Source organism: Ranitomeya imitator, chromosome 9, assembly GCF_032444005.1.
Source record: "Ranitomeya imitator isolate aRanImi1 chromosome 9, aRanImi1.pri, whole genome shotgun sequence".
NCBI classification, from domain to species: domain Eukaryota; kingdom Metazoa; phylum Chordata; class Amphibia; order Anura; family Dendrobatidae; genus Ranitomeya; species Ranitomeya imitator.
This window is the reverse complement of record NC_091290.1, coordinates 41,336,404-41,480,582: the sequence shown is the minus strand read 5'-3', so window position 1 is coordinate 41,480,582 and position 144,179 is coordinate 41,336,404. Positions and strand designations below refer to the sequence as shown.

At 42.4% G+C, this 144,179-nt stretch overlaps 1 protein-coding gene across 1 annotated transcript; it reads right to left on the bottom strand.

Moving 5' to 3' along the window:
- Window positions 1-39,884: 39,884 nt before the first annotated feature.
- On the bottom strand, window positions 39,885-125,259 carry PPP2R5B (protein phosphatase 2 regulatory subunit B'beta). Its single transcript, XM_069740374.1, has 15 exons — window positions 124,793-125,259; window positions 124,192-124,678; window positions 123,071-123,412; window positions 97,632-97,828; window positions 84,925-85,026; window positions 78,455-78,547; window positions 76,637-76,767; window positions 76,149-76,208; window positions 74,560-74,668; window positions 72,653-72,706; window positions 71,501-71,551; window positions 52,895-53,014; window positions 48,104-48,231; window positions 45,272-45,373; window positions 39,885-43,201 (listed from the first exon to the last, which is right to left on the bottom strand). Exons 3-15 carry the CDS (start codon window positions 123,261-123,263, stop codon window positions 43,066-43,068), a joined length of 1,476 nt encoding a protein of 491 aa, XP_069596475.1. The 5' UTR covers window positions 123,264-123,412; window positions 124,192-124,678; window positions 124,793-125,259; the 3' UTR covers window positions 39,885-43,065.
- Window positions 125,260-144,179: the final 18,920 nt, after the last annotated feature.

Below are 144,179 nucleotides of genomic sequence, written 5' to 3'. Positions count from 1 at the left end.
GGGCATAAATGAGCTGGGATCACAACAAGCTGTCCGAAATAAAGAGGTTAATGATGCTTAAGAAAGCTGAAAGGTTTGTCTCAACTTCAATATTGATTAAAATTGACAACTGCTTGTAAAAACAAACATGTTTACAATTTTAGACTACGGTATATTCGCACATCCCTGTGACAGGTTTGTGGGCTGTTTGCTTTATTGGACAGCACATGGACCCATAGAGTTAAGCTGATCCATATAATACACACATCCATTTTGGATGGACTTAACATTTTCTACAGAGTGCTATGATGCCTCTGTGGTTATCTATAGCAGATACATATCAACATAATAAAAATCTTGAAACATTTCCGTTCTCACAATAAACATTATTCACCATTAGGCACTTGTCAGCTTTCCTGTGTAGGCTTAGGCATCATGTGCAAAGTCATCTCATAATTAGAGTTTTTTTGATTTATAGGAATTATATATATATATAGATATATATATATATATGCTCACCAATGTCCACTATAAAAAAGCTGGCACTTCCAATACACTACAAACCACACATGGTTGCCCAAAGGGGAACCAGAACGAAGAGATCCAGAATGATATGCAAAAGGCTTTATTAGAAAATAAAATAAAATAACATACATAAAACTTGCCCAAGCACCCTAACATAAGGTGGAGGCTGTGTGCAGTATATTCAGTCAAATACTCATTTTAACATGGTAGTGGTATCAAGATGGCATGCTCAATTCTGTACCTTTTAAGCTACCCAAGTATGCCCAGAATATAACATCAACAACCATATAACATCAGTAACAATATGTATAACCCATCTGTGTGCGAAACGTGCGTTGGGGTGAGGTGGAACGCTGTGCTGCTATTTTACAGGTAGATATGGCCACACAGATGGGTTATACATATTGTTACTGATGTTATATGGTTGTTGATGTTATATTCTGGGCATACTTGGGTAGCTTAAAAGGTACAGAATTGAGCATGCCATCTTGATACCACTACCATGTTAAAATGAGTATTTGACTGAATATACTGCACACAGCCTCCACCTTATGTTAGGGTGCTTGGGCAAGTTTTATGTATGTTATTTTATTTTATTTTCTAATAAAGCCTTTTGCATATCATTCTGGATTTCTTCGTTCTGGTTCCCCTTTGGGCAAATATATATATATATATATATATATATATATATATATATATATATAACTCATGGGAAATCTGTGGATAGCCAATATGTAAAAGAATATTTACACCTTACTGTCAAGAAATTTGGGGGTTCATTAAAAAAGGTAAACTTGGAATATTTGCAGGAGCAAGTATTTTCACTTTGTACAATATATAGGATATTAGTCTTATAACTTTTTTTACCTCTGTAGCACAGAAGACATTGAAAACAAGGAGCAAGTTATGGCCGAATTATTGGTAAGTAAAAAACCCCTCCTAAAATATGAATGTGTGTTGAAATGGTATTGTACTTTCTTTTCTAATTCCAGCCTTGAGTTTTTAGGGTTAGCAGATTCAGCTCTTTCACTAAGGAAGGCCTGGTTGAATTCAGCATGGGAGCAGATGAGGAACCACTCCAGAAGACACACATATCTTAATATTTGCAGTTTTCAATATTGACTTTTTTTTTCTATAGGATTCTGTTAAGGCCATACTTGCCAACCATGATAATTTACAACCTTTTTCAACTAAGCATTTCACAATCTTTCCTTGTATCCTTTGAATGATAATATTATTGTACGTACTTTAATATTTAGACCAACTGAATATCGGCCATCAGACTCGTAAAAGGAAACTCGAACCACTTTGTATTGTCACTGATAGGACCGCCTCCAATTTTATGTGGGTCCTTTTTCCTCCTCACCTTCCAATAACTATAATTATTTTATTTTTCTGTCTTCATAGCTGTATGGGGGCTTATTTTCTGCAGGTTGTTGAAGTTTTTTTGAAGGACACCATTCATTTGACCATATAATATAATGCAAAATATGAAAAAAAAAAAATTTTTTTTATTTGTTTTTACAAATGTCACTTTACGGTAAGAATGACAAGTTAATTTAGTACTATCGTTCACTATGGTTATGGTGATACCAAGTTTCTTTAGCTTTTTGTGTAATACCGCTTATCGTATGGGATAATAATTTTGTCATTTTAAAAGTTCAGACAATGATACACTCAATGATACCCAATATGTAATTTTTAAAAAATTTTTTTGAGATTTTATTTTTCGTTTCTGGAAAAAAATGGGGTACTTCTGAACACATATATCATATATATATATATATATATATATATATATATATATATATATTTATTTATTTATTTATTTTTCAGCTAAAAATTTGGCTTCACAGGTATATACACGTGGCAGCCATGGAGCCCCCAGCTGCTATGAAAATTCCATTGTGACCCAACTGTGGGGTGGGGGAGGAGGGAGATGGGCATCAGAAGGGACACAGCCTTCATTTCCAACCTCTTAAATACTGCTGTCAAGATTAACTGTAGCATCTAGGGGTTGCAATCAGAGCTAGTGAATCTCAACGCCTGTTATATTACACAGCCGGCACCCACACTACAGGGAGCAGGCTCAGGTCCTGAGCCTGCTTCACATATGCAGTGTGCACATACACCGTATATATACGGGAGATGTCGCTATTGGAAATCTCGGGTGAGTAACAAATGTATATTTATAAAAACTACCAGCATATGTCGCCTTGGGTTCCAGGGATGGGAACACAGTGACCTGTACCCAGCACTGGATGATTTTGTTTTATCTTTAATTTCTTAATACTGCTGTTGTGGAGGGGATTTTTCCTCGAAGGAGATTTTTCCTTGACTAATAAACTCCAGATAAGTGTAAATGGGACAGTGCTTCTCAGCTTAGGTTTAAACATAGACAAAAATTCCTCCATCCATTTCCATATGTCTTCACTATATATGTGGAGCCTTACGTGTTAGTTTATGGTAAGAGTTCTTTGTTTCATGCAAATGTAGTATTGTACAATACATATTATTATACAGTATACATAACTAAACATTAATATGCCCTGGCTTGGACTGGCCCACAGGAGAACAGGGGAATCCTCCGGTGGGCCACCACCCTCTAATAATGAGCAGCACTTGGCACTATATACTTGAATCACTATGTACAGACTAAGGCGGCATCTTATTCATTTAACAATTTACCCGTTCATTATTATATACATTTGTGATTGAGGATAATGTCACATTTGCAGGTAGCTGAAAAGTGGGGCGCTGGAGTTACTGGTGGGCTCTTCACACTCCAGTCCGACACTGTTTATGCCTCAACGTACATTTACAAGCAACAGCCTTAGTCACTTTTCCATGACAGACTACTATTATGTCAATGTGCTCAACAATAGAGGCATAATACCTTTAATATATCAGAACAATTATTTTATATATTTTTTTAACACTATAGGCAAAAATGTTACCCATTTCTTTACTTAAATACAAATATAGCATTTATTATATTATTTGTATTGTTTTCTTTCACCTACGTTTACTATTGCAGACTCCAGGGTTGAAACCAGCAGTGAGAAACAGAGTAGTCAGGTATAGAACATGTATGTGTAGCACTGACGTATGAATGAGGCTTTAGCGTAGGTAACACCCAAACCACTTAATACATTTGGTAGAAGCCATTTTCTCCATTAACTAAGAGTAATTTGTATTCAAAAGTTGTCTCACTGCAATAAATCCTATTAAAACTTTTTTTATGGCTCGTTCAGATGTCCAGTTTAAGGGTATGTGTCCACGTTCAGGATTGCATCAGGATTTGGTCAGGATTTTTCATCAGTATTTGTAAGCCAAAACCAGGAGTGGAACAATTAGAGGAAAAGTATAATAGAAACATATGCTCCACTTTTGCATTTATCACCCACTCCTGGTTTTGGCTTACAAATACTGATGAAAAATCCTGACCAAATCCTGATGCAATCCTGAACGTGGACACATACCCTTAAAGTAAATGTTCCATGTAATAGACAGATCACATGCACATCATAGTCTATGGGGCTGTCATATGTGCTGTACATATTTTTTTTTTGCAAAGGGAGATGTGTGTTTTTGATCCAAGCCAAGGATCAAATTTCCCCATTCCAATCAACAGGTCCATAAACTAGCAGACAGTACATGGATGCCATCCAGGAGTCATCCAAGTGCTGTCTGTTTTTTACTATCTAACCCTTTCGAACTAGAGCATGTTTTCACCTTCCTGACCAATTTTTCTATTCTAAAAGTGGATAGGATCAGGCTCAACCACTATTGGGTGCTCAGGGGTAAAACGGTAAGACAATACAAAAGATCTAACCCCGGCACACTCCAAAAACGTGAAGACAGAACTGTTGCTTTCAAAGTTTTTTTTAAATATATTGTGCAAAAGAGAATGGTTTCCAACGTTTCAGCTCAGGCACGAGCCTTTGTCAGGAAGACAATCTTATGGTAGTTTTATCATGAATCCATTCCATTCTGCTGGCCAATTAAGACCCCTTTTGACAGACTTCCATAGGGCAATCTGAGAGCCCAGGACCAACATACGATAAAACTACCATAAGATTGTCTTCCTGACGAAGGATCGTGCCTGAGCCAAAACGTAGGAAACCATTCTCTTTTGCGCAAGATATATTAAAAGAAAACTTTGAAAGCAACAGTTCTGTCTTCACGTTTTTGGAGTGTGCCGGGGTTAGATCTTTTGTACAATTTTTCTATTCTGACCAGTGTCACTTTATGTGGTAATAACTTTGGAATGTTTCAGTGCATCCCAGTGATTAAGAAACGTTTATTTCGTGACTCATTATACTTCATGTTAGTGGTAAATTTAGTCCGACATTTTTTGTGTTTATTCATGAAAATTTTGGCCCAAATTTTGCAAATTCCAAATATTTAATTTTTGTGTCTTTAAACTAGACAGTTACATCACACAACATAGTTAATAAATAACATTTACTACATGCCCACTTTACATCCGCATCATTTTTTAAACATAATTTTTGTCTTTGGAAGTTAAAAAGTTTAAAACTTAATTAGCAATTTCTAATTTTTCCAACAAAATTTACAAAACCAATTTTTTTAAGGACCACATCGCATTTGAATTGTCTTTGAGTGGCCTATCTGACAAAAATACCCGAAAGTGACATCATTTTAAAAACTACACCCTTCTAAGTGCTCAAAACCATTCGAGAAGTTTATTAACCCTTCATGTGCTTCACAGGAATTAAAGTAATATACAATTTGTGTTGCCATTTCTCCTGAGTACATCATTACCCTATATGTGGTGGAAAACTACTGTTTTGGTGCATAGCAAGGCTTGGAAGGGAAGGAGCGCCATTTAACTTTTGGAACTCAAAATTAGCTGGAATAGAAATTGAACCTCATGTCATGTTTTGGAGAGCCCCTGTTGTGCCTAAACATTGGAAACCCCCCCAAAAATTAACCCTAGTTTGGAAACTACACCCCTCAAGGAATTTATCTAGCTATGTGGTGAGCACCTTGAGCCCCCAGGTGCTTCACAAAATTTTATAACATTGAGCCGTGAAAAAAAAATAGATCACATTTTTTCCTACAAAAATGTTGCTGTAGCCCCAAATTTTTTATTTTCACAAAGGTAACAGGAGAAAATAGACTGTACAATTTGTTATGCAATTTCTCCACATACCACATATGTGGTAAAAAAAATACTGTTTGGGCGCATAGCAGGATTCAGATGGTAAGGCACCTCATTTTGGCTGGAATAGATTGCCGAGGTCTTGTCACATTTACAGACCCCTGACAGAATTGAATAACACTGAGCTGAGTAAATGAAATATTACCATTTTTCCACTAAAATGTTGCTTCGGCCCCAAGTTTGAAATTTTAAAAAGGGGTAATAGGAGAAAACAAACAGTACTATTTGTTGCGCAATTTCTTTTGAGAACGCCAATACCCCATGTGTGGTCGAAAACTATTTTTGAGGCACATTGCAAAGCTCAGAAGGAAAGATGCACCATATTGGAGTTCAGATTTTGCTGGACTGGTTTGAGGGTGCTATGTCACATTTGTAGAGTCTACATAGATTTTTAGAGGGTACCATGTCACATTCGTAGAGTCTACATAGATTCATAGAGGGTGCCATGTCACATTCGTGGACTCGCTCTCTCTGGTCTCTGTTCAGCTGTGTCCTTTTTAGAGGTGCACAAAACTGTGGGCGACCAGCTTGACACCGCTGGTCAGACGGCGTCCACAGTGCCTCCATCTGCCTCATTTTAGGGAATCTTCAGCCAGAGCTGACCATGGAAAAACATGGGCGCTGAACAAAGACCAGCAATCGCCAATGTTTATTAAACATCGGGGGTCGTGAAGGGGTTAATTGGTAAAAGATGGGGATTTTTTTCATATGAGAAAAACATGTGAGACCTACATGACCAATCACTGATGAAAGTTGGTCCATGCAAGAAAAAAAACGGACATCTGAATGAGGCCTTAAAGGGAATCTGTCACTAAGTTTTTGCTCCCCAATCTGAGAGCAGCATGATGTAGAGTCAGAATCACTGATTCCAGCGTTGTTACTTTGCTAGTTGCTGCAGTTTTGATTAAAAACAGTTTTATCTGCTGCTGTTCCAGCAGTTCTATGAAAGCTGAGCTGTGTATAACCCTGCGCACACCCCTGCTTGGCAGCTTTCTGCGTACACTCTGCAGGTTTCCTAGTCCTGTAGTGATAATCTCCTGCTGATGAAGTAGTGATTTTATCAATACTACAGCAAGGAGCCTAGTAAGTGACACATCAGTGGAATCAAGGTCGCTCTCTATGCTCTCTATGGAATGCTGCTTTCAAATCAGGAGGCAAAATCCAGGTGTCAGATTCCCTTTAAGATGTCTTTTAACACTATATTTATACATATTTTTAAAATGTGTTTTTTTATATTTCATAGCACTTACTAAATAATACTGCTTTAACGTGTAGAGTAAACTATAGTACAGTCTATATATATATATATATATGTAAAGTGCGCAAGCGAGGTAGTCATGGACGAGTTGCTGATCCCACTCACTCTGGCACTCTACAGACAATACGTGTCCTCATCCCCGTGGGCTCATGTGTGTGGGGTGCATCATACTTCTGGCTTGCAGGCCTCCATTGGCTCCAAGTATTCCTCTTCTTGAACCTTGGCAGCAATCAATCCAGGGGACGCACGTTTTGTAAACCAATCAAATTTTAGTGGACATTTGACAGTCTTTACAATCAGGCATATAGGGTAAGGCCCAACAGGTTGTCATCTTTCCCAAAAGTACCGTATACAACTTCAGCCCTGGTTCTTGGTATGGATAGAGGGCGCCTTTTTCTATCTTCACTAGCAGTAGGAAGTCTTCTCCACCATTAGAAGTGCACCCAGATTGCAATACCTTCCAACCCATGTTGTCTGAGTCCACCTTTCCCTGTAGCCTCACAAGCTGAGTGCTCCCAAAGGCACTGACGTCCATCTTGAGGTTCCCCAGGCCGGTAGACGGAATCACATGGAAGGGTATTTTTGGCAATGCACTGCCCCAAGTATTAGACCTACCTTGTTCTTATCAGCCTATTACATAAGACTGCTGCTGTCACTTAGCACTACTGTCCTGCACTGAACTGTCACTTTCTGATCTTGGCACTGACTCTCAGTTCCAAGTATAAACTTTTCATTGAACGATAACTTGTTGAGAATTATGTAGCGAGTACACAGCTTCCTTCACAATATGGAACATTTTCACACACGGTCTTAGTTCCTTTCTCTTAACTCTGTCTCTGTTTCCACTCGTTCACTTGCCTTCACCACAACTCAGCTCAATACTACAGTCCAGTTAGTGAGAGTCCCATTTTCAACCCTAGGTTACACGTCCTCTTCCCTGTCAAGAGATGTAGTTTGCCAAAATGGCCGGTAAGTACCGGCTACTGACGCCTTGGAACTCCTGCCCGGGGCACTTTTTTTGACTCATGTTCTCTGTTCTGTCCTGGCCCATTACCTCTCTGACTTGCGAACTCAGGACTGTACTTCTAGGCATGCTCTACCTGGGCCCTTCTCCAGTTGACCACTCTGTCCTTCTGTCAGTTTTCCTTCCTTTCTACTCTGGATCATGCTATCCACTGTCTCGGTCTCTTCTCACTTTGGAACACCCATGTCATTCGGCACTGTTTACTGTCCAGACCTTGGGTCTGTTTTCGCGCACACTGGGCCCTATCTCTTGTCCTGACAGGACACTGTCTCTATCCCTTCATGCTAGACCATCCCACTCTGGGCTAGTCCCAAATATTAACCCTAACTCTCCCTACTGTTTGGCAGAACACAACCAATAACGCATATCTCAATTCACATTATACACCATATCAATACTTCTGTTTTTAAGGGGAAACTTGGGCAGTATGTCCATCTCCTTACAATATCATTGCAGCCAATCACTGAACACAGTGGCCTGTGCTGTCTACATCGGTAAAGCCGCTGAGACCAGTGATTAACTGCAGTGATGGCCACGTGACGCCACCACTGCAACCAAAGAACGAAGACAGGGCATTTTCTTGCACAATGAACTATGCATATAGAGAAGTTTTCTGAAATAGGACAACTCCTTTAAGCCGAGCTACAGCTTTCCCATAAATGTGTTTTATTATATTTCTATATTCAGATCAGTGAAAATCCAGCAGAGGAGACTCAGGTGAGTGACTACTTCTTTATTCACGCCACAGACTGATCTTATTGGTCTCAGAATTTGGCATCCGTGGCCAGATCCAAATGACTTAATGAATAATGCAAAATCTTCTTTCTTTATATTTATTTATGAATTAAAATCTAACAGTAATGATGTTCATAGAACAATTACTGACCATTGACTCATCCGCTAATCAGATTATTACACTTAATTACATAACAGACTACACGGAGTTGCGCACATTACCTGCAGCACGTACACCGTTTATGAATTAATAAATTGTGATTTGTTTTCTCCTAAAGACAAAGCACAAGCAGTGTCTGTTGTTTAGATCTATTCTGCCGTGCATAGTTAAAGTAAAAGCTGCTTTACAGAAAAACTATAAGGGTGAATCATCAAAGCTTTTTTTTAAAAAAAAAAAAGCTTTAAAAAGTCGCAGTTTTTTTGAACAATGCGAGGTTGCACAAAAAAAGACTGGTGTTTTCACGCAATTCTTGCCATGATGCCTATAGATCTTTGACTGGACGGCAGCATGAGAGGGCATGGTGACCCAAACTCATCATATTCATGATGAGTGGCGACATTGACTAGTCCTCAAAACTTACTCCAGCAGCGGCTGGACTAATATTTGTGGTGAGGCGCCCTTAGCGGCGCTCGCCACGATGCACCTCACCTGATTCATCAAGAGGCGTGCTCCTCCTAATGAATCAGAAGCATTCCCTCCAAAAAAGGCCCCTCTTCAGGAAAGTCGCCGATCTCAATGAATCACCGATCTCGATGAATCGCCCTCAACATCTTTTGTGAGTTCTAAAATCTGGTTCTTGGTGAACTTGGGTGAAAAATAAAATGGCAGGATTTTAATAAGTTCTGTTCTGATATTCTCTTGTGAGGTTATTTGGTGCAAGGTATTGTAGTATGAAATAATTTAGCCAGGTTCACACAGACAAGGGTTAGTTATATAATTGACAATTTAAAGGGGATGGACCGGTCACTTATTTTAGCTGCTTTCGAAGCCCGAAACAGTTAAACTAAGTTACTAAAGTGCCCAACGAGTTGTTCAAAAGGCGTTGCGTGCAGATACCCTTAGAAACCCCACAGTTATTTAGCATTTTTAGTAACAAGGACGCTGTTTTTCCATAAAACTGTCTGCGGCCAAACTTGCCCGAATGACCACATTTAAAGCTATAATAAGTTTTAGGGTATACTACTTCATATTTGTGCTTATACTGTGGTTATTTGTAGAAGTCCATGGAATGTTAACCTTGATTTATTTTTGTATAATTAAAAAAAGAGAAAGCATGAAGAAACACCCGACAACGAAAAGTGCATGAATACTGGTGAGGAGTTACTGTCAGTTTCTCATACACTTTTTTGCCTGGATGAAAATGCATAGTAAGCTTTTTTTCACAAAATCTAATATTTTAATTGCAGATAACAAAGAATGTCATATAACTAATGATTCACATGAGCTGCACGGTGTTTCATGCCCAACTCTGGGTCATAACACTCAACAAGCTGGGGGCTTTGTGAATTTCTTAATGAGGTAAGTAGTTTAAGTATGAGTCTGTGTAAACCTTTTAAACTAAGTTCACACAAGCATATATTTGGTTTGGTTAGTTGCCACGGCCAACACACAGACCAATAATAGCTATGGGTTAGTGACCACGGACTATTTTCCACTTGACCTCAGATCCGCATGAAAAAAAAAAATTCAGCATGCACTAGTCTGGCTCCATTTCTGAACCAGACTAGTGCATGTAAATAGTAGCAATACGCTATGAAATTTATATTGAGTATTTTTTTTATCTGGTAGCAAGTAATTTCCTGAGCGTCACAGGAAAATTAAGCACGTCTGGAAGGCCCCTTTACCCCAACACGCGTTTCACTAATGTGGCTTCTTCCTCTGGGCATGAGGGCTTACATGTATTCTTTCAAGTGCTATATATTATTGGGACATATATTGATTTAGTGTATCATGTCTATGTAACTTTTAGGCTATGTTCACACCATCCTTTTTTTAATGCGGAACCGCCGCCATTTTCCCGCTGTGGGTCCGCAGCTGTTTTCCATGCAGGGTACATTACAATGTACCCTATGGAAAACAGGAACTGCTGTGCCCACATTGCGGAAAATCCCAAAAAAAGCAGCGCTGAATAGCTGCGGTAAAAAAGAAGTACCATGTCACTTTTTTTGGTGGAACTGCAGCGGTTCTGCACCCATTGACCTCCATTGTGAGGTCAAACCCGCAGTAAAACCCGCAGACGAAAAAAATATCTGCGGGTTTTCTGCGGTTTGTGGTGCAGAACCGCTGCAATGTGGCTGCCCCCCCGTGCTCCAATCCCACCCCCCCATGCTCCGATGCCACCCCCCCGTGCTCTGATGCCCCCCCTCCCCCCGTGCCCTAATCTCCCCCCCTTATACTTACCGGGCCTCCCGGTGTCCGTCCGGCCGTCTTCTCACTGGGCGCCGCCATCTTCCAAAATGGCGGGCGCATGCGCAGTGCGCCCGCCGAATCTGCCAGCAGATTCGTTCCAGGCACATTTTGATCACTGTGATAACCTCACAGTGATCAAAATAAAAAAAAGGTAAATGCCCCCCCCCCCTTTATCAACCCCATAGGTAGTAACAATAATAAAATAAAAAGAATTTTTTTTTCCCCCACTACAGTTAGAACTAGGGTTAGGGTTAGGGGTAGGGTTAGGGGTAGGGGTAGGGTTAGGGTTAGGGGTAGGGTTAGGGTTAGGAGTAGGGTTAGGGGTAGGGTTAGGGGTAGGGTTAGGGGTAGGGTTAGGGGTAGGGTTAGGGGTAGGGTTAGGGGTAGGGTTAGGGTATTTTCAGCCATTTTAACCCTAAAAAACTTCCTAGAAAACACACAGAAACTGCACTAAAAACCGCATCAAAAAACGCATCAAAAAACGCACCAAAAAGCACCAAAAAACGCACCTGCGTTTTCTGCCAAGAGCTGCGGTTTTTAGTGCAGAAAAAACAGCAGGGAAATCAGGAACATGTGAACATGGCCTTAAAGCGGGCCCTTTCAGCTCCCCTGACATGCCTGGCACGTATTTCCCATGAAATAACAATTCTGATGGATCTTTTCTCAGGACTGTTTTTATGTCTCAAAATGTGCAATGAATTGACGGTGTCACACCGGCAGCTCTGAATGGACTTTGTCATAGTGTTTACAGCGTAAAAAAAAGGGTTAAACCTCCTAGCAAAGTAAAATAAATTATCAGGTCTAATGTCTCACAACGTGTAGGAAAGGCTAAGTGCAATATGAAGGGATAAGAGAAAGGGAACCAAACACTAGGGAAGAGGGGAGTGAAGACCCCTAGACAGAGCTAACGTCACCCTGTCTGCCCTATCATCCCTATATAGGTTCTGCACCTATCGCCGAGCAGAATACCTAATCCTTGCCTGACCCTGGCAATAAGCCCTGCATCGGGAAGGACAGGATGAGCACTAGTCAATCCTCACTACCACTAAAGACAGCTAGGATACACAAAACAAGAGGAAACTTAGCTTGAGTAGACTCAGAGAAACACCGTCGTCCTTCAACCTCCAAAGAGGACGCTAGCCGACTGCTGCAACTCCAAGCCTCAACAGGGAAATGCAAATAGAAAATGTCACCCGCAACTCCCAACAGCAAGTTGGGAGTTATAAACACCCAGATCCAGGTGTTACCATTAGAGCCGGGGAAGGTGGCCACTGGGTCCTAGCGTCAGAAAGACCAGGCAGAAGTCTGCAAAGTAAACTGCTGAGACCTTCTGCAGACAGATGCAGTGCAACGGTCTGCAGCCTCTGACACATCCGTGACTTCTAAATCTGCTGTGCATGCAAAAACAAAAGTACAACAGCATTCTGTGTGCTCTACATGATATTTTTTTAACTTTTTATTGAATTTCAGCTGTATTTACTATAAGTTTGAGGCACATCGAATTAAAATGTGTGAGTTCACCTGCCAGAACAAGGCGGTCTCAAAGTAAGGTCATGATTAAGAGCTAGTGTAGCTCGAAACGCGTTGACAATTATTCTATCATGGTTTTTTAATTTTTCTTTGTCATGTTTTACTCTACCAATAAATGTGATGTTTTATTGCTTTTGCGGTTGCTGGATTTTCCACATTTTTTTCACGTTTAATCACTCAGGAACCCAACCTGAAGTCTCCGTACACCGCATCCTTATTTCAGGAATCTGTTAACCCGTAAGCTGGTGCTTGCTACATTGTGTTTTTTTTCGGTCTCAAACTAAACTGTGCACCAGTTATACAGCAGACTTGCCTCTTTCTTTTGCGCCCATGCCTAACAAAAGTAAGAATAGGTAGGGAATAGATTATTTAAAAAAAAAAGAAGCTTTTGACAGATAGGAGGAGAGGATGACTAAGATCAGGGCAATCACCGCCCCCGTTGCAAAATATGAAGTCAACAACCCCCAACAAAATTAAATACATAGGCAGGTGTAAAACTGCTCTGAGTGGACTGCAAAAGCAAACCAACAGGGTACAGCGTCCGGTATACACTATATGCAAACATCAAATATTTCTATTACTATATTTTACATTGTACTGTATGACTGCTTCTTTAGCTGTACTTCAGGTACTACATGTGTAGAAACCCCATAATGGAATTGATAACACCTAGTTGTCAATTTATTCATACATTTAAAGGGAGAAAACAGAGAAATTGCACAACAAAGGTTTCCAAGAAACGATACTCCACCATTGTAATTTTATGGACAAAACAACTGTTTTCTAAATCGACCATGTCACAAGTTCTCTTTAACCCCTTCACGACGGGGCCAATTTTCGATTTTTTGCATTTTCTCTTTTTCCTCCCCAGATCAGACTTTTCTGAGTACTGGGATACCACATACATGTATCTTTTTAATATCTTTATTTTTAATGGGGAAACTGGAATTTAAACTTATTTTGTTCTTTTTTCATATTTTTTAAAACTTTTTTTTTTTTTTTTTTTACTTTTCACAGTATTTGTTAGTCTCTTTAGGAGACTTTAAGCTGCAATCGTCTGATCGCTTGTGCATTGCTGCATATAGCAAAAATCAAGGTCTCCTTTGAAGTCCGGCCCCAAGCTGGGTTTCAAAGGAGCTCCATAATGACAAGCATGAGGGTCTTGAACAGACCCGCCCAGGCTTTTGTAGCAACCCATCGGTGACCCACGATCACATCACCGGTGTGCCGATGAGTGCATGTAATGATGCCCCCGACTTGCTCCTTACATGTCGTGAAGGAATTAATGACCTTACAGATGGGGCTTATTGCCAATAATGCTCTTTGTTTTCAGCTTTACTCTATTTAGGTACCTGTTGGGGAAAAGACAATCTGCATAATACAGAACCTTCAAGACGAAAAGTGAACCTTGGAAGAGCCAATAATTCTACATTCTTGTTAAACTATTATTTTGTTTGTGATTAAATGCACTTATTCTACGTACAAACTTAACCAAATAAAATCTACTTGTTCAAAACCTTTTACATAGTCAAAGAATCTATTAGGAGTGTACAAACCTCGGTCATTCTAAAAATTGTATGGTAATAGCTCATTACCGGTAGCTTGTAATCAATACGTATCGTATGTAACATATAGACTGCAGGAAATTCCAATGTTTCTTACTTCCGGGAGAAGTTAGAGAAGATGATACTAAAGAGTTTGTCTGGCCATAGATATCAATGACATATACACAAGATAGATCATCAATAGCAGATTTGTGGGGGTCCGATCCTCGGCACCACATCAATCAGCTGCTATTTGCTCCGGCAGCTTTTGAATAGAAGCTGAGCTGCCATTGTAAATAACAGTTGATCTGCGTATGTGCCGTTTTTGGACCCCTACCAATCTGCTATTGATGACAGGTCATTAATACCTATGCCCAGACAACCTCTTTAATAAGGTTAGGCTCTTTAATGACCCAATGCAATCAATATATTTGAAAAATAAAAATGAAACACACAATTGCTTTGGCGGTCGGGGCAGGACACACCATGATGGCACATTCTCCCTCCACTGCTCTTTACTTAAAGGGGACCCTCCATATCTTCTGAGATGTTTGATTTAGTAAATCTTTGTTATCCCCATGATAAAATTATGCCGGCTCATACTTTCCATATCTCCGTGTATGGTGTCATTCCTCTGTTATTCATTCAGGAAATTTATGAATAATTGACAACTGGGTGTTACCAGTTGGAGGCGTGTCTCTACACACTTTCCAACTGCACAACCAGAGCTGAGAGGATCACTTTGCGTCAGGACAAGGGCGAATAGTAACGCCCATTTGTCAATGTATTCACAATTATTCAGGAGAAATAGCAAAGGAATAGCACAAGACAAAGCTATAAAAATTGCTCCACAATTGTCATTTCATGAGGAATACAAGTAAATAATAAAACGGACATGTCAAGACTAATGATAAACCCTCTTTGACCCCATTAGATGTTGAGTTCCATATACTTTGCTGTGACTTACACCCATGTTTAAACTAGATCAGGACTTCTGTTCCATAAAGGCTGCATCACATACAGGAGCAATATTGCGCATGAGATTTAAAGGGGTTGTCCACTACTAGGACAACCCCTTCTTGAACTAAATGTTTGGCCCTGATAAAATGAAAAAAGCCTATACTCACCTTTCGTGCTGGCGCTGTTTCCAGAGTTTGGCACTCGCTCTCCCAGTGGCTCTCGTGCAGTGTCTTGACATGTGACCCCAGTGCCCAATCAGCACTGCCGTCACTGTCCCCGCCTATGTATAGATTGCACGTGAAGAGGAAGTGAGGGATCAGCTGTAACCTGGACTTCCTCTTCATGTTCAATCCATACGAAGGTGGCAACAGTGGGCACCAAGTGTCACAACACCGCATGAGAGCCCCGGGGAAAGAGAGAGAGAGAGAGATGACACTGTGGGAACGGCAAAATAATTAAAATGACAAACAACAGTATTCCTCACTTTTCCTCTGAGAAGATGATAATCCATTTGTCCCATGACGGGTCTAGCTCTGCTACATCTAGATAGCAGGCTGCATGGTTGCATGATGCGACCATACAGCCTGACATCCAGCTGAGACACTAAGCAGCGTCTGCTACTGCTGCCCAGTGTCTCGCTCCTCTACTCTGTCTGATGTCATTGCGAGTGTGAGAAGGTTCTTACGCACGCGGTGCCATCAGAAAGTTCCTGGGAGTTCATAGCCAATGAACTCGCTTCACCTAACTGACCACAGCGTGAGCGCCGTGGGAACATTTCTAACAGCGCTAGCGCTGACGTCATTTAGGTGAAGTGAGTTCATTGTCTGTGATCTCCCAGGACCTCTGCGACTTCAGAGAGGTTATAGAAGTTCACCGTGAGACACTGGGCAGCGGTAGCAGACACTTCTCAGTGTCTCTGCTGGATGAAAGAATATGTCTATTCTATCTATTCTTTCATGTCAGGTCCCGCTGTGATTTTACTGTACACAGCTGCTGAATTGCCTGATTTTCAAAGGATATCTGTGTGTAAAATATCAGACAGCACTCGCATGGTCCGACTGCTGTGCAATATTTTTTCTCACATACATAGGCTTGTATTGGCGAATCTTGGATGATATACATGTACAAACGCAGCCTGCTGCAATTTTACAAGTACACCGAATATGCCTGAGAAAATAAAAGCTGATCTGAGCTGCCCCGATGTTTTCTCGAATAGCAATCAGCCATATTCTATGGTAGTGTGACTCCGGCCTATCTCTCCAAGTCAAGGCACTATACATTTTACATGTTTGTTTTCAACTTGGACATTTACCACAGATCAGAAATAGGAAAATGGCCCCCTACTAAAAATAGGAGGACGCCAGCTCTGACACATGTAGGATAACTTTTTGCCGAAGGGTGAGCCCTTAGAAGTGACATCATGCATGCTTGAAGCTGATGTTTTTTATCCACTGCTTCAGTAAGCGCTGCCTGCCGGAGTGCTGTGGACATTGACTTTGGAAAGAGAATTTACCCTACATAACTGCAACTCAGATATCCTGGGAATCTTTATAGTGTTGTAAAGTGCAGCAGAGCGGTAGTCATGACTGAGCTGCTGTCCGGTTATGCTCTGGCACATGACAGACACGGGTTGCCCCATTCACAGTGTGCTATAGTGTGTGGGATGCATCACACTCACTTGTAAGCAACAGGCCTCCGCTGCCTCCAGATTTCCTTCCTCCTTAGTGGAACTCATCTTCAGCCCTGCCACCTGTTCATCCTGGACTATCCCCAAGCCCGCTGACTCCATGAACCTCAGGGATTTGTTGTCCGCTCAGGCAGTGCATGCGGGACCCGCCACCTGCACCCCTCATAATTCCATGTCCACCGACCACATGATGTCAGAAGGCCAGACCCCTGACGAAGCCACTGTGTGTGGCGACACGCGTCGGGTCAGCACACCTCCTGTCTTCCACTCCCCAGGTGGCTCTGTGTGCGCTCTGCAGCTCTGGTTATCACCACGCTACTATGGATCTCATGACTATTTAGGCCTGGTGGCCTTGGTAATGTGTTAGCAAGCGTCTTTTTGGATAACGTTACATTTTTCATTGTTTGAGGCCGCTAATGGGGGTACATTGTGTGTTATTGGGTCAGTGGACATTCAGCCTGTAATGAGACTGATGGACGTGATCTGCTTTTACACCACGTATATACCATTCAATAGATAAACGTGTTGGTATTGCATTATTTACTGGCTCCCCCTTTAAGTGTTGTACTATATGCCTATATAGATTTCTCTGTTTACTGATGTTGCTAACTCGTTATGTGATTTTTCAAGGGGTCTTTTTTCACTCTTCCATTGTGCTGAGTATTGTTCACATAGACCTCACAGTTATAATTATCACGGTTACATGTATATAGGTTATTCGTATGAGATATTATATGTAAAGGGGTGTGGATATTCAGGGGGTTTGGCCCTATTATAGGCCTAGGTTACGTGTTTGTAGGTCACATGGTTGACCGATTTTAAATGTTTTTAATATTTGTTCTCTGTTGGTTTTTTTGTGTCCATGTTGTATATTTGTATGAAATATAAAAATTTATATATTTTTCATGTGATCCATGCCTTAGGTGATCCCCTTTTATGGTCTATTCTTTTTCTTTTTTTTTTTTTTTTGTATTATGGCATATTGTAGTTAGACCTGGTTGGATCCCTTTAGAAATTGTGGTGCCCCCTCGTTTTGTTTAATATAAGGCCAGGCCTGCTCCTTCGCCCAATCCCTAGGTTTTAGATGGTGCAGGAAAGTCCATTGAGGAACTCAATACAGCCTCCCACTGCCTCGAACGATTGGCCCATGCTGCCCTTAGCACCTGAACTTGACCTTCACTATTCATTTTTCTAACTCCTAACTTTTGCACTACCAGGAAGTGCCCCCTTTTTTATTAACACTAGAAACCACCCACTGGGCTAGTTCTATCATTAATTACTTACTATACTTTCCTATCCTATAGACTGAGCCTATTATTCTTATTCTATGTCCTATGCTGCTGCTAAATCATTTACTATGTCAACAGTACTTATGCTATCCTAAGCTTATCCTGTACTATACACTACTCACATCATGCATTAACACTTTACATGACTCATATGCTGTACATTACCGTAATATTGTACATTACATAAGACGCATTTCACTTATTACATATAAAACCGCATGACACACATGTAAAGCGCCATAGAATAAATTATGATAATAAATAATAATAATAATTACCCTATTGTCACAGTGCTGTTGCTGCCTTCAGGGGCAGGAACAGGGTAACACAGTCCACATTCCTACAGTATCATCCAGTTTATCTACAATTCTGGGCACAGCTGTTTTATGCAAATATTGTACACCAGATGAATATTTTTCTATTGATGTGATCACATCATTATACATAACATCTGTGCACATTAGTACATTAACTTTTCCTTTTTATTGTTATTACCTTGCGCGTGAAGGCAGACAGTGCCTTGTTATTTCCATGTTGTGCACAACAGTAATGGACCGTGGAAGTGACATCTCACTCAACCCCACCAACAGACCTATCCATTAAAGTCAATGGCTGTTCACTGTCCCCAGTCGTCCTGCAAGTTCGTTGCTTCAGGGTTAAGGTACCTTCACACATAACGATATCGTTAACGATATCGTTGCTTTTTGTGACGTAGCAACGATACCGTTAAGGAAATCGTTGTGTGACAGCGACCAACGATCAGGCCCCTGCTGGGAGATCGTTGGTCGCTGAGGAAAGTCCAGAACTTTATTTCGTCGCTGGATCTCCCGCTGACATCGCTGGATCGGCGTGTGTGACACCGATCCAGCGATGTCTTCACTGGTAACCAGGGTAAACATCGGGTTACTAAGTGCAGGGCCGCGCTTAGTAACCCAATGTTTACCCTGGTTACCAGCGTAAACGTTAAAAAAACCCAGTACATACTTACCTTCAGCTGTCTGTCCCCGGCGCTCTGCTTCTCTGCACTCCTCCTGCATCCTGTGTCAGCGCCGGCCAGCCGGAAAGCAGAGCGGTGACGTCACCGCTCTGCTTTCCGGCTGACCGGCGCTGACAGTGCAGAGGAAAGCAGAGCGCCGGAGGCCCTGCGCTTCGTAACCCGATGTTTACCCTGGTTACCGGGGACCTCGGGATCGTTGGTCGCTGGAGAGCTGTCTGTGTGACAGCTCTCCAGCGACCAAACAGCGACACTGCAGCGATCGACATCGTTGTCGGTATCGCTGCAGCGTCGCTTAGTGTGACGGTACCTTAACCCTCGACTCTGATTTCTTCTTCAAACCACATATCCAAGCCTTTTCCACTTTCTGTCGACTCCAACTCAAAAATATTTCCCAGATCCGCACATTCTTCAACCAAGATTCTGCAAAAACACTAATGCATGCCCTCATCATCTCCTACCTGAACTATTGCAACATCCTGCTTTGTGGACTCCCCGCTTACCCTCTCGCACCCCTCCAATCTATTCTAAACTCTGTTGCTCGATTAATCCACCTGTCCCCCAGCTGTTCGCCGGCCTCCCTTCTTTGTCAATCCCTTCACTGGCTCCCCATTACCCAGAGACTCCAGTTCAAAACCCTAACCATGACATACAAAGCCATTCACAACCTGTCTCACACATACATCTGTGACCTCGTCTCCCGGTACTTACCTACACGCAACCTCCGATCGTCATAAGATCTCCTTCTCTTCCCCCTCTTATCTCCTCTTCCCACAATCGTATACAAGATTTCTCTCGCGTATCACCCCTACTCTGGAACCCTCTACCACAACATATCAGACTCTCGCCTATCATCGAAACCTTCAAAAAGAACCTGAAGACCCGCCTCTTCCGACAAGCCTACAACTTGCAGTAACCACCGATCCACCAAACCGCTGCACAACCAGCTCTATCCTCGCCTACTGTATCCTCACCCATCCCTTGTAGATTGTGAGCCCTCGCGGGCAGGGTCCTCTCTCCTCCTGTACCAATCGTGACTTGTATTGTTCCGGATTATTGTACTTGTTTTTATTATGTATACCCCTCCTCACATGTAAAGCGCCATGGACTAAATGGCGCTATAACAATAAACAACAAGAATGTTCTTCATTATTCTTGCATTTTCTTCTGTTTAGGGCAACATTACAATTAGTCAATTCACTGCATTTATTGCTTCAACTGCAGCTACCTTACATTTTAGTTTAGGTTTACACATAGATTTGGTAATTTCAGTATACTGTGTGCACAATTATTAGGTAAATGACTATTTTGACCAGATTATCATTTTATGCAGATTTTCCACCTCCAAGCTGTATAAACTTAAATGTTTATTGGATGAAGCAGATCATGTGATCTGTAGTTGTGTAATGAGGGGAGTGCAGTTGAGGATACAACACCCTTTATTGATATGTGCAGGATTATTATACAGCTTATTTTCCTCGGGTAACATGGGTAAAAAAAAAAGATTTAACTGACTCGGAAAAGTAAAAAATTGTTAGAAGTCTTATAGAGGGATGTTGAAGCACTATGAATAGGTGTACCAGATATCGCAGCCCCACCAATCTGATATTGATTTCTTATCCTAAGGATTGCCCATCAATATAAAGTGACAGACAACCTCTTTAACTTTTGATTTGAGTTTCCACTTTAAGAAAATTATCATGGAGCCTACAAATAAAATTTTTCAGTGGAGTGGGAATAACGGTTTTTTCTTTGTTTATGGTATCATGGCTAGTGAAATTGTAATAATAAGAGCTGAGCAGGACCAGAGATTTTCTAGCTACAAAGTTCGGTTCACCATTAATTTCAATGGGGTTTGGGTTCTGGTTGAAGTTCTGGTACGGTTCTGGTACCCAAACTGAACTTTGGACTAAAGTTTGTTCAGATACCTGAACTCAAACTTCCACGGGTCCAATCATCCCTGCAAGCGAGTAAAGAAGAAGGAATTGAAACTGTGTGAAAAATGCTCTGTATTGTAACGGAAACGTGCAATAAGTTCTGTGCCCTCTATCTCCCGTATATAATCCCCCCAAGTTATCATTGAGTAAAAGATTTATATTTGACTGGTGGTCTCGCTCATTGAACTATCAAACATCTGGTCCTGGCCAACTAACATCATTGGTTAGATGTGGCCTGCAAGTGTGTAATGCCCCTTCAGCACAAGTCCACAGAACCAACCAGGACCCCCACATTCATGAAACGTGCTGGGCTCAATAAACGTGTACCTCGCCCACAGCTACCACTACGCGCCACGTTACACAAGCATAATTGGTCCATATGCGGTCTGTGTGTGCCGCAGACAGCCACAGCCCCAGCCCCATTATAACAAGTGTGCCAGTGCATATGGCTGATTTTCCGATTTTTGGTAGATAAAATGTAGCGTGCGCTACCTTGGTCTGGTTTAAAGACCATAATAATGCATGTAATGTAAACTCAGCTCTGGCATCCGTCCACAATGCAGATGAGCATACAGCTCTGCCCATGGAGTTTGTCACATCCGTAATTTGTGGATACAACTGACTCGATTTTCAATACGGCTGTCTGAACACGACTTTAGAGCAATGCCATAAAAGCAACAGAGAACTCTGCTGTTTCTTTGAAAGTCACTTCTGAATTTGTGAAGTATTAAAAGTGTCATGTGAAACTGAGCATAAGATTCGTATTTCCAGCACAGAGATTAAATTGTCAGATTGCTACTTACCATGTAATTCCTAAGGTGTAACAAGGAAACAGCGCTCGTTATCCAGTTTACACTTGACGACACTTCTCTCCAGAAAGTTTCACTTACTTCCAGATCACTCGTCAGATGTCCGATGGAACCTTTACTACACAACATATTTTTTTATTTATAATCTAAAGGTTATGTACTACACTTTTGTAATATTACTATTCTGAGGATTGTTGAAAACACCTCTCAGCTATGACAATAAAAAATATGGCTGATCCCTGGCTGACATTAATAAAAGCCACTTGACCTTCAGACCGGATCACAGAGCTTTGTCCATACGACATTTCTAGGCTATTAAAATAAAGAATCTATGCAGGTTCAATTCACTGCTCTGAACCGAACCAAAATTGTATGTAATTGTTCATTTTTTGGGGCTGACCAGATCTATGTATAATGAATGAACCCAGTAATTAAAAACTTGACCACCCTAGCAAAAGAGAAAACAGTTTGGAGGGTCAGAAATCTTAGTAGTAAGCTAGGACAGCAAAGTCTAGCAAAATAGAGAAATGCTCAACAATATCATGAGATTAGAGGAAATATCAAGCCCCAAATCACTTTATTTTAATAATAGTAATAATAATAATAAACCCCACACTTAAAATGGTTTGGTTACAAACTGCTCTATTAACTCCCACATCCGGCTTATAGGTTGGTACTGCTGTTATTTTCAATCTACTGTCCCTCTCTCTCTACCTCTTTGGTAGGCATATGTCTTGGTGTTAGTGGTGGCAATTTGGAGCAATGGATTTTGTATAGGAATTGGTCAAATTAGCTGTGGCTCCCTATATTACCGTATATTGGGCTTTTACTTATTTATTTGTAATATCTTTTTCATTGCACTTGATTTGAAATCTTGCCATTTTACTAGCTACTGCCCAGCCACCTCCCCATCAGCATTTAGAGGATTTTTACTATTATACTGTAGGGACAATTTGTGTTATTTTTGGCTTCGCATTTGTATTTCAACCCTACCGGACGTGGCACTTAGATGTCACCATCCCTGTCATTTCTGCATGTATTTTAATGCTTATATTTTTTCTTGAATTATTCATTATTAAAGTGATCATATTTATCTTATTCTGCTCTGAGATTCATATTTTTTGTTTTAGGAAATGCTCTATTAAGTTGCAATAATAGTAATTTATCTCCTTCATATAGAAATTGTAACATTAAAAAGTTAAAGTAATGGAATTATGAAAATCACTATATCATGAGCACCATGAACAGAATTCCCCATAATTGCATAAAGATTTAATGGTTGAGGAATTTTCTGCCACGCTGAATGCACTTGGGAAAATCATCAAGATTGACTGCTGGCAGCTTCCTGTGTAATTGTCGACCATTGACGTCCCAGATGCGCAGGATGGGAATACCTTGCAGGCCATTTAGACCACGCAGGATGCTCACAGTAGCACAAGACACATGTGACCTGGCTTGTTGTGTTCAAAAATGGCTCCAGCGACACTTTCATGTTGCCTCGATGGCCTTTTCATGGCATTGCCCGTGTGTTCTCCAGACCAATCTCTAACAATCATTTAATCCAAATAAGAAAATCTGGATTCCTCTGTGAAGAGGCTAAGTTACCATTCAAACCTCCATTGGCATTTTGTTCTGAACCATGATAGCCTTAGAGAGGAATGGCATGAGGTCAATGAACAACTGCAGCTGGAAGTCTGCAACCTATCCCACTGATGGTTTGTGAAGAACCTGTTTGGTACTCTTAGTATGTGACATCTAATTTTACTGTACAGAATGGATCACTATAGAGCTATGGCTGGCGCCCAGCAAGGTGTCCCCTTCCCACTCCATGCAAGGACGTCAGCTTACTCTCCACACTGGCCCCTCAGCGTTGTCCCCAGGGTGCCCCTGCTTTGCCCTTGTGTGCGCATATGTGAAACTGGGACCAGGGGACTATGGGAACAGGACAGGACGCACCCGGACACCGCTCAGGCACTGGCCGCACTGGGACCAGGGACTCGGGTTTATGACACTGGCCACACCGGGACCAGGAATTTGGGTTCAGAACACTGGCTGCACTAGGACCAGGAATTCGGGTTCAGGACAATGGCCACACCAGGACCAGAGACCTCACAACTGCACTGGTAGACCACCACACTACCTAATGACTAAATTCATTGCTTGGTGACTCCCTAAGGGAAAGGGAGTCTTTTATACAGGATGGCTCCCAGCAATTGGTTCAGAGCCATCTTTCAAGTGGACATAATTACACTAAATACCTATTAGCAACAGGCCAAGAGCATTTACCATATGCATGATGCCCCTTTAAAACCGGTGGAGCGTGCACACGTGTGAACTAGGAGCGCTGCCAGGAATTGCCACATGGACACTATAAAGAAGTAGGGACATGCTGGGAATCACGCTGTGGGGCCGAGGTGGTAAGTAAACCAGCATCCCTGCATGGAGGGGGAAGGGGAAGCTATGCTATGCAGTGGCACCGGCCATTGCGCTACAATTACTATGTGCCATTCTTCAAATCTGAATAGTCCATGTGGGCAACAACATGGAGAGGCCTTCACGAGGGAGAATCACACTGATCCTAATCCTTGGATTATGGTGATGGATGACATAATGTAGTGTAACCAGACCCCTTAGTTTAGTCTTCTAACAATTTGGCGCTACATTGATTTGGTGGTGGATCCAGTGGTGTGGCCATTTCTCCAAATTATTTCAGGAGCTCTTCTTTTCAATATGAAAACACCAGGCTGCATGATGCTCATGCTACTGCGAACAGTCTCCATGGTGTAAATGTACTCCCATGGCTGCAAGCGTCTCTAGACTTGTCTCCTATTGAGCACATCTTGGACATCATTGGTCGTCAATTGCACAGGGAGCTGCCAGCAGTGAATCTTGATGATTTTCACCAACAAGTGCATTTAGTACAGCAGAACATTCCTCAGACAACCATTATTACTAGTGCTGAGCGAGTGTACTCGTTGGTCGGGTGACCTCCGAGTATTTATGACTGCTCGGAGAATTAGTTTTCATCATGGCAGCTGAATGATTTACAGCTACTAGCCTGCTTGATTACGTGTGGGGATTCCCTAGCAACCAGGCAACCCCCACATGTACTTAGCCTGGCTAGTAGCTGGAAATAATTCAACTGCAGCGATGAAAACTAAATCTATGAACACTAACAAATACTCGGAGGTCACCCGAGCGTGCTCAGGAAAACCCGAGTAACGAGTACACTCGCTCATCACTAATTATTACCTCTTTGATAGCAGCCAAGGTGCGTAAGTGAGGATATTTTTGTGTGTGGACCCAATACGCTATACTGAATCAATCTATATGTTTTGAAAATGTGTTTTTGCAGCGCCCCAGGGTCCTGGTCGTTGCAGTAATATTTTTCTCCTCTAGGGGGGAATGGTGTTACGTTTGGAGGCAAAGAAGGACAACTGCATCCAGGTATCACAAACATGCAACACATTTCACACTCCAGGCCACTGGGGGGTGCTCTGCTCCTATTTATTAGGTTACTCCCCACACTTAGGTAAAACTGCTTGCCTGTAGGGAAAGTTAGTTTTTTGCTGGCTGAGCTTCACTCAGGTAGTTGGTCCCTGACAGGGGTGGGATCCTGTCAGAGATCGAGACAAAATGACATGGAGCTGTGCATGCCCTGAGAGCTGCAGCTTCTAGAAAGAGACACTGAAGGAGAACTGTATTGCAGAGAGGGTGAAAGAAGTCGTAGCAAAGGAGTCGATACCAGAAGGGGGTCAGCCCTACACAGGCTGCCTCCTTCTGAGGCGCAGGATCCCGGTAGCCGGAACACAGAGGGAGCAACGATCCTTTATGCCTTGCTCCAGAGACCGGCAAAACAGCTAATTTCACGTTACCTGCCCGCCCTACACCCAGGAGGCAAGGTGGCACCCCTTAGAGGCTGGGGCATGATAGAGTCCCTGTAAAACGCCTCAAGCCACCAGTCATACGGGTTTGTCCTATCCTATCCGGGGGACAGAGAGAAAGACATTACATCTACAACATCTGTGAGGACCTTATGAGAAGCTTAGCAGTAAGGGACTACAACACCGCAGCGCTAGAAGAAGGCTACTGATTTCCACCTGGACAAGGGGACTCTGGACTTGCCTCCCAACCGGCCGGACTCTGCCTGCCCTGTGATCTGGTGCTCTGGACTGTGGATGTTGAAGCCTTCAGTAAAAGGTAAAGAGACTGCAACCTTATGTCCTCGTTCTTCACTGCGCCTCCCCCCATCCACCATCTACACTCTGGAAAGCCCTGGGGACATACTTCCCCTGTGGGAAGGTATACCATCTAGCTGCCATAACATCACCCCAGCGGACCCCTTAAAGTAGCGTCGGTCACCCTGACTGAATACCACAGGTGGCGTCACGAACATTTCCCCTTTAAAGACCTTTCCCTTTTACACAGATGTCCCAGGACCACGGACCGGGTCAGCCACCGTGACATCCCCCTGTGAACCAAAGGACCCGGTACCGAGTACCCCGCTGCCCTTGGGGGCGCTCCATTTTCATTTTCTCATGATTTGCATATCATTAACACGTCTATCGATCCCGTGGTTTTCATAATTCCATGATTTTTCCTTCTGGGTGTTGCAGTTTTATTGTTGAGCAGTGTAAGATATACAATTAAAAAATTTTACATTAGGGAGATTTTTCCCAGCAACATGACTAGATAGGTCTTCCATGTGGGCAAGATGCCTGTATTACCTGTCTGGTTATAGTAACTGACAAACAAATATAGATAGATAATTATCCATCATGCAATACCACCAGGGAGGCAACTGATTTCCTCCAAATGTATTCTGCATCATGAAAATGACCTTAAACATACAGACAATGTCATGAAGAACTACCTTCAGTATAAAGGAGAACAAGGAGTCTTGCAAGCGATAATGTAACCCCCACAGAGCACTTATCTCAACATCATCATGTGCCTTTGTGGGATGACAGGAAGAAGAAGAAGTATTTGAACAAGCTGACATCTACAGAACATCTGTGGTTAGTTCTCCTAGATGTTTGGATCAACTGATTTCCTTAAAAATGTGTGCAATTGCAAATCTACCTAGAAGAATTGATTCTGTTTTGTAGGCAAAGTGCGGCCACACCAAATATTGATTGATATAGATTTTTTTTTTGTTTATTAACTTTTGTATTTTGTTAATTGATTAAAATAAACTATTAACACTTCTATCTATCTAAAATCATTTACGGTACTTTGTAGCTTTTTTCCACACCTGCCTAAAACTGGTGCACAATGCTGTGTGTCTGTTGCATAATGACAACGGAACACAACCTAATATATTATCAAATGCCTGGTTAGGGTTCATTGACATGTCAGTATTTCACTCACGTGTTTTTCACTGACCACACGCTGACCTTATATTCTACAGCAGTGTTCCCCAACTCTGGTCCTCAAGAGCCACCAACAGGTCATGTTTTCAGTATTACCTTAGTATTGCACAGGTGATAATTGCATCACATGCACAGGCATTAATTCCATCACCTGTGCAATAGTAAGGAAATCCTGAAAACATGACCTGTTGGTGGCTCTTGAGGACCAGAGTTGGGGAACACTGTTCTACAGTATGGGGCTATTCCCATTTGTAGGTTTTTACAGTTACACATTACAATACAATTACATATTCTATGAGGTTATCCACTTATCAGTTTTCTTCTTGTTGACCGATGTCCCATTTTGGTCCGATTCCAATGAACGGGTCATAGAAAAAAATGGATGTCATTCGAATGGCATCCGTGTTCTCTCCGATTTTCACTGGCAGGTTGCTAAACATTGGTTGGACTGTACACTGATGGTAAAAAGAGGGTGCACGGACTAAAAAATTGCCTAACCTAAACCTGTTGGCATTCCTACCTTAACTGAAAAATGTAGGTAAGATTTTCATGTCAGACACTGACCCAGGCCTGGACTAGTACAGCATATTTCTGGAGACCACATCTTTTATCAAATGGAGGAATTTTTCTGCAGTGATCAGTGTTTTCCATCAGGAAGTGGAAATTGTGACATTTCTGCTTAACAGATTACTAGCCTCATGTTTTCTTTGCCGAAACCCCATTGTCAAACAAGCTTTTTATCATCATAAAGTAGAATCAGCTCAGTTGTGTGTTCATCAATGTATATGTCATAATATGGTTATCACTGGACTTTTGTGGGATTAATAAATACGAGCAGGTCATGGGGAACACAGTCATCAAACGTTTCAGTTTAAGAAAAAGTATTATAAGGCATAATATACTGTTGTCTCAATGTATAATGGAAAATATATTGTACTTATTACAGCTCCCATACTCATTAGATGAGAAATCAGACGTTTTGGTGGGATCAACAAAATATCTGATATGTTTGGGGCTCTTCTCAACCATCCCCAGACAGATGATTTCGAAGCAGAGAAGGATCGGGTTGTTAGAATTTCAATGCACAGTCCTTTTGTTCTTACAAGTCTTGCCGATGCTTTCTTACTTCTACCCGGGCTTGGACTGGCCCACAGGAGAACAGGAAAATCCTCCAGTGGGCCAACTTCCTCTTCTATGAGCAGTACTTGGCACAGTATGCTTGAATCCACTATGTACAGACACAAGCAGCATCTTATTCATTTAACAATTTAACCAGTTCATTGTTATATACAGTAAATTTGGGATTGAGGATAACGTCACATTTGGATGTAGCTAAAAAGTGGGGCCCTCTGCACCTCAGTCCGACACTGCTTCTACCCGATGGAGACATATGAACCGTTGTCCGAATCCTCATGCATATGGGAGAGTCAGGAGAGATGGCTAAGAGCTCATTCACATGTCCCATTTTATCACATGGCCGATTATTTTAATCAGACTGGTCCGAGTGGGGTCCGAGTCTCATCCATTTTTCTCATACTTGGAGAAATGTAAAAAAAAATTTTCCACTTTTAAATTTCTAACAATCTGAGTCCGATCTGAGTCTGCACTTGGATGTCTGATTGTTTCATGGACCCATTGACTTTCATTGGCGATTTTGGATCAAAATCGACGTGTCTCTTGGTCTGCCAAATATCACGGACATGTGAATGGCCTCATAGACTATCGCAGGTACGAGTGCTATCTGTGAAAAACACGAAGTGCACCCGTACGTGAAAATCGGATGTCTGAATGAGCCCTAAGTGTGATCTCATGTGTAGGACCAGCTTTACAGTAAAGTATTTAATGGACTTGTCTTGTTAGTATTATTATATTACTTATTATTGACCATCTATGGCCATTTTATTACAAATTAGAAAACGTTTAAATGAATTTGCACTGAAAATGATCTCTGACGTATATACTGTATATGTTGAAATATGAGCAATATCTGCCACTGATGACAGATGTAATGGGAATAAACCTGTAACATATTTCACTAGAAAGAAGCACCGGAGTGCTGTGCTGTTAGTCATAAGACCGTTTACATGGCTGTATATAGGGAGTCTTGTGTTTATTGCCCATGAATAATACTGACGTGCCCACATATCACTTATCTCTGTATAGTAGCGTGCTTCTACATTGTGCACTAAACAACGTGCCAGATTTTCCAGAACAAAGGAGATGAATGAAATACCTTTTAGTGATCATTCGGAAAAGCCCCCGAGGGAAGGACTTGTAGGACACAAGGAGGATGGAGGTGTGAATCAGGTGTGGATGGGTGTGTCTAAGACAATACATAGAGGCGTATATATATATCCCTGGGATTGAGAAATTCTCCTTAACATTTTATAACCATCTACCATACAGGTAAGGAGTTCCAAAATCCTTTAATCTTAGAATTTTCTTCATTCTTCTGGGCAGAAATGGCAGCACTAGTTTGGGTCTGTTGTTCCGCTCTTATGGTTATCGTTAGTTTCAAATAACTGAATATTTCTGTGTCGGCAAATATATGTTGTTGTTTTTTTGTACAAAGAAAATGTCTAAAATATCCCAATATAGTTTTTGCATCAATTCCTGATTGTTTTCAGAATTTTTTCTTCCTGACATTCATGTGGACTTTGTTTACTCCAGGTAAGGCTGCGTCCCTACGATTAGCTTTTGGGGAGTTTTTTTATGGTGCAGATTTTCTGTACTCGTTAAAATGCAAGTAACCAAATTTTTAATATATATATATATTTTTTTAAATACTCAGTGTAAAAAAACTTGTCGTGGGAATGTAGCCTTAAAGATTTATACAGTCATGTTAAGGACACAGAACTTGTTGCAAGACACAACTCTGATAGCCGTACTTTAAGGCCGGGATCACACGTACGCGAGACACGGCCGAGTCTCGCAGGTGAAATGCCAGCTCTGGCGCCGGCACTCCGGAGCGGAGCGTGCAGCCGCACAGCAATACATGGAGCCGCACGCTCCGCTCCGGAGTGCCGGGGCCAGAACTGAGTGTTCACCTGCGAGACTCTGCCGTATCTCGCGTATGTGTGATCCCGGCCTTACTGTAAAATCAGTCCTGTGTCAGCGTGAAGAATTATCAAAAATCATGAGGAATTGATAAAAATAAAGTGCAAAAATTTGTGTACATTTTTCATAATTTAAAAGGTTAATTCACTCTTTTTATTATATCAAATCCATAATTAACTTTTTTTTTTTTAATAAAAAAAAATGTTGCCAGCACATTACGTTTTTTTTAAATTCACATTTCTGTTTTTCATATGCAGATTTTTTTTTTTAAGTACATTTACACCTGACGACTGGCGGCACTAAATGAACACCAGCTACTTCTTCGTTGATCGCCCGCCTGTAATAGTGTGTTTACACAGGTCACGTTCACGCATTCAGTATTTGCAAGCCAAAACCAGCAGTGGGTGATAAATACAGAAGTGGTGACGTGTTTCTATTATACTCTCCTGATTTTGGCTTACAAATACTGATGGAAAATACTGACCCAATACTGAACGTGGCCTCAGACTGCGCTTCAGAGGCACACTGAATGATCTGTAGTAGGTCATTCAGTGCACATAGGCTGCCATTGTTCTGGACAGCACGGGTCCTATTTACAAATGACGTGCTAAAAAAAAAGCAAAAAAAATAGCTAAAATAATTCTTTTGGAAAAAATGGAACACAGCAGATTAAAAGAGACAACTGAGTAATAATGGTGCAAAAATTGATATAATGCAGAAAAGAAATGCAGTACAAACAATTAAAAAAATATTTGTACTTGAGCTCTAGTTCCGTAAAGTATCAAAAATAATAATGAGAAAAATGTAATCGCTGAAACTGGAATGCCCCTTTAAATCTAAGGGCTCATACAAGCTTAGCTCAGGTCCATAACTCAAGTTGGTTCAGCGTAGATGTTTGGCCTATGTACACTTATTGCCAATTTTTATTGAGTTTTCTGCTAAATGTCACTTGACACTGATATTAGAGTTGAGCAAAAAGATTTGGACTGTCCCGGTTCAACATCCAGTCTGGTCCTCCATGACGGCCAGACCAAGGCAGTCTTCACCTCAGCATCTAGACCCAGAACTTGGCATCCTGGGGCCCATCTTAGAGCACATGACATCATCACATCCCAGTGTTATGTAGGTCTTGATGATGCAGGAGGCCTAGTGTCATTATGACTTTGTGCGTCCTAGTAAGAGCAAGAAGCAAACAGAATGCTGTCCGAGGATGCCAATCACACAAGTGAGGACTGTCCTGGTTCAGCTGCCTCGGCGGACTGGGCTGGACGGCAATTCTGGGCAGCACAAATCATTTTGCTCAACTTTAATCTATATGTGCTATATATCTATCCTTAGGCCTTTATTACACTTTGACATTCAATCCTGTATCCGTTGACTCTGCAGATATTTTCACCATGTATCTCACTTCAGCCTCAGTCTTTCTCTTGTTGACTGTCTTGAGCTTCGAGATACAGAGCATTGACACCACCAGTCCAGGATGTCACCTCCATCGTAAGTGATCACTTATAAGTCCTCTGTACTATTTCCCTAAATTTAATGTAATATATTGTAATAATATTTGTGGTTTTTTTTAATCTCTTATTTACATTGTCCTCCATACAGTATAATGGGCCTCACATAGTCCTCCGTACAATATAATGGGCTCAACATAGTCCGTCTTATAGTATTTTCGACCCCACATTGCCTTCTATACAGAATAATGGGCCCCACAAAGTCCTCCATACAGAATAATGGCCCCACATAGGAGTGGTGGTTCTGGTGTCGTGAGCCAAATATAATCACCCTGCGGGTCAGATTTGGCCAACGGGCCAGAGTTTGACATGTATGGCATAGGAGCATTGGGCACTCTGTGTGCCCCTGGAGAGCACTGCATTAGTTATTCTCCCATAGATGTAATGTGTCTATGGATGAATTACAGTATGTCCCTCCATATTGCAGTATCTTATTGGTGTATATTAATGGACAGTCTATACACTTTATAACTATTTTTTCATCTTTACCACAGCATTTAATGTTACTATAAGGAGTGACCGCAAAGGGACTTGTCGAGGGACCCAAGTCATCAAGGCATGTGTGGGATATTGTGAATCTAGTGCCTTCCCATCCAAGTATTCGGTGCTGGTGGCCAGTGGGTACAAGCACAATATAACATCTGTGTCACAATGCTGCACCATAAGCAAACTACAGAAGGTAAGAGCGGATAACTAAGAAAGTGAAAGGTTGCTGAAAATGATGGCAGCAGCTTTATTGTGCAGAGATGTCAGCTGTCTATAAATCTGCTTTACTTTGAAATAAATGTGGGTCCTTGGAAGCCTATTATTTTATGCAGCAGGCACACAAGCAGATTTGGGATAATGAGTTTGCATTTTAATGAATTATTGTTTACTTGGTCTATGGCACATGCAATAAAAAAAACAAAAAACAACCACCTATTATGTAGGTCTGTATGCCAAATTTCAGATGTAGTTCTTGCCAAGAAGCAGTGATTTCTCTATACTTGTGTATGATAATGTTAAAGCAGGACACTTAAGAGTTGAGCAAAAAAGATTTGTGCAGGTCCGGGCCTCCGTGGCAGCTGAACCAGAGAAACAGAACATTATGATAAGATTGGAACTACCATGGCCACACAACTAGCCCAGTCCTCCATGGCAGATGGAACAGTCTTCACTTCTGCCATCAGCATGCTCAGCCCAACATCCCATGTGCTCCTTGTGTTTACTAGGTCATGGAATGTCATGACAAAATTGGAGCTGCCATGGCCACGTATCCAGCCTAGTCCTCCATGGCAGGTGGAACAGTCTTCACTTCTGCAGCCAGCATCCTGAGCCTGGCATGCCAAGTGCCTCTAGTGTTTACTAGGTCATGGAATGTCATGACAAAATTGGAACTGCCATGGCCACGTATCCAGTCCAGTCCTCCATGGCAGGTGGAACAGTCTTCACTTCTGCAGCCAGCATCCTGAGCCTGGCATTCCATGTGCCTCTAGTGTTTACTAGGTCATGGAATGTCATGACAAAATTGGAACTGCCATGGCCACGTATCCAGCCTAGTCCTCCATGGCAGGTGGAACAGTCTTCACTTCTGCAGCCAGCATCCTGAGACTGGCATCCCATGTGCCTCTAGTGTTTACTAGGTCATGGAATGTCATGACAAAATTGGAACTGCCATGGCCACGTATCCAGCCCAGTCCTCCATGGCAGGTGGAACAGTCTTCACTTCTGCCGTCAGCATACTCAGCCCGGCATGCCAAGTGCCTCTAGTGTTTACTAGTACATATACAGGGATAATGGTGTGCACTCAGGTCAGGGACAAGAAGGTGCTGGTAAAACAGACCATGTGGTCCAGTCAATCAAATAGAGAAAAATTACCGCACACAATACTGGTATGATGCAGAAAAAGGTATATGCCAGGTTTATTCAAACAAAGAAACAAAAAAGGTTGCCACAGATTTTTGCAGACGAAAATATACATGCAGACAGAAACCCAACGTTTCGACCCTCCTGGGTCTTATTCATGGGGTTACTGGGGAGACAAGGAGACAACATAAGTGGCTGTTTGTCATATAGCATACTAATCATGAAAGAAAAACCACAATAACCAAGAAATTAATAAGTAATACCCAAAAGTCAAAAGTGAAATATACCAACAAATATGCAAAGGAAACAATATATACAATGATACATAAAACATTTAAAAAAAGCCGCCAATAATGGTGGAGGGCTGGCGGTCAGGAGCAACATCAGCTACTATGATTACAATTGGTAAGCAATGGCAAGTAGAACACAAATAGTTTACCTCTGATCCTTTGATACAATTTTTTTTTTTAAATGTTTTATGTATCATTGTATATATTGTTTCCTTTGCATATTTGTTGGTATGTTTCACTTTTGACTTTTGGGTATTACTTATTAATTTCTTGGTTATTGTGGTTTTTCTTTCATGATTAGTATGCTATATGACAAACAGCCACTTATGTTGTCTCCTTGTCTCCCCAGTAACCCCATGAATAAGACCCAGGAGGGTCAAAACGTTGGGTTTCTGTCTGCATGTATATTTTCGTCTGCAAAAATCTGTGGCAACCTTTTTTGTTTCTTTGTTTGAATAAACCTGGCATATACCTTTTTCTGCATCATACCAGTATTGTGTGCGGTAATTTTTTTCTAGTGTTTACTAGGTCATGGAATGTCATGACAAGATTGGAACTGCCATGGCCACACATCCAGCCCAGTCCTCCATGGCAGATGGAAGTCATCACTTCTGTGGCCAGCATCCTCCTCCCGGCATCCTGAATGCCTCTGGCCTTTATTAGGCTAGATTGTAGTCACCATGGCTCAGTGTCCAGACCAGTCCTTGGCAGGTGGAGCAGTCTTTACTCCTGTTAGCGGCATCCTGGGTACCTGTGGTGTTTGCAAAGACCCGCGATATGATAACATGCAACTACTAATGGTCACCTTTACTTATAATCAGGGCTTATAAACCTTGTTGGAACAAGCTTGCAAATGGCGAACTTTGTGCTTTAGACCAGCCACTACTGATAGCCTGCAGCGGTAGCCAGTAACTAAGCAATAAACCATATACAGTAGAATTAGGAATCCTCAAATCTTGTGAGCAAATGAATTGCAAAGTTGCTTGTTTTTACTAGTACTTAAAAATTTAAACTATTTATGATGATAAATTAGTTTGTAGCCAAGTCTCCCCGCTACTAAAAAAAAAATAAAAAAATAAATTACCATTCTCTTTTCCAGGTGAAGGTTCGCCTATTTTGTGGAGCATCTCGATGGGAAGAAATAGAGATTGGTTCAGCAGAGTCATGCCAGTGTGCCACGTGTCGCTTATCCCGTTATTAAGTCCTTACATGCATATTCTGCAAGTAGTGGCGAGCTTCAATTCACCAGTAATCCATAGAGCTTTAATCCATAGAGCTTTAAGCAGTGCTTGCATTCATTTTACAGTAGGAAGTACACATTGTACACAAGATATCACACAACTACTAATGGTCACCTTTTTTTCATACTGCAGCACTGTAGGCTGGCAATCCTTCATGCACTATTGAAACTTTTAGGCCTGGGCTAAACTGCGACTTTTTGTAGCTCTACTGATGGAGTTTAATTATTTAGCTAAAGCTGCAGAACCAGAGCAAAATATGGAGTTGAATGCGAAAAAGTCACAGTGCAGCCCAGGCCATATATAAAATGTTACGAAAACTACCAGATTATAGTCTGCTATATAATTATTCTTGTCTTTGTTCGAACTTTTTATTTATATTATATTTGTAACTTTATTTATAAAAGTATATATATATATGTATATATATATATATATATATATATATATATATATATATATATATATATTGTGCTACAGTCAGATCTGAATGGAAATTCTGTTGTTTGATGTGCTATTTTATTTAAGTATTTATAAAAATTGTGGTTGAGTTATTTTACAATAAAATTATACATTTATTTATTGGGCTCAGCATTTTATATCTTTTACCATTAAATCCTAATTAAAGGGTTATTCCCTATTCAAATGACAGGGGGCACCAGCGTTCAAACCGCCAACAATCAGCAAGTTATCCCCTGTCCCTAGGAATGCTGCAATAATCACTTTTATAAATTGCCTGCCACACCTCTATTGTGTCCCTCCTGTGTTTCTGTTACATGCCCAGTGCCTGCGCTCTGCCAACATTTCTCACCTGATGTAAGTTCACGGGCAGTGTGCACGGTGCATGCCCGAGAAATGTTGGCAGAGCGCAGGCGCCGGGCATATAATAGAAACACAGGAGGAGGCGCACAGACGCAAGAGGGAGATGATTGACGTCTCAGAGGAGGTTGACACCGGGGGAAAAGACATACCTCCGGGACACAATAGAGGTATGGCAGGCAATTTATAAAAATGATTATTTCTGCGTTCCTAGGGATACTAAACATAAGAGCCACCTTCACTGAATGCAGCCTTAGTGCTACTGAAGGTGGCTCTTTTACTTAAAAACGCCCTGGGGGGTGACAGTTTCCCTTTAAACAATCACATGACCCATCAACTGATCTTCGGTGATAGAGTTCTTCTAAGCAGACCAGCTAGGGGTGTGGAGCCCTCCTTTGTCGGTGGTGTTGCTGCTGTGGGAGTTCAGATTCCTGGTGCCTTTTGCTCTGCTTTGTGGAGCTTAGCTGCAGAGCAGTATTTCTTCCTTTTTTGCCTGTCACGTGTTTGTCTCTTCCCGTGTGTATTACCATCTGCAGTGGTGAGGCTAGCATCCTTGCCGGCCAGTGCACTAGCCAGGGTTTATTGAGGTGACAATCAGGGATTAGGCACATGATGGTGGCAGGGGGAAGGACCCACATAGGGCGTTGGAGGAACTTAGGGACAGGCACAGGATGGTGTCAGGAGGTATCCCATCCCCTCGATCCCTACCTTTTGGGCCTTCCAATCCATTTTGCATCCCATTGAATTTATGAATTTATATGCTGTGTCGTCCGCCAGACTTACTCGTGTCCGTGCGTGACACCTTGCTGCTAACTAGTGTCAAACTGGGGTACCAAGGGCCCAAAGTAACCAACTCCAGGGCCTCACTTTTCAATTACATGAAAATATGACATTATCCTCAATCACAAATGTATATAACAATGAACTGGGTAGATTGTTACATGAAGAAGATGCTGACTTTGTCTGTATATAGTGATTCAAGTGTATAGGTCTAAGTACTGCTCATAGGAGAGGGTGGCAGCCCACTCCGGTACAGGAGCCCACCAAAGGATTCTTTTGTTCTCCTGTGTGCTAGTCCAAGACTGCTGCTGACATTGTTTTGCTTAAACCAATAGGTGTCATTGCTGTACAGAATGAAATTCTTCCGCGAGGTTTCCACTTTAGGAGCACGGAAAACTTGGCTGCCTAAAATTTTCTTGATCTCACCTAAGAAACAGGTTCACACTGAACATGAGTTCTCAAGTTCACAATTTCCATCAACTAAGACATTACAGTGTATAACTTTATTAAAGAAAAAAAAACATTATTTTGAGTATGTAATCCTGCTGCAAGTTACTGCAATGACGATTACTGATTTTTATAAATACCAACTGCTCCTGCAGTAATGGCATCAGTTTAATGAATTTACAGGAGCAAGATTTGTTGCAGAACTTTTTAACAACTAAAAATCAGTTAAGTACATCTGGGTTTGCTTAGGCAACATGAGTTATTAGTTCAGCTGAAAACTGCACTTTAATATTGCTGACAGCAAGAAAAAAGAAAATCTTCTTGGCCGCAGTCAAAACATATAATCGTCCAGGTCAATCTGTGTTAATGATCAGATTTTTCTTTCAAAACTGCAGAGCTATGTGTCATTACAAACACTTGTTGCAGCTTTCATTTCGGGTCAGTGTCAGCTCTGTTGTACTTTCCCTCCCGTCACAGTGACTGCTGTGAGATGAAAGCTGCAAGAAGTGTTTGTAATGACACATAGCTCTGCAGTACTCACTACAAAAGGTGCAGAGATGAGTGTCCTTATACATCTCAGCCGGAGAAAGACAGGTCTGACCCTCTCTTGAGGTATGATATTTTTTTCCCAGGCATGATGCTTCCTTTTTAGGCTGCCGTCACACTAGCAGTATTTGGTCAGTATTTTACATCAGTATTTGTAAGCCAAAACCAGGAGTGGAACAATTAGAGGGAAAGTATAATAGAAACATATGCACCACTTCTGCATTTATCACCCACTCCTGGTTTTGGCTTACAGATACTGATGTAAAATACTGACCAAATACTGACAGTGTGACGGCAGCCTGAGTGGTGAACATCATGCAGAGGAAAAATTCAACGCTCCCAGAGACAAGTGAAAGCTACCATAGATACATTACAAGCTAGTATCTCTGCAACAGAGATGAGAAATTAAGGGTGCAGTCAGTCAGCTATATAACACAGACTGCCATCGTATCGCACTGCTCAGACTGGCCGGCTGCTCTTGTGACCTGAGTATGACAGCTGCATAGAAAAACATGCTGTTACACCCAGGTCAGGAGAGCTGCTGGCCAGTCCGAGAATTGCGATACGATCATCGTCCGTGTTATACAGCCGTCTGACTGCACCCTAATAAAAAATAAATGTTTTTTTCAACTGTGCAAAAAACAGAGCTCTGACCGGGTACTGCAGAACAGCTGCTATTCATTTTATTAAGGCCTCTTTCACACGTCAGGGTCTCCGGTACGTGTACTGACAGTTTTCTCACGTCCCGGAAACACTGACACACGTAGACCCATTCAAATGAATGGGTCTATGCACATGTCTCCGTGTTTTCATGGACCGTGTGTCCGTGTGCAGAACACAGAGACATGTCTGCTTTTCTCCGGCAGCACGTACCGCAATACGTCCCGCACACGTGCACACGGAGAACAGTGTGTGCTCTCCTCCGTGTGCACATACCACCGCAGGAGAAACAGCGCTACAGTAAGCGCTGTCCCCACTGCGTGCAGTGCTGAAGGCGGCATTCATCTCTTGTCCCCTGCAGGAGACAAGAGATGAAAAATCAAGTTTTTTTGTGTGTTAAAAATAAAGTTTGGGGGTCACCTCCCGCCTCCCATCCCCTGCGCGCCCGCCCGCTTGCAGAGAAATACTCACCCAGCTCCCGCGATGTCTCCTCTCAGCGCTGGCAGCAGGTCCTGTGTGAGCGGTCACATGGTACCGCTCATTACAGTGATGAATATGTGCATATTCATCACTGTAATGAAGCGGTACCATGTGATCGCTCACACAGGACCTGCTGCCAGCGCTGAGAGGAGACATCGCGGGAGCTGGGTGAGTATTTCTCTGCAAGCGGGCGGGCGAACTGGGGATGGGAGGCGGGAGGTGACCCCCAAACTTTATTTTTAAAACACAAAAAAAAACAACTTGATTTTTCATTCCTTCTCTCCAGCGAACGCTGCTGGGGAGAAGGAATGAATGCCGGCTTCAGCACCAAAAGCAGGAGACAGCGCTTAACTGTAGCGCTGTCTCCTGCACGGTCCGTGTGGTCCTCAGTCAGCACAGGCTGCCGCACGTGTGCCACACTGATGTGCCACGTGAGCACACGGACACGGATAACTCCGGTACCGATTTCTCTGGTACCGGAATTATCTGAACGTGTGAAACCGGCCTAAGAGCTGTTCTGCAGTACTCTGCAGCGGCTGCTGCACATTTCATAGAACAAGACTCTCTCTATACAAAGTGCTTACATCCAGAGCAGCAAATAGTTGGAGGTCTTGGGGGTAGGAAACCCACCGATCAGGTAATAATGACCTGTCCTAAGGGATAGGTCATCACCATGGTGCAACCAGAAAACCCCTGTAACATGGATATCACCCATATTTAACTTTGGGAAACACCCAGATGAAACTTTCTTCTCCAGAATGTGTTTGACTGTAAAATATAGTTTTGTTAATCACTAGTAGTTGCATTCTTTGGCACCAGTACGTGTGTGTGTGTGTGTGTATATATATATATATATATATATATATATATATACATACATATACATATATATATATATCAGGAGTAATGATAAAATAGATAACAAAACTTTACAAGGTCATAACTTGTGAACAAAGCATCACTCAGACATGATTAATACCCTTATTTTACTCAGCAAGAAGAGTCATGCAAAACATATTGTTTTCCAAAAAAAAATACATCTTTCAGTATTATGGTTTTTTTTTCTTAAAAAGAATCCCTAATATACCCCACCGACCGCACTGACTAGGTACTAAGCATCCTGTTAAATCAGTCATGGATAGTGGAATCGTACGAATATTAAACTCAATTTCTCTAAGACATTCTTTCTTCTTTTATTTTTTTCATAAAGCTAATGACTATGTGTGCGAATGAGTATACGTTATCGCCAGGGTAGACATAAAAACAGGACATATTTCTGAGACCCAGCATTTAATTTAGCAGTGAACAGGATAAATATCATAGACACCCCCCTCTCCTCCCCTTTCCCTCCGTGAACTAAAAGAGATCAAACGCTGACCATAATAAATACCAAATAAATAATACAATAAATAATTGTTTAAAAAAATAAAATAGAAAATAAAAAAACATTGCACATAATATGTTTATATATACTCTTTGCAAATAGGCTATTTTTTTAGACCGTTAATAAGAGGAACAAGGCCTCCTCCCTGTGCTCGTACGACTGGGTACAATGGCACCTTATCACATAAGGTGGCCAATGAATATTTCTTTACCGCAGCCTTGCTAGATTAGGACTCAAAAAAGGACACCTAAGTTCTGGATCACCGTTTGGGAGGGGATATACTAGAGGCGCCAGCCACACTGGACTCGCGCTCACAGTAGAGGTCAGTCTTTTTTTTTTTCACCCAAAATCTAAAACAAACAAAAAAACAGATAAGTCCATTATAAATGGTGGCTAAGACGACTCTGCTTGTCATATTCATATTCTCTGATGAAATATGCAACTAGTTGAAGGTTACATACATAGATTAATGCAGGAGCAGACACAGACAGAAGAGGCCCCTGTGCAAGAACAATATTTGGGCTCTTTGCAGTCCAGTAGCTCCTCATAATGTACCACCTGCTTTCGGGGTGGTATCTGCCCCTTACCTTTTTGTCCCTGTGCAGCTGGAACCAATGGCATGTCCGCCCCTGGATTAATGGGAAGAATAAGGTTATAACGAGACATATTTGATACAATCATATCTTCCTCTGGCCAACTTGTAAACTAGGAGGATACTGACTATATGCCCATCACCTAAACTAGAGTAGGAAAGTATGACTTCCCTTTCATCTGTAGGGACACGAGACACCATTTTTTTTTGCCAAGAAATTAACTGCTAAATTACGGTCATAAAAGCTCAACTCTGGACATTTTAGACACCAAGTGGACAACTTATTGCAGTGATATCTAAGAATATAGCTACTGGGCTTGCCTTGAAATTAGATCTTTACTGAAACTGATTGAGGCCAAAGCTTGACCAGAAAATCCTCTCGTCTTTGTGTTCATTATCTTCTGGCCTTTTTCAGCAAGCATAAAGTCCTCGCGGTCAGTTCTGCCAGTCCAGCTGACCACAGCACAGTTCAGTTGTCTGCCGTGAAGGCCAAGTTCCTTACTCTCACAGATGACAATGGGAAGCAGACATGTTGGAAGTTGGATTTGAGATGGGTATCTTCTATCAAGCCCTTTGCTGCTGAAGATGAAGTGGCTTCTTTAACCCATCACGATTGTGTTGGTTGTCCAAGCTCTGATGGAAAGCTTGTTCGTCTTATTGTTACTCAGCTACAACGAGAAGAGCGACTGACTAACGACACATTAATTATTTGTGTAGGGAAAGCTAGATTAGCATGAATCATTTGTTCTTGTTAAAAAATAGGTTTCCCTCTGTATTGTTCCGCGAACAATGCGGTGGTATCATTATAATGCACCATCTCACGATCATTTTATTTAGCAGCCTGAAATCTTTCAGAAAGTCGTAGGATTTAAAGAAAGGTTTTGATCTGATGCCAATTGTTATGCAAAAAATTTTCATCACAACTTATTAAACTTCATCTCACTGTCTTTCATGCATTTCCAAAATCCATTATTTCTCATTTCACTCCTTTCTACTCAAAAGCTTCGATAGCTGGGCACGTACATTCCTAGGATGCAATCCATCTACCGGACGGTGGTGGGGACAGGATAGGCTACCTTAAATACTTTGCCCAAAATCCATTATTTCTCATTTCACTCCTTTCTACTCAAAAACTTCAATTGCTGGCCACGTACATTCCTAGTATGCAATCCATCTACCGGACGGTGGTGGGGACAGGATAGGCTACCTTAAATACTTTGCATCCATGAACCCAGCATGGTGTTAAATCCAGAGACGGATGTTAGTTTGACATTCTTTTCTCCTCAGATACCTTCTTATAACCGTAGCGGTGTGTACTTGTAGGGGGGAAGAGGTGCTCATGGTCATCATAAGGGGGCACCAGTGCTCATGGTCATCGTAAGGGGGCACAGGTGCTCATGGTCATCGTAGGGGGGCACAGGTGCTCATGGTCATCATTGCGGTTCAGAAGTGGCTTCCCAGAAGCCTTGTCTCTTATTGACGGACTAAAGATGATAGCTGGAGAGACTTTCCCAGAAGTCTCTGTTCTCACAAACACAAAGTGACGGACAGGAGACGCAGGCCTTTCCAGAAGCCTCTGTTTTTACAAACAGAAAGTGACGATGGTTGTATATTAAGAAGGCTTTCCCAGAAGCCTCAACTGTCATGTTCAGAATATGACTGTAGTTGATCTGTGACAGGCTTGCCCGGAAGCCTTTACTTTGACAAAGATTGACAGGTCCAGGGAACTTCCCAGAAGCCCCTACCTCCTCTGGACAGAGAATGGCAAATCATTTCAGTATTTTTCTCCAAGGAGCCTTTCATGGGGTGAGATCCTTCTCCAATGAGACATCGCAAAGTCATTTGCTAAGACGGAACAAGAGATAACAATGGCTTTTCCCAAAAGTTTTTGCTGTTGTTAAAAGGGATTGATGATTTGTACTCAAGCCTTCATAATCTTTGACCTGGCCACTGGGAATAGGAAATGCACCCACTACATCATGAAAAGGAGACCTGTGATTTTCTGAACCATGTGCCATCGATGGCTCTATGATAACAGCGTGAGCTGCTGCTAGTCCCCATCTTAGGGAACAGGTGAGGAATTTCTCAAACAAAAAGAGGGTAAAAATATGGGGAGGAGGGGTGTTTATTGGCTGTAGTGGTGTTAGTGGAAAGTGATGTTGTTGGGGTCTTCTAACTTTTACTCGCTCGGCTGTGCTGTAAATTAAGCTGGTTCATCTGCGCTTCTTCTAGGCCATTCAATTTTTTAAGACGAAGTTCATCCAGTTTTCTCCAAAGCTCCTGGCGTTCTTTATCTCGCTTCAATTCCCTGTGGGATAAAGTGTACATGTTAGTAGTGACGTGTATATCTTTATTATAAATGTCCACACTGTTTGATAAAACGTATACATTGGAAAAAAGTCAAAGGGCCCGATTCGTCTTCGTCAAAGCTTTCACACCACAATTCTGGTGCAAAAGTCTTGGAAAGATTGAGAATTTTCAATCCAGTTTTATTCAGCTCCAACAAAGTGATTGGCACTGGGACTGGACGGGGGCGTGATAACCACCGCTTGTTAATTCATGATGAGTGGCGGCATTCCCTACACCACAAATCTTACTCCATCAGAGGTTGCAGTAGGGTTTGTGGTGAGGCGCACACAGGAGTGTAGGCCATTCCTCTGGAGATAATGATTCTTGAAGCCTCTTCATAATTGAGGACTGTGACTCCAGTCCATCTACTCATCAACACCGGTGTGATCAAAGCCGGTCTTGATGGATCGGGTCCTAAAAGTATAAATTATTGTCTACAAAACATGGGGGAAATGTAGAGGAACTCAATTTTAGTAGATACACAAAAAGGAATTTCGGCTTGCTGCTTGACTTTGCAATCTATGATACGGAATATCATTAAACACACTACTGACGTTAAAAGGGAAGCAATCATCAGAAAACGTCCCACTGTTAAATCAGGTTTTTGTGTTAAAGAGTAAGTAAACTTTACTTTAAAAAAAAACAAACAATTGTCTAGCATAGAAAGTTATAAACTTCGAAAGTGACTTTATTAGGGGATTTGTCGTATAAGTGGCTTTCAAATCCCTGTTTTTCCCGTCTATTTTCCTGCCTTCGGCTGCATTGATATTAGAATAGAATTAGATATCTGTGCATTTAGAGTACAGATGATGGCAGTGATGGGTCAGCTCCTGTGTTCTCCTCTGACTACTCTGCTTATCAGAACAATCTCCTGCAGCAGTTAATCCGCAGAGTTAGGCTACTTTCACACTAGCGTCGGAATCTCCCCGTCGCAATGCGTCGTGCAGAGATTCCGACGCTAGCGTTTAACGCACTGCACAACGGGTGCAGCGGATGCATTTCTCCGGCGCATCCGCTGCCCCATTGTGAGGTGCGGGGAGGTGGGGGCGGAGTTCCGGCCGCGCATGCGCGGTTGGAAAAAGCGGTCCGTCAGGAGCAAAAAACGTTACATGTAGCGTTTTTTGCTCCCGACGGTCCGCCAAAGCACGACGCATCCGTCGCACGACGGATGCGACGTGTGGCAAATCCGTCGCAATGCGTCGTCAATACAAGTCTATGGGGAAAAAACGCATCCTGCAAGCACTTTTGCAGGATGCGTTTTTTCTGCAAAACGACGCATTGTGACGGATTGCAGTTAACGCTAGTGTGAAAGTAGCCTTAGTGAGACAGAGGTGCTGATCCTGTCACTGCCATCATCTGTACTCCAAATGATGAGCAGTATGCTCCGATATCAATGAAGCTGAAGGCAGGCAAACAGACTGGGGAAAAGCCGGGGTTTGGAAGCCACTTGCATGCAATTTTTTTTTTTTTTACTGGTAAGAAGTCAAATCCCCTAATAAAGTTATTTTCAAAGTTTCATAGCTTTCCATGTTAGACAAAATTGTAAAAAATAAATAAAATGTACTTACTCCTTAAAAATATTTTTTTTTCATATCACAAATAAAAATCTTGCATTTTTCACAATGACCGCTAAGGCTTTTTTTTTTACTGTGACCTGCTGTAATCCTGCCTCTGTTTATAAGGTCATTGCAGGAAGAGTTTTCAGCAGTTTCAAGAAGAAAGAGTCTAAAAAGCCTTAGTGGCCAGTGTGAAAATTGCTAGATTATTAATTTAATTTTTTTTTACTATTATTGTAACGTGAAAAAAAAGACATTGACACATTAAAAAAAAATACATCTAACACAAAAACCTGATTTAAACACATTAAAAAAAATACATGTAACGCAAAAACCTGATTTAAACAATAGCTCATAGTCTGATGATTTCTTCCCTTTAATAGAGACAGATCTGTAAAATAATCTTTTTTTTTGTAAAAGAGTCCTTCTGCCTTTGTATCGGACCACGAGATTTCTAGAAAAGGGGGACGTACTGTTGTCTGTCCAGCTTATATGATGCTGTGAGTTCATCAAAGAGTTTCCCGTTCATCTCCATAAAAGTCTTTAGGACATTGTAAATCAAAGAGACAATTGTCCTGGTAAAAGAAAACACAGAAAAAGAGTAAGAGCACAGATAGAGTTGAGTGAAAGTGCTGGAATAAGGTGTTATCTGAGCATGCTCCAGTGCTAACAGAGTGTCTTCGGCGTGCTCAAAATATATATTCGTGTCCCCACGGCTGCCGGTCTCTTGGCTGTTTGACATCCGCAACACATGCAGGGATTGTCTAACAAACAGGCAATCCCTCCATGTCTCGCAGCTGTCGAACAGCCGTGAGAAATGCACCGGCGGGAACTCAAACATATTCTTCGAGTACGCTGAAGATTCTTGGTTAGCACCCGAGCATGCTCAGATAACACCTTATGCCAGCACGATCGCTCATCACTAATCACAGATAGAAAGGCAAAATGTGAAAAAAAAATACTTAAAGTGTAGCTAGTTTCAGGTGACTTATCAGGGAAAGTTGTCATGTGTATGTCTATGTGCCAAAAAAACAACCCTTTTCCCCATTAAATGACTTCTATCCTGAATTTTTGTTCAGTTTCCTCACATGTGTCTCTCGGACTTTCTTTAGCTCCATCATCTTCCTTCGCCTTCCCTTTCCATAGACTTCTAAAGGCAGCAGCCCTAATCTAATCCCTTAGTGAGCCGATAGCCTGTTTTCACCGATTACAGCCATAACCCAAATAATCAGAAAATGGAACCAATAAATTTAATTTGCATTTTATATTTTGTTTTCCTAAATATTGAAAAATATTTCAGCACTAAAATTCATAGAAGAGAAGTCTGATGGGTGAGGAAAGAGGCAATTTTCTTAAACTCACTCCCATTTTAGTCAATTTTTAATTTTGAGGAATAAAAAGAGATGGAAATTTCTGGTTGACGACGCTGCTGCTGTAAAAGAAAAGATTCCCCGGTAATATTTAATAGCAGCTTTATAATACATACATAGTAACATAGTTAGTAAGGCCGAAAAAAGACATTTGTCCATCCAGTTCAGCCTATATTCCATCATAATAAATCCCCAGATCTACGTCCTTCTACAGAACCTAATAATTGTATGATACAATATTGTTCTGCTCCAGGAAGACATCCAGGCCTCTCTTGAACCCCTCGACTGAGTTCGCCATCACCACCTCCTCAGGCAAGCAATTCCAGATTCTCACTGCCCTAACAGTAAAGAATCCTCTTCTATGTTGGTGGAAAAACCTTCTCTCCTCCAGACGCAAAGAATGCCCCCTTGTGCCCGTCACCTTCCTTGGTATAAACAGATCCTCAGCGAGATATTTGTATTGTCCCCTTATATACTTATACATGGTTATTAGATCGCCCCTCAGTCGTCTTTTTTCTAGACTAAATAATCCTAATTTCGCTAATCTATCTGGGTATTGTAGTTCTCCCATCCCCTTTATTAATTTTGTTGCCCTCCTTTGTACTCTCTCTAGTTCCATTATATCCTTCCTGAGTACCGGTGCCCAAAACTGGACACAGTACTCCATGTGCGGTCTAACTAGGGATTTGTACAGAGGCAGTATAATGCTCTCATCATGTGTATCCAGACCTCTTTTAATGCACCCCATGATCCTGTTTGCCTTGGCAGCTGCTGCCTGGCACTGGCTGCTCCAGGTAAGTTTATCATTAACTAGGATCCCCAAGTCCTTCTCCCTGTCAGATTTACCCAGTGGTTTCCCATTCAGTGTGTAATGGTGACATTGATTCCTTCTTCCCATGTGTATAACCTTACATTTATCATTGTTAAACCTAATCTGCCACCTTTCAGCCCAAGTTTCCAACCTATCCAGATCCATCTGTAGTAGAACACTATCTTCTCTTGTATTAACTGCCTGATCTTAGCGGTAGCCGCTATTTCACTTTAGCTCTAACCTAAATCATCAAAAATGTGTTTTAAGTTTGTCTTTAACTCTTTTAAAAATAATAGACTACATACTATATAATTTTGCACTTTCTTTTTTACCTTCACTTTTTTCTAAGAGCCATAACTTTTTATTTTTCCATAAACAGAGCCACGTGAGGACTTAGCTTTTTTTTGGGAGGGGGGATGGGTCTTATTTTTACGTACCATAAAAGGCACTAAAAAATAAAAATTTGTGTCATCATTTCCTAAGACTGTTGATGAGCGGATCTATTCTAGCTTCTCAAAAGCAGCATGGGGGGGACACCGAAAGGGAAGAGATTCGGGGGTACCACCGATCTGGACTGGATTCCCATATCAATTCCCTCATCTCTATCCAAGACCCAAAACATTTTATATTTTCTGTTAATAGGGTTGAAACAGGTCTTGTTTTTTTGAGCGGCGAGTTGTTTTTATTGGTATTATTTTATGATACATACAACATTTTGATAACTTTTTATTCTGTTTCATCGAAGATGCAAAATGGCTGAAAAAAAACTTTGTATTTACTATTAATTTAGAACAAAATGAATCAATAGTCGCTCGTTAAAGGGAAACCGTCAACAGTGACAGATAGGAGACCTACAGGCCTGATCTTAGCGGTAGCCGCTATTTCACTTTAGCTCTAACCTAAATCATCAAAAAGCAGACCTATATTGTTTATATACATTTTATGCTTTTACTTTCTAAACAGTGAAAAAGAAAACAGTGTGTGTATTTTTATGTTATTGTTTATGCAGAAACACAAATCAGATGATGAAAATTTCACAGTGGCGGGTCCTAAAACAACCATGTAGCGTAAGAATGTAATGGAGGTCTGTAAGGAAGACTGTCTACTCTCGGTCCAACACTTACTGGTTCCAGTGTTCTTTGGAGACCTGGTAGAGGGTGCCAAATATGAGGGGCAGGATGGTGTGGCAGTTCTCCTCTATCAGACTGAGAATGTACTCATTGTTCCAGAAATAAAGGGCACGCTCAGCAACCTAAGAGATAATATTAAGGCAAAATAATAATGAAAAATCAGAGGTGAATAAAACATCCACAATCATGATCTATGTCCATATGGGACACTGTGTCTTACAAGGATTTCCACCATGCTTCTTGTGATTGCTGTGTCAGTATATGTCTTTACATAAGCTACAACGGCTTCTGCAAAGGTTTTTTTTTTTAACAAGATTTTGGAGGCATCTATGGGAATTTTTTCCCGTTCATCCAGAATAGCATTTGTGAGGTCAGATACCGATGTTGGGAAGAAGCCGAGCTTGCAGTCTCTAATGTAGTTCATCCCAAACAGGGGCGTAGCAACTGTGGTCGCAGAGGTTGGGGGCCTGCTGACGCCAACACAAACTTCAACTGGATGTGCAACCCCAGGAAAGGAAACATATTTACCAGGATAGACAATATATATATATAGTATATACCAGGATGGAGGACATATACACCAGGGTGGAGGACATACAAGTACAGCCAAAAGTTTGGACACACCTTCTCATTTAAAGATTTTTCTGTATTTTCATAACTATGAAAATTGTACATTCACACTGAAGGCATCAAAACTATGAATTAACACATGTGGAATTATATACTTAACAAAAAAGTGTGAAACAACTGAAAATATGTCTTATATTCTAGGTTCTTCAAAGTAGCCACCTTTTGCTTTGATGACTGCTTTGCACACTTTTGGCATTCTCTTGATGAGCTTCAAGAGATAGTCACCGGGAATGGTCTTCCAACAATCTTGAAGGAGTTCCCAGAGATGCTTAGCACTTGTCGGCCCTTTTGCCTTCACTCTGTGGTCCAGCTCACCCCAAACCATCTCGACTGGGTTCAGGTCTAGTGACTGTGGAGGCCAGGTCATCTGGCGTAGCATCCCATCACTCTCCTTCTTGGTCAAATAGCCCTTACACAGCCTGGAGGTGTGTTTGGGGTCATTGTCCTGTTGAAAAGTAAATGATGGTCCAACTAAACGCAAAAGGAATTGAATAGCATGCCGCTGCAAGATGCTGTGGTAGCCATGCTGGTTCAGTATGCCTTCAATTTTGAATAAATCCCCAACAGTGTCACCAGCAAAGCACCCCCACACCATCACACCTCCTCCTCCATGCTTCACGGTGGGAACCAGGCATGTAGAGTCCATCCGTTCACCTTTTCTGCATCGCACAAAGACACGGTGGTTGGAACCAAAGATCTCAAATTTGGACTCATCATGCCAAAGCACAGATTTCCACTGGTCTAATGTCCATTCCTTGAGTTCTTTAGCCCAAACAAGTCTCTTCTGCTTGTTGCCTGTCCTTAGCGTTGGTTTCCTAGCAGCTATTTTACCATGAAGGCCTGCTGCACAAAGTCTCCTCTTAACAGTTGTTGTCGAGATGTGTCTGATGCTAGACCTCTGTGTGGCATTGACCTGGTCTCTAATCTGAGCTGATGTTAACCTGCGATTTCTGAGGCTGGTGACTTGGATAAACTTATCCTCAGAAGCAGAGGTGACTCTTGGTCTTCCTTTCCTGGGACGGTCCTCATGTGAGCCAGTTTCTTTGTAGCGCTTGATGGTTTTTGCCACTGCACTTGGGGACACTTTCAAAGTTTTCCCAATTTTTCGGACTGACTGACTTTCATTTCTTAAAGTAATGATGGACACTCGTTTTTCTTTACTTAGCTGTTTTTTTCTTGCCATAATACAAATTCTAACAGTCTATTCAGTAGGACTATCAGCTGTGTATCCACCAGACTTCTGCTCAACACAACTGATGGTCCCAACCCCATTTATAAGGCAAGAAATCCCACTTATTAAACCTGACAGGGCACACCTGTGAAGTGAAAACCATTCCCGGTGACTACCTCTTGAAGCTCATCAAGAGAATGCCAAGAGTAAGAGTGTGCAAAACAGTCATCAAAGCAAAAAGGTGGCTACTTTGAAGAACCTAGAATATAAGACATATTTTCAGTTGTTTCACACTTTTTTGTTAAGTATATAATTCCACATGTGTTAATTCATAGTTTTGATGCCTTCAGTGTGAATGCGCAATTGTCATAGTCATGAAAATACAGAAAAATCTTTAAATGAGAAGGTGTGTCCAAACTTTTGGTCTGTACTGTATATACCAGGATGATGGACATATATACCAGGATAAGGGACATATATAAAAGGATAATGACCATATATACCAGCATGATGACCATACTGTATATACCAGGATGATGACCATATATACCAGGATGATGACCATATACAGTGGGGCAAAAAAGTATTTAGTCAGTCAGCAATAGTGCAAGTTCCACCACTTAAAAAGATGAGAGGCGTCTGTAATTTACATCATAGGTAGACCTCAACTATGGGAGACAAACTGAGAAAAAAAAATCCAGAAAATCACATTGTCTGTTTTTTTTAACATTTTATTTGCATATTATGGTGGAAAATAAGTATTTGGTCAGAAACAAAATTTCATCTCAATACTTTGTAATATATCCTTTGTTGGCAATGACAGAGGTCAAACGTTTTCTGTAAGTCTTCACAAGGTTGCCACACACTGTTGTTGGTATGTTGGCCCATTCCTCCATGCAGATCTCCTCTAGAGCAGTGATGTTTTTGGCTTTTCGCTTGGCAACACGGACTTTCAACTCCCTCCAAAGGTTTTCTATAGGGTTGAGATCTGGAGACTGGCTAGGCCACTCCAGGACCTTGAAATGCTTCTTACGAAGCCACTCCTTCGTTGCCCTGGCGGTGTGCTTTGGATCATTGTCATGTTGAAAGACCCAGCCACGTTTCATCTTCAATGCCCTTGCTGATTGAAGGAGGTTTGCACTCAAAATCTCACGATACATGGCCCCATTCATTCTTTCATGTACCCGGATCAGTCGTCCTGGCCCCTTTGCAGAGAAACAGCCCCAAAGCATGATGTTTCCACCACCATGCTTTACAGTAGGTATGGTGTTTGATGGATGCAACTCAGTATTCTTTTTCCTCCAAACACGATAAGTTGTGTTTCTACCAAACAGTTCCAGTTTGGTTTCATCAGACCATAGGACATTCTCCCAAAACTCCTCTGGATCATCCAAATGCTCTCTAGCAAACTTCAGACGGGCCCGGACATGTACTGGCTTAAGCAGTGGGACACGTCTGGCACTGCAGGATCTGAGTCCATGGTGGCGTAGTGTGTTACTTATGGTAGGCCTTGTTACATTGGTCCCAGCTCTCTGCAGTTCATTCACTAGGTCCCCCCGCGTGGTTCTGGGATTTTTGCTCACCGTTCTTGTGATCATTCTGACCCCACGGGGTGGGATTTTGCGTGGAGCCCCAGATCGAGGGAGATTATCAGTGGTCTTGTATGTCTTCCATTTTCTAATTATTGCTCCCACTGTTGATTTCTTCACTCCAAGCTGGTTGGCTATTGCAGATTCAGTCTTCCCAGCCTGGTGCAGGGCTACAATCTTGTTTCTGGTGTCCTTTGACAGCTCTTTGGTCTTCACCATAGTGGAGTTTGGAGTCAGACTGTTTGAGGGTGTGCACAGGTGTCTTTTTATACTGATAACAAGTTTAAACAGGTGCCATTACTACAGGTAATGAGTGGAGGAAAGAGGAGACTCTTAAAGAAGAAGTTATAGGTCTGTGAGAGTCAGAAATCTTGATTGTTTGTTTCTGACCAAACACTTATTTTCCACCATAATATGCAAATAAAATGTTAAAAAAACAGACAATGTGATTTTCTTGATTTTTTTTCTCAGTTTGTCTCCCATAGTTGAGGTCTACCTATGATGTAAATTACAGACACCTCTCATCTTTTTAAGTGGTGGAACTTGCACTATTGCTGACTGACTAAATACTTTTTTGCCCCACTGTATACCAGGATGATGACCATATATACCAGGATGATGACCATATATACCAGGATAGGGGACATATATATACTAGGATGGAGGACAAATATATATCAAAATGGGTCAGGATGAGGGACATATATAAGCTGATTTATACACCAGGATGGGGCCAGAATGAGGGCCACATATACCAGGATGCGGGGGGCCCCAGTCCAAATCTTGCCCGGGGCCCATTGGATTCTAGTTATGTCACTGATCCCAAAAGTGTTGGACTGGGTTGAGATCAGGGAATTAAGATTTCCCTTCACTGGAACTAATACCTGTGAAAAGCTACCCTATAGCATCATCTCTCCTCCACCAAAGTTTACAGCTGGCACCATCCAGTCAGGTGGGTAATGTTCTCCTGGCATTCACCAAACACCAAGACGCGCCCATCCGTTGCCAGATAGAGAAGCGTGATTCTTCACTTTAATAACATTTTCCCACTGCTCCAGCATCCAGTAGCTGCAGCTTTGCGCCACTCTATCCTACCCCAGGTATTGTGCTTGGTGATGTAAGGCTTGTACGTAGCTGCTCTCACATGGAAACCCATAACATCAAACTCTAGTCGCACAGTTACTGACTGAGTCGCCTCAGCACTTGGTGATCCCACTATATAACCTTCCACTCTTCAATAATACCTCTTACAGTGGATCAGAGAATATTTTGCGGAAAAGATGGTTCATGAACTCACTTGCTACAATGGCGTCGTCCTATGGCAGGACCACGGTCAAATTCAGTGTATCTCATAGTTATGATTTTATCACTTTACAAGAGGACTTGGCTTTATACCTGAAAATGTGGGCTGGAGACACAATGGGCAATTTGTTTAAAAAGTGGTTCCTGGATCTTAACAAACTGGGATGGTTCAATGACATCCAAAATCTCTTCCAACTCTCCAAGGAACATCACCTGTGAAAAGACACCATGGATTATAATGCTAGAAATATGAAATGTCTTCCATTCTGTTTAAGGGGAATCTGTCAGTAGGTGTTTGTTATGTAATCTGAGAGGCTGAGACCCTGATTCCAGCGATGTGGTACTTACTTGGCTGTGTATTGCTGTTTTAGTACAATCAGTGTTTTATCAGCAGGAGATTATCACTACAAGCCAAGGTGCATTTTAGTCAAGTTGCTCTGTGTAAGCCTCCCCTACCATAAATTAGCAGCTTTCTGTCAATATACAGTGTAGACAGAAAGCAACCAATCAGTGGTGTGGATTATACTGGTCTCAGCATTCAGAGCTCCGCTAGATCTGCAGTAGAGAAAACGGTGATTCTATCAAAACTGCTGCACCTGATACGTCGCTGGAATCAGGGTCTCAAGCCCTGCATTATGCTGCTGACAGATTACATAGCAAAAATCTGCTGACAGGTTCCCTTTAAGCAATCACAGCAATGTGGTCACAGAACACAGAGTGAATGAGGACTTTGTACAATTGGCATAATAAATGTAACAAAATAAGTTAGGGGAATGTATAAACAATATGCTATGCTCATTGGAACTTACCAATTCTCTAGTGTGACATTACATAGAATATTTTGGGCAGCTTTCCCTTCAGTAAAAACACTCATTACTATAATATTTTAGAAATAACAAGGAACTAATGCGATGGTTACATGTAAACTGATTACAAAGGCAATGTATGATTGCAGATAAACCTATGAATGTGTCTAAAATATATTGTATGGTTACACGTTGCTACCAAAGGGAATGCTCACCATGCAACCGATGGGTACTGTCATCACTATTTGCCCTCTGTATTACACTTTGTATGGTAGACATAGACTTACACACAGGGCCGGCATCAGCACCCAGCACACCCAGTCAAGTGCCGGGGCCCTGAGCAGGCGGGGGGCCCAGTCGCTGTCGGGGACACGGTGCGCTATAGGTGACCGATACCTGTGCCAGTGTCAGTGCACCTGCTTGATCAGGGTCCTGGCACTTGCCTCCGCTGCGGCATCTTCCGCGTCCTCTGACTGTGAGATTCAGGTCAGAGGGTGCGATGTCGTCACGTCTGTGCTCCCTCTGCCACAGCAGTCACAATGCAGAAAGCCGGAAGACGCCGACGGTGAGGAGTCCGGAGCAGAGCAGCGGCCAGCGAGGAGAGCTGAGGATTTCACTTTTTATGTTTGGAGCATTATATATGGGGCCCGTTATATATGGAGCATTATATATGAGACCCATTATATATGGAGCATTATATGGGACCCATTATATATGGAGCATTATATGAGACCCATTATATATGGAGCATTATATGGGACCCAATATATATGGAGCATTATATGAGACCCATTATATATTGAGCATTATATGGGGGCAATTATACATGGAGCATTTTATGGGGCCCATTCTGTATGAAGCAATACATGGGGCCCATCCTATACTGTATTAAGCATTATATGGGGCCCATTATATATGGAACAATATATGGGGCCCATCTTATAGTGAAGCATTATATGGAGCCCGTCATATACTGTATGGAACATTATATGGGGCTCATTATTCTTTATGGAGCAATATGTGAGGCACATTATTCTGTATGGAGAGCTATGTGGTGCCTATAATCCTGTATGGAGTAATGTATGGGGCACATTATTCAGTATGGAGAGCTATGTGGTGCCTATAATCCTGTATGGAGCAATATATGGGGCACATTATTCAGTATGGAGAGCTAGGTGGTGCTTATAATCCTGTATGGAGCAATATATGGGGCACATTATTCAGTATGGATTCAGTATGGAGAGCTATGTGGTGCTTATAATCCTGTATGGAGCAATATATGGGGCACATTATTCAGTATGGAGAGCTATGTGGTGCCTATAATCCTGTATGGAGCAATATATGGGACACATTATTCAGTACGGAGAGCTATGTGGTGCCTATAAACCTGTATGGAGCAATATATGGGGCACATTATTCAGTATGGAGAGCTATGTGGCACCTATAATCCTGTATGGAGCAATATATGGGGCACATTATTCTGTACGGAGAGCTATGTGTGCCCATAATACTGTATGGAGCAATATATGGGGCACATTATTCAGTATGGAGAGCTATGTGGCACCTATAATCCTGTATGGAGCAATATATGGGGCACATTATTCAGTATGGAGAGCTATGTGGCACCTATAATCCTGTATGGAGCAATATATGGGGCACATTATTCAGTATGGAGAGCTATGTGGCACCTATAATCCTGTATGGAGCAATATATGGGGCACATTATTCTGTATGGAGCACTATGTGTTCCCATAATACTGTATTGAGGACTATACTGTCCGGTCTGTGACCTATTGTAGAATTTACAATAGATATCACTCATGTAATGTAAGAAGTGAAATCTTTGGCAATGTACTATACATATATTTCCCTGCCGTATCTGTGCATCATGAATTGTGGTAAGTGTTAAAGGGGCCCGCTGAGACTCTTTCACCCAGGGCCCACCAACACCTGGAGCTTACCCTGCTTACACATGTCAGAGTCCATGATGGTTGTGGTGTTCAATATTCTAGCAGTATTAATGTATCACTAGGATCTTCACCCCAAATAGTACGTCAAAAAGGTATTTATAGGGTTTCTGCATTATCTTTGAGCAAAGCGCGCCGAGCTTGTGTCCAGGCATCACCATGAGGATATCATTCCCTGATCTATGCTTAAGCCGCTCAGCCGTGACATTGTGCGGATCAATATCACCCCGTGACTTTCCATATTCTTACTGCCATTAATCTAGAGAATTATCAATATTTGATGGCAAGTATGTGACGATTTACATTTGGCATTTAAAGCTCATACACCGCTAGGGTATTGGTATATTGAAGAAAAGTTAGAGGATAAAATGTAACTTTTATTAAAGTATTTTTTTTTTAAAGGTTGTCAATTTAAAGTATAAAGCGGCCCGATAGATTAGTGGATAAATTCAAACCAAATGTCACGACCCAACAGGGGTCGGTCCAGTGGACGGCACAACACACACACACAATGGGATGGTAAAGGGGAGAGGAAGGCCCTAAATAGGGAACGAGGGATGGGACACCTCCTCAGCTCCAACCTGAGCCTGTCCTGGCACTCCCTTTATGCCCTAAGCGGATCCTTCCCCCCGCCGCCGTCATGTACCTCGTCCCTGTCACCTCGCAATGCCCTGGCTAGTGCACTGGCCGGCAAGGGTGCTAGCCTCACCACTGCAGATGGAACAAACACAGGGGATAGTGACAAGCACGAGACAGAGAAGGTAAATACACAAAACTTAGCTCCAAACTCTGCTGCCAAACTCCACACTGCAGAGGATTCGGAAACAGGACCCCGAACTCCAGAGAAGAAGCAGATTCTGCACAGACACCAGAGAGCTGCAACTGCAAGGCTGGTCTACACAGAATAACTCTATCACCAACAGTCAGCTGATGCATCAGGTGACTATTTAAAGGATGGTGAGAGTGGTCACCACCCACATCAGCTGACCAGCAACACCACAGCTGCCAGCATGGAAAACTGACATTAATCCCTGCTGGCTTGAAATAAAAAAAGCTACATTTAAATAGTGGAAACAGAGCTGCAACGCATCCAAACTTGAATCATGACAGTACCCCCTTTCAACGAGGGGCCTCTGGATCCTCAACACAGGACTTCACCGGAAATGATGTACGGTGAGGATGCCTCACTAGGATTCACCTTTCTCAGGTTTATGGCAAAAACAGCCCAATGGTGATGGAAATAACGTAGGCTCCAGAAACGCCACAAATCTCCAGAGCGATGACCAGTGGAATATGTTCCGTACCCGCATTACTGGGGGTAACTCCAGCTGCAAGGTCCTAGGGTTGAGAACGTCCGACACCCGATACGGCCCGATCACCCTAGAACTCCAGGTCCCAGATGCGTACTTCCACTCGATGTTTTTCGTGGACACCCACACATGCTCATTCACACACAGGTCTGGACCTGAACAATTATTTCCATGTGTGCGTTTGCAAAAGACGATAATCTCCTTGAGCAACACACAACAGAAGCGTCCTCCCATGTCACCAAACTCCTACCCTGACTATATTTAGAGGGAAACACTACCCCCGAACCCTCCTCCTGAGAGGACCCCGACACTCAGGGTTTACTTGAGGTGAGGGTTGAATCTTGCCCCTATTCCCTGGTAGCACCTTAGCTGCCCTTGCCGGAGAAGAGAAGGGTAGATGCAGTAAGGATGGCAGAGACCGTAGCAGTCAGCTGATCAGTCATGTGACTATTTAAAGGACGGTCACCACCCACATCAGCTGACCAGCAACACCGCAGCTGCCAGCAAGGAAAACTGACATTAACTCTTGCTGGCCTGAAAGGAAAAAAGCTACATCTAAATAATTGTGGAACCAGAGCTGCCACGCATCCAAACCTGAATCGTGACACCAAACAAAATGCAGCTTTAGCAAATAGGACCAAGGGCTACTAGTAATCCCAAGAGGGGCAGGAACCAAGACACGAATACACACTCGGATATTAACCCCCAAAAAAACCCAATCAGGGTCAGATGGCCCCAACCCAAAATTCATATGTATTAAATTAATAGGTGAGCATATCACATAAGCAAAACTGTACAAAACAAATCATTTGCTAAGTTTCAATGAGATACTATTTTCTCTCTCGACAATTTGAATACAAATGTTGCATGTTTATGAATTTTGCTAAAATTATGACACTTTAGAAATGGTAAAAATGGTTGCAACATCAATGTATTTATACTATGACTTTTCTAACCTCAAAGTGACATCCAACATACATGTATAGCAGACCTGCACTATCAATATATGGAGCAGGATCAGGAGCTGAGCCTGCTCTGTTACACGTAGCTGCTGGCTATGTAGTGATCCCATCACATCATTTTAAGTTCTTAATTGCCACTGCCAAGCATGACACTTGCATTTGGAAAGGCCTCCAAGATGGCCAATGTCAGTTCGGAGCCCATCGGTCCCTGGCACGGCGCTCTCACAGGGTGCTTATGGGTTGCTAAGGCGTGGTATTATTAAGGCCTCTTTCACACGTCAGTGTCTCCGGTACGTGTACTGACAGTTTTCTCATGCACCGGAGACACTGACACACGTAGACCCATTCAAATGAATGGCTCTATGCACATGTCTCCGTGTTTTCACGGACCGTGTGTCCGTGTGCAAAACATGGAGACATGTCCGCTTTTCTCCGGAAGCACGTACAGCAATACGTCTCGCACACGTGCACACGGAGAACAGTGTGCACTCTCCTGCGTGTGCACGTACCGCCCGCAGGAGAGACAGCGCTACAGTAAGCGCTGTCCCCACTGCGTGTGGTGCTGAAGCAGGCATTCATTCCTTCTCCCCAGCAGCGTTCGCTGGAGAGAAGGAATGAAAAATCAACACAAACAAAAAAAACCCTTTATTTTTCATTCCTTCTCTCCAGCGAACGCTGCTGGGGAGAAGGAATGAATGCGGGATTCAGCACCAAAAGCAGGGGACAGTGCTTACTGTAGCGCTGTCTCCTGCACGGTCCGTGTGGTCCTCAGTCAGCACACGGGCGGCACACGGCTGCTGCACGTGTGCCACACTGATGTGCTACGTGAGCACACGGACACACGGATAACTCCGGTACCGATTTCTCTGGTACCGGAATTATCTGGACGTGTGAAACTGGCCTAAAAAGGATTCATAGGAAACTAGTATTTTACAACACATTGAAGTATTGCAGTGTATTATATAGGCGCTCAAGAGATTGCAGGTTTAAGTCCCTTAAAGAGTTTCATAAAAAGCGCAAAGAGCATTAAAAATATTTAAAAAATATATATGTAAAAGTTTAAATCACTCCCCAAGCATAAATCGCTAAATGTAAACTATAAAAAGCATTAACATATTTGGTATTGCCGCTTGAGTAATTGATCAAACTAATGAAATATAAAAATATTTCACCTTTATGATGAATGCCGATAAAAAAAAAAACAGAATTGGTATATTTTTTGGCTAATAATAATAATAATAATAATAAAAAAATCAATAAACGTGATTCAAACATCCTATGTATCCCAAAATAGTATCATTAAACACAAGCCCTCACATAGGTCCAATAACTGTAGAATACAGCTTTTCTTTACAAATTTTTTATTTTTTTTTGTAACTACTAAAATATATATTAAAAATGCTTATATGTTTGTTATTGCCGTAAATGTACTGACATGGAGAGTCAAGTCGCCAGGTCATTTTTATCATATACTGAACACCATTAGGAAAAAAAAAAAATCAGAATTGTATTTTTTTTTCTACATTTCATCACGCTTGTGGAATTAACAATTACTCTTCGTCAAGCAAAAAAAAAAAACAACTAAATAAATTAGAAAATATATATATATTTTAAAAAAGTTATGAAACTTTGAAGAAGGAGAAGACATAATAAGAGCGCAAAAAATAAATTGATAAATGGAGTAGTTGAATTGTTTATCAAGTTATCATCCACAGAACCTGACATTGTTACTGTCTGATCTTATTGCCGATGGTGACAAGATAATGTGTATTGTGATAATTGTTATTGGCCTCCATAGAAAAGCTTTGGATAAATGCAGCATAAATATTACCGCCACGGAGTTCCTTACACCTTTGATTCACCTTGATATATATCCACCGATAGCTTTGATTAGCCAGATTATATTGGTTAATAAGGTGGAAAATTGCATTCACGGCTGCTTTATCAATGTCTAAAATGAACCAGAAATGCGATAGCAAGCAAAATTGTTTCCATGGATACAAGAGTTGCTAGGGAATGTCGGATATTCACAAGATATCTGCTCCATGGGTCTAATAGCGGGGTGATCATGCTTCCTCATAAAACCAGACGACTGATTTATTACATAACACATTCACACCGGCATCATTACTGTACACTGCTGCATCTGAGCATCCTTACATAATTGACTATTTTTATTTCACATGCTTTTTTTTCCAAATGTTTCAGAAAAATGATAAGTTATGAACGAAACAATATAGAAAAATATATGACCCCCCCAATTTTACAAATTGGGCCATTTATACACACAAAGAGCACAGGGCTCTTATTACGGACAGAAATGTGGGGCATTCTCCTTCCGCAGCAAGTTGTCTTACAGCCAGACACAAGAGTAGTCAAAAGAAGGGGGGAAATGGCTGACCTGTAAAAATATTATATATCTTATACTTTATTTAGTTTTAACAGCCTTCGGTTCGATCTCGAGCCATGGCGACTTGATGGGTGAACTGTAGGAAGATCGATCTTGTGCAAGCCTAGATTGGTCCACCATGGTCTTCTCCGCTGCTATCTTGATAGTATCGAGCCATCAGGCTGCAGGTCTTCCTCCTCGCCTTGAACCTTCCATTCTTCCAACCATAATGTTCTTCATATACTTTCCCAAATTATCGGTAGCCATTTTCCCCTTCTCCTCGCTGTCTTTGTGTCTGGCTGTAGGACAACTTCCTGCAGAAGGAGCGTTGACCCACATTTCTGCAGACAGGGAAAATAGGGAAGTCCTGACCCTTATCGAAGGTCCAACTCTCAGCCTCCATTAAAAAAAGATTAGAAGGAAACTAACCCGTGTCTTGTTTGCAAGAATTCAGCAAGATGTTTAGGGTAAGAAAGCGGGAAGGAAAATAAACTTTAATACGAAACTGGGGAAAGTGATAATTAAAGGGATACGAGTAGAATAACAAAGGCATAGATACAATTTGGTAAAATTAATAAAAATATTATATACAAAAAATAATAATTCTACAAGATGCAGAGAATCCTACATATTAACAAACACTTTGGGAAAGTTTAACTGATACTTCCCAACTTTTCTCACATCGTCTATATGGGAGAAAAGTGATTGAAGGGAACTTTTCCAATATGGTCACGCCATTATTTAGGCAAAACTACTTCATGCCTCTACCACCTTCCCATATCAAAGCCTCCAAAAAAACTGCTTTATGGGAGGTTTTGAAGGGTCTTCAGCGGTGTCAAGATTTGCCTACTCCTCCTGGAGTCCAGAAGGTCTGCCCCTTTTACGGTTGCCTACTGGACATTCTGTATAGTTAAGCTCCTGTTGATTACTAGCATTAATTTTGTGCTTCTTTAATATATTTGAAAAATTCCAATATACTTGATCCGTGTTTTTGTCCATAAGGTGCTGAAAAAGAGATTCATCAGCTGAACTGTCTTGCTGCGACTCTGAATTGTTCAAATTTGCACATATGAGGCCGGCCTCACACTAGCGAGTTTTACGGATGTAAGAGAGGTGCTGAAAATGCGGATTGCATACGGTACAATGCTTCTTTATGCCCCAGCTCTTATCAGCCGTATTTTACTGATCCGTATTCTAGAAAATCGCAGCATGCAGCGTTTGTCACCGTATTGCGCAAAAAATCCGCCAATGAAAGTTTATGGGGCGAGAAAAATACGGATTACACACGGACCAGCAGTGTGACTTGCGAGAAATACGCAGCGGTGTTAGAGAGAAAAGCCGGCAATTCAGCGCTGGTGTACAGTAACATTACACTGACAGCTTACAATAGAATAGGTAGAATAAATGTGTACACATAGAATAGGTATATATATATATATATATATATATATATATATATATATGTCATTGAGACACATATATGTATATATTAATATTTCATACAGCGCTAGATAGCTTTAAAGCCGGTAATTCAAATGCCGGCTTTTGCTATCGCCTTCCTAAACCCGACATGATATGAGACATGGTTACATACAGTAAACCATCTCATATCCCCATTTTTTTCATATTCCACACTACTAATGTTAGTAGTGTGTATGTGCAAAATTTGGGCTCTCTAGCTTAATAATTATAATAATAAATTAACCCCTTCATGACCCAGCCTATTTTGACCTTAATGACCTGGCCGTTTTTTGCAATTCTGACCAGTGTCCCTTTATGAGGTAATAACTCAGGAACGCTTCAACGGATCCTAGCGGTTCTGAGATTGTTTTTTCGTGACATATTGGGCTTCATGTTAGTGGTAAATTTAGGTCAATAAATTCTGCGTTTATTTGTGATAAAAACGGAAATTTGGCGAAAATTTTGAAAATTTCGCAATTTTCACATTTTGAATTTTTATTCTGTTAAACCAGAGAGTTATGTGACACAAAATAGTTAATAAATAACATTTCCCACATGTCTACTTTACACCAGCACAATTTTGGAAACAACATTTTTTTTTGCTAGGAAGTTATAAGAGTTAAAATTTGACCAGCGATTTCTCATTTTTACAACGAAATTTACAAAACCATTTTTTTTAGGGACCACCTCACATTTGAAGTCAGTTTGAGGGGTCTATATGGATGAAAATACCCAAAAGTGACACCATTCTAAAAAATGCACCCCTCAAGGTGCTCAAAACCACATTCAAGAAGTTTTTTAACCCTTCAGGTGCTTCACAGCAGCAGAAGCAACATGGAAGGAAAAAATGAACATTTAACTTTTTAGTCACAAAAATTATCTTTTAGCAACATTTTTTTTATTTTCCCAATGGTACAAGGAGAAACTGAACCACGAAAGTTGTTGTCCAATTTGTCCTGAGTACGCTGATACCTCATATGTGGGGGTAAACCACTGTTTGGGCGCACGGCAGGGCTTGGAAGGGAAGGAGCGCCATTTGACTTTTTGAATGAAAAATTGGCTCCACTCTTTAGCGGACACCATGTCACGTTTGGAGAGCCCCCGTGTGCCTAAAAATTGGAGCTCCCCCACACGTGACCCCATTTTGGAAACTAGACGCCCCAAGGAACTTATCTAGATGCATAGTGAGAACTTTGAACCCCCGGGGGCTTCACAAATTGATCCGTAAAAATGAAAAAGTACTTTTTTTTCACAAAAAAATTCTTTTAGCCTCAATTTTTTTCATTTTCACATGGGCAACAGGATAAAATGGATCCTAAAATTTGTTGGGCAATTTCTCATGAGTACACCGATACCTCACATGTGGAGGTAAACCACTGTTTGGGCACATGGTAAGGTTCGGAAGGGAAGGAGCGCCATTTGACTCTTTGAATGAAAAATTATCTCCATTGTTAGCGGACACCATGTCGTGTTTGGAGAGCCCCCGTGTGCCTAAACATTGGAGCTCCCCCACAAATAACCCCATTTTGGAAACTAGACCCCCCAAGGAACTTATCTAGATGCATATTGAGCACTTTAAACCCTCAGGTGCTTCACAAATTGATCTGTAAAAATGAAAAAGTACTTTTTTTTTCACAAAAAAATTCTTTTCGCCTCAGTTTTTCATTTTCACATGGGCAATAGGATAAAATGAATCCTAAAATTTGTTGGGCAATTTCTCCCGAGTACGCCGATACCTCATATGTGGGGGTAAACCACTGTTTAGGCACACGGCAGGGCTCGGAAGGGAAGGCGCGCCATTTGACTTTTTGAATGGAAAATTAGCTCCAATTGTTAGCGGACACCATGTCGCGTTTAGAGAGCCCCTGTGTGCCTATGCATTGGAGCTCCCCCACAAGTGACCCCATTTTGGAAACTAGACCCCCCAAGGAACTTATCTAGATGCATATTGAGCACTTTAAACCCCCAGGTGCTTCACAGAAGTTTATAATGCAGAGCCATGAAAATAAAAAATAATTTTTCTTTCCTCAAAAATGATTTTTAGCCTGGAATTTCCTATTTTGCCAAGGGTAATAGGAGAAATTGGACCGCAAATGTTGTTGTCCAGTTTGTCCTGAGTACGCTGATACCCCATATGTGGGGGTAAACCACTGTTTGGGCGCACGGCAGGGCTCGGAAGGGAAGGCACGCCAATTGGCTTTTTAAATGGAAAATTAGCTCCAATCATTAGCGGACACCATGTCACGTTTGGAGAGCCCCTGTGTGCCTAAACATTGGAGATCCCCCACATATGACCCCATTTTGGAAACTAGACCCCCAAAGGAACTAATCTAGATGTGTGGTGAGGACTTTGAACTTCCAAGTGCTTCACAGAAGTTTATAACGCAGAGCCATGAAAATAAAATAAAAATTTTATTTTCTCTAAAATGATTTTTTAGCCTGCAATTTATTATTTTCCTAAGGGTAACAGGAGAAATTTGACCCCAAAAGTTGTTGTACAGTTTCTCCTGAGTACGCTGATACCCCATATGTGGGGGTAAACCACAGTTTGGGCACATGTCGGGGCTCGGAAGTCAAGTAGTGACATTTTGAAATGCAGACTTTGATGGAATGCTCTGCGGGCGTTACGTTGCGTTTGCAGAGCCCCTGATGTGGCTAAACAGTAGAAACCCCCCACAAGTGACCCCATTTTAGAAACTAGACCCCGAAAGGAACTTATCTAGATGTGAGGTGAGCACTTTGAACCCCCAAGTGCTTCACAGAAGTTTATAACACAGAGCAGTGAAAATAATAAATACGTTTTCTTTCCTCAAAAATAATTTTTTAGCCCAGAATTTTTTATTTTCCCAAGGGTTACAGGAGAAATTGGACCCCAAAAGTTGTTGTCCAGTTTCTCCTGAGTACGCTGATACCCCATATGTGGGGGTAAACCACTGTTTGGGCACACGTCGGGGCTCAGAAGGGAAGTAGTGACTTTTGAAATGCAGACTTTGATGGAATGGTCTGCGGGCGTCACGTTGCGTTTGCAGAGCCCCTGGTGTGCCTAAACAGTAGAAACCCCCCACAAGTGACCCCATTTTGGAAACTAGACCCCCCAAGGAACTTATCTAGATATGTGGTGAGCACTTTGAACCCCCAAGTGCTTCACAGACGTTTACAACGCAGAGCCGTGAAAATAAAAAATCATTTTTCTTTCCTCAAAAATGATGTTTTAGCAAGCAATTTTTTATTTTCTCAAGGGTAACAGGAGAAATTGGACCCCAGTAATTGTTGCCCAGTTTGTCCTGAGTACGCTGATACCCCATATGTGGGGGTAAACCACTGTTTGGGCACATGTCGGGGCTCGGAAGTCAAGTAGTGACGTTTTGAAATGCAGACTTTGATGGAATGGTCTGCGGGCGTCACGTTGCGTTTGCAGAGCCCCTGGTGTGCCTAAACAGTAGAAACCCCCCACAAGTGACCCCATTTTGGAAACTAGACCCCCCAAGGAACTTATCTAGATATGTGGTGAGCACTTTGAACCCCCAAGTGCTTCACAGACGTTTACAACGCAGAGCCGTGAAAATAAAAAATCATTTTTCTTTCCTCAAAAATGATGTTTTAGCAAGCAATTTTTTATTTTCTCAAGGGTAACAGGAGAAATTGGACCCCAGTAATTGTTGCCCAGTTTGTCCTGAGTACACTGATACCCCATATGTGGGGGTAAACCACTGTTTGGGCACACGTCGGGGCTCGGAAGGGAAGGAGCACCATTTGACTTTTTGAATAAAAGATTGGCTGGAATCAATGGTGGCGCCATGTTGCGTTTGGAGACCCCCTGATGTGCCTAAACAGTGGAAACCCCTCAATTCTTACGCCAACACACCCCTAACCCTTATCCCAACTGTAGCCGTAACCCTAACCACAACCCTAACTGCAACACACCCCTAACCACAACCCTAACCCCAACACACCCCTAACCCTAACCACAACCCTAATTCCAACCCAACCCTAACCCTAAGGCTATGTACCCACGTTGCGGATTCGTGTGAGATTTTTCCGCACCATTTTTGAAAAATCCGCGGGTAAAAGGCACTGCGTTTTACCTGCGGATTTACTGCGGATTTCACCTGCGGATTCCTATTGAGGAATAGGTGTAAAACGCTGCGGAATCCGCACAAAGAATTGACATGCTGCGGAAAATACAACGCAGCGTTTCCGTGCGGTATTTTCCGCACCATGGGCACAGCGGATTTGGTTTTCCATAGGTTTACATGGTACTGTAAACCTGATGGAACACTGCTGCGGATCCGTAGCGGCCAATCCGCTGCGGATCCGCAGCCAAATCCGCACCGTGTGCACATAGCCTAATTCTAAAGGTATGTGCACACGCTTTGGAAAACGCTGCGGATCCGCAGCAGTTTCCCATGAGTTTACATTTCAATGTAAACCTATGGGAAACAAAAATCGCTGTACACATGCTGCGGAAAAACTGCACGGAAACGCAGCGGTTTACATTCCGCAGCATGTCACTTCTTTCTGCGGATTCCACAGCGGTTTTACAACTGCTCCAATAGAAAATCGCAGTTGTAAAACCGCAGTGAAATGCGCAGAAAAACCGCGGTAAATCTGCCATAAATCCGCAGCGGTTTAGCACTGCGGATTTATCAAATCCGCTGCAGAAAAATCCGCAGAGGACCAGAATACGTGTGCACATACCGAAACCCTAACCCTACCCCTAACCCTACCCCTAACCCTACCCCTAACCCTAACCCTACCCCTAACCCTAACCCTACCCCTAACCCTACCCCTACCCCCAACCCTACCCCTACCCCTACCCCTAACCCTACCCCTAACCCTAACCCTAACCCTAGTTCTAACTCCAACCTTAGTGAAAAAAAAAAAAAATTCTTTATTTTATTATTGTCCCTATCTATGGGGGACAAATGGGGGGGGTCATTTACTGTTTTTTTATTTTGACCACTGTGATAGATTATATCACAGTGATCAAAATTCACATTGGAACGAATCTGCCGGCCGGCAGATTCGGCGGGCGCACTGCGCATGCGCCCGCCATTTTGGAACATGGCGGCGCTCGGGGAAGAAGACTGACGGACCTCGCCAGGATCGGTAAGTATAAGGGGGGGAGATCAGGGCACAGGGGGGGGAGATCAGGGCACGGGGGGGCGTCGGAGCACGGGGGGGGAGGGATCGGAGCATGGGGGAGAGTGATCGGTGTGCGGGCGGGTGGATCGGTGTGCAGGGGGGGGGGATCGGTGTGCAGGGGGGGTGGTTCGGAGCACGGGGGGGGATCGGAGTGCGGGGGGGTTTGATTGGAGCACGGGGGGGTGTGATTGGAGCACGGGGGAGCGGACAGGAGGACGGGGGAGCGGAGCACAGGACGGAGGGGAGCGGACCACCGATCGGGGGGCTGGGGGGGCGATCGGAGGGGTGGGGTGGGGGCACATTAGTATTTCCAGCCATGGCCGATGATATTGCAGCATCGGCCATGGCTGGATTGTAATATTTCACCATTTTTTTAGGTGAAATATTACAAATCGCTCTGATTGGCAGTTTCACTTTCAACAGCCAATCAGAGCGATCGTAGCCACGAGGGGGTGAAGCCACCCCCCCTGGGCTAAACTACCACTCCCCCTGTCCCTGCAGATCGGGTGAAATGGGAGTTAACCCTTTCACCCGGCCTGCAGGGACGCGATCTTTCTGTGACACAGCATATGCGTCACAGGTCGGATTGGCACCGACTTTCATGACGCATACGCTGTGTCACAGGTCGGGAAGGGGTTAAATAAATAATAATTAAATAATAATAATAATAATAATAATAATAATAATAATAATAATAAATTAAATAAATAATAATTAAAGCGTTAAATGGCGGAAAAAAATTGGCCTGGGCTCCCGCGCAATTTTCTCCGCCAGAGTAGTAAAGTCAGTGACTGAGGGCAGATATTAGTAGCCTGGAGAGGGTCCATGGTTATTGCCCCCCCCCCCCCCCCGGGTAAAAACATCTGCCCCCAGCCACCCCAGAAAAGGCACATCTGGAAGATGCGCCTATTCTGGCACTTGGCCACTCTCTTCCCATTCCTGTGTAGTGGTGGGATATGGGGTAATGAAGGGTTAATGTCACCTTGCTATTTTAAGGTGACATTAAGCCAGATTAATAATGGAGAGGCGTCAATTATGACACCTATCCATTATTAATCCAATTGCATGAAATGGTTACAAAAAACACACACACACATTATTAAAAATTATTTTAATGAAATAAACACACAGGTTGTTTTAATATTTTATTGTTCTCTCAATCCACCTGAAGACCCTCGCTCTGTAACAAAGAAAAAATAATAAACCAACAATATACATACCTTCCGTTGATCTGTAACGTCCCACGATGTAAATCCATCTGAAGGGGTTAAAATATTTTACAGGCAGGAGCTCTGTTATAATGCAGCTGTGCTCGTGCCTGTAAAACCCCGGGGAATGAAGGTAATGTAGGTCAATGACCTGTAGTTACCTTCATTCGCGGTGATGCGCCCTCTGCTGGATGTCCCTCAAGCGTGGGAACTTTCCTGGAAAGCTCCCAGTCTCGAGTTCATATGAGGACAACCAGCAGAGGGCGCATCACCGCGAATGAAGGTAACTACAGGTCATTGACCTACATTACCTTCATTCCCCGGGGTTTTACAGGCAAGAGCATAGCTGCATTAGCAGAGCTCCTGCCTGTGAAATATTTTAACCCCTTCAGATGGATTTACATCGTGGAACGTTACAGATCAACGGAAGGTATGTATATTGTTGGTTTATTATTTTTTATTTGTTACAGAGCGAGGGTCTTCAGGTGGATTGAGAGAACAATAAAATATTAAAACAACCTGTGTGTTTATTTCATTAAAATAATTTTTAATAATGTGTGTATTTTTTTTAACCATTTCATACAATTGGATTAATAATGGATGTGTCATAATTGACGCCTCTCCATTATTAATCTGGCTTAATGTCACCTTACAATAGCAAGGTGACATTAACCCTTCATTACCCCATATCCCACCGCTACACGGGAATGGTAAGAGAGTGGCCAAGTGCCAGAATAGGCGCATCTTCCAGATGTGCCTTTTCTGGGGTGGCTGGGGGCAGATGTTTTTATCCAGGGGGGGGCCAATAACCATGGACCCTCTCCAGGCTATTAATATCTGCCCTCAGTCACTGGCTTTACTACTCTGGCGGAGAAAATTGCGCAGGAGCCCACGCCAATTTTTTCCGCCATTTAACCCTTTAATTTAATAGCTAGAGAGTCCAAATTTTGCACATACACACTACTAACATTAGTAGTGTGGAATATGCAAAAAAATGGGAATATGAGATGGTTTACAGTATGTAAACCATGTCTCATATCATGTCGGGTTTAGGAAGGAGATAGCAAAAGCCGGCAATTGAATTACCGGCTTTAAAGCTATCTCGCACTGGATAGAATATTAATATATATACATATATGTGTCTACTGATTTATATATATATATATATATATATATATATATATATAACAGTATATATGTTTTTATGATTTTTTGAGTCCATGGATCCATTGTATATCCGTATGTCGGTTTTGCAAGCCTGTGAGAAAAACACGCAGTACGGATGCCATACGGATTACATACGGAAGATGCAATGCGCAAAATACGCTGACACACCCTGCCTACGGAGGAGCTACGGACCACTATTTTGGGGACTTTTATGCGTATTACGGCCTTAATTTACGGACCGTATTTTTATACGCTGAGTGTGAGGCCGGCTTAACCAAGCGGGTCAATCCTTTCCATCATGCAATATCCATCCTGCGTTTGATGTTCAGTATATCGCCCAGATGTAATGGCGCAGCTCCATCCTTTTAACCCCTTGCCGACATCAGGCGTAATGGTATGCTGATGTCGGTATCCTTCCCTTTCATGTGGGCTCCGGCGGTGAGCCCACATCTTTCCAGGGACAAGACAGCTGTTTGGAACAGTTGACATGTGCCCGTAATAGCCGCATGTGGAATCGCGATCCACCCGCAGCTATTAACCAGTTAAATGCCGCTGTCAAACTCTGACACTGGAATTTAAATCACGCTTCCGCCTATCGGGCCGGAAATACGCACACCGGTGAACCCGTCATGTGATCGTAGGTCACCGGTGTACTGGCATGACAACCTGAGGTCTCATGGAGACCTCCATGGTTCTCAGTGCTTGTTTGCTGTGAGAGCCACCCAGTGGTCAGCGCTCATAGCAAGTCAGTAAATCTGCTATATAGAGGCGATCTGAACATCGCTCCTATGTAGCAGAGTCGATCAGGCTATGGCAGCTTTCAGTCTCCCATGGAGGCTATTGAAGCATGGCAAAAGTTAAAAAAAAGTTTAAGAAAATATAAAAACAATTTAAAAAATTATAAACGTTCAAATCAACCCCCTTTTGCCCCATTCAAAATAAAACAATAAAAATAAAAATCAAACCTACACAGATTTGGTATCGCTGCAATCAGAATCGCCCAATCTATCAATAAAAAAAAATAACCTGATCTCTAAACGGCATAACAAGAAAAAAGTCATACCCCTAAAATTACGGTTTTTTTGGTCGCCATGACATTGCATTAAAATGCAATAACTGGCGATCAAAAGAACGTATCTGCACCAAAATGGTATCATTAAAAACATCAGCTCGGTGCGCAAAAAATAAGCCCTCACCCAACCCGAGATCACGAAAAATTGAGACACTGCGGGTATCGGAAAATTGCGTTTTGTTGTTTTTTTTTAAAACAAAGTTTGGAATTTTTTTCACCACTTAGATAAAAAAGAACTTAGACATGTTTAGTGTCTACGAACTCGTAATGACTTGGAGAATCATAATGACAGGTCAGTTTTAGCATTTATTGAACCTAGTAAAAAGACAAACAAAAAACAAGTGTGGGATTGCACTTTTTTGCAATTTCACCGCACTTGGAATTTTTTTCCCGTTTTCTAGTACATGACATGGTAAAACCAATGGTGTTGTTCAAAAGTACAACTCGTCCTGCAAAAAACAAGCCCTCGCACGGCCATATTGACGGAAAAATAAAAAGTTAAGGCTTTGAGAAGAAGGGGAGCAAAAAACGAAAGCGCAAATCCGAAACTGGGGGTTAAGGGGTTTAATAATATAAGGTGGATTTGGATATCATATATCTAAGGAAAATAATGTGACAAACAATTATACCATATTGATATAAGTAGTTTATCCAGAAATTTATTAAGCTTTTATTGATCATCATTGAAGATAAATGTTTTTTGCAATCCACTACCTTAGTAAAGGAGCAAATTCTAGACTGTTGTCCAATTTCCTTCCATGTTATGTTGCTTATCTGTTCCTGTAACCCCCACCCCTTACTGATGAGACAATTTGCAAATCAAATTTCTACAAAGATCATTACATGGCCTTTAAGTCTCTTTACGCGGGCTTGGTGCTCTTCACAAAAAGTGGCAATTTATAGGTGCTCACTCTGACTATTTTTGTTGGCACTGTGGCAGATACCTGCTGAAATTTCATAATCTTTCACGCAATAAATAAGTAATGGGCAATGTTTTTTATAAAGTGATTGCTTTGGGTTGAATGGTCTATAGGAAAAAGTGTAATTGCTGATGAACTCATGGGTCGACTAAGGGTAAATATAACATTCTAACATATATCGCTTTTAAGTTTTGACGTGAACCTTTCCTTCTTTTGATTTGTAATATCAAGGTTTTGAGATCTTCCTTTTTCTATATATTGAGCCTCTATACCATCTTGGACATTGACTCACCTCTTTCTGGGTACAGGTCTTTGGCCAATACTTTAACAAACCTCGAATTACCTGTAGAGAAACATAGGAACATCGCTAATTGTTTTGGTTAGCTCAGTTTATCATCTTCAGTTAAGGTACCGTCACACTAAGCGACGCTGCAGCGATACCGACAACGATGTCGATCGCTGCAGCGTCGCTGTTTGGTCGCTGGAGAGCTGTCACACAGACAGCTCTCCAGCAACCAACGATCCTGAAGTCCCCGGGTAACCAGGGTAAACATCGGGTTACTAAGCGCAGGGCCGCGCTTAGTAACCCGATGTTTACCCTGGTTACCGTTGTAAATGTAAAAAAACAAACACTACATACTTACATTCCCGGTGTCTGGTCAGGTCCCCTGCCTTCAGCTTCCAGCACTGACTGAGCGCCAGCCGTAAAGTACAGCGTTGACGTCACCGCTGTGCTTTGCTTTACGGCTGGCCGGCGCTCACCAGTCAGTGCGGGAAGCTGAAGGCGAGGGACATGACCAGACACCGGGAATGTAAGTATGTAGTGTTTGCTTTTTTACATTTACACTGGTAACCAGGGTAAACATCGGGTTACTAACCCGATGTTTACCCTGGTTACCAGTGACAACATCGCTGAATCGGCGTCACACACGCCGATTCAGCGATGTCAGCGGGAGATCCAGCGACAAAATAAAGTGCTGGACTTTCCCCAGCAACCAACGATCTCCCAGCAGGGGCCTGATCGTTGGTCGCTGTCACACAGAACGATTTAGTTAACGATATCGTTGCTACGTCACAAAAAGCAGTGATATCGTTCACGATATGGTTATGTGTGACGGTACCTTTAGTGTCAAGGAAAAAGTTCAATTGGAGGAAAACAGTCAAAAGTGAACCACACATTGGAGATTTCAGATGAGCATTGTTCTGAATGGCTAGTCATTAATGTTCAATCTACCAAGGTCGTTGTCTTGGATGTCTACACCATAAGTGAGATCATTGATAGATTTCTTCCGTCATATATGGCATAGACCAGGCTTCCATTGTTGACTTGTGGTCCGATATTTTGGGTATTATGATCAACTTTTCAACCTCATCACCCACTTCAACAGGACAAATCCAACATGAGAGATCCCATTTTCCATGGGATATAAACAGTGGTACTTACATGCTCTGTTAATGAGGAGTCTTTTTCCAGAAATTGCACTGCACAATAAGCAAGCTGGGGATAAAATATATAAGCAGTGATTATTACAGGTCACATATTACAGACATCCAACTTTTATAAACTGCAAGTTTACACTTTATTAGTAAAACCTTTTTTTTTAAAATATAACGCACCAGTAGACAACAATTCACATTCACAGACCCTCTATAAAAGGCCGATGATGTCAGGGCTTGCATATGTGGCAACCCCAGGAGTTCAGGTACCACAGTAGTGCTGCCTTCCTCTCGGGGAGGGCAGTGCCATGCCTGGAAACAAGAGGGATCTCTTTGGCAGGTAATCACACACACAACACCTTCTGAATCCAGGCCAGGAGGGGGAGCTCAAAACCCTGTTTTAGAGCAGCTTCCCTGGATAAAGATCCTGGTTTGGAGGAGGAGCTAGTTTAGTCTGGATCAGACAGTCTGGAGAGCAGACAGAAAAGGAGCAGTGGAGAGATTTTAGGGCTCAAGGAGGCTACAAGTGGGCCTCTGAGGAGCCAAAGTGCAGAAACCGGGTATCGGGAGCCTGAGGCTAGAGTGGAACTGTAGGACACCTAGCAGAACCGGAGGGCACAGAACTACAAGTATACTGTCAAAATTAAGCTTGTGGTACAGCAGCATCCTGGAGTCACTGTGCAGAAACCCCAGAAGGAACAGCTCAAGCTGCCTACCAGACAGGTACCCGTCCCAGGACAGGGGAAGGAACCAGGACCTTGTTAGGACATTACAGACAGTAAGGGACTATAGCAAGCGTGCAGTGGAAGGCTCCCAACCTGACTTGCCAAGGGGATTCCACTTGTTTCCAGGCTGCCTGGACTCCTATGTACCTGTTGCCGGTACCCTGGACTGTGGCCTACTACAACTCCAGTAAACCAGGTAAAGACTTTACAACTTGTGTCCTTTACTCCTTGACCGACAAACACCATCATCACCATATTCTTTAGGACCCCTGGGGACCCCGCTTCACCTTTGTGAAGCATCACCATAATTGCTACAACAACATCCCCCAGAGGACCCCTTTAAAGCAGCGTCGGTCCCCCTATTGACCAAACACTACAGGTGGCGTCATGACAGACTTATTCACCATTCCCCTTTAAAGACCGTTCCCCTTTACAGTGAGTCCCAGGGCCACGGACCGGGTCACAGCCACCGTGACATCCCCTTTAATAGCCGACCGGACCCGGTACCGAGTACCCTGCCCTGGTGGGTGACTCATATACACAACATGTGAGAATATTTCTACAACGGAGTTTGCCATGTTTTTGCATTACAGATTCTCACGCGAATTTCCATATAAAATTAGAATCTCAGTTTGCGCTTACAGATCCAATAAACATATACATGAGGTCTCTCTTGACCCAACCTAAAAGAAGCAGACATCAGAAAACGCTTTAAAATAACAAACAGAGCAGGAACTCATCCTCTCTGCCGCTGCTCGGGTCTCGGGCTTTTGGCACAGGCGGTGATATCACGTCAATGCTGTAAACAATCAACGAGCTCGGCGGCTTGTGTCGTCAACCTCAGTACAGCCGCTAAGCTCAGTCATTGGCTACAGCGGTAATGCATACTGTTGACTGACATCACCATTGCAGCCAAAATCTTAAGACCTGAGCAGCAGCAGGGAGGCAGCACTAGATCTAGGGAGCGTGAGTAACGACTCGATTTATTTTAGGTATTTTAGAAGGTTTGGGGTCCATTTACTAAAAGTGGAATACCCTTTTAACAACCTTCAAAGGTCACCAATTCACTAATATTGCGGTGGTTTATCTCTTTACAGGTGTAGTACTAAAAATAATATCTGGGGCTGATGGCAGGACAGGAAAAGAGAAGCTAGATACAGAATGCAGTAATGTAATTTGTGCCTCTTACCTGTGCGTGAAATATAGACAGGGATTTTGCAGAGTGCAGAGGTATCAATACTCGAACAAGAAACTGCTTGTGTTCAGATTTTAGAGGTAAAGCAAATCCATTGATGATACTGTACAAAAAGAAGAATAAAGGTCAGTTTATATTTCAGAAACTTCAGGTCAGAATCATTTATTCACTGAAGAGGTGTTAAATGCTTGATCAAGGGGTGCCCGATCGCTGGGACCACAATCGATTGTCAGAAGAAGGGACCTCAATTCCTGTCCCTCCTGGCCAGAAGACCATAGCTAAGAAGAGTTTGTATGGCGTGGCAGTGAAGCATGAGTTATTCCACAGTCTATGGTATTCGTGGAAACAGTCATCAGACTTTGCTTAAATCTGCTATACAAAATAAAGCAGGTACAATTAAGGACCACAATATAGTCAATTGGGTACATCAGGCGCCATTGGGAGCCGTCATGACTTGGATCGGTCAGAGTACTAAATTCTATTTTTCAATTTCTATGAACAAAAGATGGAATTTGTAACACAGATCTGAGTATTGCCTGCATTTACCACCTCTGGGATCTTTTATTTAGTGAGAATTGGGGTCTGGTACCGCACCTATGGCCATCTCCACTTTGAACTGCACTGTCATTGGACTCTCCTTCTTCCAATGGTAAGTGTCCTAGTGGAAGGACAGGAAGCTATTGGGCATTAATGGAAAATTCTGTGGATATGCTATACTTGTTTATGATGGGAGTAACCCTTCATTAGCAAGGAACATTTAAGGTACCGTCACACATAACGATTTCGTTAACGATAGCGTTGCTTTTTGTGACGTAGCAACGATATCGTTAACGAAATCGTTACGCGTGACAGCGACCAACGATCAGGCCCCTGCTGGGAGATCGTTGGTCGCTGCGAATGATCAGGACCTTTATTTGGTCGCTGATCGCCCGCTGTCATCGCTGGATCGACGTGTGTGACGCCGATCCAGCGATGTGTTCACTGGTAACCAGGGTAAATATCGGGTTACTAAGCGCAGGGCTGCCCTTAGTAACCCGATGTTTACCCTGGTTACCATTGTAAATGTAAAAAAAAAAAACACTACATACTTACATTCCGGTGTCTGTCGCGTCCCCCGGCGTCAGCTTCCCTGCACTGTGTCAGCGCCGGCCGTAAAGCAGAGCACAGCGGTGACGTCACCGCTCTGCTTCACGGCCAGCGCTTACACAGTGCAGGGAAGCTGACGCCGGGGAACGTGACAGACACCGGAATGTAAGTATGTAGTGTTTAATTTTTTTTACATTTACAATTGTAACCAGGGTAAACATCGGGTTACTAAGCGCGGCCCTGCGCTTAGTAACCCGATGTTTACCCTGGTTACCCGGGGACTTCGGCATCGTTGGTCGCTGGAGAGCTGTCCGTGAGACAGCTCTCCAGCGACCACATAACGACTTACCAACGATCACGGCCAGGTCGTATCGCTGGTCGTGATCATTGGTAAATCGTTTAGTGTAACGGTACCTTAAGAGTGTAGTAGTGTCCAAGGCCAGTCCGTACATATGTAATGTGTCCTACTGAGAGAACTGTAAAACTGCAAAACTCACCTGCCCAGAATTTCAAGCAGTTCAGCTACACCATTAAACCGCTCTGTCTCATAGATAAATCTGCAACACACAAACAAACAATTAGGACCCCTGTACACATTAGCATAAGGTTGGTTAAACCTGCCAGATTTGGTTAGACAGCCAAGCATCTAATGTGTATGGAGGCCTCCCAACTTTGGCCCTAAAGATGAGATCAGTGGAAAGATCTAATGCCCAACAATGTTATATTCTTGGTGTTTGGACCCCGTGTCAATAAAGTGATTTAAGCTTTATTTTTACTTAAAGAGAAAAAATAATAATCTTGTAGAAAAAAAATAACTTTTATCAGTTAGCAAAAAAGCAGAACTCAGTGATATGCCATCAAGTTGATTTCTTCTGGTGGATCTGATAAACCTCAGCCTGATACAGTTATTACTGTCATTATTATGTTAGATCCATGTATAATCATCCTAAGAGACATTGTGTGCATCCTGTGTTACAGTCAGTACCTGAGAAAGATATTGTTGCACTGTTTTCTGATATAGGCTCGGAGTCCCAGGAATTTTCCATAAACGCGATGTAGAATTGTCTTCAAATATTCCCGCTCCCGGGGGTCCTCACTGTCAAAAAGCTCCAGTAGCTATAAAAGTACAAAGGTAATCAGAAAGGAATTAAAGAGGTTGTCCACTACTTGGACAACCACTTTTCAATCCCTATTTTTCCCCTCAGAGTACACTTATACTTCACATCATCGGATTAATGGCAAGTGTTGGCACTGGCTCTCCCTGGGATAATGTGACATAACAATGTCATGCAATCCCTGTGGACAATCAGCACTGGCTTCACTACAGGCACAATTGACTTCTAGAGGAAGTGGGAGCTGCGGCTGCTCTCTCACTTCCTCCGGATGACTTGATATGTCCAAAGGAGGAAAGAGTGAAGTCAGCACTGATTGGCCACAGTGATCACGTGACATAATGTCATGCAATCCCGAGGAGAGCCACTGGAACAGCTCCTACATCCGAGGCTAGTATAAGTGTTATTATTTTATTGGGGGAAAACATAGGGATTCAGAAGCGGTTGTTCAATTAGTGGGAAACCCCTTTAAGACTGGTGTTATGCAAATGTCAATCCTTATGAATGGTTCATTGAAGTACGATGCACTGAATTCATTAAGAGGCACATGCCACTCATTTCTCTTTGGCATGCTCTTCCATGTGCCTTGCTAGAAATGCTATGCTGGTCGGGACCGGGATTAGAATTTCTGGCATAAAAAGTAAGAAATGCCATCATTTTTAATGAACTTGACAGGCGGGTGTGGCCATGACCTCTCCCAATCTCCATCCATTTTGGAGGAGCTGCTTCAAACTGGTGTGAAAATGACAAAACTTGCAAAATTGTTGGTACAAAAAAAATGGCAACTTCAAGTTTTTACACCAGTTTTCTGGCATAAAAGCTTTGATGAATTGACTAAGTTCAGATGGACACATTATTCATGAGAGTCTATGACCAGATTTCACAGTACAAACTGTATATATTATTAAGTAGATCTCTTAGAACTGGAGGCTTACTTGGAAAACCCATATCAGAACGGCTGTATAATAATTTTTTCAAAATTCAATCTCACTCTCCGCCCACCGAGCCTGATTGATAGCCCCTCAGTGTACCTCCTCCCTGCAGCCGAGATCTCACTCTGCTCAGTATAAGCTGCAGCTGTAAATTAGGCAAGGTAGGCTGAGCATGAAAACATTCGGATTCATGGACAGTTTGAACTCTTCGTCAGGACTCCTAAAATACTCAATTTAATATCAGGATTATACAACTATTCTGACATGCAATTTCAAAGAGAGCAAACCAGTCTCATCAGGTCTAAAAGATCTATCTAATTATGCATGAAATTTGTATTTTGAACATTTTTGACAGATCCGCTTTAAGAATTCATAAGGTTCTATGGTGCTATAAGTTCGGTTCGATGTGGATGTAATAAAAAAAAAACAACTTTATCATAGAAAACAATTACTCTGATAGTCATTTTATCACCACAGCACTGGGGCAGTAGCAATTTCATTTAATTCTTTACAAGTTGTAGCCATTAAGTGAGACAAATGGGAGAGAATGGTGGAAGAATGACAGTAATGCGCACCGGAGAGCGTAAGTAGGTTACATTACATCTGTCTGCACACACATGGTTACCTAGTAACATCAACATTAAATACGTTTGTGCCGATTATGATGATTACAGTCAGGGTGGCGTATGTTGTGAGCTCGGAGAACAACATGGTAGTAGAAGAGCATGGCTTCCGGTATTGCTAGGAAAGCGCACTCACCATAAGGACAAACTTCTGGTCCACATATCTCTTAGCCAGTGAAGGCTGAAAGTCCTGACTTTCCAAGAATCGGAGGAAGAATTCATATACCAACTAGAGGTAGACATAAAGAGACAAAGGCAATTACCAGCCATGGTTAAGGGAATAGTAATGGGATATTCTAATAAGCTAGGGTCACACGAGAGTATATTCTCTCATCGAGAGATGGTCGATTATGCTAATCACACTCTGATCAGGATGTCACGCTAGGGCGATCCAATTCCCTTGGATGAGAAGAAGATGGAGAGAAAATAAATTATCCATCTTCTCCATTGTCAGTCCTTGAAAATCGCACAACACTAAGACGTCATCCGAGTGCAGTCCGATGTTTTCCATAGACTTGCATGCTATCCAAATATTGGATCAAACTCAGACATGCTGTGAGTTAGTCCTCGCACTTGATCCATCCAAGGCATGCCATAGCATAACACTGGTCCGAGGGCAATCCAATGTTTTGTCAGATCACACTTGGAACTAAAACTATGGCCATGTGCATGATTGATAAACTATCAATATTCGATCATTGGTGGTCCTACTCACAGCACCGACGCAGATCAGCTGTGTGAAGGGCTTTAGGGTATTGCAGCCGCTTCAGCTTATGTTCAGGCACGGCATCAACATACTAGGGGTTGTGTTGGGTATTTCAACATCGTTCCATTGAAGTGAATGAGACAACAATGAAGTACTGCTGCTGAGTTTATCCACGCAGAGCAACCCATCCATGTGCTTGATATTGCCACTCTTTCACATCAACGTTCTAGCTGCGGAAAACCTCTACATATATAGAGTTTTCCCCCTTCAACAGGTATGAATGACTTTTTATACAGTTATCTTGGGTTTCTAGATGAGTCACATATTGAACAAGGACATTTTACAAGTTTTAGTAGGTTAAACTGGCTAAATAATGGAATAATGGCTTCATAGCTGAATGAATCGGAAAATAAATAAAATAATTTAAAAAAAATAGTCCCAGAGACGGTTAGACTTTCCTTTCTCTGTGTGCGACATATAATGACACACAGCCCTGCTCTCCTCACGGACTTCATTTCCCGCATCTACTGTGATTACAAGCAGGGAAAGGAAGCAGTGCGGTGTGTTATTAGAAACAACTCTGCAGCTCTCATTCCACAGCATTGTCAACTCTGCTTTACTTATCCTTCCCGTACACTGACAGTACCATGGGATGAGAGCTGCAGAGGTGTTTGTAATGACACACAGCTCTGATCTACGTGTAGTCTTATTGAATGCCTCCATATATTTAATTAAAGGGAAACTGTCACCTGAAAATATACTATTAACCTGCAGATGTGGGGTTAATCTGCAGGTTAACAGCATTGTGAACCTGCCTGGGTGCCAACACTTAGACCCAAGCTGCCGGTAGGAAATTAAATTTATTCCCCTGACAGCGTTCAGTTTTCAATCAGGGGGGGCGGTGCCGGCGCGGGTTCAGTCACCGCTGTATGTACAGAGAGCGGCAGATGCAACTGCACCCAAGGCATTAACTGACAACTCAATCAGCATTAGGGTCAGCTATCAGTCAGAGCTGGGCCACAGTTACAGCTGCCACTCTCTATGCACAGAGTGGTGACAGAACCCGCGCCAGCCCCACTCCGTGAATGAAACCGGAACGCTGCCAGGAGCAACTTACATATTAGAGAAATTTCTCTGCCTAAAAAGCCCAATATTCATTTTTTCAAGCTTAATTTACAAGTATGTACAGATAAGTAAATACTATAAACAAGTATATTTTATTTGCACACATATATACTGTATATACATATATACTGTATATACATATATAATCACACAGTAGGGAGTGGCTGTGTGATCCAGTGCAGTGAGCGGGCACCACAGACAGGAAAGAGGGATGACACTGACACTCTGCACATGCGCGTGCCTGTCCAGCTTGTGCAGTGTCAGTGAGAACATGCAGAGCCGGAGAATCTGTTTAGGCAATTCTTGCTCTGGGCAAGTGAGACCTGTCAACCAGACTAAGGGGAGATGCCCGGCATATTTATACAGGGGGTAGAATGATGCACTGAGCCATTGGTCTTGCCAACGTTAAATTGAAGTCTACTCTTTTGCAAATGCAATAAACCCATATTTCTGTACAATTACAGAAATGGAGCTCTATACTGCAGGTATGAGTTTTATATTGAACTATAAAAACAGTTTAAATCTAGTTTTGATGGTGAAAGTCTCCCTTAAATCAATTTTCTTAGAATGCAAAAGAGCCTCCTGCCCATTTCTGTGTCCTTGGGAAACTGAGTAAAAAAAAATCAACTATAATATGGGGCATCAAAGGGCAATTTTTCACAAGGCACCATTGAGCTTAAGGCTTTCTCATGTTGCAAAGACCAGATACTTTATGCTCCCTGCTTTTCACTTCCCAGAAAATGATGATCAAAAATCAGCCATTATATTTTATTACTGGCCCCTCTAGTCAGAAAGCTATCTTCAGAGAGCTGAGGTCAATGATTCATACTGAGGATGTTCTACTGTTATACGTTGTGCAAAGGTTCAGTGCTGCGATGGTTATTCTTCAACGTATTCAGAAATGATGTAGAGTACAGCCTTCACGGCACTGCCGCCATAGGAAATATTTACAGACTGACCTAGGCATGATTGGGCGTTTACCTGCAAAGTAAGGATCCACGAAAATACATGCAAAATGATTCACCTGGGGCAGGGCACACACATAACTCATGGGGCCCCATAGCAGAAGTTCTAATTGCCCCCCACCCCCCAAAAAATAAAATACGGTAATTGTCGGGGGTCACAGAAGAGCATATCTCACAACTTTACAGCCTTTACATAGTAATTTTCCTTCTACTGAAGTCCTAGATTCCTGTCTCATTACCCCCATAAAGTATGATGCCAACAAAACTGACCCCCAAACACAGTATGATACACCCATGGTGAATTCCTCCACATTAGCCTCCACATGCACATGACCCTACTGTACCTCACCTCAACTCCCAAGGCAAAGTGTGGTGACCCCAAAACAGTATGATCCCTCAACTGTGACCGTCACACAGCCTTCCATGCAGTATAATGGGCCTACATACGATATAATGGCCCCAACACCTCACCACACTGTATAATGACCTCCACACAACCCTCCACGCAGTATGATGAACCCCAAACAAACCTTCATACTGTATGACTGCTTGCATACAGTATAATGGCTCCCACATAGCCCTCAAAATATAATGGCCCCACATAGCGTTCATATACTATAATTTGTCCCCCATAATTCTTTATATAGTATAACGCACTCCCCATGTTACTGCACATAATATAACGCACTCCCCATGGTCCTCCATAAAATATAATGCACTCCCCATGGTCCTCCATAGAATATAATGCATTTCCGGTGGGTTCTTAATACAATATAATGCACCCTCATGGTCGTCCATAGATTATAATGCATTCCCCATGGCCCTCTATAGAGTATAATGCACTCCCCATGGCCCTCTATAGAGTATAATGCACTCCCCATGGCCCTCTATAGAGTATAATGCACTCCCCATGGTCCTCTATAGAGTATAATGCACTCCCCATGGCCCTCTATAGAGTATAATGCACTCCCCATGGTCCTTCATACAATATAATGCACTCTGCATGGTCCTCTATAGAATACAATGCACCCTCCATGGTTCTCCATAGATTATAATGCACCCTCCATGGTTCTCCATAGATTATAATGCACTCCCCAAGATCCTCCATACAATATAATGCACCCACCATGGTCCTCCATACAATATAATGCAAGTGAAAACATATATTCCCATAAAACTATTCTATTTTATTTTGATTAAAACTGGTACCCTCGTATCTCATAGAAAGTATCTGCCTAAGAATTATTTTTGGATGTTTTTTTCTGTGGTGATATGGCTGGTTTGTTTTTTTGTTTTTTATTATATGCCAAACTGCAAGATCTATTCTTTGATTGATATCAAGTCAGGAGTGGTTTGAGTGTAACAACTTGTCAGACATTTTATCTATCCATTCATCTCTTTACTATGCCTATTGTATTCCCGCCTATAGAAAAATAGGGGCTATTAGGGCTAATTTGGGACAGCCGTCGTCGAGTGGGGGCGCCAAAACAATCGTATCTTTTAGGGTGCCAACCTCCACTGTTAGGAAGGGATAGCAGGCAACTGTAGGGGTATTTGGACACGTTGTTTTCTCTTGTGGTGTTTTTGCCTCACACTGGGAAGGTGTATTTTAATCAAAATAAAATAGAATAGTTTTATGGGAATATATGTTTTCACTTGCATTATATTGTATGGAGGATCATGGAGGGTGCATTATATTGTATGGAGGACCATGGATGGTGCATTATATTAATTTTAATAAAATAAAATAGTTTTATGGGAATATATGTTTTCACTTTAAATGGTTTTTCCCTAGTCTTTTGAGACATTAATTTATAGATACTGGTTATACACTATAATGCACCCTCCATGGTCCTCCATACAATATAATGCACTTTCCATGGTCCTCCATAAAATATGAACCTCCCATGGTCCTCCATACAATATAATGCACTTTCCATGGTCCTCCATAAAATATGAACCTCCCATGGTCCTCCATACATTATAATGCACTTTCCATGGTCCTCCATAAAATATGAACCTCCCATGGTCCTCCATACAATATAATGCACTTTCCATGGTCCTCCATAAAATATGAACCTCCCATGGTCCTCCATACAATATAATGCACTTTCCATGGTCCTCCATAAAATATGAACCTCCCATGGTCCTCCATACAATATAATGCACTTTCCATGGTCCTCCATAAAATATGAACCTCCCATGGTCCTCCATACAATATAATGCACTTTCCATGGTCCTCCATAAAATATGAACCTCCCATGGTCCTCCATACAATATAATGCACTTTCCATGGTGCTCCATAAAATGTGAACCTCCTATGGTCCTCCATCGAATTTAATGCACCCTCCACTGATATAAAAAAAACAAATGCAATACTCACCTCTCTTCCTTCCACCCGATGCTCCAGTCTCCTGAGCCTGTGGTGTGAGGCGTCGCACCTCTCAGAACAGCGGGCGCGATGTCATTACAGTGCGATCATAATCCTGGTCTATGCTTCTTCGCTTATTGGCCATCACAAACAATCAAGCCAACGTAGCTATTGAAGTGAGCATGTCAGCCAGCCCCCTTCACACACAGCACTGGCCATATGCCAACCCTGTTGATCACAGTGCTGCAAATGGAGCTGCCAAACATGGGGCAGAAGTAGATGCTGAAGATGAGGTCAACTGTGATAATATAAGGCATATCAGTAATATAATAATATCTTAGTATTCTAAGCTCATTTAAGTTCGGTACATGAATAACTGGATCATTTTTCTGAAGTTTCTGGGCCCAATGCAAAATCTGCATGAGGGCCCTATAATCCTAAAATTCAGAATATTGTCACCAAACTACTATTCATTGTGAGGTCGCCCCAAAAGATGATTAAAACCCATCTGTGACTGTAGAAAAAAAAAAGATTCAATCTCTGCAAATAAACTTTTTACGGTAAGAGCCATGAATGGTCTTAGGATATACGACAGTAAATAACATCCCCACCCCCCAGCTTTGCTCATGGTTCATTTTTCCACCACCGTATTTTCAAATTCTGTAAATATAATATGCAAAAAAAAAAAACCCACGCAATACGATGACATATTGCTTCATCTTACTTTTTAGGGTGTAAAGAAACCTCCTATAATGTCATGGAGAACAAAAAAAATAAAAAAAATTACAATTTCTTTATCATCTAGTTGCTACTATACTGAATAGAGTTAAAACGATTGTCCGGGACTGAACAATGGATATGTCAGCGATAATTTTGTCCTGAAGAACCCCTTTAAACTGGATTTGTCATCAGATTTCACAAGACAAAGTGCATAGATTATTAAATAGATTCTTAAACCTGATGACGTTGTTGTACTTACTATGAAATTAATGTAAGAATGTTTGCTTAAGACCTCAAATTAAAATCAGCATTTTAGAAGTCATTCTAGACTTACAAAATGTTTTAATGTTAGGCAGCAAAACTTTCCTAAAGAATAAGAAATACATTCTAACGTGCATTTTCAAAGGAAGTACACCAGCTTCATTAGATCTAAGAGCCATTTAAAAATGTATATAGTTTGTGCCTTGAAATCTGATTTGCTTTACTGTTGTGCATTTCTTTCTGTGAAGGCAAAGGTAATCTAGGAATGTGCACAGTAAAGGAGCATGTTTCTAAGCAGAGGTAAGATGTAAAAAGAGAATGATTGTTATATGATGCATCAATGTAAAAAAAAAAATATGTTTTTAGGAAAAAAATAAATGAAAATGTCAATAATTTAGCAGAGTAACAGTACATCTGAAAAATCACATGGTAATTGTGCCTGACAAATGTCCATTTACCTGCAGATGTGGCCAGGAAGGCTCAAAATTTGGCTCATCCTCCTCAGGGTCGAACTCCGGGTTGTCAGTTGGTGGCAGTGTTCGGAATATATTCACCGAGATCTGGAGAAAAAGCATAAAGTTAGGAGTAAAACTCCTGGAAATGGTCTTTTTATTAAACTTATTAGACTCTCAGGTCTCCTAGGACTGTGTCCAACTCATTTCAAGCTGTAACATAGTCTCATAATCCAGATTTACCCTAAAATTGCTGCTGCATTCCCTACCTCTGCTTTTATACAGCGCTTTAATAGAACTTCTTGATTGGCTCTGCTATACCATGTGATATGATAGCTACAAGATATTGTGAAATCTCCTGCAGTGTGTAACATAGCAGCAGGCATTTTTTTGTGGGGATTCGCACAAATCGAATGGTAAAGTAATCAAATTCACTGAGTCCAGTGAATTTCCAAAAATCCAACACATATTAAATCTGTTAGGCCTGATGAGTCTATTGCACTTACTATTAAGTTAGAATAGCTCTGTAATTCTTTATTAAAGTCCAGCTGCCTACAATTAAGATTAGAATTTTATGAGTCCAACTCTAGCTGGACCCAAGAAAGGCTCATTTTAATTTAAGGATTATGTAGCCAATCTGACATTGATTTTCAAAGTAAGTACACTAGCCCCGTGCAGTTTACATTTTAAAATCTGGAGATAGATCTACTTTAAAAATCTACAGTAAAATGATATGGGAGTATATTAGGATTTGAAATTATATAATTTAGTTTTCATTTGTCATATTGCAAAAAATATTAGTGAAACCCCTCACAACAAAAGGGTTAAATTGATTGTTATGACATTTTCTAAGACATCATATTAGGAAATGGTGACTAAGGGTATGCTCACATCTCCATTTAAAGTCGGCGTTTTCAATGTGTGGGGGGGGGGAATCGAATTTCACACACCACAATATTCCATTAGGCAGTTTTCATCTGCGAGTTTTTCCTCACCTGGAATTGGGGTGAGGAAAAAAATTGCAGCATGCTGTGTATGGCTGTATAAAACGGCCAAGACTTACCAATGCAAGTCAATGGGTGCGGAAAAAAAAAAAAAATTGCACGGCACACGTGCGATTTTGACACACCCATCTCATAGGAAAACTGACAATTCATCCATTGATTACAGAAAATTTACAGCGTGAACCGTCAGTCAGAATAGAATAGATAGAATAGACAGAAAGATGTCTAATTGAGATATTATAATCAATTAATAATAATAATCAATTTATTTATATAGCGCCAACATATTCCGCAGCGCTTTCCAGTTTTTGCACACATTATCATCGCTGTCCCCGAAGAAAATGGTGTTGGGTCCCATCATATTTATTAACCAGCTGAAGGAAAGCAGACAGCCGAGAGCTTGTTTTAATAGTCTGGGAAGGGGTCAATAAACATGGAGCTTCCCAGGCTATTAATATCAGCTCACAGTTGTCTATTTAGCCATCACATAGTAACCGTATAATACCACATACAATGAACAAAGACCATCACACCATGACCAGATCATAGATTACCACCACAAAGTGACCAAATAATTCCACATACAAGGAATAAATACCACCATACCATGACCAGACCACAGAGAGGGTCAGGTGAGTGTCATGCAATTTTTTCTCATCTAGCACCTGTAACACCCCAGGTTCCTGGTTGTTACAGTGGCATTGCTTTCCTCACGGGGAAGGTGATGTCATGCTTGGAAGCAATGAAAGATTCCTTTTATCAGGTATTCACAAACATGCAACATGTTCACACTCCAGGCCAGAAGGGGGAGCTCTGATCCAACTTGTGGGTGGCTCCCCTAGATATATTCTGGTCTGGAGGGAAAGTTGGTCAGTCTGTCAGAGAGACAGAGGAGAAGAAAGTGAGGGGCTGTGCAGCCACAAGAAGTGCTGCAGCTCCTTGAAAGAGATAAAGGAAAGCAGAACTGATTGTAGAGCGCATGAAGGAGGAAAGAAGTAAAGGCGCAGTGAAGAGCTGCGACTGAGCTTCTTCCACGCTGAAGCGCATGAAACCGATAACCGGAAGACCGAGGTTGTGCAGTACTCTACATCTCACAGCAGAAACCGGTGGGACAGCAGATTGTAAGTTACCCGTCCACCATACACCTGAAGACACAGTAACGCATAGAGCCTGGGTCATGTGTTATGTAGGCAATCCAGTGACACAGTGTGCCAGCAATCAGAGCACATACAGTGATCTGACAATAACCCAAAAACAATAGAACGAGCTCTGAGACGTGGAATCTCTGTAGACCGCAATACCTGAACCTAACCTAAACACAACTAAAGGCAGCTGTGGATTGCGCCTGACACTACCTATGCAACTCGGCACAGCCTGAGGAGCTGACTAGCCTGAAGATAGAAAAACAAGCCTGACTTGCCTCAGAGAAATCCCCCAAAGGAAAAGGCAGCCCCCCACATATAATGACTGTTAGCAAGATGAAAAGACAAACGTAGGGATGAAATAGATTCAGCAAAGTGAGGCCCGATATTCTAGATAGAGCGAGGATAGCAAAGAGAACTTTGCAGTCTACAAAAAACCCTAAAGCAAAAAACCACGCAAAGGGGGCAAAAAGACCCACCGTGCCGAACTAACGGCACGGCGGTACACCCTTTGCGTCTCAGAGCTTCCAGCAAAACGAAATGACAAGCTGGACAGAAAAAGTAGCAACAAAAGCAAAAAGCACTTATCTAAGCAGAGCAGCAGGCCACAGGAAAGCTCCAGAAGCTCAGATCCAACACTGGAACATTGACAAGGAGCAAGGAAGACAGAATCAGGTGGAGTTAAATAACAAAGCAGCCAACGAGCTCACCAGAACACCTGAGAGAGGAAGCTCAGAAGCTGCAGTACCACTTGTGACCACAGGAGTGAATTCAGCCACAGAATTCACAACAGTCATGATAGAGATCCTGAAAAAAGGCTCGAGTTACCTGTCATACAGGTATTGTCCTACCTAAAGGGGGACAGAGATAACGCGAGGACCTTGTGTGAGGCCTAAGGCAGCAAGTGACTACAACACCACAGGGCTAGTAGGAAGGCTTCCAACCCCACCTGGTAAGGGGGATTCCAGATTTGCTTCCAAGCCGGCAGGGCCACACCTGCATCCGTGATCTGGTACCCTGGACTGTGGCTGCCTGAACATTCAGTAAAACGGTAAAGAAACGGCAACCCTGTGTCCTTCGTTTCTTTCTACTCCACCAACCACCTGTCCCCACTACATGGGGAGCCCTGGGGACCCAGCTTCACCTTTGGATAGTCATACCATCATTGCTGCCATAACATCACCCCAGAGGACCCCTTTAAGCAGCGTCGGTTATCACTGACCGAGAACCACAGGTGGCGTCACGAACAAACTTTATTCCCAAAATCCCTTTAAAGACATTCCCTTTTACTTGGGTACCCAGGGCCACAGACCGGGTTGCCGCCACCGTGACACATCCCCTTTAAGTACCAGACCGAGTACCCCACGGCTCTGGCGGGGTTCCACATCTGTATGACATGAGCATGCAATCTGCATGCAATGCGTTTTTAACATCAGCTTTTATATACAGTAATTCTCTGTCATTTCAAGCTAGTTTTCAAACTAATAAAACAATCTTTTATACAGATATAGATAGATGATATATAGATGAGAGATAGAAAAATGTCAGTGAGATATATAATCAGTGCTTCACGTGTAGTTTTCTGTACTTGTATTTAGCTAATAAATAAATAAAAAAAAAATATGAGGTGGGGTCCCCTTATTTTTAATACCCAGCTGAGAGCTCGACTTAATAGTCTGGAAAAAGGGCAATTAACATGGAGCTCCCAGTGTATTAATATCAGCTCACCGCTGTCTACTTAGCATTTACTATGTGATGCGAATATGTGGTCTGGCCATGGTGTGGCAGTATTTGTTCCTTGTATGTGGTATTATTTGGTCACTATGTGGTGGTAATATGTGATCTGGTCATGGTGTGGCAGCATTTATCCCTTGTATGTGCTATTAGTGATCATTTAAAAAAATGTATGTGACACATTCCCTTAAAATAAAATAAATAAAAATATACCTAAAAAGAGTGCTTTATATTTTGACAAATGTTTTTAATAGGTTTGAGTTAGTATGCTTATATAGCAGATGCATCAGGGATGTATTGTCACAGTGAGGGTTTATAATACTTGATAGTTCAAAATGGCTTGATGGCCGCAACGTGGTAACATTACTTATGGTGGTTATTCTTAACAATGGTTGCTGCCACCAGGAATTTCAGCACCCCATACTGGCAAAATTTTGTGGCCCCCTTGAGACTCCGCCCAGGCTCCACCTCACCCGTCAATCTTTCCACAGTCCCACAGCCCATTCTTGGAAAAACTCTACTTCTGCACCACGTCCTCACCAATCACACATTAACAGTTCCCATTGAACACCATATCATATACATAGCTATCAGCTGTTTTGGCCAAAAGATTTTTTAAGCCGCCACCACGACAAGGTAGACTCTTTAACAGGGCCCTACTCTTCTCTAACCTGTACAGTACCTTGCTTATCAGTATAGTTGAATTATTGTTTTTACATCATCGTTAGCTGGTTTCTAGCAGAACTTCACTCTCCTGCAATCCCCCACAATGTAGTTTGCAATTACTAGGCAGGGCAGGGATGAGCTGTGTTTCTTGTCTGCTGCTGACAAATCAGTTATGTGAAATTGAAAATGTTGCAGTGATTATTGATATGGCAGAAGATAATCCTCTGCCATAAGCATCAACCGAGGCATTTGCAGCTTCACATCTCTGATCTTTCAGCAGCAGGTGACAGACACCGCTCAGATCTCCACTGTCTAGTAATTACAAACTCCATCGTAGAGGATTGCTGTAAAGTTGAGCTCTGCTAGAAGCCAGCTAACACTGATGTGGAATAACACAGTCAGTATTATACATGAGCAGAGAAATAAGAAGAGGACCACACTTTCAGCTTTGTAAATTCGGATGCACAGATGGGCAGATAGAGATAAAAAAAAGACACAAAGGTACAAGATAGAAATTATATATTGGCCCAAGTCTGTATATTAACAATAACTATGTATTTTCTGCGCTTTGTGAAAAATAATGTGATGTTCCAATTTTACTTGTGATGGTATAAGACAAAAGTACATGTGCCATGCCAAATAAAATCTGATGTATTGGGCATTAAAGGGTTTGTCCAGGCTTGAGACTCAAGTTTGCAGTCACTCTATGTGACTGCAGACTTGTGAATCCTAACAGCATGCACAGTGTGTACTGTCAGGATTCTCCAGAGTCTTAACTAGCGAGTGAGCAGTTATGTGACTGCAACTATGCGATTTGCATACTGATGGACGCATTTTGACTAGACGTGTCTGACCTTGCTCAATTCACTTTAATGGAGCGAGGCCTCGCACGTCTAGTCGGCACATAACCGCATGTGTGCAAATTGAATACTTGCAGTCAAGCGCTGGCACCGGAGAACCCTGACAACACGCACATAGAGTGACTGCAGACTTGAACCTCAACCCTGGACAACCCCTTTAATATACTAAGCATAGTCAGTCGTGTACATTTTGAATCTGCTAAAAACGTACGTCGGGTCTCAGTATTTGTTTGAACCATTCACGATTAAACAGGACGACAGAAAAATGATCATAAGATCATAACCTGCGGCATCAGCAAGGCATGTGATGCATGTCGTGCCTACTTTGTCTGTATCGTCACTGGTACATCATGAATCAATAGACTAAATATAGAAATGCTCAGATGAAAAACATGCAGCGCTACGTTATCGCTCTTTGTGTATAACTATTACTGTCGTATTCAAAAGTAACACCTCCGAGATGCTTCTTTTGGTAAAGATTTGTCATTGGGGAGTAGGAGGGACGCAGCGATACCTCCGTTTTGGCCGCCTCTCATTGCCTTTATTTAACAAGAAGCAAAGCATTGAATTAAATCTGCCAAACGGAATTTGCATCGGAGATAGATTTACAACAACCCACACAGCAGACTCTCACCAGGGTCTGTGTAAGAGGGTGCAGCGTGACTTCTGGATAAGGATACGAATAGTCGTGTATTTCTGCAAAAGGCTGACTAATCTAGCATCCTCGGTGGCAGAGATTCGGCAGCGGGCAATTCCCATTCCATCATGGAATCTAACTGTTTTCTATATCCCACAAATCTCTATACAAGATCACCCTGACCGTGCAACTTGTCACAGCAGAATGGACAGAAGACCACCATTGCATCTTCCACTTCTTTGTCATGGTGACATGGGTAATGTGAATATATAGCAATGCTTCCACCACACTGAGTGATAATGGTGTATGACATTATGCAGTGATTCTCCATTGTTGCCTAAAAGGAAAACCTTTCCTCTACGAACATCCACTATTACCTGCTGTGCTTTCTGCGTCCAAACCAGCCAAAATAAAATCAGTATATTATTATTTTTATTTTTTTTAAATTCCTTTAATTCCTGTGCATGCTATAAGTTAATTAACTTGCTGGAGTCAAGAAGGTGGAGCCATATAAAGTTGACTTAAAATCCTGCACTTGCCTCGCTGTCCTTTTTTTTTTCTGGCGCATGTGCAGTGCGTTGCGTTGCACATGCCCTGGCGTTGTATTGATGTCATCATTAGCCAATGTATGTTACTTTATTGGAAACAAAAAACACTAATTCCAGTTAAACACATACTATATCATCAAGAGAATCGGGTCAGTTATGCAAATTACACTCTGATCTGATTATCATCGTAGCACATGTGAGGAGGAGATGGAGAATAAAATTTCTCCTTTTTCTCCAGTGTGTCAATGCGCGAAAATCTGGCTGCACTCAGATGTCATCCGGGTGCAGTCTGGTGATTTGCATGCACTCATGACTTGCATGGCCGAGTACAATAAATAATCAGATGAAACTCGCTGCGAGGAAAAAAACAAACAAACAAACAAAAAAAAAATCAGACGTGCGCAGACCCATAGGATAACATTGGATGGAAAATACAGTGGTGTGAGTAAGCCTTATGATGTAGTGATTAATGATTTTTTTTTTTTTTTTAAATACTGATATTTGGCATTTAAAGGGGTAATGGTTTGCAGAATTTCTCTTTAAGGGCAGTTTCACAGTAATGCATATTTTCCCTGGCATTTTCCCAGGCAGAAGAGTTCATATGAGTTTATGCCACCAGAGGGCGCAGCTTCGGTGACGTCACCGCTAGTCACCGAAGCTCTGCTCCTAATATTTAATTCATTCCCCAGTTGTTTACAGCCGGGAGCAGTCGCATTAGCAGCGCTCCCGGTTGTAAACTGCAAATCCCCCAAGATATGGATTACTGCATGGGACTGACTGTACGGCGGACAGGTATGGGATATTGTTGCTTTTTTATTTTATGATTTATTACAGGAGATCGATGGCTTCGCTTGGAATGGCAGAGGACTAAAGATGGATAAACTGTGTATATTGTTTTATTTCATTAAAAGACTTTTTTCTTACTGTGTGTTTGTTTAATTAACCCTTTAATAACTGTAGGATTAGTAATGGATAGGAGTCTTATTGACACCTCTCCATTACTAAGCCGGCTTAATGTCATCTTACAATAGTAAGGTGACATCAACCTCTCCTTACCCCACTTGCCACTGCTACAGGGCAGTGAGAAGAACCGGACAAAGCTCCAGAATTGGCGCATCTAATAGATGCGTCTTTTCTGGGCAGCTGCAGGCTGCTGTTTTTAGGTTGGGGGGGGGTCCATATCCATGGCCCCTTACCAGCCAGAGAATAGCAGCCTACACCTGTGAGTTTTGCCGGGTTGGTTGTAAAATATAGTGGGACCCCACGTCGGTTTTGCTTTCATTCATTCTCCCCAGTACCGAAAATATCAGGACGTGTGAAACCGGCTTAATAGTGTATATAGGAACATTACAATACATGACTCCTTCTATTTTGTCTTCAGTGGTCTCTGTGTCATAGCAGACATGTTATATATTGCATAATGTCTATTTGCCATGATTATGCAAGACAGAATTAGCTTTCACATTGTTGTAGTAACGATGATTAATTAAAGTCTCTTCAACATAATGTAAAAAAAAATAAAAATTACTGTATAATGTTTTAAAAATAAATAAAGATACCAACTGAAATACTGAACAATAGAAATCCCCTTGTGCCCCACACATATATATATATAGCCCAAAAAGTAAGCAATAATAGTACGGTATAATAATTCACATAATCGATGGCGTTTCAATATAACGATTTTATGTGACTTTTTTTTTTTTTACTGCAAATCCGTATGTGGAGACAGGGGACAAACTGCACTGAGCTATGAATCATAATGATTGGCACTGCTGATGCTAGGAAAAGCTACTCCGGTGACATCTATCACAATGCCAGGACGCATATGCATAAGGATCTTCAGTATATGCTGGCATATCAATTCAGGATCTTATCGTCTGTAATCAGGATGAGCGGCTCCTGCATACTGATCCATCACTGTGGTACAGGTCTGGCTTGGGTGTACGCCCTTAGGCCGGCATCACACTAGCGAGTTTTACGGACGTATGAGCGCAGAAAATACGTCCAGAAAATACGCATTGCACACGGCCTAATGATTCTCTATGGGGCAGCTCCTATCTGCCGTATATTACGCATCCGTAATATACGGTATGTTACGGGCGTAGAAAATCGCAGCATGCTGCGTTTGTCAGCGTATTGCGCAAAAAATATGCCAATGAAAGTCTATGGGGGCAAGAAAATTACAGATTACACACGGACCAGCAGTATGACTTGCGAGAAATACGCAGCGGTGTTAGAGAGAAAAGCCGGCAATTCAGTGCGGTGTACAGTAATATCACACTGACAGAATAGAATAGGTATATATATATATATATATATATATATATGTCAGTAGACACATATATATATACATATTTATATTTAATTCAGCGCTAGATAGCAGAAAAGCCGGTAATTCAATTGCCGGCTTTTCCTATCTCCTTCACAAACTCGACATGATATGAGACATGGTTTACATACAGTAAACCAGGGTTGTCAAATTGCATTCCTCGAGGGCTGCAAACAGATCATGTTTTCAGGATTTCCTTGTACTGCACAGGTGATAATTTAATCACCAACTCATTATTTGTGTAGGTGATTAAATTATCACCTGTGCAGTACAAGGAAATCCTGAAAACATGACCTGTCTGCAGCCCTCGAGGAATGCAGTTTGACACCCCTGCAGTAAACCATATCATATCCCTTCTTTTATTACATATTCCTCTTTAGTATTGTAAGAAGTGTCTTTGTGTCAAATTTGGGGTCTCTAGCTATGAAATTAAAGGGTTAAATCCCGGAAAAAACTGGTGTGGGCTCCCGCGCAATTTTCTCCGCCAGAGTGGGAAAGCCAGTGACTGAGGGCAGATATTAATAGCCTAGAGAGGGACCATGGTTATAGGACCCCCCCTGGCTAAAATCATCTGCCCCCAGCCACCCCAGAAAAGGCACATCTGGAAGATGGAGTGCAGGGGAATGTACTGTAGTTACCTCGAGTCGCGGTGATGCACCCTCTGCTGGATGAACTCATATGAACTCGAGCGTGGGAAAATATTCTGAAAAGTTCCCAGGCTCGAGTTCATATGAGTTCATCCACCAGAGGGTGGATCACCGTGACTCGAGGTAACTACAGTACATTCCCTTGCATTCCATTCATTCACTAAGTTTTACAGTCAGGAGCACAGCTGCATTAGCTGAGCTCCTGGGTGTAAATTTTTTTAACCCCTTCAGATGGATTTACAGCGTGGGACAAGACTGTAACAACGGAAGGTATGAGATATTGTTGTTTGTTTTTTTTAATTTTGTTTCAGGTGACAAGGGTCTTCAGGTGGATTAAGAGTATAATAAAATATTAAAGCACCATGTGTCTTTATTTCATTAAAATACTTTTTAATAATGTGTGTGTGTTTTATTAACCATTTCGTACTATTGGATTAATAATGAATAAGTGTCATAATTGACACCTCTCCATTATTAACCTGGCTTAATGTCACCTTACAATAGCAAGGTGACATTAACCCTTCATTACCCCATATCCCACCGCTACAGGGGAGTGGGAAGAGAGAGGCCAAGTGCCAGAATAGGCGCATCTTCCAGATGTGCCTTTTCTGGGGTGGCTGGGGGCAGATGTTTTTAGCCAGGGGGGGTCCTATAACCATGGACCCTCTCCAGGCTATTAATATCTGCCCTCAGTCACTGGCTTTACTACTCTGGCGGAGAAAATTGAGTGGGAGCCCACGCCAATTTTTTCTGGGATTTAACCCTTTAATTTAATAGCTAGAGACCCCCAAATTTGACACAAAGACACTTCTTACATTACTAAAGAGGAATATGTAATAAAAGAAGGGATATGAGATGGTTTACTGTATGTAACCAGGTCTCATATCATGTCGGGTTTGTGAAGGAGATAGGAAAAGCCGGCAATTGAATTACCGGCTTTTCTGCTATCTAGCGCTGAATTAAATATAAATATATATATATATATACATATATATATGTATATATATATATGTCTCACTGAATATATATATACTAGACTGTGGCCCGATTCTAACGCCTCGGGTATTCTAGAATATGCATGTCCCCGTAGTATATGGACAATGATGATTCCAGAATTCGCGGCAGACTGTGCCCGTCGCTGATTGGTCGAGGCAACCTTTATGACATAATCGTCGCCATGGCAACCATTATGACATCTACATCGATACTGTGCCCGTCGCTAAATCAGAAACGTGGGATTTCTACATCCTTTATGACATCATCGTCGCTGTGCCCGTTGCTGATTGGTCGAGGCCTGGCGGCCTCGACCAATCAGAGACGCGGGATGTCTACGTCCTTTATGACATCATCGTCGCTGTGCCGGTCGCTGACTGGTCGAGGCCTGGCGGCCTCGACCAATCAGAGACGCGGGATTTCCTGGACAGACAGACAGACAGACAGACAAACAGAAAGACAGACAGACGGAAAAACCCTTAGACAATTATATATATAGATATATATATACTAGATTGTGGCCCGATTCTAACGCATCGGGTATTCTAGAATATGCATGTCCCCGTAGTATATGGACAATGATGATTCCAGAATTCGCGGCAGACTGTGCCCGTCGCTGATTGGTCGAGGCAACCTTTATGACATCATCGTTGCCATGGCAACCATTATGACATCTACGTCGATACTGTGCCCGTTGCTGATTGGTCGAGGCCTGGTGGCCTCGACCAATCAGACGCGGGATGTCTACGTCCTTTATGACATCATCGTCGCTGTGCCCATCGCTGATCGCCAATCAGAGACGCGGGACTTCTACGTCGATGCTGTGCCCGTTGCTGATTGGTCGAGGCCTGGCGGCCTCGACCAATCAGAGACGCGGGATTTCCTGGACAGACAGACAGACAGACAGAAAGACAGACGGAAAAACCCTTAGACACTTATATATATATAGATATATATATATATATATATAGACTGTATATATGTTTTTAAGAATATTTGAGCCGATGGATCCATGATATGTCCATTTTGCAAGCCTGCGAGAAAAAAATCGCCGTACGGAAGCCATACGGATGGCACACGGATAAATTTGTGCGTAAAAATCGCATCCTTGCATTGAATACGGAACAGTGTTTTGGGACAATTACTGCGTATTACGGCCGTAAAAAACGGACCGTATTTTCATACGCCTATTGTAACGCCGGCCTTAAAAGAGATTTTCAGGATGAGAGAAAAAAAAAAAAGTCTGATTTGTTTCTGAAAACAGCGCCACATCTTTCCATGGCTGTGTTTGTCATTGCAGCTGAACTTACACCTGTTGTCCAGTTAAAGCAACTTATCACCTATTCTCAGGACTTGTTGATCGATGGGGATCTGACTGCGGATCGGCAGAACGCGGCACTTTTATCCCTTTAAGAATGGAGCGACAGTGTGCATCAGCAACCTGCGCTGCACTCATTCCCTACGGAGGTGGAGAGCGCTGTGCGCTACCGGCAGCCTCATACAGAATAAATGGAGAAGCAGTTGAGCGTCCAACCTGCTGCGCCATCTTCTAATGGGGATTAAAGTACAATCGGTACAGGTCCCAGCAGTAGGACATCCACCAATCAGCAAGTTGTCACTTATTCTGTGGATAGATGATAACTTATTTTCACTGGGTAACCTCTTTAATTCCCATTGAATGTATAATGGTGTTGATTAAAAGGAATCTGTCAGCAGGCTTTTCTTATTTAAACTGAGAGCAGCATGATGTAGGGTCAGAGACCCTGATTCCAGCGATGTGTCACTTATTAAGCTGTGTGCTGTAGTTTCCTTGCCTCCAACACGAATAGTGAGGGAGAGGATCCCAGCTTCCTTTATTTTTGCTCCTCCTCTTCCTCAAGTGATGCTGACCTGCCGCGCAGAACTGTCACTGCGCAAAAAACTGCAGACGTTCTTCGGGTCAGATAGCTTTTTTCATCCCACGAGTACTAGGAAATATTCTAGGGTAAATCAGTTGCGGAGTAGATTAGTTAATCTTGTTCTTCCTTCACTATTTTTTATATGAAGCTGCCGATCCACTTCATAGGATTGTCAGCAGAGTGATTTACGGAGTCGTAATTATTAATTACAATAATAATCAATTTCCCAATATTCCCTTGTGAATTACTCACCATTTTAATGATCTCCGGATAGACGGGTTCTATGAGCACTCCTCTGTTTGTGGCAATGCACTCCACCAGCTCGTTCAAGGCTGCCCTCTTAATCTCCTTGCCCTTCAGGTCGGCCACACAGTCCATAAAATGGAAGATGACTGAGCATTGTTGGAGCTTCTTACAGAACAAGTCATGGAGCTCAGACACGGGAGCATCTGCAAAGAAAGGAGAAAGCCAGGGTCAATGGGGCTCAGGATGCTTTAAAGAGGTTCTGCAGTCCCCCCAAAAAAATCAGAGAAAAACTGCTCCCAGGCAAACCCATAGTTACGTGGCAGCAGGTGGTTGGAATATTGAAGGTCAAATATGCTACGTTCCCACCTGATGTCTTGCGCCTATCTTCTCCTGACATCAGGTGGAAAGTAGTAACGAGCGAACGTGCTGGGAAAAGGTGTTATCTAAGCATGCTCGGGTTCTAACCGAAAATGTCTTCAGCGTGCTCGAATAATATGTTCGAGTCCCCGCGGCTGCATGTCTCACAATTGGTTACATTACCTAACAAATAGGAAATCCATGCATGTGTTGCAGCTGTCGAACATCCGCAACACATGCAGCTGCGGGGACTCGAACGTATTTTTTGAGCAGACGGAAGACACTTGAAAAGCACAGGAGCATGCTCAGATAACACCTTACCCCAGCACGTTCGCTCATCATCACTACTTCCCACCTGATGTCAGGAGAAGATTGGCGCAAGACATCAGGTGGGAACGTAGCATATTCGACCTTCAACATTACAACGATTTAAGAATTGCAGCATTTTAAAAACTCAATTCTCACCTCCGAAGGGAAAAATGGGCTTAAAAAGTGAAAAAAAAAAAAAAGCGTTATTTCTAAAGATGTGACACTTTAGTAAAGGCAAACGTACAGAAAAGCAACACAGTAAGGCCGGGATCACGCTAAACGTATGAAAAATCGGTCCGAGTCTCCCTGCCGAGAGTCGCACAAATGTTCTCCGTATGGTCATCCGTGTGTAATGCGTTCGCAATGCGATGATGCGATTTTCTCGCACCTATGTATCCGTATGACTTTACATTTCTCACTGCTTTTCCTCATTCAATTTTATGGCTCAATGGGCTGAAACGATGAGAATGTGCGCGTATTTGTCGCAAGCTAGACGAATGGTCCGTATGGTGTTTGATTTTTTCTCTCGCACCCATACACTTACATCGGTGGGACTCGGGCGACATGCGCGTACGATCGCAGCAAACTGCTATTTTACACGCACATCGAATACGCCAGAAAAAAAAAAACGGTGATGTGAGCTGCCCCATAGATTAACAATGGTCCGAGTGCTGTGTGATGATTTCTCGCATAGCACTCGCCCGTATTCTAGGGTAGTGTGACTCCGGACTAACAAAATTCCCATCCATGTATACAGTTTTCTATGATTATTCAATATACCAGAATATATGATAATCAAGTCCCGGGTCGCATACATCTTTGCTTTCCATGTAACATCATGATGGTTATGCAGAACATGTAACAAAAAAAAACAATTCTAGAGTGGATCTGTCACCAAATGTTACAACACAATCTGTAAACCCTATTAAATAAATCTTAGACCTGTTGAGGCCAGTGTACTTACACTTGAAATCCATTAGAGAATGGCTGTGAAATCCCTTTTAAAAAGTTTCCTTGACTTGTAATAAGATGATCACTTTTTGTGTCTGGCTTTAGCTGAATTCTGAAGACCTCTGCATTATACAGCCCTTCTGACATAAATGTTCACAGCAAGTACACCAGCCTCATTCGGTCTAAAATTTCGACGTAATTATATATTCAGGTTGTGTTCTGAAATCTGGTGACAGATGCGTTTTTAAATGAGTATTCTTAGAAAATAATAGAGAGAGGTTAGCCACGTGCCACACAGTTTGGTGCAGTATTTTGAGCCAAGAAAAAAAATGGAAAGACATAGTTGTGTCAACCAACTTAGATTTCTCATCAGAAACCCAACAAGATGTGCGTCGTCACAGTTAATGCCCTCGCAAGCTTCAAACTAATCTCTCTCTTAAATGTCTCACTAATTGAGTCAGGAAGCCTGTACCATGCCGAGTCCCCTACGGCTATTTACTACAGAGATGCAAGGACTCAGTACGCTGCCATATAGCGCACCACAAGTACGAGCAGAGGAAGGTAAGAAAATTAAAAAAAAAAATTATTGGAAAATAGAGACAGAACGGACATTATACCAGAAAGGGGCCCGAGATGGGGAACATTATAACAGGAAGGGGCCCAGGATAGGGGACATTATACCAGGATGGAAGTCATTATACAAGGAAGAGGCCCAGTATACCCGTTTGGGGGACATTGTTATAGGATGGGGGGCATTATATCTATCAGGAAGAGGCACAGGAGACATTATATTAGTAAGGGACATTACACCAGGAAGGTGCCCGAGATGGGGAACATTATACCAGTGGAATTATAATTTAAAAAAAGAGGCCCAGACTGGGGTGAGTATACCAGTTTGGGGGACATTGTTATAGGATAGGGGACATTATATCAGGAAGGGTCCCAGCACAGGAGGCATAATACATGGAAGTGGCTCGGGCTAGGGGACATTGTACACAGAAGGGGCGCAGTATCAGTGACATACCATGATATAAGACATTATACAAGGAAGAGGCCCAAGATAAAGCACAGTATAGCAGTTTGGGGGACATTGTTATAGGATGGGGGACATTATATCTATCAGGAAGAGGCACAGGAGACATTATACTAGTAAGGGGCCCGGGATGGGGACATTATACCAGGATGGAATTATAATTTTAAAAAGAGGCCCAGGATGAGGTGTGTATACCAGTTTGGGGGACATTGTTATAGGATAGGGGACATTATATCAGGAAGGGTCCCAGCACAGGAGACATTATACCTGGAAGCGGTTCAAGATAGGGGACATTATACATGGAAGGGGCGCAGTATCAGTGACATTATACCAGAATATAAGACATTATACAAGGAAGAGGCCTAAGATGAAGCACAGTATAGCAGTTTGGGGGACATTGTTATAGGATGGGGACATTATATCAGAAAGGAGCCCAGCACAGGAGACATTATACCAGAAAGGGGCCCAGAATGGAGGACAGTGTTACAGGAAGGTGCCTAGATGGGGACATTAGTTCATGGAGGGAGAGCACATATGTCTTTATAATATCTAGAATGCTACAAAGGCCCATACATCTAACCAACATGGAGGTGGCAATCCAGGTCCAAATTTTGCACCAGGGCCCATGGAACTCTAGTTACACCGTTGTCTCTGTGATTTATTTATTTTGGATTTGTAAGTAAGCTGACATATAAAACACACATATTAATAAGCATAGATACACTAGGGCCCCATGGAAGTCAAAGGATTGTCTATAAAATCTCAGTACAACATGGAAGTTGTCTGTAGCGGTGCTGAGGTCATGAGTGTGAGGATTTTATGTCAGAACTAGTTCACCGGCAAAATCCGCTGCTCAATGAACGCTACTAATATACCCAAAGGCGCACACAGTGTGAACTGAGCGAATGCGGCTTCACACTGCATTATTAAATATACAGCATTAGAACATTTCTAGGTTAGTGGTCACACGTTTAGGGAAATGTTCACACTTTATTGCAGTAATGTGGAGAAGTTTCTATTTTATGAACCTCAGGAGGTGGTGGAGATTGGACACCAGGATCATCACATTGTACCAGATGTCTCGTGCTCATCGCATAAGGGGGAAATAGATTTATTTTAAAAAAGAGGCTAATCAAAGTGTGTAGAAAGGAAATATGTCATTATCTGACTCCGCAAATTATTTAGGCTAGAAATGAATTCCAACAATCAGTATGATTAGAAGCAAAAGTGAAACAGGAGGAAGGTTGTCCGAGCCAATATCATCTCTTACCCGCATCCAAGTATAAATTTACGATACTACAACACACAAGAAGGCCCCAGTAAAATCAGGATGCAAAAAATATTAAATTCTGACAGTTTAAATCCTCTCTTCAGCCAAACAGTTGTAAGGGAATATGTCACCACATTTTTTCTACCCCATCTATGAGCAGCATGATGTAGGGGCAGAGATTCACTTCCTGTGCTGCTTGTTGCAGTTTTAGTAAAAATCACTGTTTTATCTGCTGCAGATCTAACAGTTCTCTGAATGCTGAGCTCTGTATTAAATGCAAGATGAAAAAACCATTGGACCCGGTTGGATTACTTGCGACTTCCTTGCTGTGGTTGTGGTACCGTAGTGGGTTTCAGTGCCACCCCAATCACTTGTTTAGCAGCAGTATATAGGGATCTTTGGTCGTGGGACCTATGTGGTGGCCAATGTTTCTGAGTAGCCCTCACCTAATGGAGCACATTTGAAATTCAGCATGAACTGAATGACAAGTTTGAATTTTAAAGATGCCAACAATAGAATTTGGATGCTCGGTATTTGTTGGCATTTTAGTTAGTAAGGGCTATGGGAGGGTACACGTGGCTTACATGTCTGCAGCCATCTTACAAAGGCAGATAACTAGCATCGATTATCACTATGTCAAGTCAATACGCTGAGGTAAAGATTACTATTTACTCCTCTGCCTTACAATGATAGCGTCAGCTATTATTTTGCTAACTATCTTCCATGGATGTTCTCATATTGAGACAAAAGGCATTTTCCCTACAGGAGCACTCAGCTTCAATTATAGACTCTGAGTAACTTTGATGACATTACTTCATCATGATAAATTATGATGTCGCTTCTCGATGGCAGTCCACATTCACCCGGATAATAATTCTGGACCCAGACTTTTGAAATCCATTGTCATATTTTGGGGAAGGGTCTAAGTCTGGCCTCATGGGTGATCCCTATTTTTTTCAGGAGCTTCTCTCACATTTTAAATCCATTTTGTGATGACATAAATAATTCAGCACTTCAGTAATGGAAGATAAACGAATATGCAAAATTCCACCATTCTGTTCTTTTTCTCTACGTTTTCCCTACAGCAGTTAACCCATTACACCCTTAAATATAAAGTCATATGACAAGCTGGAAACGCATGTATTTATAACTAGCAGACAAAATCAGAGATCCATTACACCATACATAATGATGGCATTAACCAGGCTCAAAGTCATCATTCTCAATAAATATCCATTCAAAAAGCATTTAAAGATAGGGACCAAGCCAAATGAATTCCAGCACAAACGAATGCATGTCCACTTATTACTCTGTGATGGCCTAGGAGGTTAGAGACCTAATTTCCATTTGTGCAGGAAGAGCAAATTACTGTTGGCAAAAAAGATCTTGGTTACAAAATTGTCTAAAAAAAGGAGTGAAATCCTGGTTCTGTAGAATCATTTCAATACTGTTCATCATCATAGAACACTCGGCAAACTAAAGTGATTAGTGGGAGAAGATGAAGTTGTGAGGTGGTTTTGCATTTGCACAACTTTACAAATAATAGCCATCATGGTCTTCCAAATCGTTGTCAAGAGAGCCCCAATTTCCCAACAGGTGCAGGTCTTGCATGTGACCAACCGGACAGCACATGCTGCGGAGATGAGGACACATTGGATTTCGACAATCCTGCCATAAGATATGAAGCTGTAAAAAATGCCTGGAAACAGATGTTTTTCCCTTTCTTTTATTGAAAAAAAGAGGTGTCCACAGTTGAGCTGAATTTTCGCGTGTGCGGGAAAATCAGGGAACATATCTGTCAGAGGTCCTCAAAAATTTTAGGTGTAGAATTGACATTAATTCTCCTATTCTGGAAATTATAGGGCAAAGTATGGCTGCCACTTTGCATGAATACTGGTTCCATCCGCCATGCCCTATCCACAACATAGTCACAACAGACCAATCACCACTGCTGTATATTCTGCAATGATAGTGTAATAGCGGTGGCAGTTTCTGCCTCGGCTGCTTGGTGGCGCCGTGCCTTTGTTGCAGGCGATGCTTGACAGCATCAGTCCTATTTTATTTCTGGGACTTATGGCTATGTCCGGTCCAGAAGCTATGGAGTTAATCCTGTTGGTTTGGGTTTCTTCTTGCTGTCAGCACTGGTTGGGGCCGTTCATTATATATACCCCTGAGAGCCAGTTCCCACTGCCCGTCAGTGTTTGTGCATCTGTTCTTTTTCCTTATTTATCATGTTCCCTGACCTTGGCTAGTTTATACATGCTTCTCCTGCCTGACAATTATGTACTTTCTGTACCTCCTGCATCTGACCCTGCTACCTGACAATTCTTGCCAGCTTGTGCCACCAAATAGCAGCTGACTCCATGCCCCTAGCCCAGATCCCTCTATAGGGGTGAAAGGGTGAAGGCCAGGGCAAAACCAGGGTTCTGGAAAATGCAGTACCTAGTGCAAAGTGTGTTCATGGTAGCCATTTTGGTGCTGGCAAGGGAACACGACTGTGCCCGTGTGGCAAAACAGGAGGAATCTGGATTTACGCTTACAGAAGAAAAATAATCTACTATATAATTGTCTAAGGGTCACTTCCGTCTTTCCGTCTGTTTGTCCTTCTGTCTGTCACAGGCCTCTGTCTGGCATGGAAATCCAAGTCGCTGACTGGTCGTGGCAAAACGCCCACGACCATTGCCACAACCAGTCAGCGACGAGCACAGTCCAGCGGAAAAATGGCCGCTCCTTCCTCCCCGCAGTCAGTGCCCGCTCCGTACTCCCCTCCAGTCAGCCCTCACACAGGGTTAATGGCAGCGTTAATGGACCGCATTATGCCGCGGTGTAATGCACTCCATTAACGCAGCTATTAACCCTGTGTGACCAACTTTTTACTATTGATGTTGTGTGAGGGCTGTGCAATATACTATGTGGACATGCATATTCTAGAATACCCGATGCGTTAGAATCGGGCCACCATCTAGTAGCATATATTTATGGAAGCTAAGAAGTCCCCCATCAACTTGTGTTTCCAAATTGCTACTTATATACTGGTGCCAAATACCATCCAAGAAACATGTTCTCATGCCTGACATTGACACTAGGTGTTGCAGGTGCAGAGGGGACAATGGCACCTTTCTACACAACTTCTCGTCATGCTCATTCCACTCCTTTTGGAAGGAAACTCAACTGGTAATTCATGAAATGACAGAATCCTGGTCCGATTTGAGCCCTGCACTATACTTGGTTCATCAATATGACATAATTACTGATGAGCGAGTGTACTCGTTGCTCGGGTTTTCCATAGCACGCTCGGGTGATCTCCGAGTATTAGTGTTCGGAGATTAAGTTTTCATCGCTGCAGCTGAATGATTTACAGCTACTAGACAGCTTGATTACATGTGGGGATTCCCTAGCAACCAGGCAACCCCCACATGTACTCAGGCTGGCTAGTAGCTGTAAATCATTCAGCTGCGGCGAATAAGCAATCCCTCCTTTGCATTCTAATGATGGTGGCTTGGACATGCATTGTTTTGCTGTGTAAAAATACTAAATTTCCTCCTCAGTTTCTCTTTCAATTAATAAGGTCAAACATATGGAAGATTGTGATATTTACAACATTTTTTACAAAATTGGTTGGAATTCCAACTACTGAGTACTGTGATTTAATTCACATTGACATTTTTTACTGCCCCTCTCATTCCCTAAGCTAAAGTTATGAACTCCAGGAAAGTTCAGAGATTCACCTATACATCCCTCATAAAACATCCCATCTCCTTCCTTTTGTCACAATTACTAGTTTGTTTTTTTTCACCTCAGTCATTGGTTTATTGACATATTAACCATAAGATGCCACTTATGTTACACACCTGTCCTGGTGTAGGCTTTGCATCCCTCTCCCTGATCTGCTTCCCTCTGTTGTGCTCCACGTCGGGCTTTGATCATCTGCATGGGTCTATATAAGACTCACCAGGAGACGAAGGTGTCTTGGTTCTAAGACTTTTAGTACAAATAAGCAAATATTGACCTAGCATTTAAAGGCACTTCCAAAACTAAATATCAACCTATAAACTTAAGGAAGCGAAGGCCAAAATATTTGAAAAAAAATATATAAATCTTTATTAAAGAAATTGATACACTTAAATTAAAATTCCTTGGGAAACACAAATACAAAAAGGAACTGCAATCACAGGACAAGGTAAACCTTATACACTCGTATATACCAATATTAGCACAAATGGCTGTTTAAGAGGTGATAACGCTCTATAACATTGTATTAAAGAACCGATACTGCATATGAGTCCAACAAATAAACCTCTACTTACAAACTACAACCAGAAAGGGTTTTGTTTCCCCAAAGACCTTTTCATGACGGTTAGTCCTTGTGAGGATCAATGCAAAAGGAGATCTAAACCCTCCCACAAATAGTCATCTAAATATTAACAGATCCAATAACTGTTTTAAGTAAAAATAATAGATTTCTCAATCAAACAGAGTTACTGCAGATCCACAGTGCTAAGTACTTAGAATAGCTCAAATAATGTGGCAAATACAAATCCGTCTATATACATACAATAGGTGTAGTTAACCCAAAGAGTAAGTATTACAGTTGGTGCTCATAGGATTCAATGTATTAATCAATATACTGATCCCTACCACTGAATGCACATATGCTCTACACAGTTAATAATTCAATATATTGCCAGGTATGACTTATAGCATTCAATCTAATTCCAAGTGGAATTATTTACAAAACATAGTATCTGGGATTAATCCTTTCTGGTTTTAGTTTGTAAGTAATAGAGGTTTATCTGTTGGACTCCTATACAGTATCCGTTCCTTAATACAATATTATAGAGCGTTATACTCCTCTTAAAGAGCCATTTGTGCTAATATTCGTTTACACGAGTGTATAAGGTTTACCTTGTCCTGTGATTGCAGTTCCTTTTTGTATTTGTGTTTCCCAAGGAATTTTAATTTAAGTGTATCAATTTGTTTAATAAAGATTTATATAATTGTTTTTAAATATTTGGTATTCGCTTCCTTATGTTTATAGGTTGATATTCTAAGACTTTTAATTAGTCTGTGAACAGTTATCTGTCTGCCTGTGACTCCCAGTACCTCTGCTATTGCTACACCGACGTTCATGGCCTATGTGTCCACCTGGACCTTGGGCTTGGAGGATCCACCACACCAGGTGAGCCTAACCGTTTGGCTCTGTAATAGCCATTTTTTTTACCATGGGGAAACCTTAGATTTTGTAAACTCTATCACTGACCGTATTGGAAACAGCAGGCACAATCCTACAGTATAATTGCAGCACTTACTTTGTTGATACTAATAATGTATACATAGATCAGACCAGCGACAGACTCATGACTGGTCTCTTGGATTTAAAGTTGTATTCTCAAGTTTGGAAGTTCTCCCCTAATCCCAGTTGCTAACTTTGGGATCACTGGGGTCTGGACAACTGGGACCCCCAGCAATCTTAAGAACTGCGGCTCTGTAGAACCCTGAATTAATGGAGCGGTGGTTCATATAATGGGACCGCTAGAGGTGGCTGAACATTGCACTTGGCTGGTGTTTGGCACTCCCATAAGAATGATTGGCAGTGCACATGATGGACCACCTCTTTGACATGTGGCTTCTCAGAGCCCCAGTTCTTGGGATTGGTGGGGGTCCCAGTGGTCAGATACCCAGAAATCAGGAAGTTATCACCTATCTATTGGAGAATATCCCTTTAAATATTGACGTCCTATCCTTAAAATACAGTATGTGTTCCCAGTCACGGTCTGCACAAGCACACTATTGCCCTGTATCTGGTGCTGCAGCTCAATTCCACTCAATGGATTTTTTTTCAATTTAGGGCTAGGCCTCCATTGATCAAACATTGATACTCTATTGTAAGGATAAGTCATCAATAATGAATCCCCAGAAAACTCCTTTAGGACTCCTAATTATGTGTTAACCATTTTTTTAACAATTAGCTTCATAAGCAAGACAAAGACCTGCTATATTAGACACAATCTATTATGTGCACATTAGACCAGTATTATATAATACATTATAGAATGTTCATAAAACAGGACCACACATTACCAAAAGGTGAAATAAGTACTAAATGATTATCTTTCTGCCTTTCTTTAGTAAATGTTTGATTCTTTCTATGATACAAAGACAGAGTGTGAAATGCATATATTCAAACACCGGGACATATACACCTAAATTCCAGTATCGCTTCATATGTACAAATATGAGATTCTTTGCACACATTTGAAGAAATGATGAGTGAATGTAGCACCCCAGGTGGCCGGTTGCTACAGTGATATTGCCTTCCTTTCAGGGAGGGTTATATCGTGCTTGGAGGCAAGCGGGATCCCCTTCACCAGGTAAGGCATCCACACACAACACATTCCAAATCCAGGCCAGAAGGGGGAGCTCAGGACTCGGATTCAGGGGAGCTTCCCCAGCTTGATGTGTTCTGGTCTGGAGGAGAAGTTAGGCAGTTGGTGAGAGACAGTGGACAGAGGAGGAAGTCTGAAACTGAGGGCAGACAGAGGAGCCGTGCAGCCAGGATTTGAGCTGCAGCTTCGGGAAGGAAGGAGAACCCGAGGGGTTGAATGTGGTGGAGCTATTGAGGGAAGGAGCAGAGAAGGGATAAAGGGCTCAGAGGGGAACTGTGACCGGGCACCTTCAGGGCCAGAACGCAGAAACCGGGCACTGGGAGCACGAAGTTATGTCACTCTACAGGATGCACGACAGAACCGGAGGGCTAAGAACTGTATGTGATTTGCCCACACCACACCTGAAGACGCAGCAGTAGGGTTGAGCGAAACGGATCGGACAAATTCAAAAATTGCCGACTTTCGGCAAAGTCGGGTTTCATGAAACCCGACCCGATCCTAGTGTGGGATTGGCCATAAGGTCGGCGATCTTCGCGCCAAAGTTGTGTTTCGTATGACGCTTTCAGCGCCATTTTTCAGCCAATGAAGGAGGACGCAGAGTGTGGGCAGTGTGATGACATAGTTCTCGGTCCCCACCATCTTAGAGGGCATAACAGTGATTGGCTTGCTTTCTGCGGGGTCACAGGGGCTATAAAGGGGCATGCACGCCGACCGCCATCTTACTTCTGCCGATCGTAGCATATGGAGAGCTTTCCGCAGCTTCATCAGAAGAAGGGATATAGTTAGGGAGGGAAGATTAAGCCCCGAAACTGCTTGTGCTGTAGCGATTTCCACTGTCCAACACTACCATTTGTTTGCAGGGACAGTGGAGGCTATATTTTTGTGCATCAGCTCTGTAGCTTATTAGGCTGCCTTATAAGGCTCCCTGATAGCTGCATTGCTGTTTGCACGCCCTGTGCAAACCAACTGCTTTTTTAAAAGCAAAATTCCTGTTGCTCCTTTCTGCACAGTTCTCTTGTTTATTTGTCCACACTTTTGTGCGCAGCAGTCCTTTTTATTGCTGCCATACTGGTCCTGAGATCATTGTAGGAAGATTGAAATTGTACTACAGTCCTTGTATTTTTTCATATATCTTCCAGACACTTTCTGCCACTTACATTGTGTTGTTTTATGCACAGGGCTGAGGTTTGGTTTAATCTCCCCCCAAAAAAAGTGAGATTCAAATGATCACAAAGTGGATATACTGCAGTCCTGATAGTTTACGCCCCCTTGTTGAGGAAGCCGGTTAGGCGAAACGGCGCTGTCGGGGCCGCGGCGGTACGCACCCGGTTTGGATCACTTACCCATGTAAGTTGAAACTATTTATACTATTGTTTTCTGGTACTAGGAGCTTGTGAGGGGACTCACATTTAGATTGCTATTTGTAGCTTGGTTTAGCACTCTGCCCCACAATCCTGGGTATTGGTTAGGATATCCACATGGAGACCACTATTTTGTAGCTTGGTTTAGCACTTTGCTCCATGGTACTGGGAACTTGTTGGGATATCCATATTGAGATTGCTATATAGTAGCTTGGTTGAGCGTCTTTGCTTCACGGTATATGACAGGTGTACGTTGCGCTATATAAATTATTGATTTAGAAGGCTTTTAAGCCGGTTATTATGTCCATCTAGGAGACTCTCCATTAGGCCTATAATATTTTTGTATTTAGTTGCCACGTACACTGTTATGTGCCGTGACCATCTGGGATTCTCTATGAGGATTATTTGTAGCATGTTTTGCTGTATCCTCATTTAGAGTTCTATTTAATCTTTTCCGGATTTACCTATATCTTTGGTTTACTAATCAATAATATATCTGTACATCATTGTGGTATTTCACTCATTCTCCGTACCTGTATTACCATACTGGGTTATTCCGCATTATGCTATATACATTTTGTGATCCAGTTGTGTGTTGTGCCGAGCGTGTATGTTTTTATATTAGAATTTTTCTGCTGTTGAATTTTTATTGTCATTAATAAATGTTATTCTATTTCATGATTTTGGCCATAGCCTCTTTTTTCCTATCATATGGTGTGATGGGAAATTGGTTTTGAGATGAATTATTTGAGGTGTGCTTTATATTGTATATGGACATATGATATTATTATAGTCCTGATAGTTTGTAGTATATCAGCCAGCCACTTTCTGCCACTTACATTGTGTTGTTTTATGCACAGGGCCTGAGGTTTGGTTTAGTCTCTCCCCCAAAAAAAGTGAGATTCAAATTATCACAAAGTGGATATATTTCAGTCCTGTTAGTTTGTGGTATTTCAGCCAGCCACTTTCTGCCACTTAGATTGCGTTGTTATATACACTGGCCTAAGTTGTGGTTCAGTCTCCCCCCAAAAAAGGGGAGATTCAAATTCTCACAAAGTGGATATTCTGTCCTGTTAGTTTGTCGTATATCAGCCAGCCACTTTCAGCCACTTACATTGTGTTGTTCTTTGCACAGGGCCTGATTTTTTGTTCAGTCTCCCCCCCCAAAAAAGGGAGATTTAAAATCTCAACACGTTTATATACACCTTCTACCTTGTTTTAGAGTACCATATAACGGTTGATATTTTGGCTAGATTTTCCAAAAAATGAGGAAGTCTGGTGGAAGAGCCCGTGGGCGGTGGTTGCCAGCTGGTACTGATGGTGGTGGTGGTGCATCTGGTGGTAGTGGCAAAAGCACAATAGCACCTAAGGCTGGAGGTGTTGAGCCAGCGTCATCGTCTGGCTACACAAGGCCTCGAAGGCTCCCTTATCTGGGAGTAGGAAAACGGCTTTTAAAGCCGGAGCAGCAGGAAAAAGTTTTGGCTTTCCTTGCTGACTCAGCCTCTTTCGCCTCCTCTTCAGAAAGTTCCAAATATAAAAGCAGCGAGTCGTCAGTGGATGCTCCTGGTCAGGAACAAGAAGTTTCCTTGTGTCCTTCACCCAAACCAAAAGTGAAGGATGCGTCAGGCAACACTACAGGTTACTCCATAGAGCTCTTTACACATACCGTGCCTGAGTTAGAACGGGAAATTGTTAACTGCCGATTACAAGATGAATCAGACATGGAGTGCACTGATGCACAGCCACAGCTAGATTATAATGCTGAGCCATTGACTCAGATCACTACATTGCCCTCGCAGTGTGCTGAGCCAGAATCTGACCCTGATGAGACTATGGTGCCCCGTCCCGAACGCTATAGCACCTTACACGGTGACACAGAGGAAGGTGCACATGACATTGAAGAGGATGTGATAGATGTCCCAGTTGTTGACCCAGATTGGCAGCCATTGGGGGAAGAGGGCGCCACTGCCAGTAGCTCAGAAGTGGAGGAGGATGATCCGCAGCAGCCATCTACATCAGGGGTGTCAAACTGCATTCCTCGAGGGCTGCAAACAGGTCATGTTTTCAGGATTTCCTTGCATTGCACAGGTGATAATTTAATCACCTGCAGAGAATGATTCCAGCACCTTGTGCAATGCTAAGGAAATCTTGAAAACACGCATGGTTTGAGGCCCTCGAGGAATGCAGTTTGACACCCCTGATCTACATCGCAACAGCTGACATCTGGCAGGCCCGTATCAGGCCAAAAACATTTGTCAAAAACAAAAACAGTTTTAGGACAGCGTGGCCATCCGGTGAAAGTAGCACAGCGTGCAATGCCTGAAAAGGTATTCCATAGTAGGAAGAGTGCAGTGTGGCAATTTTTTAACCAAGATCCGAATGATCAGTCAAAAGTTATCTGTAAGAAATGCTCAAAGACCTTTAGCAGAGGGAAGAATCTTCAAAATTTAAATTCAACGTGCATGCTTAGATATTTAACCAGCATGCACTTAGTCCAAACGTCCCGTACCGTTGGTGCACCTGCTCAGAATGAAGGTAGTCAGCAATGCTACATTGCTTCCCTCACTATAAGCCCACCGGTTAGGACACCACCAGCAGCAAATTTGGAGGTATCGTCGCAAGGCCAAAGCAGTCAGGGAATCACAAGGTTATTGGTAGGAAACACTGTATGTAGGCCAACATCGAGAATACCATCATCAACCCTCTCTCAATCCGCCATGTCCACCACCACCACCACTGCTAGTTCCACCATATGCACCTCTCCAGTCAAGCTCACCCTACAAGAGACTCTCGTTAGGAAAAGAAAGTACTCATCCTCTCATCGGCGTACACAGGGTTTGAACGCCCACATTGCTAGACTAATCTAGTTAGAGATGATGCCCTACCGGTTGGTTGAAAGCAAAGCTTTCAAAGCCCTGATGGCCTACACAGTACCACACTATGACCTATCCAGTCGACACTTCTTTGTGAGAAAAGCCATCCCAGCCCTCCACCAGCATGTCAAAGACCGCATTGTCCATGCACTGAGGCAATCAGTCAGTAGAATGGTGCACCTCACAACAGATGCATGGACCAGTAGGCATGGCCAGGGATGTTACGTGTCCATCACGGCACACTGGGTTAATGTGGTGGATGCAGGGTCCACAGGGGATTGTTCTGCCTAGCCCATGGTCTAGGAAACAGTTGGCTGTAGGTGTTCGCCACCCCTCCTCCTCCTCCTCTTCCAGAAGCGAAAGCTCGTCCACAGAGCGCAGTCGCACGACCACTCCATCCACAGCTGCCAGTGTTGCACACGAGGTGTCCCATTATCGAACAGCTAATGGTAAGCATCAGCAGGCTGTGTTAGAAATGAAGTGTTTGGGCGACAACAGACACACCGCGGAAGTACTGGCCGAGTACTTGCAACAACAAACTCAGTCATGGCTGGGCAGTGTACATCTTGAGGCAGGCAATGTAGTCAGTGATAACGGAAGGAATTTTATGGCTGCCATAGCCCTTTCAGAACTTAAACACATACCTTGCCTGGCTCACACCTTGAATCTGGTGGTGCAGTGCTTCCTCAAAAATTATCTGGAGTTACCAGCCCTGCTCCTGAAGGTGCAAAGACTTTGCTCGCACATCCGCCGGTCGACCGTACACTCCAGCCGTATGCTGAACCATCAGCGATCGCTGAATCTTCCCCAGCACCGCCTAATAATCGACGTTGCAACAAGGTGGAACTCCACACTGCATATGGTTCAGAGGCTGTGCGAACAGAGGCGTGCTGTAATTAATTTGTGGGAGGATACACATACACGGGCAGGCAGTTGGATGGCATACATGGAGTTGTCTGGTGTGCAGTGGTCAAAGCTCCAAGACCTCTGTCAAGTCCTTAAGTGTTTTAAGGAATGCACACGGCTGGTAAGTGCAGATGACGCCATCATAAGCATGAGCATCCCACTAATGCGTCTGCTGATGCAAAGTTTGACGCACATTAAGGAGCTGGCGCCTGCAGCCGAGGAGGAGGGAAGCCTTGATGACAGTCAACCATTGTCTGCTCAGGGAACTCTCCTGGACAAGGTGGCAGAAGAAGAGGAGGAGGAGAAGGATGATGGGGATGAATATTTATAGGAGGAGGATGCTTCACAGGGGGCAATAGAAACTGGTGGCGTTGCAAGGTCAGGTACAGGGTTTTTGCGGGACACAAGTGATGTTGATTTGCAAGAAAGTGCTCCTCAACCCAGCACAAGCAGTGAATTGACACCTGGAACATTGGCCCACATGGCTGAGTATGCCTTGGGTATCCTAAAAAGGGACCCCCGCATTATCAAAATGATGACCGATGACGATTACTGGTTGGCCTGCCTCCTGGATCCACGATATAAAGGAAAATTACAAAATATCATGCCACATGAGAACCTTGAGCAATTATTGGCTACCAAACAAGCAACTCTTGTAGACCGTTTGGTTCAGGCATTCCCAGCATACAGCGGTGGTGATGGTTCACACACGCGCCGTAGGGGGCAATATGGTAGAGGTGTTAGAGGTGCACAAATCCGAAGTGGCGTTGGACAGAGGAGTTTTATGACCAGGTTGTGGAGTGATTTCGCAATGACCGCTGACACGACAGGTAGTGCTGCATCGATTCAAAGTGACAGGAGACAGCATTTGTCCAGTATGGTTACAAACTACTTTTCCTCCCTTATCGATGTTCTCCCTCACAGGTCATTCCCCTTTGATTACTGGGCATCTAAAATAGACACCTGGCCTGAATTGGCAGAATATGCATTACAGGAGCTCACTTGCCCTGCTTCTAGTGTGCTATCAGAAAGAGTCTTCAGTGCTGCTGGTTCAATACTGACCGAAAAAAGGACACGTCTGGCTACCCAGAATGATGATGGTCTAACCTTCATTAAAATGAACCAATCATGGATTTCAAATTATTTTGCCCCACCTTCCCCTGCTGACACGTAGCTTGCCTGAAAAATGTCTTGCTTTTGGCCTCCTCTTACTGACTTCTCCAATTCCTCCATTTGCAGCTGCTGAATGTCTACCATAGGCCATTTTTATACCTCCCTAAATGGGCTGACTCCCCCCACAGGGCCGTGGTCACCACCTGGCGCAAGCACCCGTGCGAGTGCCATTTGCCTGGACAGGTGGGTGCGCTCACTCTTGGGTGACGGCACTGGCACAGGGTCCCACATAGTACAATGAAGTGTCTCTGATGGTGGTGGTGCACAACCAACGTCAGACACACCGTCGTAATATGAGGGGCCCTGTGCTAGTACCGCCGCCCACGAGAGAGTGTTCCCCCCCAGCCCGAACAGTGCTCTACCACTTGCAATACTTACCTCTCCCTGCTCCACCACTGTGTAGTCTGTGCTGTTAAATCCTTCAATGGCACTGCCAATACAAATTTGTTGAAATGATAGATGATAGTTAAAATATACAGGGGCCCTGGCCTCCATTTAGACCAGTTAAAACTTTGCGCCTACTACCACTGTCTGACACTCAGCAGAGGAGCTCACCCCTATACCTAGCTATGCCGCCTGTTTAGTCCTGTTACCAATGTTCAACTGCTTTTAGCCTACTTTTGTATTTGGGCCTACTAACCGTGTCTGCGCCACTCATTACAGTTGTCCTCCACTGAACAAAGCTAGGCCGCCTGTTTAGTCCTGTTACCAATTTTGAACTGCATTTAGCCAACTTTTTATTTTGGGCCTACTAACTGTGTCTGCGCCACTCATTACAGTTGTCCTCCACTGAACAAAGCTATGCCACCTGTTTAGTCATGTTACCAATTTTGAACTGCATTTAGCCTACTTTATTATTTGGGCCTATATCTGTGTTTCCTCCTCATCCAGCCCATTGCCCAGCCACTGCTAGATGAGTCTGCTGGTACATTGACCCAGACCACTACATTCCCCTTGCACTCTACACAGCCAGAATCTGACTCTGCTGAAAGTCAGGTTCCCCTTCCCGCATACTATACCACCTTACACGGGGACAAAGAGGAAGGTGCAGATGAAAGTGCAGGTTCCTTCATCAGGTGGGGGGCATACTCGTTGGTGACGTCACTGGCACAGGGCCCCTCATAGGACACAAAAGTGTCTCTGGCAGTGGGAGGCACCACCCGCCGTCAAACACACCGCCATACTATGAGGGGCCCTGTGCCAGTGCCAAGTGCCAACGAGTGGGCCCCCCTGCTTGCTCAGGATCACAGCACTTGCAAAGTTGAAATACTTAACTCTCCCTGCTCCACCGCCGTGACGTATTCCGCGTTTCCTGGGCCCACGAAAATCTTGAGCCAGCCCTACCCCCCCACAACTTTAGCCAAATGACCCCCTCTTTTTAATGTCTAACTATTATTATAAACTAAATTAAGATTGACAAGCTTAAGAAATAAGAATTGATGTTTTTGGCATTAAAATGGACACTGTAGGTGTTTTCCTGTCCTCCACTCACTGCCGACTTTGATTCCCCATTGACTTGCATTGGGTTTCGTGTTTAGGTCGGCCCCCGACTTTTCGCAATAATCGGCCGATTTCACCCGACCCGACTTTTGACAAAGTCCGGTTTCGCGAAACCCGACTCGATCCTAAAAAAGTAAAAATCGCTCAACTCTGCGCAACAGCACCTGAAGGGCCCGAATCATGATATTGAGACCCTGTAAAATGGCTCAAGTGGCCCGCCATACAGGTACCTTTCCAAGTACAGGGGAAAAGAGGGGTACCTTGCCAGCAAGCTTCAGGCAGCAGGGACCTCACACACCAGCGTTAGCAGGAAAGGCTCATGGATTTCAACTGGAAAAGGGATTCATTTATTGCCTCCAGGCCGGCCGGAACACTGCGACACCTGTACCTCGTTCCCTGGACTGAGGCTTACTGCTACTATCAGTAAACCAGGTAAAGACTGCAAACCTGTGTCCTGGTACTTTACTATACCATCCACCACACCATCTGTGCCATACACCTTGTGAGCCCTGGAGACCCCACTGCCCAGGCGGGCGACTCTTGAACATGCTCTGATAAGGTGTTATCCCATGCTCGGGTGCTAAATATGTTCCGAGTCCTCGCGGCTGCATGTCTTGCGGATGTTCAACAGCTGCAACACATGTAGGGATTTCCTGTTTGTTAGGCAATCCCTTCTTGTGTTGCGACTGTCGAACAACCATGACACATGCAGCCACGGGGACTCGGAATATTTTTTTCAAGCACGACAAAGATATTCGGTTAAAACCCGAGAATGCTCAGATAACACCTTATCCAAGAATGTTCGCTCATCAGTAGTATGAACCCATCATCTACCAATGAAAACTTTTTGTTTGTTTTTCTTGCACTAGTTTTTATAAATTACCCTAATTTTTTAACATGAGAGGGGGATAAATTCTAGCGCCGAAAGATAAAAATATTAGTGGTTAAATTCCATTTTATTGGCGAAGCTTAATTCATAAAAGAAGGAGACGCCCATATAACTTTATGCGTTTCGGACTATAGCGAGTCCTTATTCATAGATGTCTGAATAAAGATTCTTTATAGTCCAAAACAAGTAAGCTTATATGCGTTTCTACTTTTTATTCTTATTTTTTCACTATACTTTTTTAATGAAGTCAGCTTCTCCAATAAAATGGAATTTTGTAACCACTAATTTTTTTTCCTTTGGAGCTAGACTTTATCCCCTTCTCCCATTTTTTTTTTCACTTTATTGTCTACTTGAAATTTCTGGGCCGGAGGACTCTGTGCACCAATATGTAGGATACAATGGTACAGTATTTCTTTCATTTGAGTGGTAAGCTGGTTTAACCATTTTTTTTCTCCCATTCTTTTTTTATCCCTAAACACAGTATGCAAGATGAACCTTCCAGCTACACAGGAACCTTAGTTTTTAGGCCATGTGCACACATTCAACATTTAGTCAGTATTTTACCTCAGTATTTGTAAGTCAAAACCACGAGAGGAACAGTCAGAGGAAAAGTATAATAGAAACACGTCACCACTTCTGTATTTTTCACCTACTCCTGGTTTTGGCTTATAAACACTGAATGTGTGAACGTTGCCTTCATCATTTATAGAAGCTATGTAGCTGTTCCGGTTTCATTCAGTTTTTTACCTCAGTATTTGTAAACCAAAACCAGAAATGGGTGAAAAATGCAGAAGTGGTGACGTGTTTCTATTATACTCTTCCTCTCATTGTTCCACTCCTGGTTTTGGCCTACAAATACTGAGGTAAAAACAATCACCAAATACTCAACATGTGAACGTGGCCTTAGAGAGACATTTCAGAACCTTTCCATGTATAGACTGATGCCCTTACAAGTGGACAATACACGATGAAAAGATATCAGCCAAGCCTAAATGACATGGGAATCCTCTGAGATTGCAGGACACTTGCACCACAGGGGCCCAGAGGTGGTAGGGGCCCGCCAACAGCAACGACTATTTCAAGCCTGCATGGGCCAATAAAAGTCTGTTCTATTTTGCACTATTGTTTAAGTACTGCCTCCATTTTGGCTATGTTCAGGAGGCTGGGTGCATGCTATGAGGGCCTGGCACCCACTGTGGAGCACGCCGCTGCTTCTTTTTTCTTGTCATATCTACTTCATAACTATCCATTGTCTTTATAGCCTACCACATCAACTACTCAGTAAGTTGACGCATGGCGACGGCCCCGTACCGACGCTAGTGTGAAAGTAGCCTAAACTAACTTTGTCCTGTTCCCTCCTTCCAAATATTATCTGCATGTGAATCTGCGCCCTATTATTCATCTGTCTCCACACCCTCCATGCACACGATAACTGCACTTGATACTTGACTATTGCACTTAAACACACGGGCTGATGACCGGATCCTGCAGCTTTATAGGAAAATCCCTATTTATTATAATTGCCAGACCTGAAATAACAAGCACTTTTCACCTATTGTGTCCCCCCATTTCCTTGTAGATTGTAAGCTGCGAGCAGGGATCTCACCCCTAATGTCACTGTTTAAATTGTCTTAACTTGTACTGAATTTATTGTCTGTACATGTCCCCGCTTAATTGTAAAGTTCTGCGGAATATGTTGGCGCTATATAAATAAAAAAATTATTATTTATATGTTGGTCTGTCTATTTTATCTGTTCGGTTTATCCATCTGTCTATGTCAAGCAGTCACAGATAAAAAAAATAAAAAAGAAAATCTAATATAGCATAGACTGTATGACGCGGTTAGTGTTTTATTTCATTTCCTGAGTGGCTGGATAATGATTTGCTGACAGCAGAAAGAAATGAGAGTAAGATGAGCGTAGAACATTACACAGGGGAATAGGTGAATGGAAAGAAGGGGGGACGGGAAATTTGGAGTCAGAGAGAGAACTGAGAGGAGGGGGGTTGGTTTCAAGGCAGGAAAAATGTAGAAGAGACATGTTTATTAGAGGGAGATGAAAGGAAAGATGAGAGACGGTGTGCAGCAATGGAGAGAGACTGGAAGATGCAAGGCAGAATTAGGAGACATACGGCAGAGACAGATACACATGGGAGACAGCCCACAGAGACTGTAACCAAGGACACCCACAGAGCGCCTCTGTCACCATATGCCTCAATCACAAACCTCAGCTCCATCCCCGAGCCAAGAACATGGGGAAAAATAACATAATACACTAAATAATGACAAGTAAGCACAACTAATAAATCATTGATTAAATAACTGGTTAGATTTTACATCTATGTAAAGCTTCTGCGATATCCTGAATATCATCATGTAGGGTTTACCGAATGTTGTAATGGGAGTGACATGACCCCCTTCATGATCATGTAACATGTCATATGGGAGTATGAGGTATATGGAGCTGAAACCAGTCTACATACAATGGGAGCTGGCTGTGTTACACAGCCAACACCTGCATCTAACAGAACAGCAGTGATGGGAGCAAGCTCCGATCGCGGCTGTTTAATAATTGAAATGCCACTGTCAATCACTTATAGAAGTAGTTATCTAGCACAACCTCAATGCGCGACTATTTTGGCAGCTATACTGTATACACTCCTCACCATTGAAATGGGGCATATTTAATAATATATATATATATATATATATTTATATATACACGAGCACCAAGTCGGGGGTGAAGGTGGAGTGCCAAGTTTGCAGTCTTTTCCCTTTGTGCATTAAACGTTACTGTCATCAGTGCCTGATTTGATTGACTTCTGAATTTATTGTGGTGTCACAAGTACAGCACAAGTATCCCATCTATGGTATGCCTTTGAAACCGCAACACTAAGAAGGGTTATGGAAATCGTGGGATGGATAGACATGTTACTGATATCTAAAATGATTTATTCAGCTCCGTTTATTTAGTAGGAGCACCACATGCAGAAATCCCCGCACTTATATCCTTGGCTCCAGTCATTAATGGTCATCTGAGGAATGCTCTGCCATACTAAATGCACTTAGGCAAATCATCAAGATCCACTGCTGGCAGCTCCCTTTTCAATTACCAATCAATAATGTCCCAGATGTGAACAACTGGAGACAAGTCATTGGACACTGAATGCCATGGTAGCACGTTTTCTTGCACTCTTAAAGTTTTTCATAATGCAAAGGCAGGGTGGTGATGATGGTTCATTCTCCTCAGCAATCAGTACCACTTTTTTTTTTTTTAATACGCAACGATAGCCAAAGATTAGTCTTGAGACCACATTGGCAACACCATTCTTCACAAAAGAAAATGAAGTGTTAAGTGGCATAATGTACGTCAGCCGGACCCTTGAGTCTTCATTCCAGGTCACAAACAGACCGGTGTTGCATTGATTTAATGGTGGAACCATGTATACAAAGTGTCCCAGGAGCCAGTTTTCAGCATGACCATACCAGGCTGCATATTGCTGTTGCTACTGTGAGCAGCCTGCTTGGCCAAAACGTACTACCATGGCTGCAGCGTCTCCGGACTTGTCTCCCATCGAGCACATCTGGGACGTCATTGGTCGGTGATCACACACACGAGCTGCCAGCAGTGGATCTTAATGATTTGCCCAAGTTAATTTAGAACATTCCTCAGACAACCATTAATAACCTCATTGATAGTAGCCAAGGATGTAAATGCGGAGATTTCTGCGCATAGTGCTCATACACCATACTGAATAAAGCTAAATGTTTTGAGAATTTCATTTCCATTTTTTATCATTTGCATATCAATAACATGTCTATCCATCCTGTGATTTTCATAATTCTACAACTTTTCCACAAGAATGCTTACTGGCTTTTGTAAATCTTAAAATGCAACATTAAAGTGTTTATTCAGCCCCTTTAATTTCTTTATGAATAGTATAAAATAATTATAGTGCTCACCTTACCTATCTCCCTCCGCTAATGTGCTGCCCCCTTCCCTAATCCACCGCCAGGTTTTCTACCATGGTCTCCAGCAAAGACGTTTAAACATGGACACGGAAACGACAACATGGAAGCAGCGGGGGATTGGTATCATTAGAATTATTCCTTCTATTATTTTATACCCTTTATGTTTTTAATGGAAAAAAAAAAAACGGCTACAAACTAGACAATCCCTAAAACTCCCCAAATCCTCTGGATTTTCAATGAAATGGTCAGCAAGGTGTATTAAAACATTGGTGGGCCAGTCATGGTCACAGACCATTTAGACCCCAGTGACTGAAGTAAAAATTAATAAATAAAAAAAATTAAAGTATTTAATTTACTTTTGCATTTAAACATTTTTTATTATATAATCAATTATTAGTACAAAATTAAAAATTGTGGCACCTTCCCTTTAAAAAGCGCTGGAAATATATAGCAATCACAAGATCAGTCAAGAGCCACAATCCTTCCTGCTGACAGTTTCCAGTGAACAGAAGAGACTTACTTTTTTTTCTTAATTGAAGAATAAAGAAGAGCTGTAAAATACTAATATGGCAAAGATGCTAATTTTTATAGATAGAATAACTCTATAACTGTTTATATCACAAAATCCCTCTTCTTTGCCAGCAGGCAAGTAGCACATGGAAGCCCACATCCAAATATGACAAGTGTGTATGTCTAAAATATTAATATATATATATATATATATATATATATATATATATATATATATAATTTTTTCTACATTTTTTTTCCCTCATCAGGATTCAGCTTGGGTCTCTGTACTGTAAATGACGAAGGAAGACATGCTGTGCTTTGTAGTTTGTGCATCCTCATTGTGCATGCACTCCGCTAGAGACGATGCTCTGCCATGCAACACACATTAATATTTAACATCAGGACAGGGTGGTGTATGGAATATGTAACAATGAATGCTCTGCATTATATAAGAACACTACGGCCTTCCATTGCAGTGCACATACTGCATAGTGGATCGCTTTTCCCAGAAGACCGTGTGGGAAAAGGAAAGAGGAATGGGGAGGATAAAAGGCAGGATGGGCCCAACCTCTAGACTGGCATAAAAGATGATAATGTCATCTGAGCCGTTAGGGCTATTGATCGGAGGATCAGCATCATGGAGAGTAAAAGGCGGGGCAGAGAGGATGGATGAGCTAGAAGGGGGGAGAGAAGCAAAATTGATAAAGAGGGTGGCAGCATAAAATGGCCAAGAGGACAAGGACTGAAACATATAGACAGAATTAAAGGGTGCAAACAAATCAATTCTGGGGTGATATTTGTTTCAATTGGGTCAAAATTGTGCAAACCTGAGTAGGACAGGAAAATACCAGGGGTGTACAGGGGCGGACATGTCAATGGTGCAACCTGCGCAGCCGCACAGGGGTCCAAAAGGTAAGGGGGCCACTACTGCCTTCAAAGCAGACGCAATTTTGCATTATGATGAGCTATTGGACTGCAAAGGGCCCATAATTTGTTCTCGCACAGGAGCTCAGTTCTAGCTGTGTCCACCAATGGGGACGAACATACCACTGGTGCAACCTGTACAGAGGCACAGGGGTTCAAGAGGTAAGGGGGCCACTTCTTCCAAAGTAGGAGGAATTACACAGTATGATGAGCTATTGGGCTGCAAAGGTTCCCCCATATATTCTTGCACAGTGGCCCCCTCCTGTATGTGTCCACCCCAGCACTTAATGCAAACTTATGGACAGATGTGGAAAAGTAGACCATGTGAGCAACTGGCGAGTACCGGTCTGCAGTAGTCATAGTTTGCACACTAACGGCAGACTGGGTTATGTCATGTTGATGACTTGTTCCATTAGACAGATGAAGTGGAGCTCAGCTATTACCATGATACCATTTAAGTCTATGACGTTGGGCCAGGTTTAGATGATCGTATCGAAAAAAAAAGGAAAATGTAGACATGATAAGATCCATGTGCTCGAATAGGTGCAAGAGTTACCTTATATTGCATACACTATTCTGATCCATAAACCAGGTGTGGACATATACTTGGTGCAACTTGTGCAGCCGGCCCAATAGGTAAGGGGGCCCATTTTCACCTCCAAAGTATGTGGAGTTGTGCATTATGATGAGCTATGGGACTGCAAAGGGCCCATCTATTGTTCTTGCAGACGGACCCTCTTCTGTCTGTGTCCACCAGTGCCATAAACCCTCATATACACTGGCATATTGGCTACAATTGGCTCATCCGCTCTCCACCTGTGGTTTGTTGTTTACCACACTCATCTGAACAAGTGCTTATCCTAATGCAAGGAGATATTATAATGCACAAATGATGCAACCCGGGATTCAGCTTTGCTACATCTTTATCCTACAGGATCTCAAAAGGGCTGGACCTCCAAGGAGGGCATCCATTTTTACGTAGCCCAACACTGGCTAAAAGGCATTAAGACAATTTTAAAGACTTGCTTACCTTTCAAAGGAGGTAAGGGTGTTAGCTCTTGTTGCTTGCTCTGGTAGCGGAACTGAGAAGAGCTGTGTGATCTTCGTTGACGGGAGCGAGGAAGAGTACGACGGGAAAATCCATCTACCTTGTCAGCCGCTAGGACAGGGGAAAGGCCCGGGGAGGATGGACTTGTGGGGGTAATGGGAAGTTTGGTCTCCATTAGTATGTTCAAGGCAGCAGCAGGAGGAAGATGTTGGTGGCTGTTACCGCTGCAGAAGATGATGGCCGCACACTGGGGAATTATTAGTAATCTAGGCCCAGGTGGGTCCTAGTGGAAGCAGGATCACCCATGGGCAGCTGATGAAGAAGCTGGGAAAAAGAAATAAAAGACATGATTAAAATACATATGTGAAAAAAGCAATAAAATGTAATTAAGTCACATAGTAACATTAGTATATAGTACAGATAATGGATGTCTAGAAATCATGATGAACGATGGCTAATAAATCAGTAGTAATATATGGTGAAATAACAACGGATGGAATACATAAAATTGGGCAATATGAGCTAAACATGCAAGATAAAGGTTGGGTCATTGCCAATGTACCATCAACAGATACTGCAGTAAAATTACCCATCACTTGCTAAGGCAGCAACAAAAATGAAGTCCTATCATGTTTGCCTATCTTACAGTTATATCTATATGTATTTACAAAGTACCCATCCCATTGAGAAACTTCCCTTGGACCAGTTCCAGACATCAGTGGTCTACACACCCTGAAATGGTCACCATCAAGCCCTAAAGTCTGAAATCCCTGCCATATACTGCAGTTAGTGCCAACATTATGAAGACACCATGTTGCATATATTCCTCCTCGGACTCTTACAAAAACTATCTGCAAACCATAATATATGAAAAAATACAAAAAACATCTCCCAAGAACCTAGACTTCAGTTCAAGACAAGGAAGACTCTACTAATTTGAGATGATCATCTGTGTGATACCAGGCATTTTAAAACAGTTATTAAAAAAAAATATGACATTTTCACACTAGATTTCTACACCTATGGACAAATTTGATTAATGTTCAAAAAAACCCTATGTGTTGATATCCCCCGTTTCCCAATTTCAGGGGCACAAAACTTACAGCTGCAGCTTTGCCTAAAGGCTCTTGCTTTGATAATTCACCTTCTCGTCTCGATCTTTGTATGTAATCTGCATCCAAAGTCTTAACTAATCAATGGAGGCTAGGCCGCAAGCGGGATGAAAATCAAATTTACAGTTGAACGATATCCAGATTGCCCGGCCCAAATGGCCCACGGTTGAAAAACCAAGTAGCTTACGCCTCTTCCCGAGAAACGTAGAAGTAGGTCCTTCAAGGGGCCACGGATGATTCCTGCACCACGCAGTCTCTGCCCAATTCCTTCACGATGTATGGGTTGATTTTATTTTGCAGTCTATAGGGTTAATAATATATCCTCAGGCTATACACCGCTTTCAATATTCCAGAGATTGAAATCCTCTCCGGGACGCGGAGAGAGCAATGTATGTAGGAGCAGTGCAGAATCCGGAAGAATAATATATTCAGGAAATTAATATTGGCAGCCGGTACGGTGTGCAGAACCGATGCATTCCTAATTTTTTTTTTTGGGGAGGAAAAAAAATAAAAATTCTGTATTAACCCTTTAATCTTCTATGAACCGGGAGCATCAATAGGCATAAAAGGAAGAACGTTAGGCAGGAATCACCTTTTCCCTTCAAGCTTCCCCCTGGGATCTGGTGGAGGAGCGTCAAATAATTCTAGCATTGCATTCAAAAAATGATCCGCAGACCCGTAATTAGAATAAATTCTGCAGGATTGGTAATTATGGAAGGAGCCGCCACAGCTGAGACCGTCCGCAGTGAATAGGTTCCTAGTTTTAGGTTTTCCTCCTTTACGGGATTTTGCATAGGCCCCTTTGACCCTCCTTTCTGTCAACCTGTCCTTGATCCATAGAAGCTGTCTTCACGTGAATTGTAAGATCTGCAGTTTCCTTGTCTCCGGCTATTAGGCAGATGCAATGGTTGTATGGAATTAGGAGGATTTCCCAGTTATTTTTTTTTTTTCTCCTCCAATATCAGCAGCCTTGTTTTATCTCTCGCTGCAGGATCAGTACAATGACAAAAACCCAAACCTATTCCTCCCCCCCCCCTGCACTTCTCCCAAATGTCATGTGACCATGAATGAGCCGGAGATTGGCCTTTTAATAATAGGGTCTGCGTCACTGCTGGGGGGTGATGTCACTTCTCTATAAAACCATTGGTTGCAGTCATGCTGGATTTAAAGGGACAGCTGCCTGTGCAGTAGTGCTGGGAGGAACGAGAGTGTGGAGATGATACATGTATACGGCGGAAATAAGACTGGAGCTAAATGTATCACATACTCTATCATTAGCCGTATCGGTTTGTTCCCGCACATCCACAGTGTGAAGATCAATTTACATCTTGTATCATAATCTTTAGATATTTCTATGATGAGATATATATATATATATATATATATATATATATATATATATATATTGCAGAAATCCCTTTAGATATTATTTTGAAATGCAAATGACATCTGCGTGTTTCTCACATTTTGACTGCAATATATACTAAATTCGGCAGCCATCACCTTTTATTAATTTTTTTTTTTGCAACATTTTCATTCCCATTGACTTCTGCAGCATTAAAAATGCCATTGTGTTTTTGTAGATGCAAAACGACAACATAGTTTTCCAGAAATAAAAAAAAGTTTCAATTTTTTTTTTCTTGGATGTAGGCTTATTCACTGGACCATATTTTCTGGTCTAAATTATGGCTAAAATTCCTGGCCCAAACTAAGAGCCACATTCACCCAACTGTATAGCGGCCATATTTTCTAGTCCGTGTTGCACCTAGATGCTGCATCCGTTTTTTTCCACGGATACAGCATGTACCAGATATTATAATCTATGGTGCTATTCACATGTTCGATTTTTTATTTTATCTTTTATTTTATTTTCTTCTATTCCAGCAGCACGGATGATGAGGGCCAAAACAAGTCTATGGGTCCGTAAAAAACACGTACGTTCACGGAATCGGTACAATTCATAAAAAATGCCTGCGTGTGTGTGTGTATGTGTGCGTGTGTGTACGTGTGCGGTGCTGTGTGTGTGTGTGTGTGCGGTGCTGTGTGTGGTGCAGTAGTGGGGCTTTACATGCGGGCAGTGTTAGCTGCAGCCTGCAGCTAACGCTACCCGCTATTAAAGAGAAATGGTATTCACGCCTCTCCGCACCCATAGGGGCATGGGGAAGCGTGAATATTCATTTTGATTTAGCAGCGGGGACAGGATCCTGTCTCCAGCTGCTGCTACTGGCACAGGGCGGGCCCCCTTGACTCAGGGGCCCCATAGCCACTGGTTGAGGGCCCTGGAGCAGTGGGGGCCCTAGGCAGCTGCTGGTCAGTATGCCAGCAGGTGTCAGTGCCTGGGCCCTCCGGAGAATCCTCCGGTTCTCTGGTGGGCCAGTCCAAGCCTGTGCCGGGGTATGTAAACTTTTGAGCACAACTGTATGTATGTGGGTGTCTATCTTTGTGTGTGTATCTATGTGTATATGAGTGTATGTATGTGTGTATGTAAAGTTGTGGAAGTTGGGAAGGTTCATCACTGTTCCATGTTTTTTTCCATTTGTGGATAGTGGCTCCCTTTGGTTTGCTGGAGTCCCAAAGCTTTAGAAATTGCTTTATAACATTTTCCAGACTGATAGATCTCAATTACTTTGTTTCTCATTTGTTCCAGAATTTCTTTGGATCTCGACATGATGTCTAGCTTTTGAGAGTCTCTTGGCCTATTTCACTTTGTCAGGCAGGTCCTATTTAACTACTGTATATACTCGAGTATAAGCCGAGAATTTCAGCCTATTTTTTAGGCTGAAATTGCCCCTCTCGGCTTATACTCGAGTCATTCCCAGGGTCGGCAGGGGAGTGGCAGCTGTGTAATCATACTCACCTGCTCCTGGCGAGGTGTCCCTGGTTCTCCGGTGCCGGCAGCTTCTTCCTGTAGTGAGCAGTCACATGGTACCGCTCATTACAGTAATGAATATGGACCCCACTCCACTCCCATAGGGGTGGAGCCGTATATTCATTACTGTAATGAGCAGTACCATGTAACTGCTCACTACAGGAAGAAGCTGCCGGCGCCAGGGAACCAGGGACCGCGCCAGGAGCAGGTGAGTATAACGCTGTGCGCGATATTCACCTGCTCCCCGTTCCACCGCCGCCGCCACCCGCCGCTGCATCTTCCCCATCCTCTGCACTGATGCTCAGGTCAGAGGGCGCGATGACGTGATTAGTGTGCGCGCCGCCCTCTGCCTGAACAGTCAGTGCAGAGGACGGGGAAGACGCAGCAAGTGCTGGGGGGCCTGAGCGACGAGAGGTGAGTATGTGATTTTTTTTGTTTTTGTTTTTTTTTTTAAATCGCAGCAACAGCATATGGGGCAAATGTCTAAATGGAGCATCTTATGCGGCATAAATAATGTTTGTGCAGCTTTATATGGGGCAAATGTCTACATGGAGCATCTTATGGGGTATAATCAGTGTTTGTGCAACTTTATATGGGGCAAATATCTTTATGGAGCATCTTATGGGGCCATAATCAACGTTTGTGCAGCATTATATGGGGCAAATGTCTGTATAGAGCATCTTATAGGGCCATAATCCGCATTTGTGCAGCATTATATGGGGCATATTTTAATATGGAGCATCTTATGGGGCCCATCATAAACTTTATGGAGCATTATATGTGGCTCCTGATTCAATATGGATATTCAAAAACACTTAACCTTCTGATGTCTCAATTAATTTGACTTTTATTGGTATCTATTTATATTTTTGACATTTACCGATAGCTGCTGCATTTTCCACCCTAGGCTTATACTCGAGTCATTAAGTTTTCCCAGTTTTCTGTGGCAAAATTAGGGGGGGGGGGGTCGGCTTATACTCGAGTATATACGGTAATTTCTTGATTGAGAACAGGATTGGCAGTAGCCGGTGTGTGGCGAGGGAATTTGAACTCCCAAAGACGTGATAAACCATAGTTAATTTATGTTGAATCACTTTTTCACAAAAGGCCCTGTAGGTTTCGATTTCTTTTTCCCTTAATAATAAAGACCTTAATTTATAAACTGAGTTTTGTGTTTACTTATGTTATATCTTTTTCTATTATTTAAATTTGTTTGGTGTTCTGAAACATTTAAGTGTGACAAACATGCAAAAGAATAGGAAATCAGGAAGGGTGCGAACACTTTTTTTGTGTATGTATGCGTGTGCGTGTGTGTACATATTTGTTTTTACTTCATGTATGATACTGTAATTGTAAAGCATAGGAAAATCAACCAGGCTTCTTAAGGGGTTATTCACCAAAGATTGAATTTATCTCCGTTTCATAGCATTGAAACACTGCCTCCCCACCCCCCAAGATTCTAAATACAGGGGGTCTGCAGCCTTGTCCTGAATGGAGCAGAGTTATCCATGCTTGGCCTCTGCTCTATTATCTAAAGAGCTGCTGCGCTCGGCTATTTCCATCAGTTCCATAGTTAATGAATAGAGCAGAAGTCAAGCATGCGCCCCTCCAATCATTTCATGGCTGAGCTGCACAGTCCTGTTCTCAGGATTGCTGGGGGTCCCAGTAATCAGTACCTCAAAAGTCAGTAAGCTATCCCTTATCATCAAGACTGGAGATAGCTTGATTTATTTGGGGAATATCCTTTTATCAGTTATCAGATGCTAAAGATACCAGACTTATAATTTACTATAATATATGCATGGTTGTGCTCAGCAGAACCAAATCATAATGGAGATATATATATTTATATTTTTTTTTAATGAAATGGAAATATATATGGATCGCCCCCATGGGGCCGTTGGGTACTCGGTACCGGGTCCTGCGGTTCACAGGGGGATGTCACGGTGGCTGACCGGGTCCGTGGCCCTGGGACGTCCGTGTAAAAGGGAAAGGTCTTTAAAGGGATAAAATTTGTGTTCGTGACGCCACCTGTGGTATTCGGTCAGGGTGACTGACGCTGCTTTAAAGGGTCCAATGAGGTGATGTTATGGCAGCTAGATGGTATACCTTCCCACAGGTGAAGTGTGTCCCCAGGGCTTCCCAGGCTGAAGATCGTGGTATGGTGAGACGCGCAGAGAAGAACGAAGACACAAGGTTGAAGTCTCTTTACCTTTACTGAAGACTTCAGCAACCACAGTCCAGAGCACCAGACCACAGGGCAGGTAGAGTCCGGCCGGTTCCGAGGCAAGTCCAGAGTCCCCTTATCCAGGTAGAAATCAGTAGCCTTCCCTTGCGCTGCAGTGTTGTAGTTCCTTACTGCCTAAGGCTTCACATAAGGTCCTCACAGATGTAATGTCTTTCTCTCTGTCCCCCATATAGGATAGGACAAACCCGTATGACTGGTGGCTTGAGGCTGTTTATAGGGACTCTAGCACGCCCCGGCCTCCATGGGTTGCCACCATGCCTCCAGGATGTAGGGCGGACAGGTAACGTGAAATGAGCTGTCCTGCCGGTCTCTGAAGCATAAAGGTCGTTACTCCCTCGGTTTTCCGGCTACCGGGATTCTGCGCCTCAGAAGGAGGCAGCCTGTGTAGGGCTGGTCCCCTTTTGGTACCCTCTCCTTTGCTACGACTTAACTCACACTCGCTGCAATACAATTCTGCCTTCGATGTCTCTTCCTAGGAGCTGCAGCTCTGTGGGCATGCACAGCTCTTTGGACCCTCTGTCCACGTCATATTACTGTCTGGAACATTCTAACTCTCCCTACAGACTACCAGTTTTATAAAACATGAAAAAATGGAGTAAAAAGTCCAAAAGTAATACAAAAATCAATTAAGAAAATCATAATTTTATAAAACAGGTAAATAGACTAGGATCAGGTAATAACAGGACACACAAATCTTGATCAAAGATGTTAAATATACAACATGGGTAAGGTGCCCAAGTGCCACAGAGAGAGACACTGAAGAGTCCGGAACCTTGAGAAAGAGGCGAAACGCGCGTCGGTGGTGGCGTCGACACTGATCCTGACACACTATGAGCATGGGTAAGCAGTTTACTTAGTTTGGGACCCAGTCTTTGGAATGGTATAGCGCGCAGACTTACCTGGTCACCTGGTTACCAATGTATTCCGGACTCTTCGGTGTCTCTCTCTGTGGCAGTTTGTAAAACTCCAGAGAAAAGTACGGTAGTTTCCTGAAGAGTCTTCTGCTTGAGAAAAAAAATGGATGTTTGAATCTACTGGAAAAAGATGCAGTGTGAACATTCCCTTATGAAATTCATATTTTAATTCCGTGTTATATCTGTGCTTTTCACATGTCCATATTTATTTATATATATATTTTTTTTCAGGATGCATTTCCAAAAAAATAGGGACCCAGTGACTTGTCCATTTTTCTATCTGAATCACCGATCAAACTCACCCATAAAAATAAAAGGATCAGTAAAAAGGAAAGCGCATAGATGACTTCCGTTCATTTTTTTACTCTTTAGTAAAATTTTCTTTTTGTATATAAGAAAAACGGATGCCATACTGATGGCTAGAAAGGAGACACGGACAAAAAATGGATGAAAATGGAATCCTGCACATGATGAAAAACATTAGTTTTTTTTTTATGTGCAAAAAAAAATGGATGTGTGAATGAGGCCTTATATCTGCGGAATGACTCTGTGCTGCAGCTCCTGTCTCTTAATTAATTACTTATTGTAAATCGCTGTGCATAAAAAACCACGCAAGCGATGAAAATAATTTTTCTATAAATCTGACATCTGCAACTGTTGAGATGAGGCCGCAGCAGAAATTTGTGCAATAAATCTGTTGTGTGTGAATATAACCCACAGAGTATTGAACGATCGCTTTGCAGACCATATAAAATACCAACCTCTCAGGCCCCGGAATAGCATGTATAAGATTAGCAATCTGCCATTAAAACATGAATATTTACAGGCAAATATCCTACAATTTATAAAAGCAAATCATTTCCTCAGTATCTAAACAGATGGTAAATTCAGGCAATGGCGGCAAGAAGATAAGGCAAACAGTTACCCCTCAGGCCACCATTGTTCTCGCAGATGAGGACTGCCACTGAGGAGATGTTGGGTAACTCGCTTAGTTTTACGATAATCCAGGCTGGTATAAGGTCAGTACAAATTATGCTACTGCCAGCCATAAAAAATAATGAATATTATATGTTTTGTCATTGCTGTATCTAATAACTATTCCTTATTGAGAATTACGGCAGACAGAATTGAGATTGTATAAAATCTAAAATAAACCATTCTCTAGCTGCCAATTCCAAGCACTTAGCAGCTTCTGTGCATCCTGATCGGCAGCTGCCCCCTTTGTTCTCCTTTCTGGCAAATGAGATCTTGTGGTGCTGTTGTTGTCTTGTTGATGTGCACTTGTTAGGCTCTGTGCACACGGAGTCTTTTTGCTGAGTTTCGGGGGGAAGAAACTGAGCAGTAAAATTGAGATGCCGCCAGGCAGAGAGCACGGTGCTGGACTTCACTGTATCCAGCCCTCTGGCTGTCCCAGCATATAAATAACTGAAGAGACACGGTCCTCCGGGCCACACTTTGCATATGGATGTTACGATGTCTCCCACACACATCACACATATAGATTCCTACTCTTCTTTTTCTGTGGTACATAGATAGAAGCAGTAGCACGGATGGATGACCTTATACAGCGGCACTGAGCTGTGTGGCTGTGATTCCAGTCCTGAAGCAAAACAAGTTTGCTAGAATCTGCAGTACGATCTCCCTGTTCTCTCTCCCTGTACTGAGAGATACTCACTCCTACTCCCCTATCCCTGTACTGACAGGTCTTCTTGCTTTAGCCGAAATGAATTAGCATTGTTTTGTGTTTTGTAGAGTGGATGATGAATTAAGGAGGCAGAGACGAGTAGAAGTGGCTGATAAGTGGAGATACAAAGTTCTCAGATAAAATATATATTACAAAGTTTCTTCTTTTCCCTTGTACTATTGATTTTATGTAAAGTTTGTTGAAGCTACTGTGACGGTTTAAAGGGGTTATCCAATATTCAGGACTATTGCATTTTTTTCACTATGGGCAAAAGAACTAATAGCTTTAATAGACGTGAGGTAGGGTAAGTTAAAATAGGGTGCCCTAGGTACATATCAGGCTTTCACCCCTCAATCTCCTTTCTATCTGCATCTATCCCTTCCATGCCTCCGTTTTCCTGAGAATAAGGTCATCTCATGTTATATCATCTTTAAGTAGGTCCTATATCATTAATATCGATTCGATTTTTTTTCAACCAAGTGTCCCCGGAACGATAGATGTACTAGATCTGCACACGCGCAACTCTGTCTATGTCCAAGAATAGCAAATGATAATTTAGAAATGTCTCACCAAAAGAGAATTAACCTGTACATATAATAGTGGTAAAGTAGGGATGTATGGTATACATGTTTCTGGTTAAGCAATATTTAGGCCATGCGTCCGCGTTCTGATTAAGCGCAGTGCAATTATATTAGAGGTACACGAATTGTTAAGTGTCTCAAAGCATTGCGCCCGGATCGCATGAAGTAGCGCATGCGCAATAGAAATGTTTACGTCTGAAGGAAGGCGTGATGTACAGCTGACTGAGTCTCCGGTCAGCTGATGCGGTCCAATGATTTCACATCCGGTCAGGTGGCTGGCTGAGCGCGTCACACAGACCGGATGTTGGTAAGCAAGGCGCCTGATAAATAAAAAAGCGAGCGTACATGCCGATCACCACGCGCATGGATGGCAGTGTTGGCTGGACGGTCATGATAGCAAACCCCGAAGCTTATCCCCTGATGAGTGTTAAACGAAACGCGTCGGGACAAGAGGGGAGGACGCCCACCGCCATCAGTTAAACTGAGTATTTATGACTTAACATGGTCGGAGGCGGGTGAGATCGTTCTGTATTTTTATATATATACCAGCCACATCTATTGATTCTTTAATATGCTGAATAAGATGTAGTTACAGTCTCAGGTGGACTTAATACGGTGCAATATCGTCAATTTTAGATAACGATTTACTCCAGGGTGCAATGTATATGGATATACGACTGTATTGCACTGAGGTGTAAAATCCTGTAATGGTGTTACCTTATTGGTGAGGAAAAGTTTCTCTACACCTACTATATGAAGGACGGGTTCCTGTAGTAGGGTTCGCGCCATTACATCCTAATATAGTGCTTGGAAAAAAAACACGCTAAGAAACTGACAGTTTGTATTTAGCAGTAATGAATACTATATAAGTGGTTTCTATAGCGCAACCCACACATCTATGTGTATGTTTGTTTTATATTATGCACTTTTGTTAGTCTGCTTTTAAATATCTAGTAAAAGTTATATTTTATCCCACACGTGTTCTATATACGGTATATATTTAATTTGGGATTATACCACCAGCTGCAGTAATAATCACGTCAACAGAACAGCGGCTTCTCATCTACACTGGGCTGTTGACGGGACGGGACACACTGCACTACTTCTAGGGCATTATGGACCAGCACGGTACCCTCAGGGCCTCAATGCTACCCTATTCCCTTGTACTGTGCTGCATTGTGAACCTCGGTGGCTCGAGTCCCGACAGTTGTTGCAGCCAAAGTCGTCATGTAGCCCGAGCCCAACAGTGACTGCATGGAATGAAAAAGAAGCAATCTCTCATAGTGCTTCATCAGTTCTCTTCTTGGTCTGCTCCATCTCCATTTGTATATCTGTCCCTTTTTTCCTCTCTGGCATTTTAACAGTACAGCTGCAAGTCTGCCAGAAATGCACAATTGTCTTTTTTTTTTTTTTTTTTACTTTTGAGGCCGGCGTCACACTAGCGAATTTTACGGACGTAAGAGCGCATAAAATACGTCCGTAAAACACGCCTAACAAATGTCCCAATTATTCTCTATGCCCCTGCTCCTATCTGCCGTATTTTACTGATCTGTATTATACGGCTTTCTACGGCCGTAGAAAATCGCAGCATGCTGCGTTTTGTCACCGTATTGCGTAAAAAAATTGCCAATGAAAGTCTATGGAAGCCAGAAAAATACGGATTACACACGGACCAGCAGTGTGACTTGCGAGAAATACGCAGCGGTGTTAGAGAGAAAAGCCGGTAATTCAGTGCGGTGTACAGTAAAATCACACTGACAGCTTACAGTAGAATAGGTAGAATAAATGTGTACACATAGAATAGGTATATATATATATATATATATATATATATATATATATATATATATATATATACAGGTCCTTCTCAAAAAATTAGCATATAGTGTTAAATTTCATTATTTACCATAATGTAATGATTACAATTAAACTTTCATATATTATAGATTCATTATCCACCAACTGAAATTTGTCAGGTCTTTTATTGTTTTAATACTGATGATTTTGGCATACAACTCCTGATAACCCAAAAAACCTGTCTCAATAAATTAGCATATCAAGAAAAGGTTCTCTAAACGACCTATTACCCTAATCTTCTGAATCAACTAATTAACTCTAAACACATGCAAAAGATACCTGAGGCTTTTATAAACTCCCTGCCTGGTTCATTACTCAAAACCCCCATCATGGGTAAGACTAGCGACCTGACAGATGTCAAGAAGGCCATCATTGACACCCTCAAGCAAGAGGGTAAGACCCAGAAAGAAATTTCTCAACAAATAGGCTGTTCCCAGAGTGCTGTATCAAGGCACCTCAATGGTAAGTCTGTTGGAAGGAAACAATGTGGCAGAAAACGCTGTACAACGAGAAGAGGAGACCGGACCCTGAGGAAGATTGTGGAGAAGGACCGATTCCAGACCTTGGGGAACCTGAGGAAGCAGTGGACTGAGTCTGGTGTGGAAACATCCAGAGCCACCGTGCACAGGCGTGTGCAGGAAATGGGCTACAGGTGCCGCATTCCCCAGGTAAAGCCACTTTTGAGCTACAGAGAAGCAGCACTGGACTGTTGCTAAGTGGTCCCAAGTACTTTTTTCTGATGAAAGCAAATTTTGCATGTCATTCGGAAATCAAGGTGCCAGAGTCTGGAGGAAGACTGGGGAGAAGGAAATGCCAAAATGCCTGAAGTCCAGTGTCAAGTACCCACAGTCTGTGATGGTGTGGGGTGCCATGTCAGCTGCTGGTGTTGGTCCACTGTGTTTCATCAAGGGCAGGGTCAATGCAGCTAGCTATCAGGAGATTTTGGAGCACTTCATGCTTCCATCGGCTGAAATGCTTTATGGAGATGAAGATTTCATTTTTCAGCACGACCTGGCACCTGCTCACAGTGCCAAAACCACTGGTAAATGGTTTACTGACCATGGTATTACTGTGCTCAATTGGCCTGCCAACTCTCCTGACCTAAACCCCATAGAGAATCTGTGGGATATTGTGAAGAGAAAGTTGAGAGACGCAAGACCCAACACTCTGGATGAGCTTAAGGCCGCTATTGAAGCATCCTGGGCCTCCATAACATCTCAGCAGTGTCACAGGCTGATTGCCTCCATGCCACGCCGCATTGAAGCAGTCATTTCTGCCAAAGGATTCCCGACCAAGTATTGAGTGCATAACTGAACATTATTATTTGATGGTTTTTTTGTTTGTTATTAAAAAACACTTTTATTTGATTGGATGGGTGAAATATGCTAATTTATTGAGACAGGTTTTTTGGGTTATCAGGAGTTGTATGCCAAAATCATCAGTATTAAAACAATAAAAGACCTGACAAATTTCAGTTGGTGGATAATGAATCTATAATATATGAAAGTTTAATTGTAATCATTACATTATGGTAAATAATGAAATTTAACACTATATGCTATTTTTTTGAGAAGGACCTGTATATATATCTACTATATAAAGCTGAATGTGTGTATGTGTGTGTGTGTGTGTGTGTATGTGTGTGTGTATGTCCGGGATTGGCATCTGCACCGTTGCAGCTACAGCCACAAAATTTTGCACAGTCACACGTCTGGACGCCGAGAGCGTCATAGGCTATATTGTGAGGCGAAATTTTAACCCCGCGCGTTCCAATTCACCAAACAATTTTGCCCCTATACATAATGGGGAAAAAAGTGAAAGGAAAAGTGTTGGAAGCGTCGCAGCTACAGCAACAAAATTTTGCACAGTCACACATCTGGACCCTGAGAGCGTCATAGGCTACGTTGTGAGATGAAATTTTAACCCCGTGCTTTCCAATTCACCAAACAATTTTGCCCCTATCTACATAATGGGGAAAAAGTGAAATGAAAAGTGTTGGAGGCGTCGCAGCTACAGCCACAAAATTTTGCACAGTCACACGTCTGGACCCTGAGAGCGTCATAGGCTATGTTGTGAGGTGAAATTTTAACTCCGCGCTTTCCAATTCGCCAAACTATTTTTCCCCTATCTACATAATGGGGAAAAGTGAAAGGAAAAGTGTTGGAGGCAAATTGACAGCTGCCAGATGTGAACAAGGGGGACTTAAAGAGTGAGAGCGATGGCACCAAAGAGTATATACCGTACAGTTGCTAAGGTGGGACCCCGACATGGGATACTCACCACACATGGGGATATGAACACACACACAAAAAGGGCCACACACTACCACGTGCTTGAACACATATACCACCCTCAGCACACATTTCCCCACACATACACCAACCTCGCCACATAAAAGTCGAAACACAAAAGTCGCCGCTCAAAACTCACCACGCGCAAAACTCGCCACATGCAAAAAATAGGCTCATGCAAAACTCGCCACAAGTGCAAAACTCACCTCATGGAAAACTCGCCACACGCAAAACTTGCACATGCGGAAAAATTGCCACATGCACAAAATTTGCAACACATGCAAAAGTTGCCTCACACAAAACTTGCACATACTCAAAAGGCACCAGACATAAAACTCACCACGCGCAAAACTCGCCATGCGCAAAACTTGCTGCACACAACTTACTACACTAACCTGTCACATGCAACTCGACACACAAAAAGTTGCTACACGCATGTTGCCACACAAAACTCATCTCACAAAAGTCGCTACATGCACGTCGCCACACACAACTCAACACACACAACTTGACAAACGAAACTCGTCCTAAAACACACACAAGTCTGGTATTAGCCTTCAAAAATAAAAATCTGATTAATAAGCAGACAAACTACAAGAGCAACAAATGTACCATATAGGAAATACGGCAGCTGTCAGTCACATGACCTGTCTATTATGTGTATGTGTGAGCTAATATATACTGCCAGGGGGAGGGCTTCCTGTTGGCTGGGGATTTATCAGGCTGCCAATTTATCTTACAAATACTGAGGTAAAAATACTGAGCAAATAACGTGTTAACGAGGTCTAATACAGGAGATCACACAGGTATATACTATAAACAGGGGAGATGACACACAGATATATACTATATACAGGAGAGATGACACACAGGTATATACTATATAAAGGAGATGACATACAGGTACATACTATATACAGGAGGAGATGACATACAGGTATATACTATATACAGGAGGAGATGACACACAGGTACAGTTAGGGCCAGAAATATTTGGACAGTGACACAAGTTTTGTTATTTTAGCTGTTTACAAAAACATGTTCAGAAATACAATTATATATATATAATATGGGCTGAAAGTGCACACTCCCAGCTGCAATATGATAGTTTCCACATCCAAATCGGAGAAAGGGTTTAGGAATCATAGCTCTGTAATGCATAGCGTCCTCTTTTTCAAGGGACCAAAAGTAATTAGACAATGGACTCTAAGGGCTGCAATTAACTCTGAAGGCATCTCCCTCGTTAACCTGTAATCAATGAAGTAGTTAAAAGGTCAGGGGTGGATTCCAGGTGTGTGGTTTTGCATTTGGAAGCTGTTGCTGTGAGCAGACAACATGCGGTCAAAGGAACTCTCAATTGAGGTGAAGCAGAACATCCTGAGGCTGAAAAAAAACAACAAATCCATCAGAGAGATAGCAGACATGCTTGGAGTAGCAAAATCAACAGTTGGGTACATTCTGAGAAAAAAGGAATTGACTGGTGAGCTTGGGAGCTCAAAAAGGCCTGGGCGTCCACGGATGACAACAGTGGTGGATGATCGCCGCATACTTAATTTGGTGAAGAAGAACCCGTTCACAACATCAACTGAAGTCCAGAACACTCTCAGTGAAGTAGGTGTATCTGTCTCTAAGTCAACAGTAAAGAGAAGACTCCATGACAGTAAATACAAAGGGTTCACATCTAGATGCAAACCATTCATCAATACCAAAAATAGACAGGCCAGAGTTAAATTTGCAGAAAAACACCTCAAGAAGCCAGCTCAGTTCTGGAAAAGTATTCTATGGACAGATGAGACAAAGATCAACCTGTACCAGAATGATGGGAAGAAAAAAGTTTGGAGAAGAAAGGGAACGGCACATGATCCAAGGCACACCACATCCTCTGTAAAACATGGTGGAGGCAACGTGATGGCATGGGCATGCATGGCTTTCAATGGCACTGGGTCACTTGTGTTTATTGATGACATAAGAGCAGACAAGAGTAGCCGGATGAATTCTGAAGTGTACCGGGATATACTTTCAGCCCTGATTCAGCCAAATGCTGCAAAGTTGATTGGACGGCGCTTCATAGTACAGATGGACAATGACCCCAAGCATACATCCAAAGCTACCCAGGAGTTCATGAGTGCCAAAAAGTGGAAACTTCTGCAATGGCCAAGTCAATCTCCAGATCTAAACCCAATTGAGCATGCATTTCACTTGCTCAAATCCAGACTTAAGACGGAAAGACCCACAAACAAGCAAGACCTGAAGGCTGCGGCTGTAATGGCCTGGCAAAGCATTAAGAAGGAGGAAACCCAGCGTTTGGTGATGTCCATGGGTTCCAGACTTAAGGCAGTGATTGCCTCCAAAGGATTTGCAACAAAATATTGAAAATAAAAATATTTTGTTTGGGTTATGTTTATTTGTCCAATTACTTTTGACCTCCTAAAATGTGGAGTGTTTGTAAAGAAATGTGTACAATTCCTACATTTTCTATCAGATATTTTTGTTCAACCCTTCAAATTAAACGTTACAATCTGCACTTGAATTCTGTTGTAGAGGTTTCATTTCAAATCCAATGTGGTGGCATGCAGAGCCCAACTCGCGAAAATTGTGTTACTGTCCAAATATTTCTGGCCCTAACTGTATATACTATATACAGGAGCAGATTACCTACAGGTATATACTATATACAGGAGGAGATGACATACAGATATATGCTATATATAGAAGATAACATACAGGTATATACTATATACAGGAGGAGGAGATGACACACAGATATATACTATATACAGGGGAGATGACACACAGGTATATACTATATACAGGAGGAGATGACATACAGGTATATACTATATACAGTGGGGCAAAAAAGTATTTAGTCAGTCAGCAATAGTGCAAGTTCCACCACTTAAAAAGATGAGAGGCGTCTGTAATTTACATCATAGGTAGACCTCAACTATGGGAGACAAACTGAGAAAAAAAAATCCAGAAAATCACATTGTCTGTTTTTTTTATCATTTTATTTGCATATTATGGTGGAAAATAAGTATTTGGTCAGAAACAAACAATCAAGATTTCTGGCTCTCACAGACCTGTAACTTCTTCTTTAAGAGTCTCCTCTTTCCTCCACTCATTACCTGTAGTAATGGCACCTGTTTAAACTTGTTATCAGTATAAAAAGACACCTGTGCACACCATCAAACAGTCTGACTCCAAACTCCACTATGGTGAAGACCAAAGAGCTGTCAAAGGACACCAGAAACAAAATTGTAGCCCTGTACCAGGCTAGGAAGACTGAATCTGCAATAGCCAACCAGCTTGGAGTGAAGAAATCAACAGTGGGAGCAATAATTAGAAAATGGAAGACATACAAGACCACTGATAATCTCCCTCGATCTGGGGCTCCACGCAAAATCCCACCCCGTGGGGTCAGAATGATCACAAGAACGGTGAGCAAAAATCCCAGAACCACGCGGGGGGACCTAGTGAATGAACTGCAGAGAGCTGGGACCAATGTAACAAGGCCTACCGTAAGTAACACACTACGCCACCATGGACTCAGATCCTGCAGTGCCAGACGTGTCCCACTGCTTAAGCCAGTATATGTCCGGGCCCGTCTGAAGTTTGCTAGAGAGCATTTGGATGATCCAGAGGAGTTTTGGGAGAATGTCCTATGGTCTGATGAAACCAAACTGGAACTGTTTGGTAGAAACACAACTTGTCGTGTTTGGAGGAAAAAGAATACTGAGTTGCATCCATCAAACACCATACCTACTGTAAAGCATGGTGGTGGAAACATCATGCTTTGGGGCTCTTTCTCTGCAAAGGGGCCAGGACGACTGATCCGGGTACATGAAAGAATGAATGGGGCCATGTATCGTGAGATTTTGAGTGCAAACCTCCTTCCATCAGCAAGGGCATTGAAGATGAAACGTGGCTGGGTCTTTCAACATGACAATGATCCAAAGCACACCGCCAGGGCAACGAAGGAGTGGCTTCGTAAGAAGCATTTCAAGGTCCTGGAGTGGCCTAGCCAGTCTCCAGATCTCAACCCTATAGAAAACCTTTGGAGGGAGTTGAAATTCCGTGTTGCCAAGCGAAAAGCCAAAAACATCACTGCTCTAGAGGAGATCTGCATGGAGGAATGGGCCAACATACCAACAACAGTGTGTGGCAACCTTGTGAAGACTTACAGAAAACGTTTGACCTCTGTCATTGCCAAAAAAGGATATATTACAAAGTATTGAGATGAAATTTTGTTTCTGACCAAATACTTATTTTCCACCATAATATGCAAATAAAATGATAAAAAAACAGACAATGTGATTTTCTGGATTTTTTTTTCTCAGTTTGTCTCCCATAGTTGAGGTCTACCTATGATGTAAATTACAGACGCCTCTCATCTTTTTAAGTGGTGGAACTTGCACTATTGCTGACTGACTAAATACTTTTTTGCCCCACTGTATAGAAGGAGATGACATACAGCTATATACTATATATAGGAGGAGATGACATACAGGTATATACTATATATAGGAGGAGATGACATACAGGTATATACTATATATAGGAGGAGATGACATACAGGTATATACTATATACAGGGGAGATGACACACAGCAGGTATATACTATATACAGGGGAGATGACATACAGGTATATACTATATACAGGAGATGACATACAGGTGTATACTATATATAAGGGAGATGACAAACATGTATATACTGAGGTGAAAATGAGAGGTGTGAGGTGAAAATGAAAAGGTGTGAGTGCAAAATGAGAGGAGTGAGGGAAAATAGTGTAGTGATCGGAAAATGACAGATGTGAGGTCGAAATGACAAGTGTTAGGCGGGAATGAGAGGAGTGAGGGAGAAAATGAGAGGTGTGAGGGAGAAAATGAGAGGTGTGAGGGAGAAAATGAGAGATGTGAGGGGGAAAATTAAAGATGTGATTGGGAAAATGAGAGGCATGATGGGAAAATAAGAGAAGTGACGTGCTATAACTAACCACAGATATTTACTATGCCCAGGCAACGCCGGGCTCTTCCGCTAGTATATATATATATATATATATATATATATATATATGTCAGTGAGACACATATATGTATATATATTACTAGACTGTGGCCCGATTCTAACGCATCGGGTATCCTAGAATATGCATGTCCCCATAGTATATGGACAATGATGATTCCAGAATTCGCGGCAGACTGTGCCCGTCGCTGATTGGCCGAGGCAACCTTTATGACATCATCGTCGCCATGGCAACCATTATGACATCTACGTCAATACTGTGCCCGTTGCTGATTGGTCGAGGCCTGGTGGCCTCGACCAATCAGACGCGGGATGTCTACGTCCTTTATGACATCATCGTCGCTGTGTCCGTTGCTGATTGGTCGAGGCCTGGCGGCTTCGACCAATCAGAGACGTGGGATTTCTACGTCGATACTGTGCCCGTTGCTGATTGGTCGAGGCCTGGCGGCCTCGACCAATCAGAGACGCGGTATTTCCTGGACAGACAGACAGACAAAAAGACAGACAGACGGAAAAACTCTTAGACAATTATATATATAGATTATCTCATACAGCACTAGATAGCTTTAAAGCCGGTAATTCAATTGCCGGCTTTTGCTATCTCCTTCCTAAACCCGACATGATATGAGACATGGTTTACATATAGTAAACCATCTCATATCCCCATTTTTTTTGCATATTCCACACTTCTAATGTTAGTAGTGTGTATATGCAAAATTTGGCCGTTCTAGCTATTAAATTAAAGGGTTAAATGGCTGAAAAATTTGGCGTGGGCTCCCGCGCAATTTTCTTCGCCAGAGTAGTAAAGCCAGTAACTGAGGGCAGATATTAATAGCCTGGAGAGGGTCCATGGTTTTTGCCCCCCCCCCTGGCTAAAAACATCTGCCCCCAGCCACCCCAGAAAAGGCACATCTGTAAGATGCGCCTATTCTGGCACTTGGCCACTCTCTTCCCATTCCCGTGTAGCGGTGGGATATGGGGTAATGAAGGGTTAATGCCACCTTGCTATTGTAAGGTGACATTAAGACAAATTAAAATAATTTGTTCGTTTATTATTAAAAAATAATAAACCAACAATATACATACATCTGTTACGTCCCACGATGTAAATCCATCTGAAGGGGTTAAAATATTTTACAGCCAGGAGCTCTGCTAATGCAGTGGCGCTCATGGCTGTAAAACCCCGGGGAATTAAGGTAAAGTAGGTCAATGACCTATACTTACCTTCATTTGCGGTGAGGCGCCCTCTGCTGGTTGTCCCTCAAGCGTGGGAACTTTCCTAGAAAGCTCCCAGGCTCGAGTTCATATGAGGACAACCAGCAGAGGGCGCCTCACCGCAAATGAAGGTAAATATAGGTCATTGACCTACTTTACCTTCGTTCCCGGGGTTTTGCAGCCACGAGCACCGCTGCATTAGCAGAGCTCCTGGCTGTAAAATATTTTAACCTTTTCAGATGGATTTACATCGTGGGACGTTACAGATCTTCGGAAGGTATGTATATTGTTGGTTTATTATTTTTTCTTTGTTACAGAGCGCGGGTCTTCAGATGGATTGAGCGTAGAATAAAATATTACAACAACCTTTGTTTTTATTTCATTAAAATACTTTTAAATAATGTGTTTGTGTTTTTTTTAACCCATTACTACTATTGGATTAATAATGGATAGGTGTCATAATTGACGCCTCTCCATTATTAATTTGGCTTAATGTCACCTTACAATAGCAAGGTGGCATTAACCCTTCATTACCCCATATCCCACCGCTACACGGGAATGGGAAGAGAGTGGCCAAGTGCCAGAATAGGCGCATCTTACAGATGTGCCTTTTCTGGGGTGGCTGGGGGCAGATGTTTTTAGCCAGGGGGGGGCAAAAACCATGGACCCTCTCCAGGCTATTAATATCTGCCCTCAGTCACTGGCTTTACTACTCTGGCGGAGAAAATTGCGCGGGAGCCCACGCCAATTTTTTCCGCCATTTAATCCTTTAATTTGATAGCTAGAACGGCCAATTTTTGCATATACACACTACTAACATTAGTAGTGTGGAATATGCAAAAAAAATGGGGATATGAGATGGTTTACTGTATGTAAACCATGTCTCATATCATGTCGGGTTTAGGAAGGAGATAGCAAAAGCCGGCAATTGAATTACCGGCTTTAAAGCTATCTAGCGCTGTATGAAGTAATAATATATATACATATATGTGTCTACTGACATATATATATATATATATATATATATATACTAGCTATTAAACCCGTTCTACGCCCGGGTGGCAAGCATTTATATTGGTATATGGTCTCCATCCTGTCATGTGCTGCTCCATCCTGCGTCCCCATCCTGTCATGTGCTGCTCCATCCTGCGTCCACATCCTGTCATGGGCTGCTCCATCCTGCGCCCCCATCCTGTCATGTGCTGCTCCATCCTGCGTCCCCATCCTGTCATGTGCTGCTCCATCCTGCGCCCCCATTCTGTCATGTGCTGCTCCATCCTGCGTCCCCATCCT

Bases quoted from the DNA above. Each gene is read 5' to 3' on its own strand.
- PPP2R5B (XM_069740374.1), bottom strand. From the start codon at position 123,263: ATGGAGACCAAACTTCCCATTACCCCCACAAGTCCATCCTCCCCGGGC. The intron at 97,829-123,070 runs GTAAGCAAGTCT...CTTTCTTTGCAG, and splicing joins ACCCTTACCTCCTTTGAAAG to ATGCTCCCGTGTCTGAGCTC. The intron at 74,669-76,148 runs GTGAGTTTTGCA...CTTTTTGTACAG, and splicing joins CTGCTTGAAATTCTGGGCAG to TATCATCAATGGATTTGCTT.